The 144,179-nt window shown below is 31.0% G+C and overlaps 13 protein-coding genes and 2 pseudogenes across 25 annotated transcripts in view; 9 read left to right on the top strand and 6 right to left on the bottom strand.

Moving 5' to 3' along the window:
* LOC114406879 (serine/threonine-protein kinase Nek4-like) overlaps nucleotides 1-1,292 on the bottom strand; it is a 7,895-nt gene extending 6,603 nt beyond the window's left edge. The window contains exon 1 of one of the 4 annotated variants that reach the window (XM_028369721.1): nucleotides 1,148-1,292. The gene's annotated coding sequence lies outside the window, so the exon portion shown is untranslated. Of the gene's footprint in view, nucleotides 1-152; nucleotides 1,046-1,147 lie in introns of those variants that run through there. The other 3 variants (XM_028369722.1, XM_028369724.1, XM_028369723.1) reach the window with 3 other exon arrangements.
* A 19,081-nt stretch (nucleotides 1,293-20,373) lies between these two features.
* LOC114406878 (sulfate transporter 3.1-like) lies at nucleotides 20,374-29,231 on the top strand. The gene is made up of 12 exons (XM_028369720.1): nucleotides 20,374-20,905; nucleotides 21,310-21,517; nucleotides 22,467-22,638; nucleotides 23,572-23,637; nucleotides 24,865-24,978; nucleotides 25,819-25,935; nucleotides 26,580-26,706; nucleotides 27,280-27,566; nucleotides 27,912-28,102; nucleotides 28,191-28,276; nucleotides 28,363-28,439; nucleotides 28,753-29,231. The coding sequence occupies exons 1-12, from the start codon at nucleotides 20,566-20,568 to the stop codon at nucleotides 28,936-28,938; spliced, it is 1,971 nt and encodes a 656-aa protein (XP_028225521.1). The 5' UTR covers nucleotides 20,374-20,565; the 3' UTR covers nucleotides 28,939-29,231.
* Nucleotides 29,232-32,336: 3,105 nt separating this feature from the next.
* Nucleotides 32,337-34,183, top strand: LOC114406877 (protein ANTAGONIST OF LIKE HETEROCHROMATIN PROTEIN 1-like). Its single transcript, XM_028369719.1, has 2 exons — nucleotides 32,337-32,640; nucleotides 32,938-34,183. The coding sequence occupies exons 1-2, from the start codon at nucleotides 32,493-32,495 to the stop codon at nucleotides 33,972-33,974; spliced, it is 1,185 nt and encodes a 394-aa protein (XP_028225520.1). The 5' UTR covers nucleotides 32,337-32,492; the 3' UTR covers nucleotides 33,975-34,183.
* Nucleotides 34,184-34,382: 199 nt separating this feature from the next.
* On the bottom strand, nucleotides 34,383-41,898 carry LOC114406876 (protein NETWORKED 1D-like). Of its 5 annotated transcripts, none has more exons than XM_028369715.1 (5): nucleotides 41,629-41,898; nucleotides 41,266-41,338; nucleotides 40,858-41,107; nucleotides 35,913-40,132; nucleotides 34,383-35,827 (listed from the first exon to the last, which is right to left on the bottom strand). In XM_028369715.1, exons 3-5 carry the CDS (start codon nucleotides 40,958-40,960, stop codon nucleotides 34,628-34,630), a joined length of 5,523 nt encoding a protein of 1,840 aa, XP_028225516.1. In that variant the 5' UTR covers nucleotides 40,961-41,107; nucleotides 41,266-41,338; nucleotides 41,629-41,898; the 3' UTR covers nucleotides 34,383-34,627. The 5 variants fall into 5 exon arrangements, with proteins under 5 accessions (XP_028225516.1, XP_028225518.1, XP_028225515.1 ...); XM_028369717.1 differs by having other exon boundaries at nucleotides 40,858-41,104; XM_028369714.1 differs by having other exon boundaries at nucleotides 41,266-41,335.
* Nucleotides 41,899-50,934: 9,036 nt separating this feature from the next.
* Nucleotides 50,935-55,802, top strand: LOC114406875 (annotated as a pseudogene).
* Nucleotides 55,803-64,621: 8,819 nt separating this feature from the next.
* Nucleotides 64,622-69,585, top strand: LOC114406873 (type I inositol polyphosphate 5-phosphatase 4-like). Of its 4 annotated transcripts, XM_028369710.1 has the most exons (13): nucleotides 64,623-65,207; nucleotides 65,295-65,382; nucleotides 65,744-65,812; nucleotides 66,005-66,092; nucleotides 66,203-66,307; nucleotides 66,389-67,007; nucleotides 67,089-67,282; nucleotides 67,425-67,533; nucleotides 67,639-67,787; nucleotides 67,954-68,255; nucleotides 68,721-68,795; nucleotides 69,043-69,155; nucleotides 69,344-69,585. In XM_028369710.1, the coding sequence occupies exons 1-10, from the start codon at nucleotides 65,178-65,180 to the stop codon at nucleotides 68,174-68,176; spliced, it is 1,674 nt and encodes a 557-aa protein (XP_028225511.1). In that variant the 5' UTR covers nucleotides 64,623-65,177; the 3' UTR covers nucleotides 68,177-68,255; nucleotides 68,721-68,795; nucleotides 69,043-69,155; nucleotides 69,344-69,585. The 4 variants fall into 4 exon arrangements, with proteins under 4 accessions (XP_028225510.1, XP_028225512.1, XP_028225511.1 ...); XM_028369708.1 differs by having other exon boundaries at nucleotides 64,623-65,382; XM_028369709.1 differs by lacking the exon at nucleotides 68,721-68,795 and having other exon boundaries at nucleotides 64,622-65,382.
* Nucleotides 69,586-71,401: 1,816 nt separating this feature from the next.
* LOC114406872 lies at nucleotides 71,402-75,007 on the bottom strand (annotated as a pseudogene).
* Nucleotides 75,008-75,018: 11 nt separating this feature from the next.
* On the bottom strand, nucleotides 75,019-77,888 carry LOC114406874 (non-specific lipid-transfer protein 8-like). Of its 2 annotated transcripts, XM_028369712.1 has the most exons (4): nucleotides 77,515-77,888; nucleotides 77,350-77,376; nucleotides 77,007-77,065; nucleotides 75,833-76,210 (listed from the first exon to the last, which is right to left on the bottom strand). In XM_028369712.1, exons 1-4 carry the CDS (start codon nucleotides 77,747-77,749, stop codon nucleotides 76,076-76,078), a joined length of 456 nt encoding a protein of 151 aa, XP_028225513.1. In that variant the 5' UTR covers nucleotides 77,750-77,888; the 3' UTR covers nucleotides 75,833-76,075. The 2 variants fall into 2 exon arrangements, with proteins under 2 accessions (XP_028225514.1, XP_028225513.1); XM_028369713.1 differs by lacking the exons at nucleotides 75,833-76,210; nucleotides 77,007-77,065 and adding an exon at nucleotides 75,019-75,137.
* A 1,528-nt stretch (nucleotides 77,889-79,416) lies between these two features.
* Nucleotides 79,417-81,447, top strand: LOC114406871 (non-specific lipid-transfer protein 3-like). Its single transcript, XM_028369707.1, has 3 exons — nucleotides 79,417-80,018; nucleotides 80,104-80,160; nucleotides 80,963-81,447. Exons 1-3 carry the CDS (start codon nucleotides 79,682-79,684, stop codon nucleotides 81,121-81,123), a joined length of 555 nt encoding a protein of 184 aa, XP_028225508.1. The 5' UTR covers nucleotides 79,417-79,681; the 3' UTR covers nucleotides 81,124-81,447.
* Nucleotides 81,448-88,167: 6,720 nt separating this feature from the next.
* LOC114406870 (F-box/kelch-repeat protein SKIP30-like) lies at nucleotides 88,168-93,063 on the top strand. Of its 2 annotated transcripts, XM_028369706.1 has the most exons (3): nucleotides 88,168-88,651; nucleotides 90,963-91,099; nucleotides 91,710-93,063. In XM_028369706.1, exon 3 carries the CDS (start codon nucleotides 91,787-91,789, stop codon nucleotides 92,822-92,824), a length of 1,038 nt encoding a protein of 345 aa, XP_028225507.1. In that variant the 5' UTR covers nucleotides 88,168-88,651; nucleotides 90,963-91,099; nucleotides 91,710-91,786; the 3' UTR covers nucleotides 92,825-93,063. The 2 variants fall into 2 exon arrangements, with proteins under 2 accessions (XP_028225507.1, XP_028225506.1); XM_028369705.1 differs by lacking the exon at nucleotides 90,963-91,099 and having other exon boundaries at nucleotides 88,170-88,651.
* Nucleotides 93,064-95,220: 2,157 nt separating this feature from the next.
* On the top strand, nucleotides 95,221-97,984 carry LOC114406869 (tRNA (guanine-N(7)-)-methyltransferase non-catalytic subunit wdr4-like). The gene is made up of 10 exons (XM_028369704.1): nucleotides 95,221-95,420; nucleotides 95,489-95,659; nucleotides 95,760-95,928; nucleotides 96,027-96,083; nucleotides 96,169-96,239; nucleotides 96,573-96,651; nucleotides 96,733-96,792; nucleotides 96,992-97,095; nucleotides 97,185-97,245; nucleotides 97,446-97,984. Exons 1-10 carry the CDS (start codon nucleotides 95,305-95,307, stop codon nucleotides 97,815-97,817), a joined length of 1,260 nt encoding a protein of 419 aa, XP_028225505.1. The 5' UTR covers nucleotides 95,221-95,304; the 3' UTR covers nucleotides 97,818-97,984.
* Nucleotides 97,985-107,821: 9,837 nt separating this feature from the next.
* On the top strand, nucleotides 107,822-110,200 carry LOC114406868 (protein MARD1-like). Its single transcript, XM_028369703.1, has 3 exons — nucleotides 107,822-108,556; nucleotides 108,655-109,459; nucleotides 109,696-110,200. Exons 2-3 carry the CDS (start codon nucleotides 108,693-108,695, stop codon nucleotides 109,778-109,780), a joined length of 852 nt encoding a protein of 283 aa, XP_028225504.1. The 5' UTR covers nucleotides 107,822-108,556; nucleotides 108,655-108,692; the 3' UTR covers nucleotides 109,781-110,200.
* Nucleotides 110,201-118,986: 8,786 nt separating this feature from the next.
* On the bottom strand, nucleotides 118,987-121,480 carry LOC114406867. Its single transcript, XM_028369702.1, has 3 exons — nucleotides 121,279-121,480; nucleotides 119,386-121,044; nucleotides 118,987-119,294 (listed from the first exon to the last, which is right to left on the bottom strand). The coding sequence occupies exon 2, from the start codon at nucleotides 120,903-120,905 to the stop codon at nucleotides 120,330-120,332; it is 576 nt and encodes a 191-aa protein (XP_028225503.1). The 5' UTR covers nucleotides 120,906-121,044; nucleotides 121,279-121,480; the 3' UTR covers nucleotides 118,987-119,294; nucleotides 119,386-120,329.
* Nucleotides 121,481-126,586: 5,106 nt separating this feature from the next.
* LOC114405257 lies at nucleotides 126,587-128,928 on the bottom strand. Its single transcript, XM_028367869.1, has 2 exons — nucleotides 128,819-128,928; nucleotides 126,587-127,826 (listed from the first exon to the last, which is right to left on the bottom strand). Exons 1-2 carry the CDS (start codon nucleotides 128,926-128,928, stop codon nucleotides 126,587-126,589), a joined length of 1,350 nt encoding a protein of 449 aa, XP_028223670.1.
* A 10,553-nt stretch (nucleotides 128,929-139,481) lies between these two features.
* On the top strand, nucleotides 139,482-140,927 carry LOC114405527 (transcription repressor OFP16-like). The gene is made up of 2 exons (XM_028368013.1): nucleotides 139,482-140,181; nucleotides 140,395-140,927. The coding sequence occupies exons 1-2, from the start codon at nucleotides 139,770-139,772 to the stop codon at nucleotides 140,733-140,735; spliced, it is 753 nt and encodes a 250-aa protein (XP_028223814.1). The 5' UTR covers nucleotides 139,482-139,769; the 3' UTR covers nucleotides 140,736-140,927.
* The last annotated feature ends 3,252 nt before the right edge of the window (nucleotides 140,928-144,179 follow it).

Below are 144,179 nucleotides of genomic sequence, written 5' to 3'. Positions count from 1 at the left end.
GCCGCTACAAATATGTTGAGTTATTTCCAATAACAACAGCTGATAGTCAGATTCAAAATAATATGATGCACAAATTTACTCGCTAACCCTAGCCACATATTTCGTGGCAACATGCTTTACAACACAAATCAAACTTCATATAACAATGTTACCTGACAAAGTCTGTCTACCACAGGAGAATTGAAAAACCAATTTTCAGCTCTAGAATGTATTTCAATTTGATATGCTAGGCCACTAGTACAACCACAAGACAAAATTCTGTGGTGACAACTGATAGCTCTAATTGATTCTTGCAGAACAAGATCAGGAGTCTGGAAATAGAAATAGAACACTGCTAAAACCAGGTAAGCATTCAACACTTTCGGACAGACATGTTCCTCTTTCGTTAAGGGACTCATCATTTCCAAAAAAATAAATGGTAAAGCCCAAAGTTTCTAAATTTTTTATCACACTACCCTCCTAGTTATATAAGAAACATAAAAAGGCTGCCATATACAAGAGATGCACAATAAAGAGCACCAAATGTGACCAACCAGTTCTGGTTTGGTTCTTTAACTTCCTTTAATTGTTCAAAGGCCATAACCAGCAACTACGAGGTTAGGCTTTAAGGGCAATCACTCAAAACTGCCGAATAGGCTGTCCATAGTATCTTCAGTTCCAAGGATTGATCATTCTTGCGTCCATCTACTCATTAATCTTATCCAGGACGAAATAAAAACATGTTGTTTACAAGACCACCCCATCCCCCAAAAATTGGACTTTTTTTAGAAAGTTAAATCCAACCTTGCTAACTAAAAAAAAGTGGAACAAAATGCAGAAAATCAACTTCATGATAAACCCAGTTATATTAAATATGATTGTAATTACTAATAATACTTGCATAATTCAGAATTTCAAGTTGGCAGTTAATCATACCTCTCATATTTTGACAAGCTGTGAAATTTGACAATTAATTAATAACCAAAAATGGAAAGAAAAAAAATACAACCAATGAACATTGAAACGGAAAACAAAGAAGAGGTGAAAAACATGGAATTCTCATAGACAGGCATAGCAGAACAAAAAGACAACAAGCAAACAACCTTTCAAGGCAAAGGCTATATATTCAGATAGTACAACAAGAGCAGGATTTGCAATGAACTCTTACTTAGAGAAAAGAACCTGAATTCACGAAATTGAAAACACAATTTGGCTTAGTTACAGAGAATTTTGCAGTTGCAGTTTTTAGAAGTGAGCACTGAGCAGCCCCTGTTAATATTTTAAGTTAGCATAACCATATCATCATATAATAATATTAATAATGTATGATTTTATAATGTTGTTGCTTTTTATTTTATTTTATTTTTATGAGTTGCTTTTATTTTATTTTGAAATCGAGCAATCAATATTAGAAAGAGAGAGAGCGCCAAAACCAAAGAAGAACGAAAGTGCACGCAAAAGCGACGTGTGATTCCAAACTGTGAAATTATGTTTACATAATTTTTTCATGCAAAAATTTGTAGGATAAAAAAAGAAAAACAATATGTAAACAAAAAAGAAAAAGAAAAATATATATGATAAAAAATGAAAAAATAATATTATAAAAAATATTTAATAAATAATAGTAGTATAACTCTTAAACAATAAGAGGGTGACAAAGACTCCAAAGTGTAAAAGCTTTTTCGTGGAAAGAGAGAGCACGTAACGACAAAAGAGGTGGACGGGTGGGGTGGTGTGGCATAAACGTACATTATTCAGAGCGGCACCCCACCCCACCACCAGATACGCATCATATATTTTTCTCTTTTTTCTCGTTCAAAATATGTGCCAATGTGAAATGTGTCACTGTTATGAATCTTTTCATATTAAATTATATTTCTTCTCCTGTATTTATTTCAAATTTTGATTTCTCTTTTAGTTTTTCTTGTCTCTCAACAAAAAAATTGTTCTATTTTTATCGATTTCATTCTTTGAAAGGCAAAGAAATATTATTCATACCACTTAATGGGGACTTAATAGGAATGTTTATCACTTGGTTTGGTTTTATTTTTCATCAAAAAGTTATTCGAATCAAACTTAAAAAATATGTGTGATTTAGTTTGGTTCGGTTTTTATTTAAAATAAAATCTGAATCAAAACAAATCAATATTTTACGGTTTGATTTGATTCGATTTTTTGTTTTTATTAAAATATTATTTTAATAAAATTTATATATTTTCATTTCATCTTTTAAATTAAGTTACATTAAAAAATTACTAATAACAATTTACAAATATTATTAATATGTTAAACATTCTACAGTAAAATTTATCCAATTTTTATCCATTTTAAACCAAACATATATTAAAAAAATCGTATGATAAAAAGTGGTATACATTATATAAGTTTCGTATACATAAATATTACAAAATATTGTGAAACTTAAATAATATATACATAAAACTGCAAAACACTCAAGTAATATAAGAACCCATTTCGGGTGGTTGCGAGTTTTTTATTTTTGGATTTCAAATGCAATTCATGTGTTTGACAAAAATAAAGCTGAAATGATTTTTAAATTATTTTTGAAATATTCTTAAACTCATTTTCAAAATTAAGAAAAAAAAAATTTGTGAATTTGGTTTTTAGTTAAAAAAAATTCATATTTTTCATATTTGGCAATGATATTTTTTGTTGCCTCCACCGCTATCACCATCACAACCATTGGTACCACCATCGTCTCTGTCATTGCCACCAACAACAATACCACATCTCTCATTGCCACCACTATTATCGTTGTCACTGTCATAACTAGTTGTCATCATCACTATTGTCACCAGCGTTGCTACCACCATTAATGTCACAATCATCGTCATTGTCATTATCACCACCATCATTTCAATCACTGTCACCACAACCACCACCACCATCATCATTGTCGCTACTGACATCACCATCGGCATTATTATCATTACCACCACCACTGTCAACAACACCACCATCGCAACTACCACCAGCATCACCGCAACAACCACTACCACCACCACCCTACCACTTGTCACAATCACTGCTACTACTACTACTACAATCACTAACATCGCCACCATTGACTATAACCATTAATATCATTATCACCATTATGTCGTCACTGTTACCACCATTTACATAACCATTACCATAAATGTCACCTTTGCCACCATCAATTTGAGGAAAAAAAAACATCCAAAAAAATCCAAAAGAAATTGGTTTGATTCCATTTTTTTATTTTTTTGAACAATTTTCATTTTTAATTTTTGGATCATTTTAGATTTAAACACCTCTACCACTTAACATATAACATCATTCTAATTATTGTATGGGCGTGATACACCAATTATTCATGACTACAAATCCAATTAGGCTTTAATCGATTTGCTGATATTTGTAACTCCAGAATGAGTTACTACAAGACATAGTAATATACATTTTTTTTTTTATAAATAACATATTTCTTTATACACACTCTTTTTAATTATTATCAATGATTTAAGTAAAGAAGTATAGATAATGAAGTTATTTCATTAGAGGGTATTATTAGGCAAAAAATACAATTATACATACTTAGAATTTTTTTACCAAAACTAAACATAATAATTTTTTATTTGAAAAAGTGTAAATATTCTAAAAAATATTTATGACTAACAAATTTTAATTATGAGTAAAATATGTTTGAAATCTTTGTAAAATTTAAAAAATATTAATTTCATCGTCATAAAAATTTTCATATTAATTTGGTCTTTATAAAACTAAAATATATTTTTATTGATTCTCAATTATAATTTTGTTAAATGATAATCTCACATGTCTATCAGACTTACACTTTGTAATTTAATTACAAATGATTAAAACTCCAAAAAATTACAATTTTTTGTCACTTTATAATGGATTTTTTTTTTTAATTTTTGATGAAATTAAGAAAAAAGATGAAATAACAATAAGTTCTGTTATGTTTTGAGTATGCTGGAAACAACACAAAGAGAAAATGATTAAGTTTGTCTGTTACATTAGAGGAAACCATCAAATAGAATTACATTTGAAGACCAACAAAAATATATTTTATTTTTATAAAAATCAAATTAATTCATAATTTTTTATGATGATGAAATTAATAGTTTTCATATTTGATACTTTAATTATTTACAAGAATTATGATAATAAAAAATTACAATACCCATGAAGAAAAATTCTCCTACAAAACGTCACTTTCTTTACGAACTTTTAATTCGTTTAATCATGTTTAGATTATACATAAATTATACCCACTTCGGCTATTATTGATTAAAATTTTGAGTATATATATTTCATAAAGACGATAACTAATAATAAATGCATTAATCATACAACTAATGCTCCTTGTTGATATATCTCCCACCTTTTAGTAAATGCATATCCAACTTTATAAGAACTGGTTTCCCTAGTAGTTAGGTTTTTAGTTCTTTCAATGTCAATTCTAAGTTAATTTAAGTTAGGTTGTCCATATCTCCTTTTTATCAAATTAATGTTTGGCTTTATATATTGTTTTAATTCTCGTTTATCACTCATATATGCACCTTTATATCAATTTATAGGTAAACAATTTTCTCAATATAAGAAATATGTTGTTACATTATATATACCTCATTAAATTTGTTTAGTAAGAATATAATTTTTTTTATACATCATCATTAAATTTGTAACATATAATATTTATATTTTTAATTTAATATTATCATACGAAACGCAAATGCTACACATTTTATTTTGTCAAACGAATGCTGTACCAGTTACTTGGGCTTTGCTATTCTCATCTTATTTTTCGCTAAGTTAACTCCATGCTTGTATGTAAATTTTTCTTACAAAAATATCCTTGCTAGACACTTATTTTCATTGTTTACAATATACAATAGAAACATTTTCCGTTTTATTGCAAGGTGTGCTGAAGCAACACAAAACAAAAACATGTTTTCATTTGGTGTTGGTTCACAATTTATAGATATAAGTTATTTTTAAAATATTAACAACTATATAAATTAATATTATTTAGTTGAAGTTTAATTAATAACCATAGAAGTTATATTTATAATATTAATTAAATTAATTATTATATAAACTATATTTTTAATTTTAATTAAATTAATTATGATACTAATTTATATCATAATTAATTTGATTACTATTAGAAAGTAACTTTTTTAAAAAATTGTATATATATACACACACTCACAATAGAAATAAGTTTTTGTTGTGTATTTTAGATGAAATACACAATGAGAATATGTTTTCATTGTATTAATTTTTCTACATAATGAAAACAAGTTTCTAACACAATGAAAACACGTTTCTATCAAGTATAATTTTGTCAAAAAAATGAAAAAAAAGTTGCAGATAAAATTAGTAAATAATGGTTGGAATAGCAAAGCCCTAGTAGTTACTTTGATATTTGAATTGGACTGGGCCCAGTAGAGTTCGAAATTGGAAGAGAAACTGCAAAAAAGGAAAAGAAAAAAAAAAGACTAGAATTCATTGTTGCACCATAAAATCATTGGTAAAAAATATTAAACTATTATTTCATTAAGTAGATTAACTTATGTTATTAAATCGATAAAAGTATATAATTGACCAAACTGATTTAAAGATTTTTTTTTAATTAAATGACTTATATAACTTATATTATCAGAGGTGCAGATCGCGGGCAGTTTATCCATGCATGATGCATATTCTGATTGGAGAGTTCTACTTCCACAGGTGCATGAAGGTGAAAGCATGGGTTCTAAAGGCTCAGGAATCTGGATATTGAGATGGACAACCATCCGTGTTGTTAACAGTCTCAACTCTCAATAGTTAAAGCCTAAAGGCAAGATTTTTCTGAGTTATCTCGATGTAGACAGTGTTACTGAATCTTTACCTCATTTTAAAGTTTGCTATGTTAGAGCATCAGATTGTGACTCGATTCTTAACAAGGACGAATGTAAGTCTTCATGATTGTCTGTTGGAGTAGTGCGACACGAGATTGCCGGCGTGAACAATCCATTCTTCATCATGAATGCGTTCGTCGATAATAAAAAACACAACTGATTAAAGAGGGAGAATAATGGTCCAGAAGATGAAAGAAAAATCAATTCAACAACGAATCTCGACAATCCAGAATAACAATGAATATGAGAACAAAAGTGATTTAAGATCTTTGGTGCAAGTTTGTCATTGAGGATGCACTTAGGAAGTGAACAGAGTTCTCATAATTTAGCTAGAGTGCTATTTCCTATGCTATATGGAAATGTTGGTCCCCGTTTTTTTTTTTTCTCTTCTTTACCTGTGTGTATTGTTGAACAAATTTACAGTGAAATAATATGATCCAAGTTACTATATACAAAAGTGTGTTTTAGAAGGATGGTATTTTTTTTTTCTAAAAGTAATAAAATGACAAAAAGATCTCTTTTTGAATTTCAGACTAAAGTGAATCATAAATTATATTTTTAATAACCTTTTTATTTGTCATTTTATCATTTTCAAGAATTAAATTGATAATGTCTCACACTTCTTTAAGAAACAAAATTGGTCAATTATTTTATTTATAGCCTAATAAGTGACCAAATTGATTTATATATGCTGCAGGACTTTCTTTCAACTTGGATGTATATATAATACGAAGCATGAAACGTAATTTGGATGTTTCCTTTCTATTAAATTGTAGTGCTAAGTATCCACAAAAAATAAAGACCAATATGTGGTTTATTCGTGAATAAATTCATATACATAAAAAACAATGGACTATCTGAAAATTTCAAAATAAAAGGAACATATAATTGGATTAAGCACAAATATTGATTTTCGTATCACAAATACAATTGAAAACGAAAAGCACAGTGAGTTTTTAGTTTAAGAATAAAACAACTAAAAAAGAAGAAAAAAAATCATAAACATAATGCCAACCACCATTGACTATGTACCGTAGCTATCACCCAACAAATGCTAAGGTGTTGTGAATAATGATCAATTAAGGAAGCACTATATGTGGTCTGGCTTTGGGTTTAATATATATTTTCATTCTACAGGAAATCGATAGACACATTATACTGGCTTTCCATTAACGGAAACCTTTTCCTTTTGAGTTTTAACTTGAAGATGAGTCAACAATAATTAACCTAAAAAATAGCTGAGATGGTCGAGGACATGTTTTTATTATTTATTTGATATTACAATGCGAGGACAAGGTTTCTCACAACTTATGAGCCACAATTTTTTCTCATTGGCAATTTGGCTTACATATAAGCCTTCACTACCTTGAAGAATTTTTTTGGATCTGATTACTTAGATTTTTGTTTGTTTTATTTTTGTGTGTTTTAAATAATTGCATTATTTTCACTATTTTGTAAAGTATTTAAATCATAAAATAAAGTAAAATTAAGACAATATTTCTGTAATAAAAACAAAAAATATATCCTCAAATTAAATTGGTACTTTTTTTTATCAGCAAATAAATCATTAGTACTTATCTTTTACTCCATGTATGCTAACTTTAGGTACTTCTTTTTTTGAAGAACTTTGGTACTTCATATTGTCTTTCATCATCAACAGTTAAGAAAGCTCTGTATACAGTTAAAATTTAGATTCAATTCCCTTTTCATTCCTTAAGCATATATATATATATATATATATATATATATATATATATATATATATATATATATATAAACGCTACCCCTTGGACGAGTATTTTCTCTCACTTTGTTTTTTTTCTTTTTGGTGGAGATTCTCTCACTTTTTCTATTGCATATGTTTTTTCATTATCTATTTACATTCTAGTAGTAGCTAGATAATTACCAAGACGTGACTGGGTCAGATAATATTTAGATTGAAAATATATAAAACCTTGAAAGTTGAAAGTGATGGGGATTGTAGCAAGACAGTTGAAGGTTCAAACAAAATCTGGTAATTGTGGAAACCTAGAGGGTGCATGTGGCACTACCCTAGCACAAGCAAGCATAAATGATATCAATACACATTTACGATTATTCACTTCCATCATTTTCTATAAATATTAACTTGAGTATTGAGATCTTTACAAATGACTACATCATCATTTGGTGCACAAGATTTCATCAAAGATTCCAATTAACTCACCTATTATTCTACTTCTTAAACACTAAAAAGACACCCTATAATCTTGCTTCATTAATTTAATGATGGCACTCTATAACACTAAAAGTTGAACCATATGTTCCCTTGTCAACTCAGAGATTAGTCGTTGCCCGATCAAAACCACACATATCAAATCCTTCGTACCTTATCTCTATGAATATTCTATAGCAAAAATTTCTTCAGTTCTTTAACTTTCACCTCGTACAATCTTCAACTAGGGCTTGACTTCAATTCGGCCACCTTCGGTGGCATGCCAACCTCACCTTTATGAACAAAAAATGTCTCCCAAAGACTTACTGAAATAAAAAAAAAGAGACAAAATGTAATGTAGGTCTAGGTTTGAAGTCGCATATATAATTTGCATTTTGAAATCTTTAAGTTCACTCAAACGTTCAGTGATCGGTAATGTGGGCGAATTCTTTGTAATAGACATTTCATTTTCCGGATTTTCGAAGGATATATAGTGGGCTAGTCTTGAATTGCCAACTAGTGGTGTGTATATACATGTCCGAAATCCAAATAGATTAAAATCTTTCATTCGGTTTAAGGTTTATAATTTCTATTATATTATTCCAACACTAACATATAGAAACAAATGGCTTTAAAATTTTAAATAATACAACAAATTAAACCACTAACGATGAATTTAATAAAAATAAATGAAATGTAAAAAAAAATACCTATTTTAAAAAAAGAGTTAGACCTAACCAAATCAAACCATATATGAAGATTGACTGGATCAATTGCTGAAGGAAAAAGGAAAATAAAAAAAGTCACAGATTCAATTTTTTATTAACAAAAATTAATAATACTAATAATTAATATTTGTTAATAAAAAAACTTATTACACTGATTTGACTCGATTTTTCATTGCAGTGACACCCTCTTCATTTCAACTCTGCCTGCAAATCTGGTTTTATTTGAACTGCCCAAGGCATGGTTCAAAGCTGTAGGAATCATAAAGCTTAACGACCACACTGGTCCAATCCAAGACCGTAAAGGGTCAATAATATATAACTATTGGGTGTCGTAAGCCACAGTTTCTCCACCATGTTAGAATATTATTTTAGTGGGGGGTCCTTGTTTAAACATGCGTTGCTATAAGGCTATAACTCAATTATTGTCCTAAATAGATTTCAGCCACAACATAGGGGTCCCAGCTGCAGCAGACATTAGAGCCATAATTCATCCAGAATATATATCTTCATGCCATCATATGGATCGCTAGTCAATGCTCATATATGTACCATATTCTAATAACCGCCCAAATTTATGTTCTTGTGCTATGTCCAGGTACTAAAAGAAATTTGGAGATTGATGTCTTAGCTATTATGATTACACGCATTTGTATGTTACCCAATATAGTAGTACTCCAGCAATAATGCTGATAAAGATTAAAGAGATATCAAATCCATTTTGATGAAGTCAACGCCCGATACTTTATTTGCACCCTTAATTAACTCATTATGCATTTTCATTTTTAGATTAAAATTTAGATTTTATCTGTTTATTTTGTTGCAAATTTCTTTTTTTGAAGTTGAGTATAAAATTTTATTTTATTTATTTTTCTTTTTATAATAGGTATTTTATACTCGAGATTAATTAAAATTTCATGAAATAATTCAGTTCAAACAACATACATTTCAATATATATTTGTTTGTAAATTTAACTAAAAATAAAACTTGGATGATACAATTGTTTATTTTGCACCCCAAAAAAAGTGAAACAAACGTTACGCGTATAGTTTTATGTTTAGAAACAGTTTTTAACAATGATGAGGAACAGAAGTTTCAAGTTTGAGCTGGGGAGATAAGGTACATGCAGGGACTCTGATCAGACGTGGGTGGAATATACTCCTTCCTCGTGTAAGACCCAGTACACACACACACACACATATATATATATATATATATATATATATATATATTAACCATAAGCTTAGACTTATACAAAAATATTATAACAGAGAACAAAAACTTATAATAGTCACACGAAGATACATAAATCACAATTTTTTTTTTTTATAGGAAAACTAATTATATTGATAGCTGCACAAGATGTGCTCGATCGGGAGAATATATACATCAACGTTAATTCGTGACACAATCTAAAAAACAGCCAGAGCAGGCCAACCAACAAAAACGAATCAGCAAAAACCTATGAACCGAAACCTGAAATCAGAAGCAACAACGAATAACCCACTGCAGGCCACGCGTTCATGATTTCCATGCAATGAATCTTTGTATATACTCAAAGCAAGCATAAAAGAAGATGCAAATGGAGAACGAATGCCCCAAACACAAACCAGCAGAGAAAAAAAGTCTACAAGGAATCATTAATTATGAGAAGGATTGCCCGAAAAAATGAAAATAACAAATTCATAATGATACACAATCTTAGAAGAGCAAAAAACAATGAAAATAACAAATCACAAAATCATAATTCACAATTCACAGATGAACTAATGAAGGGAGAAGAGTCAAGACCAACCCAAGGTTGACTAAAACCTAAAGCAAATTTGGGAGTTTTTTTTTTTTATATGAAAGAACTAGTTATATATATTGAACTTCTTGTCAACATAATAACTGCAAAATTTAGGTTTATTTGATAACTAAATTTGACTAGAATAATTGGATTTCCTCTATAGTGTTATTTTTAATAGAATAATGAGGATTTTAATGTCATTCTAACTCTTAACTAGTAGGATTCAAAAGAAGGAAAATTAGTATTTTGGAAGAAAATTGATACAAAAACTTGAAAAAAAAAACCTTGAAGAAGAAGTTCAAGATTGGAACATCTCGCTTAATGCGCAAGATAGATCCAAGCTTAGCGCGAAGAAGATCCACGAAGAAACTTAAAGGCGCGCATGATCGCCGCAATACTCACCAAGCCCAACGAACGCGCTTAGTGCAATGTTGCGTGAATTTTAAGCTACCTTAAGCCTATAAAAAAATATGAAACAAAGGAGAAAGACACACCGACTCAGAGTTCTCTATTGAATAAACCCAAAGCTAGAGTATATCAAATAGGGGGAAGCCTCTTTCTAGAGTCATTCCCCTCTCCTCCTCCCTTATCCATCCTTTTTCTTCTTTCTTCTTCCATTCTCATTAACCCCTAAAGTGTAAAGTCTCTCATGGCCATAAGCGGTTAAATCCCCGTTGTTGGGAACCTAGCGGTCAACTCTTGTAATGTAATTCTTTCTTACTATCTATTTAATTCAATTCCAGTTTTATTGTTCTTTTTTTGTACTTTATTGTTATTGATTGTGGTCTAATCACCCATACTCATACATTTGTTTAGGAAGTAGGCATTAAAAAATGTTATTTTTTTAAGAACTGGGGAATAACATATAAATGAAATCATGTCTAAGAATAAAATGATGTTTGTTTAACCTATGCGTGCATCTTTACTCTTAATATAATTTACTGTTTGATCTTTGCAAATGAATTTGGGAGAGAAAATAAATAAATTAGGCTTTTTCACTTAAGGAATTAGGGTTAGAGTATCAGAGTAGATGTGAGTAAAATTGAGATAATATTAAATAGAAAAAACTATTAACATTACATCACAAGTAGCTTTGGTATCCTAGATCTTAACATATTTGAATTTTGAATTCATCATTCGCATTCAATTATTGTTTATTTTTCTTGTCTTTTTATGTCCTATTTTTTCTTTTTCATTTATAATTTCTTATCTCTTCTACTCTATTTATTGCTTAAAAATTAGGTTTACACAATCTAAATATAAATAAAGTTCTTGTGAACTCGACACTCAAATTTTCATTTTACTTTATTCCTTATGACAATTTGGTGTATTTTTTAAAGAGTTAGCTCAACATATATCATCTTTTTGTTTTATAAAGACTATAAATAAATATTTTTTATTGATAAGCCTAAAGCTTAAACTTTAAAATATGTTTGAATCAATCAACAGTGTTTTGAAGAATTTTTCTACTAGAAATATGAAGTTATTTTAGTAGAAATGTTGTTAAGAGTATTTCTAGTTAATTAATAGTCTTATCCTAGGATCAGTTTTAGAAAATGAGTTCATGACGACCTTGGAAGAATAAATTAAAGCTGAAATATTAGAGTAGAGTGAAGCTTGGAAGCCTTTGAACAAATGAGAGAATGGTGGAGTTTGATGTTCGAGATCCCTTCCAAAGCTGTCAGCCTACGAATTGAGTAGAGGATCAGAGATCGAGGTTGGTTGGATGTGCTATAAAATGTGCCCTAACATAAGGACTGGGTAAATGAGTTTAAGAGTTAATTTAATATGCAAGTTTGACAACCATGCATATGTATATCATTAAGAATTACATATTAAGTAATTTTCTAGAAATTTAGGTAAAGAAGATGGTGCCTTAATACAAGACAAGAAAAGCTTTTAGGCTCAAAAAGATGAATCAGAGCTTAAACCTTGACTTGTGAAGTGCAAAATCTAGTTTTGCTCTCCTCGATCAACTTTTGAGAGTTATATTAAGTATTTGTTAGCATTATTAATTTTTTAACTTTATATTTATGAGAAGACTTTTCTATTTATAAAAAAATATTTTTCAATTATATTATAATATAGATTTAATTAAACTCAAAAATTTATTTGTCAAATATTTTTGTAATTAGTTTTGATTATTCATTGATTTAGTCCACAGAAATTCTATACATTGAAATATGTATGTAAACAAATAGATCATAGATGTATGGGGGGTATGAAAAATTGGTTTTGTTTATAGAACAAAATAGACTTGAATCAATTAAACTTTAAGAACCTGCTGGATGAACGCTTGAGAAAACTAAAATTTAAAGGAAGCAGTAGCTAGAAAAAGAGTGGACAGCGACTGTGCGATAGAGGGGAAAAACAAAGGTTAAAGGAGATTGAACATTTGGATCGGCAAATCCATATGCGAAGAAATTGCACCATACAAAGTGGTGGGGTCGAAGCCCACCTACAGAATTGCAATGGACTCGTCGACAATAACCTGGCTTTAGGAAACAGAACCATTTGGTACGACATAGTATTCCAGAACAGAGGCCTTTATAATTAATTTCTGGCCTTAATTCTTTTTCCCAAGAAAACAAAAAGAGTTGCACATAGATCATATATTTATTTGGAGGAAAATAAATTAATAGAAGAAACAGACATTTGGTGTCGGTACAGATTGACTCCTAGCTATATTGGCCTTGTTGGCACTCAAACCTTATTTTGGAAGCCACTAAAAATAATACTTTCTTAAACTAAATTTTAACACATTAAAAATTGATTTAGTTAAATTATTAATATATATTTATTGAATATATAAAATTAAAAGTAATTATTTTTATGTCTTAATCTTTGACATGTATTTTGTTTGTTGGCATAAATATTTTCTTTATACTCAGATGTAGAATGGAAATGCCAAATTACACGTTAAAAAAATTTAAATTAATTTTAGCCTTCTTCGGTCATATTGTCAATAATAGTTAACGGATCATACCCCTTCTAGACCTTAATATAAGATATTATTTAGAATGTCTATGATTCTTTTTATTAGGTATTTTATAATTTTTATAATTTTTTTTTATTTACCCTCATTAAAGACTTTGAGTTGTTCATTAAGAAGGAGAATTCAAGATGTCATTTATTTCCTTTTAGAAAAGACAATGATATTTATTGAAAGTGGTGCATAATTTAAAATTTTTACTTCACCGACAGCAAATTAATGATGATTAATGAAAATTGGTATATATATATATATATATATATATATATATATATATATATATATATATATTAACCAACTCATTATTTTATGAAGAATGATATAAATTAGGACTAACATTATTTGTGGGTGTCTTGGCAAGAGTGTGGACAATCACATTAGCTTGTTTTCTAACCAACTCGACACTAAAGATTGGATTGCGAGAAAGAATGCAACATCATCAATCTCTAATGATGATATCAACTTCTGAGGAGTCAAACTTAGGAACACGGATCTTGTCCACAATTGTCTTGCAGTCAGATTTGAATATTCTTTTCTTAAATTTGAATATAACGTTAGTTATGTCTAGATCTTCCACTGAATCGATGATTCATTTCATGTAGCCAAAGGGATGTTTCTGTCATGAAGAATGGAAAATGCATATTTTGATGCATTTGAACTTTGATTTAGTTCTCTCGCAACAAACCATTCTGAAAGGAACTGTCTTGCTCAATACACTATATATTCCAAATTATTCACTTTTGTTGTTCTCTCAAAAGTGTATCGTTTGAGGTTTTTCAGATGCTCCAAAACATTAATTTGTGTAATCAGTATTGTATATAAAATTGTCTAGCCGTTAAAAAATTACACGTGTCAAGAAGCGATATTTTTTTCATTTCTTTTTCATTTTAAAAGAAACACGGAGCACTGTTTTTTTTTTTTTTTTTGTCTGCAGCCTTACAAAGCGGGCAAATTACTCTAGTTCTATGATATAAATTCCTTATATTAATGTTCGGAGGGATCGAGTATTATTGAAGATACTAAACTGAGGTGATAGTGTTGAAAAGTAGGGTTTTTATTTTAGGAATATCCAAATGTGAAATTGTAAAATTGGAAATCAGTGATTAATGGTAAATGAAAACAACCTACTTCTGGACAGGACAGCCACAAATTAATAATAGTTGTCTACGTAACCAGTTTCGTCAATGATGCACGTTTTGAGAGACTTCGTTCCAGTTTTTTATTTATTTTTAATTAACTTTCAGATGTTTTAATTCTTTTTATTATAATAAAAATAAATTAATATTCAATAATTATTATTTTCCTACAGACATTGATTTGATGCAAGTTCAGCTCTCATATTCCCCCTATCTCTTTCCCCTTTGTCGTACTGCTGTCTTATCCAATTCAATTATTCAAACATACTAATTGTACCGAATACGCGTAATACACTGTATTCTAGGTTCCTAATTAATAATTAAGTTTTTTTGACACTCACACAAATAATATGCGTAATATTTTTATACTGTTATTTAATATTTAATTATTATATAGGATAAGAATATTGAATTTTGTCATAATTACATTTTTTTACATTGTCATAGTTACTTAAAATTAAGCATATTTAATTTAAAATAATTTTTAGATAATGTAAAAAAATACACTACGGGGTAACAAAATTAAATTCACTTTTATACAATTAATTATATAATTTAAAAACATAAAAAATAAAATAAATAACGTGATAAAAATATATATGAAATATAAAAATGTTATAAATTTTTTCATTAGTATATCGTTACTTTTTCTTTATTTATTGACTGATTGATATGACCTTTAAGTCAATCCAAGGGCTCAAGATGTACCATTATATTCAATAATAAGGTCAAATTGCAGCTTTAAATTGTCTCTTTTGATGATTTAAGTCAAGAAGTAAAGTTATTAATTAAGTAATGGTTTTCTTAACATAAACTCACTTGTTTTTTAGTTGAAGTATTTTAGAGTAAGTAATAATTAGATTTTTTTAAATACACCACCCATATATTGTTAACATACTTTAATTAAAAAAATAGTGTACATTAATAAATTAGATCTTTTAACATATATTTAGTTTTTTTTAATTGAATATATTTACAAGTTATAATTAAAAATCATCTTAAAATATAACTACAATTTCAACTAAATAATAAGTATATTTTAACAATTTTCATTAAGTAAATGAAAACTGAAATAATAGTTTGGTAAATAGATAAATAAACAAGACTAGATCTCTATTCTCTCACCTAGCCTCCATGATATAGCTTTTAATGTTATATTTTCAAATCATAATTAAAATCATTATTTAAATATTGACAAATTAGTACTCTTGACTTAATAATAAGTGATTTTTTTAAAAGAAATGAAATAATGTACTTAACTACTGTTACGACATTAATTTAACTTTTTATTTTGTTATGCCAAGCCAACAGTCCAACCAATTTTATACCAGAGTTGAGTCTTAACTCTTAGATCTCTGCTGAAAATCTCTTTATATTTAATTAGAAAAATGTTTGGATAATTATAAAGTTTCATATCACTTCAGAGTTGAGATTACTAATCATTTATAAATTCTCTTTCTTTTTAATCATCGAAGATCCATCAAATTATGATAATCCATCAAATACTTTAAGTGGGTAATATATTAAATACAAAAATCTTAATAACTTTTTCTGCAGATTTGATAAAACTTTTAATTATTGGAAATTAATTATTGTTCCTTTTGTATTACGAGAAAAAAGAGTACATGCTCGTGACATTGTTACAGTGTGAATCACGGAATTTGTTTCTTTAACAATGAGATCAAGGTAATGACATTGCGGCATGCATTCACATTGCTCAAGTCTAATTAATAAAATTATCATTTCACGAATTACGTACTATTTTATATGCTAGCTTTCCAGTTTTTATTTGGCTTCGCCGTTCCATGAGTAATGGGTTCACACTTCACAAAATTGCACCCAAATAACAACTTCTAAAATTAATTAACTTCACAAAATTGGTCACGGGATGTTATTGTATTATTTTTTTTCTTGAACAAACGCGCAGAGGAATACTTCTGCCAACATAATTAATTTAATTAAAAGGAATGTAATAAGGAGTACTTTCAATCCAAATACAATAATAAACACAAACAATTATAGAAAGGTTTATTTAATAATTAATACAGTCTAATGGGTTAACACAATAATCAGAGAACTGTATAAGAGAATTGAGCAGAAAATTATAACCAAGAATTTACCTTTATAAATCCAACAGTACGACTAAATCACAAGATTCAAGTTATTCCATTCCGCAAGCGACCAAAAATGATCACATCATTATATGCCAAAGCATTTAATTTGCCACAACTAGTTAATTCCTTTACTAACAAGCGTACCTCTATGCTGAAGATAATGTTCGTCGAATTTAAGGAAGAACAGATGAGATTTGATTCTCCATATTCATGAAAGTAATTTGTTTCTTTGCTTCACGCAACTTGGGGTCAACAACTCTTTTTGATCGGCATGCAGCTTTCCCCGATGACCACTAAGATGAGTTGTAGCGTGAATTTGGATATAACTGAATTCTATATAATTATATTTTAAAGTAGAATTATACTTCAATTATAAGTTATCTCAATATTATTTTTAATCAACATGTTGTGAGATTTAAGTTTTTTTTAACACACTCCCTTAATACAACATGTTATCAAAATAAACTTTCTTACATGAATTAATTTGAGTAAGTTTATTTGATTGTGTTTGATAAGATATTTTAATTATTTTTTAATTTTTTATTAGTTAAGAAATATGTTTAATTACTTGATAAATGAATTCTTTACTAGTTTTTAGTATTTTTTTAAGACGATATTTGAAGTAATGTTTTATAAAATGCTAGTTTTTACTTTTTAATTTTTTATATTTATTTTTTTCTCTTTAAATTTTCATTAGATTTCATTTTTAATCTTTTTTATTTGAGGCAAAATTTTATGTCTATTTATATAATTTTATGTCTATTTATATAATTTTATATTTTCAGATATTTTAATTGATAATTTTATCAAATACTTGTGATTTAATAAGATAATTTTTCAATTTTTCATTTAATTTTATCAAAAATAATCATAAATATTACATATAATTATTTATGCGAATTTGCTCAACTCAAGCAAGACACACTTTTACTGGATATATAAATATACGTACGTGATGGTTAATATGCAGTGAGAATGTGAGTGTGTGTTTGGAATATTAACTTAAGAATTAAATTATTTCAATAATTATATATATAATTGATTGTTGTTATAATCGAATATAATGAGAATCAACGAGAACGGGATAATTGACTATAAACTAATTAATGATTTTAAATGATAATAAAAATAATAAATGTTTAAAGCATATTTTAATATGTTTGTGTCTAAAATTTTGTGACAATTACTTTTTACTTAACAATAGGTTTCTTACACAGATTATATATATGTAGTCTTACGGTTAATAAAAATATATTACAGTTTATTAAACTTATTAAATATAATATTATATTTAAGGCTTAATTACATTTTTCATTCAAAATTTTACAACGTTGCGAATTCCCTTCCCCCTCTCCAATATTTTTTAGGAATTTCGCCCCAGGTAAAGAAATTGTCACCATTAAGACAATTTTGTAATGATTTTTTCATTAATTTTGATGACTTTTTTATGTGGGAGCAATTTTTTTAATGTTTTATTCACTAAGGGGAAAATTTTGAAAAAAAAAGACTTAAATATATTTTTGTTCGTGTAATTTAATGTTTTTTTTATTTTTGTCTTTATTTAATCATTGTAAAATGTGTTTATTTTAATTTTTTTAAAAATTATTTTAGATATAGCTTTGAACGGAAAAAAATGCTTTGGATAGTAAAAAAGTGTTATCTAAAGTATTTTAAGGACAAAAAATAAAATAAACATATTTTACAATAATTAAAACAATTTTTTTTTTGCAGAAATAAAAAAAATAAAAAATTAAATTATAGGGACAAAAAATGTATTTTTTTAAAAAAGAAGACAAAATTTAAGATATTGTAAAACTTTAGAGGCAAAAGGTATAATTAAGCATATATTTAATAAATACAAAAGTTAATATTATATAGGGGAAAAAATCTACTTATTTATATATTTTTAAATAAATACTATGATAATACTTGTGCTTAATTAATCTATTTTTTATATGAGACGTGGTTTCTTTTTAATTTGTAATCGTCTACATAATATTTTGTTTCTCTTAAATTTACTTGCAACGTGTATTATATAAATGCTAGTTTATTTAAAATTAAAAAAATTGTTTTAAAAAAATTAGGAAGTAATTTTTTAAGAATAAAATAACATTTTTAAAGGAAAACAGAAAATTATTTAAAAAATAATTTAAACAAATACATTAAAAAATGATAAATTTTTTTATTTTACTAAAAATTACATTTTTAAAATAAAAAAATTGAACAAACGTGCAGAAATAGCGTTATTACATTAGCTAGTAATGTTGAATTTTCATTGTTCAAGTTGTTTCTTCATAAAATACTTTGTTCCAAGGAAATATAGACGTTTGGTATGGGACAACCGGACAAGTGATATATGGAAATTAAAATGGGATTATATGGGGAAGTGAAGTTTCGCGTTTTAATTATTTCTGCCAAGAAAAATCTTGAGGGACCGTGAATTAGGTGAGAATGTTTCAGGATATTTAGATGGAAATGACCTATATTTTTGTTAGTTATAGATGCTTTGATCTTTATTACCAATAAAAGCCTACATGAATCTATATATAAGTGAAAATCATGATATTTGTAACAAAATCCACGTCACAAGGGAAAAGATGGAATCAATGATCTTAGTGTCGAGAGTATCTGAAGCTGAGATAGGGAGTGAAGTCATAAGCCATAAGAAGATGCGTGAGCTTCCTGGCTTTTACTTCCATCATCGTTTATATGTGTTGAGAAAGAGGGCAGGTCCAGAGTAAGGTAATATTTTATTATTTAGCTAGAAATAATGTATATGTTAAAGTTGAGATCCTTGTTTAGCATGTCTCCCTTCCCTCCGCCACTAATCTTGTGCACTATTCTAGCCATTTAATGGGTCCCTTCCAACACCCTCAAACCTTAAAAAGAGAAAAACTTACACTTTTTTCTCCTTGGTTATCATTTTTCTATTAATAGAAAAAAAAGAAGAAACTAGCTCGAATTAGTTCCTTTTAAAAATATACGTAATATAAAAGGCAACTAATTAAATGTAAAAATAATACAACAATGGATAAATGATTAGTTCTAGTGATATATTTTCTATTTTTCTTCATACAAAGTCTAGGTTTTGAGTTTTTTTTATAAAAAAAATAATTTAGATGATTTTCAGGCATCAGCTCTCTTTTTAGTCTCTTTCTCCAGCAAAATACTAATAGCATATATTGCAATGAACGGTTAATATATAGTGATTTACAGTTAAAATTATTGTAATGCACATTTCATGATATAAATCTAATTAATAAAAGTAAAATGAAAACTAAAGTAAAAATGTAGATCCTTTGGTAAAATAATTTTTACTCAAAAGTTATTTTGCAATGAATTTTTAAAAATGCACTAAGTCTACAAGATTATCATCTGTGCTAAAGGATAGTTGTGATTTGAAAAATGAAAAATGAAAAAAGCAGAAGTAGTATTAGTGAAAGAATAATCATTCCACACCTCAGCATTCCATCGTAGCTCCTGCCACACACACGACGAACATAACTGGCCTATATAAAGCCATATCATTCACAAGACCCTCCTCACTTCTAGCACCAACTCTCCCCCATACCCTTTCCTCTCTTTGCCTCCCTTTCTTCTTCTAGAGTCTAGACACTTTCCTAGTGACAATTAAGACATATAATACCAAAAGCATTTCAATTTGAGTTACAGAAACTATCATATCATATCATATATTTGGTGTGTTGTTGTCTTAGGGCATATATGGGTAACGCAGACTATGCTTACCCTTCGGGTATGAACGTGGAGAGCGTGCACCGAGTGGCCATTCCACCCCCTCAACCCTTCTTCAAGTCCCTAAAGTACTCTATGAAAGAGACTTTTTTCCCAGATGACCCGTTTAGAAAGTTCAAGAACCAGCCAGCTTCTAAGAGGTTCATGCTTGGGCTTCAGTACTTCTTCCCCATCTTCGAGTGGGCTCCCAAGTACACCCTCCACTTCCTGAAATCAGACCTCATATCTGGCATCACCATTGCTAGCTTGGCCATTCCTCAGGGCATCAGTTATGCCAAGCTAGCCAACCTCCCTCCAATTCTTGGACTTTGTGAGTTATTAATAATTCTACTTTCTACTCATATTTTCATCGCTTACTTTGCTCAATTTATTATTCTTTTGTCTTCATATATAAAATCTTGGCTTACATAAATAAGCAAGGTTAGACACCAAGGTGGTCTGTCTGTTAAATACCTACTTTAAGTAAATTCTCAAGAAATGTATAATGAAAAATGTTTAAGTCATAGGAATATTTTAATATTTTGAAAGATTAGTCTTTAATTCAATCGAAAAATATTGAGTTCACCCAAAAAATACTCGACTTTAGACCTTTTTTTTATAAAAAAAAATCCAAGTCTCTATTAATTCAACCATCTAATTTGTTTTGGACAATTTATATAATGGCCACTTCATTATTTTGATATAATTAACGGGGCAAAACGTATGAATCTGCAGATTCGAGCTTTACACCGCCATTGATTTATGCAATGATGGGAAGCTCAAGGGATTTGGCAGTGGGAACAGTGGCGGTTGGATCGCTTCTGATGGCTTCCATGTTGGGTCGAGTGGTTAATTTCAACGAGAATCCAAAGCTTTTTCTCCACTTGGCTTTCACTGCTACGTTCTTTGCTGGAGTTTTGCAGGCATCACTCGGTCTCTTCAGGTGATTCATTAGTATATTTACCTCTGTTTAATTAATAAGATAGTCGGTATAATTGTCGTGATAATTAACATGGAGAATCTCCTGAATATATAGCCTAGTTGTAATTAATAACAATAATTATTTACACAAAGTACTACATGAATTAATTTAATTACTGGGAATTTATTAAAAGGTGTTTGATCGAGTTTATGATGAAAAAAAAGTTTATAATTCTAATAAGGTTTTTAAGTCTAATTTATGGCACAAGTCTTCAAATATAATAAGAATTTATCAAATAAATACGTACTTAAATGATTTAGCTAAATGTATCTTAAAGTGCAAACAAAAAGAAAATGAACCGCGGCATGTTCTTGTCACTTAATGGTCAGCATGTTTTATCTTTAAAACTTGATTAATTTATAAGTGGCAAATAAACTTGTACTATTATTTAAAAGGAAAATATTTTCTGCAGTGTTCTGTAGTTCGTAATGGGCTGGAGTTTTTTGTCCTTTGGCCATAATTTGTCTCGTGAAACATTTGTATTTTGCAATTATGAGATTCAACCCCAACCCCTTTCCGTAACGCAGTGCGATTGGCCTGTTGGCTACTTCCACCTTCATTCATTTGTATTGGATGGAGCATTTTTATATCAATATAGTAGTGTATAAGGTGTTAATTTTTATTTTTGTACTCATTTTACACGTTTTTTTATTACTACATTTAGTATTTTCTTTTCTCTTCCCATCCTTTTTTTCTTTAATCAAAGTATATATATCTAGAATATGAGAGAAACGTATCTATCTATATATATATATATATATATATATATATATAATTAATTAATTTTAAATGGAGGCAATGACTGATTTTCACTATTGGATTTTTCGCTTAAAATAAGGTTATATTTATGAATGATTTTAAAAAAATATTATATGTGTTTGATGAGGAAGCATGTGATGGAGGAGTGCAGGTTAGGGTTTATCGTGGATTTTGTGTCACATGCAACCATAGTAGGGTTCATGGGAGGAGCAGCTACAGTGGTTTGTCTGCAACAGTTGAAATCAATCCTTGGCCTAGAGCATTTTACCCACGAGGCCGATCTCGTGTCAGTTATGCGCTCTGTTTTTTCCCAAACGCATGAGGTACCTACAAATTCAAACACATGAACTCTACTGCAATATATATCTATACCTACTTGTAACTTGTAATCTTCCTCCTCTCATATCCGCTGTTTATTTTTTATCCATCACCGTACAAGACAGCACATTATTGCCACACCTCACACCAAGTGCCCACTAACATATATAGCTCTATAACTAATTATGTATTCTGAAAACAAATATACCATTAGTCCATTACATTTTGAAGGCATCATTGTTGTAAAATAAAGAGTTTATTAGTCATGTATTAATAATAATATAAAACAGTTTTATTATTTCAGTTAATTATAAATCATTGTTAGTATAATTTTTAAGATAATTATAGTAAAAAATGCATAATCTTTTCTCTAAAAAATTATTACATTTTTATTTAGATTTTATTTAATTAAATTCAGGTGTAGTTCAGTAAAATTCATGAAAGCCTGGTTGTTGTAAAATTGGACTGAATTAGTTTCTAATAAAATTAATTTTAAATTGTTGAGCATAATTTTAATGTATATTATGATTAAAATTTAACCATAAATTTACATCAAAACATGTGTTTTCTAATGAGAAAATATGAGATTTATTTATTTATTTTCTAAACGTAAAAACAAATAAGAACCACTTAATCATCAATTACAAATTTTATCTATTTTTAATTAATCAAAATTTAAAATACGAGTTCAATTGTTCAAATAAAATATAAAATATTAATCTGATAAGTAATATATGTATTTTGTTAGCCAGATTTTATGTCATCGTTAACTAGATTTACCTATTTAGAAATATTGTACATCAACACCGAAAGATGTTCATGAATTATTTTCTGAAATTAAAAAAAGAATAAAAACTTCCCTTTCTCTCTTAAACTCATTGTTGGGTTGAAGTAGCATATTTTCGCTTTCTTATTTATTTATATTTATCTATATGCAGTGGAGGTGGGAAAGCGCTGTGTTGGGTTGTTGCTTTATTTTCTTCCTCCTCGTCACAAGATACTTCGTAAGTGATATCTAGCTAATCCATGCCTTAATTATTCTACATATAGTGGAAGAATTCCACGTTTCACTTATTGTGTTGCATTATTTGGTGGGTAAAAGTTTGGATTAGAGGAAGGTTCATTAGAGGAAGGCATATTATCTTTTATTCAATCCTTTCATTAATTTCTCTGTTTTTTAATTTTGTTCCTCAAGTAAAGTTGTAAAGCTAATTACCAAACTAAGAATAAGAAAAATAACAAAATGTTATATTCTACCAAGATGGCAAGATCCATGACTTTAATTAACTGTTGAAGTGTGAAGGGACAAGATCCTACCCCCCTTACCTCTTTTCCTTTCTTTTATTAGTGCCCTATTTTTCTAGGATTGGGATATTAAAATGATCAACTTATTCTTTCGATAAACTCTATTTTCCATCCTAACCTACCTTCCCCCTTTGATCCCTTATTCAATGTTAAAAAGTTTTTCCGAGGCAATAGACTTGCATATCCTTTTTTTATGTTCCCAACTACAGCCAAGACAAATTAACATACTATATTATATCATAGACTATATATAGTAAATAATGTCCGTTTTTCTATTATACTATTAGTTACTAGTATATAATACTATTGTAGTCAAACTAATCAAACTTGTTTCCATTCGGTTTCCACTTGGGAGCTATTATTCGATGAACCTGAAGGAAAAGGACATAAATTCCCTTCACATTGCTCTTCTCATTATAATTATTTGTTTAAAGTTAAATATACACTAATGATTTCTTTAAATAAAAAGTACATTTTTAATTTAAATGCACATTTTAATTAATATGTTTTTAATACCACATGGAAAGTTCAATACTCTCTGTCCCAAAATAATTGTCATGTTATTTTACATAAATAAAAAAATAATAATTATTTTACAAAATTAACTTTACATTATTATTAATTCATTTATAAATTGTATAATTCATTATTAATATATAAGAGATATAAGCTAGTGAAAAAAAAATAATTCATGTTATATTAAAAAACTAAAATAATAATTATTTTGAGACTTTTTTTTTCTAACTCAACAAATATATGAGATGGGAGACTAATGTTTTACTTCTAAAACAACAAATTCTTCTTTCTTCATTTTGTGTCATAAGAAATTAGGAGATGCGCATTATAATTTAAAATTTCCAAAAGTTGATTCTCAACTTTTATCCAAACATAACCTAAGTTTTTGTGATTTGGGATTGTGATGGCAGAGCAAACGACAGCCAAAGTTCTTCTGGGTGTCAGCAATGGCACCACTGACGTCCGTTATATTGGGAAGTCTGCTGGTCTATGTCACACACGCTGAGAAACATGGAGTTCAAGTGGTGAGTATTGTATTTCCATTTTCCAAGTTCCAAATAGCACTTCCATTTTGTAACGCACTCATGAGTCATGACTTTTGTGCTCGACCAAACACGGCATAGTGCTGCTTGCCTGCCTGATAGGAATAGGACAGACACTGAGGCTCACATGTATGAAGGCCTTTTGGGTTCTTGTCATTGGCCCAACCCTAAATTATTGTCCTGCCCTACCACACAACTACCACTCTGTGGGACCCTTTAACACTTTCCCAATAGGGCCCCGTTCACTTTAACCATTGGCCCGTTTAGTCAATAGTATTTTCTTGTTATCCATTAATTGTGTACTACACTATCATTCAAACAATTTTTCTTTGCTGAGAAAAAGTTTAGATTAGGAAAAACCACACTCCATTGTAAGGTTAGAGAAGACCACCAACCTTAATTGGCAAGAATTTATAATGGAATTTTCGTATTGTTTACTAGCAAGAAAAATCTAAGAATTGAACTCAAATTACAGCTAGTGTGAGTGGGAGACTCAACCAGATTTTTCTTTCTGATAGACAAATATAAATATGTAAATTAATATAGAAGCATCAGCGTGTCATAGTACAAGACTTGTAACAAGAAAAGAATTCTTCCCCTACAAACTTGTAATCCATCTAATATGATACACCTCTCCAAAGTACCCAATAAAAGCTTAATAACGAGCTACCCATCGACAATCTAGAATCTTGACATATAAAAAGATATATTGTCGTGACCCAATGGAAGATTCGACCAGATTTGTCAACTCTTGTTAATGCTTTATTTTGTGAAGTCAAGTGATAGTAATAATGAATATTCTTTATTGCTATGTTGTTTCAGATAGGAAATTTGAAGAAGGGGCTGAATCCACCTTCGGCAACGGATTTGGTGTTTGTGTCACCTTACATGGGCACTGCCATAAAAACTGGATTCGTCACTGGCATTATAGCACTTGCGGTTAAGTATCTCTCAATCTCATTTCCTTTGGTAGAGGGTAACCTTGTGAGTTGTGACATGCATGGTCCATCACTTAATAGCTGAATTGACAATTCTCAACTCTAACCAGATATCAATAACACCCTTACTAATATATGTTTTAAAACAAAGGTGTCAAAAAAAGTATTTTAACTTCTGAAAATAAAATCTAAAAAAAAAAGTTGTATCATGTATTTTCTTAAGCATACTTTGAGCATGTCTAAATAGATAGTTTAATTAAACTTTTATTCAATATTTTTTATTAAATGAAAAAAGCAATCAATCACATGGTCCGGATCCTTTCCTAATTTGGCGAAGTTGTGTTTGGTCTTTGAAAAGGATCGTAGTTGACCAAGCAAAATAATGTACAGTCACATCAGATCACTTTCTTTTTTTGTTTTCGTCGACCTCTGCTCTGATCGAAAGTTTTTTATACTAGGTGCATGCAGCTGTTTTAATTTATTTTTTTAATGACACTATAGTATAGCCTTTGGCAAATAGATCAAAACTGGACAGAACATAACATTCGAAATCTATACCATATTTGGTTTATTTTTAAAACAAAAAAAAAAAGAACATAATAGAACAAATAAGGTCTTAAGGACAGAATTGATGATCTTGTGCAGGAAGGAATAGCAGTGGGAAGAAGCTTTGCAATGTTTAAAAATTATCATATTGATGGCAACAAAGAGATGATAGCTATTGGAACCATGAATATTTTCGGATCGTTCACTTCTTGCTATCTCACCACAGGTAATTCTTTCACTAATATAAGTTAGTATAAAATGATGCTACAAGACAAATGTTAGCAAATTTTTAATATACTCTCTTAAACACTTTTTATTATATTGACTATAATTTATGAAAAATTACAATTATTTATAATTTCATATCTCATTTAATGAGTTTTACTCTTAGATTTTATATTTATCGATAAATTCTTAACCAATAATAAAGAAAACGTTGAAGATTGTGTTACTAACAATCCTATATAAGTTTAGTATTTTACTTCAACCATATCGAAGTAGTTAATAAATTACAATATGTTTTAATCATTCATGTTAATTTAATTATTTTTTTACTTTTTATGTTCATTATTGTTGTATTATAATGTATTCATGTCATATGATTTGTAAAATTTGCTATATATCCCCATGTTGTGTTATACCGCCTTTGTTTCTATTTATAAGAAATAAGTTGTGGTGTAAAATTGGACCGAATACATTGGTGCCCCGTGAATGGGGTCTATGTTTTCAAGCTTTTCACTATGAAGAAAAAACAACAAACTAATCTACCAAACTTGGCATAAAATGAATGCTGTTTCAGGACCATTTTCGCGGTCAGCAGTGAACTACAATGCTGGGTGCAAAACTGCTGCATCAAACATTGTAATGGCAATAGCAGTGATGTTGACATTGTTATTCTTAACACCCTTGTTCCATTTCACTCCCCTGGTGGTGCTATCAGCCATAATTGTATCAGCAATGCTCGGGCTCATAGATTATCAAGCAGCCATTCATTTGTGGAAAATCGACAAATTTGATTTCTTAGTGTGCTTCACTGCTTATGTTGGCGTAGTCTTTGGCAGTGTTGAAATTGGCCTAGTCATAGCAGTATGTATTACCACTCTAGAGACTTTTTTTTGTCTTAGATCCTTTTTGAATAAACTTCTCAATAAACATTTATAAAAAAACGACAAGATAAAATGAAAAAAGCTCTTCCCACATGTTAAAACTAGCTTATATATTAGTTAATTTGTGGAAACTCTTTCATTCAACTTCTTCAAAAGCTAATTTTAACTGAAATCTAAAGCTAATTTTAATTTTTGAAAGAAACTTATTTTATTTTATTTTTATACAAGAACTTATTAAGAATTTTGTTTTTCAAACAGGACCTTATTATTGGGTTCTAATACAAGGGTTAAGGAGTCTAATATGTTGTTTTCTGTGAATATTCAGGTTGCAGTATCTCTGCTTCGAGTACTTCTATTTATTGCAAGGCCAAGGACATTTCTCTTAGGCAACATTCCAAATTCTGCAGTATACAGAAATGTGGAACAATATCCAAATGCAAATCATATTCCTGGAATCCTAATTCTTGAAATTGATGCACCCATTTACTTTGCCAATGCAAGCTATTTAAGGGAAAGGTAAGTTATCCGTTGTTTTGCCCCTATTTGCATGCAAAAATACTGCCTCCAATTAACTTGTAAATTCACCACAAAATTTTGTTCTTAGGATCACAAGGTGGATTGATGAAGAGGAAGATAGAATCAAAGCTACAGAGCAAACCAGTTTGCAATATGTTATAATGGACATGACCGGTAAATTATTGATTAAAGAAATGAAGTAATTGACAATGTGATTAGTAAGATTACTAGTCTAACTTGCAATGTAATTTTTTTGGCAGCTGTTGCTAACATTGATACAAGTGGAATAAGCATGCTTGAAGAGTGCAAGAAGACTGTTGACAGAAGAGGGTTACAAGTAATTATTTCTTTCTCCTCTTTCTGCTAAGAGGAGTGTCAGCAATAATACTTTCTAACACCATTCTTCAAACAAACTTTTTATTATTAATTAAAATTTATTAAATGTTACAAAATCATGAGTAGAGTCCATGAATAAGAAGTGAAACATAAAATTTTATAATGTTAAATAAATTTGTCAATAAAAAAAACGTGTTTAAAAGAGCATGTTACATAGGGCTTCTAACATTTCTCATTAAGCTAATATTTTTCGCTAAATAGTTTTACTTTGAGAGACATTGTTTTTTTATAATCATTCCTTCATATGTGTGTAGCTTGCTTTGGTGAATCCAGGAAGCGAGGTGATGAAGAAGCTGAACAAATCCAAGTTCCTTGATGAACTGGGGCAAAAATGGATCTATCTGACAGTTGAAGAGGCTGTTGGTGCGTGCAACTTCATGCTCCATTCCTACAAACCGAACCCCATGAAGGATGAATCAGAAGGTTGGAACAATGCCTAATAAAATAAAGCATTGTTAACCTTAATTACAGTATGTGACGTGAGAGTTTGAGAATCATGCTGCAGAAAGTTTTAGAGTGATAGTTGCATGAGTACTTTAATTCCTCAAGATACTGAGTTGGAGGAAAGTTTCCAACGTAGGCTGTTGAATCTTTATATATCATGCATACTTAATAATCTATTCAAATAGAAAGTGGCTGCAATGGAATTGAGAAGTGTTCAGTTGGAAATTAATGTTATAGAGCTGATCAGTGATCAATGGAAATTATAAATAAAATTTTAATTTCGTTTTCATCTCTTTCATTTTCACATTTTGTTATAGTTTTTTGTTGTTGTTGTTACGAATTAAAATAAATTAAAAAATCCGACCAAAAAGATAATTAATACAATATGTAATATTTTAATATGGAATTTACATAACAATATAACTACAATATAATTTATGATTAGGTATGACCGTATGAACGAAGAAAGGAAACACAAAAATTAAAAGAAAAAAAAAAGGGATAGAATATATTTATATAGTAGCTAGCTTAGGAAGCCAGGAGCGTGTAACAAATTAATACTCTTGAGAGTCACAAGAATAGTGTAAGGAAATTAATTTTAGAGGTAAAGTCTCACTATCAAACACGGATCAATTGAAAGAGTTATTTTAACTTAAGCAAAAATCTTAAGTTTAAACCATAGGTATTATATTAAATACTCAAAAGGTGATCTTTATCAAACTTTATATTCCAAGACTAGGCCTTGTATCAAGAGGTGTCAAATTAGACTATTTGGGCCTGCCAAGTCATAGTGTGAGTGAGCCCAACTTCTTGATTTTTCTCACCTGAATCATTTACCTGCAACATTTTGTATTTTTGCCTATACCCATCAATTTCTTACTTTTTACATGTGTGATTCCATCTAAATGATTGTTTATTTGAATATTCTTTCCTTTTTTATTTATCTGAATCCTTATTAACAATTGAATTTTGTTTCGCCACTGACAACTAGCCAATAATAGTGTAAAGATTTCTCCCGATTAAACTCTAACAAATTATTCTCTCTCCACCTGTAAGGTATTGGAATCCACCTTTATAGGCTTGCCAACTATTGAAGTCACGACCAACTATAAACTTTCATTATAGTAAATTAAATTGAGACTAGGAAAATAGTCTATACTAGGGCTCTGTCTTTGCTGTTGGTGAGACAAAATTACCAACAAAATTTGAACTTCATGGTGTAACTATCATTTAAAAGTAATAATGATTAAATATCATCTAGATCCTTTATTTATCACGTTTTCCTTATATTCTATCATATCAAACTTTGCCATATAGAAACTATTATCCATGTCCATATGATATTGATGCCCCTATAGTCGCCATAGTTTCATTAAATTGTCCTTCATTACATTGTAATCAATATTCTTGCATAGCAACTTAAGTACTAAAGCATCATGTCATGAGCCATATAATTCCAAAAAGATACGATCATCAAAATACACCTTTGGCGTTAACTTGTTGCCTCCTTCATATTCTATGCCGACCATTTTTTGTGATAAGATTCACTTTCTCTCTAGTTGTTATACTTGTCTTGTTGCCAAAGACCTTGTCACAAAATAATCTTATTTATCGATACCTCTTGTATCCGGTGGTTTTTCTAGCAACAACTAGGAATCACTTTTTTGTGTGTAGAAAACAATTCCCTCATTAGGATTTTCCAAAATATCCACTTCCTTAAAACACTCACTAAAAAAAGACATTTTTTACTACTATAAAATATCTTCGTCTTGGTCAGAATTTAGTATCAAATGTGTTATTATTATTGTTAATTGGAAAAGTATGAAATGTACTTGTTAGATATAGAAGGAGAGAACTAATAAGTTGTGGTTTGTTGGAGTGGGAGTCGAACTGAATTTAGTCCCTTAAATAAGATTTTGAATCTTCCAAATACTTTATATTAATAATATTAATAACATGATTGAAAAAAAATATAGAAAGAGAATTTATAACACAAAAAATAAAAATAAAAAAACTTAATTAAGTTTTTAATAGCTGTAATATAAGTTGTTTTTAGATTATTATCTAATACATTTTTTTTCAATTAAGTACCCAATTTTTTTTTGAGTTTTATAACGTCATTACACTTTGTTAAGTACATCTCATTGTCGCACTATCATTTTTAATTATGTGGCATTGACGTATTAATGATTGGACATGATGATGTAACACTTTGTCACGTCATCACTTAACGGAAAACGATTAATGACAGGTAGTAAAATGAATTATTTTTTTCAGGTAGGTATTTAACAAAAAATACATTTTTAGGTAATAATATTTTTAGGTAATAATATGAAAACGACCTATTTTTTAAATATGAAAAACTTATTTAATATATGACATGAAAATTTATTTAAATCATATATAATTGATATTTTCAGTACATAATCAATGTACACATGTAATATATTATGTCTTTTCTCACTTTTTTTTCACTATTCTCTGGACCCAAAATATATATCCTATCATTTGATCTTGTTGGATTCTCTTTTAACTTTATCTAAATATTAAATATATGCATATTAACTCTTTAATTTAACCTTTAATATTATCTTATTAATCTAGTTCAATTGATTAAACATGATAAATTGATAGGTGAGTTATTGTAAATTTTAAATTGTATATTTTTTTATTCCTACCAATAAAAATATCTTATTAATTTAATGTATTTATTATTTGAGGAATTATCTAAAAAAATAGATAGGATAAAATTTCTTAAGTCTATATAAAAGTAAATTACATATATCTTGATCAAGTTATTTTAATTAATTTTATTTTTTTTACAAGTTTACAAATATTTGATCAAATAAGAGTGTTAGTGAAGCAATTTTTTTTTATTGATTTATAAGATTTATTTTTAAACATAACTTAAATTTATGGTCATCATTTTTATTTTTATTTTCAATATAACAATAAAATTTATCATTTATCATTTTATCTGAAATTAAATTATTTATTTTAATAAAACTCATCCTTATTATTTGTTAACTAAAAAATTATTTTTTAAGTTGACTTAAATAAATTTTTCATACCTAAAAATTCATTTTTTTTACCAAATATCTACTTGAAGAAGATCTCAATTTCATCTTATCATGTATCATTAATTTCTTTTCCGTTAAATAATAATGTGATAGACGAAATGTCAGTCATCACGTCTAATAAAAAATACGTCGTCATATTATTAAAGGTGATAACATGATGTTCATAAAAAATTTATGTAATTAGTTAGAAAAATGACAAAAGACAAAATGAAACTATCTTTTTTTTGAAAAAATGAATATTATATAATAATATGAAAATAACCAAATTGAATTAATTCAATAGAAATGTTATCTCCAAATTTTAAAACGGTTTTTTCTTCTAAGTGGACCAAAGACAAAGATCGCGTGTTCCGACTTCCGAGTAACATTCAGTTTCATAGTTCACTCTCTGTACTCTTCACTTCTTCTACGCTGCTAAATAAGGTTCTTCTGCCACTGTGAACAGTGAATTGTTCGTGCTGCTATGTTCAATGGCACCCATCCAGAAAAAATCGAAGACCAAGAAGAAGACCAAGAAGTTCAAAAAACACAAACAGGTGAGCCTGGTCCCCGTTGAGCCCAGAACCAGTGAGACCGATTGGTGGGACTCTTTCTGGCACAAGAATTCTACTGTCCCAGGTATCTTCCCCCTCTCTAATTATTTCAAATTTTCAAATTTTAATGATTTATCATTCATGTTGTTCTGGAATGAAAGAACCCTTTCATGCATGTCTTTCTCTACTGTTATCACTTTATCAATTTTAGTTGGTGAAGAAATCATGGGGGTTCTACCCATGGATTTCCTTCCCACACCCCATTGTTTAGGGCAATGATATCATTTCAATTATTGTGTTCTTGGGTGGTGTTATGGATATGACTGATTTGATTTTGAAAAAAAAACTGATTTTTATGGATATGATTGATGCAAACCTGCAGGATATACTGTACCTGGTGATGAGGCAGAAGGGTTTAAGTATTTCTTCAGGGTGTCAAAGACTACTTTTGAATACATATGTTCCCTTGTGAGGGAGGATCTCATATCAAGGCCTCCATCAGGGCTCATCAACATAGAGGGAAGGCTTCTTAGTGTTGAGAAGCAGGTTGCCATTGCCCTTAGAAGGTTGGCATCTGGTGAGTCTCAGGTCTCAGTTGGAGCTGCCTTTGGGGTTGGACAGTCAACAGTTTCTCAGGTGACTTGGAGATTCATAGAGGCGCTGGAGGAACGCGCCAAGCATCATCTCAATTGGCCGGATTTCAATCAAATGCAGGAAATCAAGCTTGGTTTTGAGGCATCCTATGGGTTGCCTAATTGCTGTGGAGCCATCGATGCAACGCACATCATGATGACCCTTCCGGCTGTCCAAACCTCGGATGATTGGTGTGATCAAGAGAAGAACTACAGCATGTTGTTGCAGGGAATTGTTGATCATGAAATGAGATTTGTTGATATCGTGACAGGTTTGCCTGGGGGCATGTCGGTTTCCAGATTGTTGAAGTGTTCGGCATTTTTCAAGCTATCAGAGAATGGAGAGCGTTTAAATGGAAACGTGAAAGCTTTCGGTGGAGATGTTATAAGAGAATATGTGGTTGGTGGGTGCAGTTATCCTCTTCTTCCGTGGCTTATGACTCCTTATGAAACTAATGGGGCTAATGGCGTATCAGTTCCGCAGTCTACTTTCAATCACAAACATGGAGCTGCAAAGCTACTTGCTGTGAGGGCATTCTCACTGTTAAAGGGAAGTTGGAGAATCCTGAGTAAGGTTATGTGGAGACCTGATAAGAGGAAATTGCCAAGCATTATCTTAACATGTTGTTTGCTCCATAATATAATCATTGACTGTGGAGACACCTTACAACAGGACGTTGCCTTGTCTGGTCATCATGATTCTGGATATCAAGAACAATGTTGCAAGCAAGTTGATCCTTTGGGGAGGACCATGAGAGATAATTTGGCCAACCATTTGCGACAGTAATGTAATTAGAGATGTTCATGGTAGTTCTGATGATACACCTTTGTACTACTGATCTAAAATTTGACTTTTGGCTTTGGCATTTTGTTGTTGATCTTAAGAAACTGAGTTTTCCTTCCTTTTTTGGGTTGGGAATTGGGATTTTATCCCCTTGTTTTTGGTTAATGTTAATTAATTATTATTGAAAGAAACGTTGCTGAACATTTAGCTAATTAGCTTTCAGTCTTGTAGGATAATTTATCAATGAGCCATTATATCGCAGCAATGAGTACTAATTAATGTCTTCAGTCTTATTGCATTTTATGCTGAACAAACGATGCTTAAGATACAAACAAAACAAAGAAAAAAGGAAGATAATTGCATGGCACCACAATGATAATCAAAGTAATAGCCAGACAAGAACGGCAAGTCTAACCAAGAAGGAAGTAAGATGGAGGGGATTATTCAGAAAATGAAATGGCGAAAATTCCATCCTAGTTTCTTCAAAGTTAACATTACATAACATGTACAGTAGGATCTATACGCTTCAAGAACAATAGATCCTCTCCCTAGAAAACCTTGTAGGGTCTTGAACCATCTCTAGATTATAAAGAAAGATTTACAAGCATGAAAGTAAGTGTCTCAAGTCATTTAAACTATTCTAAAATCCTGTCGACTTAATCTCCCTTAGTGGGAGGTTGCATGCATGCACAAAAGTGTGTTTTCTTCTTCCTCTTCTGGTAGTTTCTTCTCGTGCCACCAGCATAGAGATAATCTCTCAAAAGAACTTTTGAATTTCGTTCATCCATCATTGCTTTTCCTTTGCCTTCTTTTTCATCATTCAACTTCAGAAGTAAGAATTGCAGTCTTTGCACTTCCAACTGCAGCCGTCCTATTTTTTCAGACCCTCTCCGAGCCTGTTCTGAAACTCTCCTTCTGCTGGCACTTCCAGTTTCATCCGGTTCTGCTGTAGACTTCCCAGCAAAGGACGAGGTACCCTCTTCTACATTCTTCTTCAACTTCTGGTTGGCATCAAACAACTTTGTGATGGCTTCCTGAGTAGCTTCTAGCTGTCCTTTCACGGTATCATACTCACTATCTTTTCCCTTTGTGCTCTCTGTAATTTCTATCTTGCTCATCAAATCTTGCACGGTAATTTCAAGGTTTGTCAACTTCTGAGAATCAGAATCAAGTCTTTCTAAAATCTTTCTCCTGTTGCCATCTTCATGAGGATGTGGATGTGGATGTGTCAATCTTCTCGAGATCTCTAATTTGTCCACACTCAAATCCTTCTCAATCAAGGACTCTACTGAAGGATATTTGTTTTTGGGTTCCTTGGTTGCTCTCTTTTGATGGTATCCAGTAGGTGCGATGGCCTTTTTCTGCGCCTTGCCAACGGTCAGGCCAATTACCCCATCCTTATTAGCTGTTTCCCACAATTCAAGCATCTGATCATCATTCTCGAGAGTTCCTCTCCTACTTAACCTGTATGAACATTCAGACGTTTGATCAAGCATGATGTCTTTTGGCAGAACTTCAATTTCTGCTACAGGGACATCTGACACTGATTTTTTTGCCTTCTGTTCACCAGAAGGTCCACCTCGATGCTGCTCCTTTGCTTCATCCATCTCAGTAACATACTTGCTTGCCTGAATATTTCCTTGGTGCCGGCTGATTCCAGATTTTAATACTTGAATCTCTCTCATTTCATCCTTAGTTTTGAAACTTTCATTCATCTGTTTAACAGCCATTTCAATTGCACTGATCCTTTTCTGCAAGTCTTGGAAGTCTGGAAGTGCATCTGTTGCCATAGCATTCTGATCTTCAGCTGTTTGTGGACCACCTTCAGCATATTTGTGATCCGTCAAATCTTCAACCTGGAAACAAAGATTTAAACAAATTACATCAATATAAAATATGCAATAGTGGCTGGTTCTCAGTTGAAGATATCATGTAAATTACCTTTAATACTTTGTAGTTATGAGGATTTACCTGTGCAAGTGTCTGCATCTCCAAGGCTGTTATACTATCATTCAAAGCACTAACAGCAGGGACATAAGCAGCCAACTGACCATGTAGTCTCCCATTTTCACCTTCCAACTTTTTAACTCTTTCTTTCAGCATTTCACTTTCCATACCTTTAAAGTTGCTTCTGCGTTCAAGATCTTCACATGCATCAGCTAGCTCACGGACCTTCTCTTCAAATAATGTTTCATTGACAGCAGAAATCTGCAGTCTGGTATAGAGTGTGGCAGCCTGAGTCTCCCATTGTTCAATCTCATTTGTTCCCTTAAGCAGTTCACAATTTAGCTTCTCTTCCCTCAGTTTAATTTCTCCAAGTTCTTGATGCAGGTGCCTCATTTCAGCCTCCAACTTCTGATTCACTTCACAAAGGCATCCAAGTTCACCATTTTGAAGATCCTTGTCTGAGGATAATTTTAAAATTTGACTAGCTTGGTCTTCAAGTATCACCCTGGCTTCATCATACTTGCTCTTCAGATCTTCCACCAATCTTTTTAATTCTCTTTTCTCATCATGTAAAGCACTAAACATTTTTGCTGCTTCCAAAATCTCATTTTCCTTTTGAGACAACAATTCCTTTCCATTCCTAATCTGACAATTTAGTTGATCATTAACGGATTGAACTAATTTTAGTTCATTGCTTGACACTACAAAGGACTCTTTAAGATCCGAGTTTTCCATTTGTACATCTTCTAGTTTGCCCATCATTATTTTTAGTTTGTTCTCAAGATCAGCATTTACTGAACAAAGTCTATCAAGATCTTGGCTAAGCTCTTTAAGTGTCTGGAGTTTTTCAAAGAGAATGTTCTGGTAGATCAGAGAAATATTAGATTGTGCTATTGTCTCATGGATCATAATGCAGAATTCTTCTTCCAACTTACTTTTCTCTTCACCCAGGTCCAGAAATCTTCTCAACAAGGCATTTTTCTCTTCAAAGGTTTTGCAACTTTCTTCCTTTATGTTTTGGTGATCCTCTTTCAAGTCTAACAGCTGTTTGCATAGGTTCTCTATTTCAGTTGTCATTACTTCCATTTTCTCTTCTCTTTTGCTTATTGCCAACTTCAATTCCTGATTCTTCTCCAATATCTTTTGTACCTCTGCTTGCAATGCCAAGAACTGCTTAGACTGGGTTCTCAACTCCTTATCAAGAGAATCTCTTTCTGTCCAAAGATTTCCGGCCTTTAATTTCAACTGGCCAAGGAATGCAACAAGAACTGAATTCTCAATGGCAACTTGCTGGCTTTCGTTGAAAATTGTGACAAAAGAATTCTGTGTCTCCTGAAGTTTGCCATGTATGTGGTTCAGAAGCTCCTGGTCTTCTTCAGTCACATCTTCACACCAAGGCTCACTGTTAACGTCAAGAGTCTTTAACACCTGAAGCAGCCCAATCCGTAGCATTTTAATTTTCTCAGACAACGAATTCACATCAACTTGCTTTTGAACATTGTCATTCTCCAACTTAGATATCAATCTATCAGACAGTTTGGAAGCCTCCAAGAGTCTTTGACACTCAACTAGAAGAGAGAAGTTCTTCTGCTCTAAATCCTGGATACATTTCTGCAACACGAAAATTTCCATTTGAGCATGCACACCTCTGTCCAGTTCATCTTCATATTCCTTTTTCTGGTAATCTGCATCTTCTTGGAGAACAAAAATCTGTAATTCCTTCTCAGCCAATTGACAGTCATTCAATTGCACAATTCTGGAATGCTCTTCCCTCTCAGCATATAAGGAAACAAGTAGCTCTTCCAACTTTTGAAGTGCAGACTCCCTTTCTGCTTTCAGTTCCAAATGCTTCAGTTCCAATTCACTGTGTTTTTTCCTAAGATCTTTCAGAGTTTGATGAGTGATGTTCAACTGTGAAACCAACATTTCTTTCTCAGAGGTGAGACTGGACTTTTCATGGTCAAACAACAGACAAGAGTCTTCTAAAATCTTTGACTTTATCCTTAATCCTTCAAGCTCAGCATTCACATCAAATAGTGAACTTTCTAAAAGGTGGTTTTTTTCTGAGAGATTCTCCAGCTTCTCGGCTGTGGTTTGTAACTGAGAAAACAAGGTGGCTTTCTCAGAAGCAAGAGTGGATTTCTTTGCAAGCAAAGATTCACAAGTTTCCTCCAATACCTTTACCTTTCCTCGAGTACTCTCAAGCTCAACAGTCAAAACTGAAAGGGATCTCTCCAAAACAGTGTTCTTCTCCAAGAGCTTTTCCATGATCTCCAGTTTTTCCTTTAGAGCTTCTTTCTCGTTTTTGTAGGTTTCGCATCTTTCATTCAGCTTTGAGTTCTTATCTTGCAATTTCTTCACATATGAGACAAAGCACTGTGGATCTAAGTCAGTTGATCTGACATCCTCCATCATGGATTCATGTCTTTTACTCACATCATTAAGCTCATCTTTTAGACAGTAAATTTCTTGCTGAAGAGCATTTCTTTCATCTACTTGCAGTCCAACCTCCAGCTCAAGTTTCTTTATTATCTCCCTCAGATTTAATATCTCATTCTGTAAATTTTTTATAGACAGAGATGAAGATAATTTGATCTCATTTAGGGTTGTGTTTTCCTCTTTGGTCTTGTATATTTCATCCTCTAAAGCCTGCTTATGGGATTCTGTATTCTCCAGAATTTCAGCCTTACTGTGAAGGTCGTTGGCAAGAGACCTTAGCTCTTCCTGAGATTGAGAATGCAAATTCTGAAGAGTTTGGAAAGCAGCTTCAGCTTCGATGAATTGCAATCGCTCCTCTTGTATGCAAGTCCAGAGTCTACCCAATTCCTTCTGCTTCTCACTAAGTTCTTCACTTTGAAATCCTAACTTCTGTGCCAAAGACTGCAATTCAGATTGCAGAGTCTGATTTGATGTTTCCAAGAGAACACACTTCTGTTCAGAATTATGCAACTTTTCAACCCCATCATTTATCTTGCAATTTAACCTATGCACCTCCTCTTGAGCACAAGAGAGTTTATGCTCCAAACTGGAAATTATCTCCAAGCATTGTTGATAACAAAGAGCTGCATCTTCCTTCTCTTCAGTAAGTTTAGCAATTTCTAACTTCATGCCCTCAATTTCATCTTTTGCTGCAATAGCCTGCTCATTAATTCTCATTGCATTCTCTTCAGCTTGTGTTAATCTTTCCTCTAGTTTTGACAACATCTCCAAGGACTGATTATATTGAACAAGGGCATCCTCCTTTTCAGCTTCTAGTCTAGCAAGTTCTTGCTTTAAGGATTCAGCTTCAGTTTCAGCTCTAGTAGCTCGTTCATTAAGTTCTCCTACATCCTTTTGAGCCGAAGAAATATTTTTCTCCAGATTATATAATTTCTCCGAGCATTGCTGGTACTGAAGAAAACTAGCTTCTCTTTCAGACTGTATTTCAGTAAGAGCTTCCTTCAAGGTTTGAACTTCAGCTTCAGCTTTGTTTGCTCGTTCATCAAGTCCTTGAGAATGCTCTCTTGCATGAGACATTTCTGATTCCAGATTGAACAATCTCTCCAAACTATGCTGATACTGAAGCAAGCCAGTCTCCTTTTCACTTTCCAACTTAGCTAGGGCTTTCTTTAAGGCCAAAATTTCGGCCTCGGCTTTGGTCATGCGTTCAGACTCGGATAAGACTTGAGCTCTAGTATCTTGGCTTCCATTGTCTTTCCCATTAATCTCCTCCGGGTCAAGAAAATTAAGCCCCCTTCTTGCAGACTTTGCATGACTTACAGATTCTCCTGACATGAACAGATCATTGAGCTGTTTCAAACCCTTTCTGCTTATACAAGAATCAGCTTCATCAGTATAAGATCCATTTCGATTGATGGCATGGAAATGAGTTGAAGCATCCTTTTGCAAGTCATCTGAGTCAAGAAATGCACAGGAAAAGTGGATTGTCTCTGGTGTATGTGGTTCAGTCTCCATGGAAGAAACTACAGGTGAATCATCTGCTGGTGCCGGAGGACCTTGATTAGGAAATGCTTCGGCCATGGTATGATGGGCCTGACGTATCACTCCAGTTGCATGATCATATCTCTCAGCCAATGCCCGGTATGCCCGGTAAAACTCTTCAACTAATTTCATAAGCTCTGGGCGTTTCTTATAATACATTTCCGCCCTCCTCGCAAAGGAATCTGCATCTTCTTCAATAAGCTTGATCATTTGCTTCACCTTGGAATCCATATCTGTTCATGAGGTGGTAACATTGAGATAAATTAATGTGTTTCAGGGTATTAGATGGATGTTAACGGCAAAATTTCAGTTTTCAAGTAGTAACTAAGGAAATAGATGATACAGGAAGTAGATATGGCTTATTATCATGCACACAATATAAGACAGAACTGATACTCTTGAGTTATAAAAGAAATATAATTTTAATGAAGATATATACCAACAAAGAAGATTCAGAAAGATATATCAAAATAAAATACTGTAATTTCATTAAATATTGGAGTGCATCATGACTGTAAGTAAATTTGGAAGCCAAACCAGAACCTGGTTTAAACCATAATATATGTTTGTGCCAGACTTTCCCAAGAGGTGAAATATATATTGACAATTAAAAATGATAAGGCAGAACTTTTAGTGGCCAGTCCAATAACGTAAGGGTTTAGCAACACATATTTCAAAAGCCCAAATGTATAAGGTCCTATATCAATATCAGTAATTATCTATGAGATAATGAGACTATGATAACAAACAAATAATAAAACTAGATTTTAAATATAGAAGATGAAGAAGGATAGTGCTCAACTAGATTTTGTTCCCTGATTAACAGAATCACTTCTTTCTCCTATACATGAGAAAACAAGTAATGGGTGCAATCTAATCTCCAACCATAGAGATGCCAGGTGATGAATAAGAACTATGTTAGCATCTTAAACAGAATTGCTTCCAAAACCAGAATTACCTGTCAGATTCTCTTGAAGCCATTTCGAGTTCTTGGGGCTAATGTGACTGTCCCACCACCATGAATACATTCTTCTAGAATCAGCATGGGACAGAGTCGCCATCGCTCCGGCCAAGTAAATCAACACCAACACCAACACCGTGTCTTCTAATTTTGAATGAACTCAATCCGAGAAAGTTCAATGATTTACAACCAGAACCACGTTAACACAGTTACATAACACAGATGGCATACGGAGTCTCTCTTGCTGCTAGCATATAGTTTGTAATAAACAAAAACAAAAAGAATGCAAATGGTTCAGTTTCAGATAAATCATGGACACACTTTTTTTTCTCATAAAAGTAAAAGTAAATGATCAGAAACATCACCAGAAGCAAAAAGAAAAGAAAAATAAATTAATTAACATACCAGTTTGGTTAAACTCACAAGTTCCAAGAGTAAATGAATCAACAAACAAACATCTGACACACCTGAGTTACTGCTGATCAAACACAAAATTCCAATTAGAATCACGAAAAAAAAAGTTTTACAGAATTTGGCTAGTAACAAGAACATAATTTTATGTGCATGTCAGAAAAATACAAAAAAAATAAAATAAAATGTTCTAATTTTTTTTTTCATGAAGATCACTTATGAACATGAGATGGCTACACCATATAGTTCAAAACACGTGATCAATGAAGAAGGATGCACTCATGGTTGAGAGATCAAACCTCAACAGCTACAAGTGCAAAACATAAAGCTAATAATTCGGGTAACATGTTAACTCACCAAAAAAAAAAAAAAAACCAAACGTGAGGCATTCGGTTCCAATTAACACCAACGGCCATAAACAACTTCAACTGCTTTTTCTTCTCTCTCTTTTTTTTTTTCTTTTTTATTCCATTTTCTGAGTCACCCCATGTTGCTTAGATCTCTCTGTTTTGCGGACAATGTTGTTTTGTTCCTATTCTTGTTTCTCTCTCTCTCTCTTTCTTTCTCAGCTTTGCTTTTTATGCAGTATAGGTTGGTGGTACTGTCTCCCAGCGTCTCAGAACTGTTAAAAGTGGAAAAGAAAAGAAAATCATAACAAGTTGGCAAGACAAAAATAAAAGGGAAAGATTACTATTAGGAAAAAACAAAATAACATGGTAAAAACAAAATAAAAGGGTAAGTAAAATCAAATTTCATTAATGAGTAATTTAGAATCTGATCCTCACATTGCTCACATTAATTTGGTGCATTGACAATGAAAACGGGACATTGTGGTAAATGTAACCGCAATGGAAAGAAATATAATTTGGATTCTCTAAGTCAAAAACAAAATAATAATTGGATTCTCAACTCATCTCTTTTTATTTGTTTCCGTTACTACAATCTGCATCAGTAATAATAGTGATTAGTGAGTATCTTAAAATAATGGTTTTAAAATGATAATATAAAATACTACTATTAAATGAGAATGAATCAATGAAATTATTTGTTACATTAAAATATTGAATAAAATAATACTTATGAACTCGTTGTCAAATTGCTGATAAAAGTAGTATCAACTACTATCAAACTTAGTTGCGTGTATTTTACGAGAAGAGGTATAATGTGTGATTTAGCATTACCAAAAATTTCAAATACGTCGCCGACTTTAGGGTGAATTTATTCCATGTAATAGTAACAATGGTTGCCGTTGCTGAATGGTGCGTCACGGGGTGAACAATGAAAATAAGAAAAAAGCAACACTATTATTATTTTCTGCTATAAAGCAATGGTTGTACCAAACAAAAGTCATACGCTCCCACATTTAAAATCCATAAAAATACGTTATTACTTACTTTTCTGTTTTTACTCACTTTTGCTCCCATAAATATTTTTTGTATAGTGACAATTATACTATTATTTAACTGCCTTGAGCCCTTCATAGCTTCACAAGTCAAACTCACAAGTAATTTGGATTATTTTCATGGAAGGTAATAAATTACTATTTTCATGATCTTAAGAAGGAAATTTGAACTCTGAATTTTTATTACTTAAATAAGTTTTTTTTATAAATAAAAAATATAGCTTAGATGACGTAAAAACATATATGATATGAAGTTTTCATGATACCAAATATAAGCGCTTCTCAAATTTGATTCAAATCAAAAATTCAGAAAATAATTCCCAAAGAATCACAACTCTCTAGAAAATAACTCTCAAAGAATTACATCTCATCAAAAGATTTTTGAATGGTCATCAAAGGCCTATAAATAGGTGACTTAGGACACGAAATTCCAATAGAATTTTTTCTGAACTGAAATGTCTTATAATCTCGAAAAGATTCTTTGGTCAAACCCTTGCATATTTAATAAAACATCTTGATTGATCTTGAATTGTAATATCCTTATCTTAAAGAGAGAAACTTTTTCCTCTTATTCAAAGGAAATTGTTTAAGAGACCCTCCATCTCTTACGTTGGAAGGATTTCTGAACACAAAGGAAGGGTTATCCATGTGTTGTTCAAACTTTGTAAAAGATATTTTATGGAAATCTCACGCGGGTTTCTCTTCCTTAAACTTCTTTATTTATTACTATTTATCTTTTGCTTTAAATAAGTTTATTTTAAATAGTGAATTGTTAATCTAAAAAGAGAGAGTGAAAATTTTAATTGAGAAATAATTTTTATATCTTATTTCAACCCTTCCTTTTTAATAACTAATGTCACTTGTGTAACAAATTATATATTCGTCAATTACTGTTTTTATAGACAATATGAAAAAAAAAATACGCGGTGATTTGATCATACAGGATATTTTTAACTTAATTCATATATTCGTCAATTACTCTCTCGCTTATAGCCTAGTTTTTTTTTTTATAATTATATTCTAACTTGGAATCCTTGATTTTGATTGAATTGATATAAGTGGTTTTGCTTTAAAAAAAATGTAGTTTAATATGAACAAATAGTATGTGCATTGTGGAGAGTTTTCTAGTATTATCTAATTATATATCGTCAAGACTTACAACATATTATTTAACAAATAATATAATTTTTTTAATAATATTCTTAATCTTTCTTACGTATTTTTATGAACTAGATATAATTATTAATAATTTTTTAATTTGAAAGCAAAACTTTAAATCATAATTTTTTCAAACAAAACTAAAGCAGATAACCCCTTTTTTTTACCAATACGGGATAATGTATTTTTAAAATCACTAATTTAGTGTAATTTAAAAATTATTAAAAACAATTTAATTTTAAAATGATAAAATTGTTATAATTTTATAGTCAAATAATTTATAACTATTAATAATAGTGATTCTTAACAATTGCATAGCACGTACTATTCTAATAGTTATAAAAGTGTAAAATAAAAAGAAGGTTGTAACTTGTAACCCATTAATAAAATATTCAGAAATTATTCTAATTTGATAAATTAAACAAAATATGCTTTAAAAAATTAAAAAAAATAGATTAGTTGAATAAAAAGTGGTATATAAATATAGAATAACAAGGTAAGTGAAGGAGGTGTAAAGGGAGAAAATGACAAGTGTGGTCGACATGCTAGGGACGGCGAACTTGCAACATCGCTCATGTCATCACGCCGCCCCAGCAAATTCCTTTGTCCCATTACGAGAATTACACGAGTTTGTCGTGACAAAATAATATATATACTCTAAACATAAATACGTTTTGTTTCAAATTTAAATGGTTTAGTTTTGTCGTTGAGGTAGTGGGCTGAAGATCTTTTTTTTGGGAGAATTAAAGAGAAGAAAACAATAAAATTCATAATAAATACACTTTGATTCAAAAAAATACATTAAACTTTCTTATATAATCGATAGATATTACAGTTTCGCTTCCTAATCGTCAATTGGACATTAATAATGTAAATGTCACAAGCCGCACATTTGACTTTTTTTATTTTGTTAATTTGTTAACGTATTTTAATTTATCATATCACCTTTACAAGTTCATCTAATTTTAAAACTTCAACCACCATATATCAGCATCCTTCCTTTTGCAACAACCATACCTCCTTCACAGAATGACCTTAACTAGTCCCAAACTATGCCACCCATGACCTCTATCCCACAAACTTTTAGACCCAATTAATGAAGCCTTAGCGACCAACCCATAATATATGCCTCCAAAAAAACCCTATAAATCAGAGTGGAGAGGAGAATATTTATTTCTTGCTCTGTAGGGAATAGCAAACCCATAATCGCAACTTTTACGACAGTGAATAAGGGTACGTAGCTTTCACTTCCCACACGGGCTAAGCTTGTTGGCTTTGTTTAGGGATAAAAATCGGTCACGTCAAATTAGGCTTTGGTAAACTTAAGTTTGGTCTGATTTATAATCATAAAATCTGAGTATGATCTTCCGATCCATGTGCTATAGGTTAATTTTTAAAGTTATATAATCATAAACTCCTCTATAAAAGTTTGTGATTCCAATTCTATTTATTAACTTATAAAGGTTTTGCTTTACTATATCTTATGGCATGAAGTGCGCATGTGTGCTTGTGAGCTCAACGGCACGCGTAGACCATATAATAATCACGGATTCACGGTCTTTCTAACTTCACCTCAAGTTTGTATGCTGCTTTGCGCCTTGTATAGGATGTAGTGACTGTTCTACTTTTTTTTTTTTTGAAAAATCTGCCCATGGTACTAAGATAATGTTTTGATTATTAATTTATGGGTGTGGTTACATTTAGATGCTTATCATCATGATAACATGTTACAACGTCAACAAGACCAGCACACGTTAATTACATGTTATTTTGGACATAATTAGTCAATATGAAATTTCTAACTCCCTCACGTCTAGAATTAAACATGTTAAAAGTAAAATGTACAAGAGACATTTGTGAGTTGTCCAATATCAACCTAATAAACAAGTGAATTAGTATGTCTAATAACAATTAATTACGAAGCTAGCTAGATCTAATATCACTTTGTTATTAAATTTAAATCTAATTCAATCATAAAACAAACTTATGGAATAAAAATTGTTCTTTCACTTATATGTTATAATACCATTTCACCAATTAATTAATGTGTGAAATCAAATATTGGGTCCACTATCATTGTATCACACTTTCACATCATCAATATACATGCAACTATTTAAAGTTTATGAATCTCCTTTATTTTAGAAAAATTAGATCTTTTGACAAATTAACTCAACAGTTGACTCAGAGAATTTATGAAGCAGAATTGTTTATATGAGTTGTTTATTATAATTTTATAGGTCTTAAATTTTATATAGATTTAAGTATTTTAAACAAAAATTCAATCCAATGTTAATATTATTAAAGTGAGTGCTTAAATTAATTTTATGAATTATACGATGCTTTTAAAAATATGTTATTTAGTATTTATCAACTAAGGATAACCCATGTGACTTGGTGAATTAAATATTTAAATGAATAGTCTTAAAAAAATCATTTTTTGGATAATCTAAAACATTGAACTAGTAATACAACTAACCTTAAGCATGCGATATGGTAGAAGATTAGCCACAAGACAAAATGCATAAGGTTTAGACAATTAGACTGCAAGCCTTGCAATGTTTGATAAAATGAAGGGCATGAAGCCGCACTAAAAACACCCTAAACAAACAGGGCATTTGCTCTTATTCACATTTTTTTAAGCTCACCTCTTACTCAGACCATCCCCGCATTGCTCCATCCTTTTACTATACCTAGAAATATAACAATCTTTAATTCTCTATACACACTAGTGTTATAATAATAACTAACAGATATGGATTAGGATAAGCTTAATCCATATAATGACACTACCAAACTAAACTTTCAAACATCGGGTCAATCAAAAAATCATGAGCATTTAGGCCTTAGAAAGAGAGTGAAAACGAAAGAAAAAAAAACGTAAAATAATGTGAGATTCAAACTTTTATATTTTATTTTAGTTTAAAATTGTTATCTCAATTTATTTTCTTTTCACTCTACCGAACGGATACTTACCAAAGTTAACACTAGATTGATTGTATTATGATGTTTTTTTTTTACATTCATAACACAATGTTTGATATGTGTATGTGTATTAAATTTAAATAAGTACTTTAAATAAATATATGGTAAAACGTAACTAAATAATTAAAATAAACTATACAATTTAATTTCAAAATCTTTCATACTTTTTTGTGCTTAACATTTTTAATCACTCGAACATGACATGATGAGGATGGATGAGCTCGCGGTACAACCGGTGTGATACTAAGATCTGAATGGTCTAGCTAGCTAGCAAAAGAGAAAAGGGATTCTCCACTTTATAAAAGTAGATAGTAGATCCAACAACTGGCATTTCTGGTTCTTTTCTAAGGCTTACTGTAACTACAGCAAAAGTATGCATGGTAAAACATGCACCCAGAAAAACACAGAAATAAATAGAGAGAAAGCCGACATTATTGTTATTTTTTTCAATTCCCACTTCGATGGTAATGGAACCGTTGCTCCAAAAGCTGCATAATTATCAATTGTAGAATCTACTATTACGTACTTGCTTCAATTATAAACAAGTTATTATCATTATTTACCCATATATTATGAATTAGAATATATGACTTTGAGAGGAAGATGTACAAGACTTTTTTAGGTTTCTATAGTCATTCAAATCTCAATTCAATACGCTCTTCTTAGTTTAGAAACATAAACTGAGTGTTTTCTATATGTTTGATAAAATCATAATTGAATTATTTCTTATCACAATTTGAATTCTAAAGACAAAAATAATTTAGAAAGCGTAACCCAAGTGTGACCTCAATAATGGATTAATGGGGACTGGGGGGAGATGAGGCGCTAATGACGGCAAAGTAATTATAATGTGGAAAATTTGGTTCCTCGTTGGGTCATTTCATCATAAAGGCTTTAACGTCAAATCGCAGATCTAACTGTCTCTCTTTAATTGTTATGATTGTCAACTATAATACTTTTAAATTATAAATGAAATAGAAAAGAACTTAAAACAGGAAAAAAAAAAATCCTCAGCCTAAACGATACATAAAAGTTTAAAACTCACTAGCTATTACTAATAATAGGGAATTATATTTCTAAGTGAGATGAGTACATTTGAGCTTTACTGGTGTAATTCTTTCTTAATCTTCCATGATAGAAAATCTTATTCGGATTAGATAAAAATTTAATTATATAATTGATCCTTTAATTATATTTTAAGATTTAATTTAACTTTTTAATTATTAAAATATTTAATTTCATCTCTCAATCATTTAAAATATTTCAATTTTACCTTTTTCCTTCAAGGATAATGGTTACAGTTAAATTGTAAATTGTGATTGTTTAAATTAGCTTATAATGACACCTAAAAATTACCACTATATTTATTATTTATTTTCAAAATAATCTAATAAAATAATATATTTTTTTAAGAAAGTGGCTATTTATAGCCCCAGTTTAATTATTATAACTTAACAAAAAATCAATGGATCACCACAACACAAATCTGGGCTTCGCCGTCATTGTCGCCCTTCATCGTCAGGGTTTCGCTGTCCTTCGTTGCTAGAGCCACTCTCATTTTCAGATCTGGGTGGTGGCTGTGGATCTGGTTTGTAGAGGTTGGTGGTGGCGCGCGCAGGTGCGTTTGGGCTGAGGGTGATCCGTGGAGGTTGGTGGTGACACAACGGTGCTTGTTTGGGTTGGGTGTGGAGGTTGGTGGTTTCGGGGGTGGTGGATGTGGCAGTGCATGACGTGGGTGGTGCTCGGCGGGGCAGTGCGTGACATGGCAATGTGCGATGCTCGAGGTGGTGTCCTTTGGAGTTTTGAGTGAAGGTAGAGGGTTGGAAAAAGAAGAGAAAAAGGTTGATAATAGTCAACTCTACAAAATTAATGAAAGGACGAAATTGTTGTGTTTTAAATAATGGAGGGATCAATTTTAATTTTTTAATAATTAAAGGATAAAATTGAATCTTAAAATATATAATTAAACCTGGATAAATTCATTATCATGGTGTGAAACAAAGTTCTTCCACACCTATGTGGCGAAGGATAAACTCAATGTTACTTGTTAAAATTAGAATAATCTTATACTAGTTAATTTAGACATGATAATGTGCATAATTCTGATAATAAATTACCGCTCCTTACATGTAAGTGTACCTTAATGTGTGTTTGATAATTAATCAGATGAATAAACGAATAGTTAGAATTTTTAAGACTGTTTATGTATCGGTTTGAGTCAGTTTTAGTCAAATTTATTATAATTTTTTTAAACTTAATCCAACCTAATTTATTCATGAATCATTTTGTTTGGTTCGTACTAACAGGTTATTCATTTAAATTTGATCTTTTTTTCTTAGAATTATTATTTTATATTATGATTCATTCAAATATTCAATACAATTAACACAATATTATCAAATGTCTAAAACTAATAAATTTGATTCATTTAATATCATCAACATAATATTCTAAAATAAACTAATACAAATTAAAATAAAATATTTTTCATTGAATTTATTATAGTTTGAATCATAATTATTTTTTATAAACTACTTTCTTACAGTAAGCTTTACTACAATCAGATTTGTTGCAACTAAATTTGCTGAAAAAAAATAAACAAAATATGATCCATTAATATTATAAACATGACAGAGAAAATAAATATGAAAAAAAAGTGAAACAAATAACAATATACCTAAAAGTAATATTTCAAGAGGTTCTAACATTAGTAATTCAAACACTTACCGTCCTAATATTAACAATATTTAAGGTTAAACCAAATTGCTCTAAAAATTGTGATTGATTCGGTTCCAATCGAATCTATAAATCTAAACATGTGATTCAATCTATACATGAACAATTTTAATCAAATTAATTCAGCTAATACATAAATGATCCAATTGAAATTATTCGAATCAATTTAGATTCACGAATGATGATGTACTATGAACATCCTAGAAACTTTGATCTAAAGTAAGAGACGCGTTCCAATAGACAACAATTGTTGTTTCACATAACTCCGTTTAGTATGTATGTGAAACAAAACAATGAGGCTTGAGAAGCTGCTATTAGGAATTGGAATGCCCTTGAATCCAACACAAGATACTGTAGAATGGGTACCTGTGATGGTCCCACGTTCCTCCATGTCTGGCTCAAACGAATATAAATACCAAGTTAAGCTGCTAAATATTTTGACTTTATGCGAATCAAGAGAGAGATAGATAGATAGCACACCGCACACTGTACGTACGTTACTTTGTGGTGTCCCCATTTCATCATCGGAGTTCGGAGATGCATGCTAAAAAGCCAAAGCTCAAGATATTATCAGTCCTACTATCGGCAAATTTCTCAAACTAGGTTAGTTTTAGAAACTAATTCCCAAAATGGGGCTGTTTTGAAACTTTTTCCAGGGGGGGGGTCTGTTTTTGAAGGGGACTCGCCAGTGGGGTTGGCGAGTTGGACACGTGGCAGCGCCTGGTGGACTCGCCAGTGGAGTTGGCGAGTTGCTGTCCACGTGGCGGCCACGTGGCGGGTCCCGCCACTCGTACTGACGAAATGCTTTTTACGGAAAAAAAAAATTTTAACTTCAAACGCATATAACTTTTGATAGGAATGTCCGTTTGAGGCCCATAATATGTCAAAATGCTCGAAATTGAATGAAGAATCCCTTGGCAAATTCCCAAAGGGGATTTGGTCAACTCATTTTCCCAAAAAATGTCTCTAAGTAGCTCAAAAATAGGATTTAAGATTAAAAAAATGGGTGGTTGAATCTTAAATCCATTTTTTGGGAATTTTAGTATTATATATAATGACGTTAATTATTTTTTAACGTAATTGACCTATTGGCTTAGTTGGTTAGAGCATCGTGCTAATAACCTGAAAGTCACAGGTTCGAGACCCATACGGATTGTCAATCTATATAGGCTATATGTAAGGGTAATGTTGAAATTATAAAAAAACATGCTGGGTGTAGAAGAAAAGTGGCTGGTGCAGGAAGAAAATCACTAATTGTTATATATAGCCTTATAGGCGCGAGATTGGGCCATGACGTATCCATATAGAGATTGGGCTGGGCCTTAATTCGAAGATAAAGGTATAAATCCAAAAATGCGGGAATTCCAGTTCCTCTTTCCGGCGTAAAAATGTCGTCGTTGATAACAGATTTGCTCCGTGAAACCGGCGGCTCCGCCGTCATCGACGGCGGTCTCGCGACGGAGCTGGAGCGCCATGGCGACGACCTCAACGATCCCCTATGGAGCGCCAAATGCCTGTTTTCCTCCCCTCACCTGATTCGCCAGGTACACTCTCGTTCCTTTTCGCGCGATTCAAACGCACCGTTTCGACTCTCAATTTTTTGTTCTATTTTCTCTTTAACAAATAAATTTCTGTGATTTCATTTCATCACAATGTTAGCCATTTCGAGTTCGACGAGCCTGATTTTTTTTTTTTTTGCTTATATAATTGTTAAACAGTTCTTGCAATGTTAATATTTTCAGCTTAATTGAATGATGTGTTTGTTTTCTTTTTCTTTTTTGCAATTGAAAATCAAAGTAATGATTGAGTGACTAAGTGGAGCAGGTGCACCTTGATTACCTGGAAAATGGTGCAGACATTATAATCACAGCATCTTACCAAGTGAGTTTGTTTGGTTGTTGAACAGTGTCTTATTTCTTTTGTTAATTTCTTGCTAATGCTGAAGTGGAGGTAGTTGTGTTGTTTGTGCAAAGGCCACCATTCAAGGCTTTAAAGCCAAAGGTTATTCTGATGAAGAGAGTGAAGCCTTGCTCAAGAGGAGTGCCGAAATTGCATTCGAGGCACGTGAAGTTTACGATAAAAATTGTGCTGGATGCTGTTCGGGTGATGGGGAGGATGATGGTAGAATCCTCAAGCAACGGCCTATCCTGGTTGCAGCATTGGTGGGGAGCTATGGAGCTTATTTGGCCGATGGATCAGGGTACAGGTGAAATGAATCAAATGATTAAGATTTAGTATTTAGACTCTGTTTGGATAAAAAAAAAAACCCTTTTTTGTAAACACTAGTATAGGAAATGAACATAAGGTAGTAAAATGAATTGAACTTCTCTCTACATGCTAAAATCAACTTATGTACTTAACTTTTGTGGAAGTGTTAGCATCTAATTTCTCCAAATGCTAAAGTGTATAAGTTGATTTTAGTATATTGAGAGAGGTTCAATTCATTTTATCTTTTTATTTTCTTTTCTTATATAAGTTCTTATGGAGAAATTTATCGAAACTGAGTCTTAGCATTGTTTGTGATTTTTGTTTTCTTGTATCTATTATGTAGCCCATTTATTGACTAACAATCAAGATGATATCCATGATTATTAAATGTTGTGCTTCCCAGGTCGTGTATTTAGCTTTGCATTGGTTATTTTTGTACAAATCTTTCTTGTTCTTAAAGGGAATGGTATCAGAAAGTTGTATGAAATGAATTTCAAGGTCCATCTTGTGCTTTTACCTATTTAAGCTTTTTCCTGCATAGGATCGTTTACATTTTAGAAAGGTTGGGGTTTGATAAAGTTTTGCTGCTGTTCTCAGCACTGATAGATATTATATATTTTTTAGTGTCACATTTCTTGATATTTTGTTTCTAACAGTGGGGATTATGGTGATGCTATCACGGTGGAAATTCGGAGAAGAGTTCAAATTTTAGCAGATTCAAGTGCTGACCTGCTTGCATTTGAAACAGTGTCCAATAAGCTTGAAGCTGAGGTATCCTAAAGCTTTGGACAGCCAAATGCTAAAATCTATCCCCATGGTTCTTTTTTATCTCTGTAAAAAGTGTCATCCGTCTTTTAAAAATTATTGAATCATAATTTTTTTTCTAACTTTACCCTTAATTAATATTTATGAGTGAGAGAAGATTAATAAAATCATAATAATATTTTGAATATTTTAAGGAAGGGTAATTCAGTCAAAGGAACTTGTTTTGCTTATAATCGAGGCTATCTAATGACATTCTTATTTCTTGTGCAATAACCTTAAAATCTAGATAATGAACGGAAATCAAATCCTTGATGATTGAAGAAATTCTGTTATATTTGTATAATTCATTTTGGTTGATGTGCTTTTGTTCCATGTTACCATGAAATGTGAATCACATAAACTTTTGATGGATGTTTTCTTTGAGTGAAGAAGTTTTCAACAAAATTTGGCCCAAATTTTGCCTTGCTTCCCTAGACCACTACAAAGCATTAATTTTTCGATCCTGGAGTTTCCATTGCTTTTGTGAAAGGGTAAAATCACTAGTAAAGCAACTATAATGAGTAACTCACTCAAGCATATATGATCAATTAAAATCCCGGAACAGGTACAAAATAATAGTTATCTAAAGCTAAATATTAGTATTGGACAATTAAATTTGTAAGCCTTCACTTGCAATGTTCATTTTTTTGTCTCGACTCCCGAATTTATCTAACTATATTGACTAAGCAGGCTTTTGCTCAGCTTCTGGAAGAAGAGGACATAAAGATTCCAGCATGGTTTTCTTTTAACTCATGGAGTTAATGTTGTTAGTGGTGATTCTTTAATGGAATGTGGCTCTATTGCTGAATCAGGTAATAAAGTTGTCGCTGTTGGAATCTACTGTACCCCACCAAGATTTATACATGGTCTAATTGTTTTGCTTAAGAGGGTAAAGCTTAGGTTCTCTCGTTTCCAATCAAATATGTTGTGTGTAGGCTAATTATTGAACGTATTTTTTTACACATCATAAATTCTTTTTTTGTTTTTAATAACCTCTCCTATTCTTTTAGGTCATTATTAGTACTGCTGTTTCAGTTCTAAAAGTGTTAGTATTCACGTTGCCAAGTTGTTTTCATTTTGATAAGTCATGTACATTAGGGTGAATAATAAATGCACATGGAAAATGGCTTATATATATCTGTTAGTCATGTACATTAGGGTGAATAATGAATACTCATGGAGTTAAATGGCTTATTTTGATAAGTCTGTATAGGTTCAACCGTTCAAGAGTTGCATGATATTGTAAAAATAGCTTTCAACTATTTTTTATTTTTTTATGAAGATGGCTTATATGAATGGAAACTTCTCTGAGTAAAGTACTTAACCTATACCCTGATACAGTTTTCACATTAATGTGAAACTATTTGTCTCTAGAAATGTTGATAGTGTCATTTTCCCTTGTTTTTTTGTGTTACTTTCATGTAAGAAATGTGTCAGTGTTAATAAGCTATTATATTATTATTATAGTTATGGGACTTGTCTTTGTGAAATACTTATTCTTGATTCACATATGATATCTTCAGGTGACTACAAAACCAATTGTTATATATCCAAACAGTGGGGAAACTTACGATGCTGACCTAAAGGAGTGGGTGGTAAGTTTATTTCATGTGGTTTTACTATTACAATTTAAAGGATAGGCAGGCCTACTTTGTCTTTAAAATTGAAGAAAGGTCTATTATAGAATGTAAGTATCTAAATTATCATATAAAAAATGAACCACTATGCATTGGAAAATTGGATTTTGGAAATTATTCTGCTTGAATCAAGTAATGACAGATTTCACATCCTTTTATTAATAATTGTATACAAGTACATCTAAAGATTTTAAGGAAAGACTTAAATAGTTTTTTAGCCCCTATAATATTTATAGGGTTGTTTTCTTTTTGGTCCTCTTAATTTTTTTTTCCTGTTTTGGTCCTTATAAAATGTTTTTGTTTCATTTGGATCCCTGTCCTGGTTAGTGATGACATGGTGTTAATAGAGATTAGAAAATAGCCAAATGTTTCCTAAATTGCAGGACTAAAATGAAATTTTAATATAAGGACTCATCAAAACTTTACAATTTTATAGGAACTGAAACAATAACATCATGGACTAAAAAATAAAATTATAGGGGCCAATACAGGAAAAATATTAAGACGATCTTTCTGAATTTTATTCCAAATTTTGGGCTGATTTCTCATTTAACCTTACATGATGGAAAGTTAATAGATATGTAGTGATCTTGAAATTAATGTCTGCACTCATGTGTTGGACATAGTCAAGAGAGATTAGTGATTATTTAATCGTATTCAGCCTGTGCAATTTTCTATATTTCTTGGAACACAATAGCAAACAATGCATGTAACATAATATCATAAGAAATTAATGGAACCCACATGGACATGAATTCAGAAAATTAAAAGTATACGCTTAACCTAACCTTTAATTCCTTAAGTTATGTTCCTGTTTTAAGCTATGTTTATCTAGTTTATTGTATTTTTCAAGTTATGAACTTGATGGTTGGTTAAAGTTGATAAGTACTTCATATTGTACACATCCTTATCTTTGAGAAAAACCACATATAGCATGGAGATAGTTTCTTAGAGATTCAATCATTTTAAAGAAAATATTGTGGGATATTTCTTGAGTTATGTATACTGTTGTGTTTTCAGCAAAATACTGGTGTTACAGATGAAGATTTTATCTCATATGTAAATAAATGGTGAGTTAGGAGCTTCCTGTGTAGGTGGCTGTTGCAGAACGACTCCAGATACTATTAGGAAGATATACAGGACACTGTCTAGTAGTCAATCAATCTAATTTACTTGTCAAGAAGGCTGGCAGCTGCACTGGATCAAGTTGCTTCTGACTAAGATTGGCAATAAATATATATGATATGATTTGGCTAATTAGCCAAGATATCCATTATGAAATATTGGTCAATGCAACTTGGAATATGCTTTGCCCTTGGAGCTAACAACCTGAAAATCGCAATTTGTGATCAAGAGAAAGATGCGTGTTCTCCTTCTCGTCGATTTTGAAAAAAAAAAAAAAAAAAGAACATGGCAACTTATGCAGAATTTTAGTAATTGTTATGTTTATTATAACAGAATTTAGGATTATTAGTATCTTAAACATTTTCCCAACCAAAAATCATGTTGACTGGAGACTCACGAGCTGAACACTCATGGTCTCCTATCTTTTTGTCTGTTTTGTTCCTTATTTTTTTACGTGCAATATTTTCATTTTTAAATTTTAATCTTAAAAGATTAACCCAGCGTTATGGCCAAGTTAATACTTAAACAAAAATGCTAATAAACAAACTATGACGTGACTCATTTAATCTAGATGACTTTAGATGGCAAGAATCAAAAGATAAAAAAAAATAACTACTACAGGATCAAAATAAGATGTTTTAATCTATAGAGATTAAAATGGGAAGTTGTAATTACATAGATTAAATTGATAATTAAACCCCAAAAAATTATGCAAAAAAGAGAAGACTTTGAGCTGTGATATGCATAGTAACACAGCTCCAAGCCTTCTTTTTGAGTGAATGCCTGCACTTAGCTTACAAACAGTCCCATGAGACGGAAACTTACGCAAAGAGTTCACGCTTGTTGAGTCAGATTGTAAAAATGGTTGCCAAAAAAAAATTGTAAAATTGGACCAAATACTATTATTTTGCTCCATTGGGTATGCTCTTGACATATATTTGGATCGGATATATGCTGATGCATTTGGCAATTCATATCAAAGCAGTGGTCATCCACTATTCCACACTGAACAAGCCAGCCACACGAAGGAATAACCATTTTGCATAAAAAAGTACTACTTAATTTCACATTTCACAACTTGTGATGTAACAAAAGAGGACGAAAGAGGGACATTGTGGATTATATTTTTGCTCAGTATTATTTTCCTCATAATATTGAGGTAAAAAGAGAGATATTGTCGTATCCAAGTTATCGTTATTAATTGTTGTTGTTGTGTGCACATTTTTGTAGTGTAAAAGATTTGAGAGAAAATCCATGAGTTTAATGAACGCAGATGAGTTGCAGTACAGCGCACAACTATAGGAATAACTACAAATTAACACTGATAAATGGACAACTACAATTTAGCAACTATATATTTGAACACTGTCCATTCAAGCATATAAAGTATAAAGTATAAACAATATCCACCAAACTTATTACCAACCTATCTAATTCGAGGGTGGCGTATTTAAAACATTGAATATGCCACCGAAGAAAGTGAACTTCTGCCTCTAAACTTTGATGCCCAAAAGTATAATTTTAGTTGCGTTGGAGATTAAAATGATGTATATTAATGAAGGTAACTCTTACTCATAAGTTAATTTTTGAGTTTGAGTTATAGGCTTATAAGCTCAAATTCTAAAATAATATCTGAATTGATCTCAACGATTATTGTTGGACTATCGAGTTACCCGTTATCAGGTCCTTATCAAATTACCTACGAATATTTAGTTTTGCATAGTTTAGGTTGAAGATATTAATTTAATTCTCAGTGTGACAGAAATATGCAAGAGATTCCACATTTAACTAATGATATGATAAAAATAGTATATATTAGTTTGATTTAGTTTAAACACAAGTTCACATTCTCAAAATATATTGTGAAAATTTCCTTCCCAAGTTGTGCCCACTGCATGAAATGAAAGAGATGTCTAGTTCCATTTAAATAACATTGATAATCAATCTGCATCCTTCCTTGATTGAGGCAAGCAATATGTTATATGTTAAATTAATGCTTATAAAATAGTAGTTAAGTTCTGCTGCATATATGGTGTACAATATAATTTATGCACCGAACTAGTTAAAATTGACTAAAGGCTTCACATTTTTAATTTAGGGTCTTACATAAGTAGTAGAATATTGCATCCAGCTTACTCGAGAAAGAAATAGAGTTTACTTTTCATGAATTCAAACTTGTTTTAACATGTTAGGAAAGTTTAAATTATGCATATTCATTTTGAAGACCAATGCTGTTGTACCAAAAGAATGTACCAATGTGTACCATATGTCTCACCCAAGAATTTTTCCACATAGTGTAAGGCTGAAAGACCAAACCGTGCTGTCGGGTCCAAAAACAGTGAGAGCTAAGGATGGAAGGAGGGTGTGAAGCTGGTTTGCCAACAGATGCTGTGTGTGGAGTGAAAAGATTAATGACACAAGATATAGAAATTAAATCATGATATGTTATCATATTCAAATTATGATCAGCCTTCTATTGAGATTGTTCTGTGGTTTAAGCTGATGGTTGGGGAATGCTATGTTACCAAATTATATATTATATGCTGTATGAACAATACACAGATATTGAAAACATAAAACAAAACTAAAATGGTACTCACGAAGAAAAGTAAAAAAGGAAAAAAAGTTGAACAAGTTAAATATGAACAGTCACGAACATCATGGATAACTATAAGCTTGAGAGCACTGTTTTGCATGCCAAGATTGTGCATTCTTTTGTCTGTTGACTGACAGGATAAAGCAAAGATCCAAAAAAAGAAAAGAAAAATAAATTAAAGAAGCTTTCTTTATAGCAATCTTAGATGAGTGAAATATTTTTACCTAAAGCTCACTTTCCAAATCAGGTCACGGTTTTACTCTCATGCATTACCATGTCGTTTTCCTAGCTAGCTCCCCTAGGTGTGTAATTTGTAATATCATCAGCAATGAATCATAATAAATCTTGAAAAGTAAAGAATACATTTGTGAAATTTTCTGATAGGAGAAACAATCATGTTGTCTACACAGTAGCCAAAATGTACCTTGAACCAGTATAAATTAATTAGTGATGATGTGAATGTGATGATCCAACATGCATGAAAGGGTTGCATGCGTGGGTTTGGTCTGGCAGGAATTAAAGACAGTGATGCAAAAAGCATGGCAAATGATATAAGGTAAAGCATGCATGGCAAACAGAGAAAATAATATCTTTTGCCTAGTTCTATGAAAACGAGGAAATGAAATGGTCTTAAGTTACTCAACCATAAATAACAATAACTGTTTAGGTGGAAAAACCCTCTCTCATTTTTTCTACCCTAAGGTAAAAAGCTTCACATCAACATCACAATCAATATCAGCCTTACAAAGTCAACACAACAAACAGCCTTAATTAATTTTTTTTTAATCTTTTCATACAAACTGCAAGTCATTTATTTATGTAACTCTTAACAGCACCAATGCTGATATGTATTGTTAAGGTGAGTTTGGGAAAGCATATGTCATATGATCTTGTTGTACAGGTTCATGCTGAGGTTTCCCTGTCGCCTCCTATGTAAGGGTCCAAAAGGTATAGTATACATTCCCTGCTTGCTTCTCTGCATTGTTCTGCTTTATCACTTGAATAATGTTGGGCCCATTCTGGTATTCCATTTACTCTGCACAATGCTGTTTCTTCTTCCAACACCAACGACTATATATGCACCTTTTTTTGGGTCTTCCTAACTCCTAAAATTACTATTGCTGTAATTTTACAATAAAAAGAGAGGATATGTTGTGTTGATCAAACTTTTAATTTAAAGCAATTAAGTAAACTTGTATGTTGATTAGGATAGAATTGAGCTCAAATCTTTTAAGGAAAGTATCAAAGTTTGAACTTTTTATATGAAATTGTTGGAGTATAAATGTGAGGTAAAGTCTCACATCGAATAGAAGTGAAAAAGTTGAGCTCTGACAATTTTTTTTCAATTACAATTTTTCTCTCTCTACTAAACAAAGAGGTGAATAATTGTAAAAGAATCTTTTAATAATATTTTAGCTTATTTTACAATTTCAGCTGAACAAATAACTAATTAATTATGTATTATGGTAGCATCAAATCTCCCTGTGGAGTTATGGGCTTTTGTAACAAGTCCCGGCCTTAACGTTTTTGGTCTTGTGAGGCAACTCTTACAAAAATCTTGTTGGTAATTCATTATGATTAATCTAAATAGGTGCACATAAGTTGATTTGTCCACGTACCATTTGAATACAACTAAATAAAGAAAAAGAATCTTAAATTGACACATGGTGAGTGTTCCATCTTATGCGTGTGCCAAAAAAAAGTGTCCTGTAATATGATTAGAATTGAACAACTGCAGTCTGCTTTCCATTTATTCATATAAATAAATCATTGAGATTTTAAGGATACAAATTATATATATATGGCCGTTCAAGTAATGGCCCCTATGATTGATCGAGAAATAATAAGTCCAAATTTTGATTGACTTAGAAAAGAAAATTTATGAGTGAGGAATAATAACGTGATAGCCGCTGGATAAACTTTTTATTTTTTTCTAATTCGAAATATTTGAAATTTTTTATTTGACACTTAATTAATTATTTCTCATTAGATCAATTCATTTTAAAATAAAATGACATTTACAAGTCGGAAATCAAATCCCATACCTTTATTAACATACTCAAGTTTGGAATCACTTTTGATAGTCTGGAACCACTTTTTTGATACTCAAGTTTGAAAGTTTTATTCATGCTTCTTTATTCATTTTTAATAAATAGAAATAAAATACATTTAGGTATGTCCAAGTATTAACTCTTGTGGTGGTCCATAGCCCATATCCTCGTTAATACTTTGTACTGTAAGGACATACGTATATATAAAAATGTACGTAGTTGAGAAAGTAAAAGCCATGATGTTTACATCAGTATCTATCTATATCACCAAGTGCAAGTGTACAAACAGTACCAGTTACATCTCTCCTTTGCCAGATTGTGAAGAAAATGACATGAAAATAAATTCTAAAGGACAAAAGAAATAAAAAAATAAAAAAATTCAGAAGCCCAAATTGACACCTTCATGTATCAAACGGCTATGAGGGGGTGAGGGAGAAAAGGAAAGTACGATAATAACAAGAGATTTTTCAAAGCTGCAAAAGCAAAAGAAATAGAAAGAAACCTAGTTCCATCATCCTAGATCTAACTTACTTTAGTTAAAGTACAATTAAAGAGCATCCTTTGACTGCCTCGTTAATCTTTCAACCAATTTTCTAACTCATTCAGAATGAACTTGGTAAAAGAATCTTTAAAAGTTAATATATAATTAAGTACCTATTTTCTAAAATAAGTTGCATGTAAGCACCTCAACCAAAGTAATTTAAGGGAGGAAAAAAAAAAGGTCGTGAAAATCTTTTCTGTATAATTTACATTGCAAGTTCTTACAATGTTTCCATTGGAAAGGATCCCTTCATGTAAAAAAATGAGATTGTCAAGTTATAATCTCATCATTCATTTTATAAGAGACTTTTCATTCATAATAACAGTTTTATATTATTAATTAATAAAAAATTATTGTTAATATAACTTTGAATTAAAGTAATTATTATAAAAATTAACAAACATGATCATTTGTGATTTAATATAATATAAAATTATTTTACACAATCACCTATTTTTTCATATAAATATTTCAATTGTTTGTAAAAAATCAAATAATTGTTTCTATTGTCCTCTAATAACTCATTAAAAAAAACCACGAATGAAAAAATGCAAAATTTATCATTCTTAAAAGAAAAGGGAATGTATTTAGAAAGTGAAAAGGATAGTATTTGGAACATGAATGATCCTAAGATGATTCGTTGTAAATAATTTCATTTCTGATTAAACATTTAGTTGTTTGCATATGACAATCACGTGGCAGATATAGTGGGAGGACACTCCAGTACTCTACTGATAGTTTTGTAAATTTGTTGTAGAAAATGATAAACAGAGAGGGAGAATGCAAAACCCTAATCAATGACAACAGATATTTCATTATTGAATCCAATAATAGGGTGCCCCCTGTGGATGATAAATCCCAATCTTCTTGACAATGTAGTATCTATTAGGCAGCAACCTTTCCCTAGGCAATTTAGAAGATTCAAATTGTAGGGTAAACGCTATCCCCTTTAGTTGTGCATTCCATATATTGGGCCCATTCATATTTAATTTTGATACTGGCCTTTCTTGTAAGCATCATTGGCACTATTATGAAAGGAACAAAGAAAAAAAGGAAGAAAATGCGCAATGGTGACCTTTCACCTGTCGGATTCGGATATATATATGATTCTTAGCCAACATTAAACCTTATAATAGCTTATGAGCTCCAATTTGCCAAATGAAAAAGTTTGACTTCTAACTTCGTGTTTGGTGAATTATTCCTAAGACGATTTACATGAAGAAAAAAACAATGCTGTTTTCGCTCAACATTATTAGAATACAGGCAGGACAAACAACCTTACATATGTCCCATAAATAAATTGAAGTTATGCAGCTGTATATAAATGATTAAAATTTAATGTTGCATAACTTCTTGAAAATGTTATGTGATTTAAAAAAAAATCCCATTATTTGTGAATTTTAATTTTAATTTCATATATATGAATCTTTATGCTTGACTGGATAGCTATAGCCTATAGGGTAACTCGCGCGCAAGCTATTATTAGTTACTGATAAAATGGAAACACGAATAATTTGGGTAAATTTTTGGAATTCTTATAGCATTTGTTCCCTTACAGTATTCCTTCTTTATTTATTTAGTTTTCTTGTTTTTATTTTAGTAACAGATCCTAAATTAGAAAAAGAAAAAAAAAAGACTCTACATATTAATGAAGTGTTTCACTTTAAAAAGAGAGGAGAAATGCATATTCATGAAGAAACTAAATATTTCTTCTATTTTATTTCTCTCATAGTGTAATCATATCATATAAGGTGACAGGACACGACACGTATAGTTAGTAAAGCAGGGTATTTTGGGACTGCCACATGTACTGGCCTTGACAACCTATGCACTATTGGGGGTAAGGCTTATATATATGGTGGTAGTGGAAGCTTCACTGAAGCTAGTGGGTCACTATGTTGGGTTCATTTGAAATTCCAACTCAAAGATATTGAACTGGGGTTATTTGAATCTCTTCTCTTAAATAAATTCATGATTTGAAGTTTCTAATTAACATCAAATTAAGAGCTTGATTGATATTAAAAATGCAAAAGGTCATTGAGAAAAGAGAACTTAACTATGGTTTTATAGATAGATGCATGGTTTCACTTAGGTGAAGGAGAGAGATAAGCATGCATTTTGCTGATGAACGATGCGTCACCTCATGCAAAGCATAATACACACATTGATCCATGTGCAAGTGCGAGCTTGTACAAAATGAAAAGTGCTCAATACGAGATCCATTATTTGGAAAAATTGCCTTTTGTCTTCTTGGACATGATGAGTCTAAGGTTCACACAAAAACAACAGCCAAAGTTTCATTTGTTCAATAATATTTCCTTTCAAAAAGTTATAAATGAAGTTTTTAAGGAGACATAGTGTTATGTAGCTTGTAGAACCAATGAGTTCTTTGAATTTACCAACCCCAACACGCACGCACGAGATATAAAACAAAAACATCTCATTTATATACATAAAAAAATATTCACATTCACTCATGGTAAACTTATCAAATAAAATGTCTAAATTACAAATAGCGTGGCCTTGGAATTAGAAGCAGTACTCTCCACTTTTCCTTAAAACGTGAAACATTCTCTTCAACTATGCCACATACACGTTGTTTACAAGATACTATCTCAAATCAGGTAGATTCAAACCCACCCCTGTACCCCAATAGGGTTTTATAAACCTAAAAATAAGAAATAAAATCGGTGGACAAAGACAAAAATATAAATGATTTTTGTCGTGTGTATCGAAGACAATGCCAAAACAAGGAGAGAAGTTAAAGAAGCAACAAAGGAAAGCAATCCTCCACACATCCTCTTTATCTTTTCTCTTCTTTAACTGTTTTTTCCTACATGCCAAATGTAAAATGGGTCACCAATGCTTAGATGTTAAGATCAAACCTAACTTTACTGTCAGAGGCCCAACTACCTGTCTTTGATACCAAATATGTGTGAAACTACTCTACTTTCTTTCGTAATCTAATGTCTGACTTATGCATAAGAGTTGGTTAATAAGAGTATTTAAGTAAACCTTTCCAACAAAAAAAAGGACTATTTAAGTAAACCTCATTATAGTTTCTGAAAATTTAAACACTTATCACTTTTTTTCTATTTTTTTCGCATACAATCTATTCCAGCTAGATAGGACTAATATAAACAAGCAAAATTCTTATTTTGAGTATTTAATACAACTATATAACCAAGCCTCAAATTTAATATTATTGATTAAGTTACCCAATGATACTTTTTTTTCTATTTTGTGAAAAAACATTTTATGTAGCATTTTATGTAAACAAAATATAATAAAAAGATATTAAAATGACATTTAATAAAATAAAAAAATTAAAATAATGTCTCATATAGCGAGATTAAAGTGGTGATACATACTGATGATAGTTAATATTTATATTTATAAAATTGTTATAAATGAGAAGGAAAATAAAAAAAATCAGATCGAAATGAGTTTTTTCTTGTAAATCGATCTAGAGTATTAGAGATCAATTTTTCAAATACTAAAATCTATTTAAGAAATTAATTACTCGCAAATTTAAAAAGATACTCTTTTATATCTTAGAATCAAATTTGAATAGATCACTTACAAATTCGACGGATGCACATGTAAAAATTATTGTTGGAAATTGTTGGAAGGGGACAACTTACCTGTGAGTGTTAGTAAATTTTTCAAAAGAGTTAAAAAATTATGATGACGGACTGCGATACTCTTTTATAATTGTATGAAAAAAATCAAATGTGAGATCATATATTTTTGGGAATATAAGTGAGTTTGTTTAAATAAAATAATTTTAAAATAAGTATTTTATAGAAATATTTTTTAAGAAATAAATAAGATTTATTTTTTAAAATAAATAAAAAGATTAACTTTTAAGCCAAAATAGTTTACGCAAACAAACTAAAAAATATATAAAATTACTTATTTTATTAAAAGAAGTAATTTTTTAGACAAATAAGTTTTAAAAAAGAAGTCCATAATAATGTGATAACCGTGGGAAGTTATATATGTTGGGTTGGAAATGAATATTTTAATGTAATAAGTGACTGGACAGTGTTTGGGTGTTAAGGAATATGAGCATTAGCAATATATATAAGCAACCATAGTTGTCAGTTGGAGGTTGTGTGTGTGAGGTTGGGTGGGTGAGGTAGGCCTTGGATTTGCTGTAAGTAAAAGGCCTCCAGAGAGAGCCAAACAAACTTGCCTCCCTTCAAATTTGCTGCTTCTCTCTCTCTCTCTCTCTCTCTCTCTCTCTCTTCATGTCTTCTGCATTGCCTTCTTCTTCTTCCTCATCATCACTTCACCCTCAAAACCTTAAATTTCACAACTGGGGCAGCACTTAACCATCTCTTACTTCTACATATCCTTCAGCCTCATCACATTGCTTTCATCACCTAAGCCATTTTTTCCCTCCTTTTTTTAATCTGTTTGAATAAAGAGACATAAACCAAAACATGAAACACAACAGAAATTAAGGTTGTCCTGTTTTGAGATATAAAATTGTCTTCTAACTTAACACTCACTCCTCACTCAGTTCGTTCATGAAAGTAAGTACTAAGGAGCTTTGATTGAAAGAAGGAATAATAGACAGTGTGACGTCAATTCAGAACCTTCTTATCAGTGAATAGAGAAAGAAAGCTGCATGAAGTTGTGAGTTTTTGTCTCAACAATGAGAGATGAGAACTCGAAGAAGAGCAAGGTTTGAGAAATGCCAGCTATCCTTCAAAATTCATTTGCATTTGATTTTCTGGGATTGGCATTGCTTACCCTGTTTTTCTTGTTCAAGCTTTCTTGGCCAAAATCATTGGTCAAGAAGTGGTTCAATATCAAGAGCAAAGCTGAGGATTTTCACGCAGATGATGTTCTCTCCCAAGGTGATTCTTCAATTTTTTTTCCCATCACTTAGATGTAATCTACATTCTAGGGCTATCTAATAGGAAATAATCTTAACTTTTTCTTTAAACCCGAAAAGGGCTTTTTTTTTCTGCTTCTAGTTCAACTAATTTGTCTGTGTGCACTAAAATATAATTTTTTATTGTCTGTTTCAATGGGTAGCAGCACAAGATCTGCCCTTTGTAGTTTTTCTTGTTCCATGGTTTCTAATTCTACCCTTTTGGTATAAAAAATAATTCTGCTTTTTTGTTTTTGTTTTTGTTTTGATTCAGTAGGATGATAAAATGATCGTGAAAAGAGCACACAGCTTTGTTAACTTTATTTATGGCTTTCCTTTTTCAGGTGTTGATGAAGAGTGTAGCAGCAACTACTCAGAAAGGGAGGCATGCACCATCAGGAAAAGCAAATCAGGTTCAGTATCTTCTTTACCTTCATATTTCTTAGGACCACATAATTCCAAATCCCTCTACTATATAAAAGATCAAAAGAAATTTAGACCAATTTTGGAAATCTATTTGTTCTTCTTTTTGTTTCTTTTTTTTCCTTTTCTATTCTTTTGTTTTCTACTAATCTCAGATGTTTAATCTCTATTTTGATACATAGAGAGATCAAGCAGATGGTACTCGGACAGAATGCGAAGAGGTAAGAATGACCTTGATGAAGCTCAGGTTACAGATGTGTATAACTATAGGTATGCTTCTTGTAGCTGTGTATTGCACTTAATTATCCTAGCTGTTACTATTGCAATGAAATTTATGAGATTTTATTCTATTGAGCTTCTTTTCCCCCTTTTGGATACAGAATCTTTGCTGCCACTTGGAATGTAGCAGGGAAGTCACCTCCAAGTTATTTGAACCTTGAAGATTGGCTTCACACATCTCCACCCGCTGATATCTATGTTCTTGGGTAAAGTATTGACTATATAATGTTCAATCTCCTTGTGCAAAAGTTCACACACTGAAAAATTTTGCATTTTCTTGGCCTCAGATTTCAAGAAATTGTACCTCTTAATGCTGGTAATGTTTTGGGGACAGAAGACAATGGTCCTGCAAGAAAATGGCTAGCCCTTATTAGAAGGACCCTGAACAGCCTTCCTGGAACAAGTGGCGGATGCCACACTCCTTCACCCCTCCCTAATCCTATTGTAGAGCTAGATGCTGATTTTGAAGGATCAATGAGGCAGAAGGCAACTTCTTTCTTTCAACGAAGATCCTTCCAATCCTTGAGCCGTAGTATGAGAATCGATAATGATATGATAAAGCCCCAAGCTTGCCTTGAGCGCCGTCTCAGTGTCTGTGATAGAGTGATGTTTGGTCACAGAACGAGCGACTACGACCCCAATTATCGGTGGGGTTCCTCAGACGAAGAAAACGGCACTGGTGGCTCTCCAATTACAACACAATATTCACCAATGTCATATGGCGGTTGTTTCACTACGGAGGACAGTGATAGACAGACAGGACACTCTAGATACAGCTTGGTTGCTAGCAAGCAAATGGTTGGGGTATTTCTAACTGTTTGGGTGAAGAGTGATATAAGAGATGATGTCCACAACATGAAAGTGTCTTGTGTTGGCAGAGGGTTGATGGGCTATCTTGGAAACAAGGTATATTTGACAATCTATTTCAATAGCGGAGTTTATAATGAGCTAGGGAAGGAAACCATTTCATTCTGTTGGATTTTCCAGGGATCAATATCAATTAGTATGTCATTGCACCAAACAAGCTTTTGCTTCATTTGTAGTCATTTGACATCTGGACAAAAGGATGGTGATGAGTTACGGAGAAATTCAGATGTAATGGAAATTCTCAGAAAGACAAGGTTTCCCCCGGTCCATGACATCGGTGATGAGTATTCTCCTCAGACAATTCTGGAACATGAGTAAGCCCCTCTTCTCTACTGAATCTGATCTATACCATGCATCTGATAGTTGGAGAATGTGAATTTAAATAAAATAAAGTTCACTACTAAATGCTAACTTGTATCCTAGTTAGGAACTAAACTTTTGGTTTAACTGGTGTAGTCGAATAATTTGGCTGGGGGATTTAAATTATCGGATAGCCCTTTCTTACCGTGCAGCAAAAGCTCTTGTTGAGATGCATGATTGGAAGACTTTGTTAGAGAATGATCAGGCATGTTACTTCTTTGTCCCTTTACAAGCAATTCTGATTAATCTTTGCTCCTTTCTCATATTGCTTCTAAGTTTTACCTGAACATTTGATATATTTTGCTTTCAGTTGTGTATAGAGCAGAGGCAAGGTCGAGTCTTTGAAGGATGGAATGAAGGGAAAATATATTTTCCTCCGACTTATAAGTATTCAAACAATTCAGACAGATATGCAGGTGATGACAGACGCTCAAAACAAAAGAGAAGAACTCCAGCATGGTAGTCTTATTTCTTGCAAATAACTTCTTGTGTGAATCAATGAAGTGAAAATGTAAATGGAGGGTGGGGCAAGTAAATGATACTATTGTCAAATGAATTATCCTGGATCATTATTTTAAAATTATATCATTATTTATGTAAATAAACCAAATCTCTACTCATGAAGGTGTGATCGTATCTTGTGGTATGGAAGGGGCCTTCACCAATTATCATATGTTCGTGGGGAGTCAAGGTTTTCTGATCATCGGCCAGTGTATAGCATGTTCTTGGCAGAGGTTGAGTCTGTTAGCTGTAACCAAATAAAGAAAAGCGCCAGTTCCAGGATTGAAGTAGTAGAGTTGTTTCCACATTCACATTGTTACAGCTACACTGATATGAACTACTTTTGATGAATGCCAATAATTCTTATTCCATGAGATCAACTTGACTATTTTGAGGGAACTGAAACAGCTCAGTGTACCACACAAGGTAATTCACCTCAACAAGAAAACTCCATTAAATATCATCTGCCTTGTTCAATCATCCTTTAGAATCTTACAACAAACCAAACTCGGCTTTGCCATTAATTGTATTTCCTACAACTTCAAAATTCAATGAAGGCCAAGATCCAATATGCGCAGGACTTCTAACTGGTCTTGGTCATCAAAATTAGTTAGTTAATTGCTAATTGACCAAATAGTTTAGGTCTAGCCGTACCTACTTTCACCAAATAAGTAGACATATTTCTAACCCCAAGATCCATTTCAAGGAAGAAGTAATTCTATTGTCTATTCCTGGCTATTAATTTGAGTCTGCAGAAGTTGATGCTATAAATATTTCAAAGATTTCTTGACAGTAATGGATTTGACCATGTCGTTCTTCCTAATAAAGTTTCTAGTTGAGATGTCATGCAAGTCTTATCCTATCCTTGACTTGCGGCCCCTCCTCTTTTAGGTAGGCTATACAGTGAGCCATTGCCAGCCACAATGATGATTGAGACATTCTGTTACTGTCACACTCCCTAACAAGGTTTTCCTTTGCCCCTCTTTCCTTTCCTCAGTTTCTCTGCATTTTTTCTATCTATAACTGCTAAAGTTGTGCCTTGGTGACTTGTTGGTCATGGGTTCGAATCCGGAAACAGTCTCTTTGCATATGCAAGGGTAAGGCTGCGTACAACATCCCTCCCCCATACCTTCGCATAGCGAAGAGCCTCTGGGCAATGGGATACGAAAGTTTTTTATAACTGCTAAACCTTCTTCATACCTTATTGTTGCAGCTGCAGAGTTAACTATGGATATTTGCGGCTTACAACCTTATTGGTAGAATAATGGCTATGTGGATCTAAGAAAATATACAACATCTATTCTCAGCTCTCATGAATGACAACAGGTTAGTCTCTTATATAGATCACACTACTTCAAGAGATTAGTCTCCGACACTTGGCTAGAGGACATCTCGGATTCAACAAGAACAAAAAAAGAAGATATTGTAACTGAAGTTAACTCATGCTATGACTTTGTGAAATAACAAGTAGAAGTTTTACTTCACTAATTTTCTTGTCTTTGTTATTTTTGCAGGATTTGAAGATTCTAACCAAGGTGTTTGACTTATATTCTTTTACACAATTGAGATAAACCAAGGGAATATTTGTATCCCGTGTTAATTATTTTTTAGTTTTATCTTAACCATCCTATTATTTTCTTACAGCAGCTTTAGTGAGAATCATTGAAGCTAATGAACAAAATTTACGTTGTTTTCAATTTTGTTTATATGAATAAGTTGCAATGAAAAGGGAAAAGGAACTACACTACTTACACTTCTTTGTTGGCTTTTACCAGTAAGTCATTAATTGTACCCAATGCCCAAACTTCTTTTTCCTTTTGTTTCATTCTGATTCGGGCACGTTTCTTCGAGCAAACATTTGTTCAGTTTCAGTCAATGTTTATTCATAAAGGAATAATTTCAATTCACATAATGTTAACAAGAATGATGATGTCTAAATAATTTGTTACACCAAAGAACAAAAGCTTTTGTGGTCCTTATTTTTTTTTGGATCGTCCGGTTTAGAATTTTTCGTGATAGGTTTCAATAAAGCTAATCCGTTAAAGAATGACAAAAATTGTTTTAGCGATGTAATTGAAAGAGATGTACGTAGCAAAGTGTACCTTTTGCTTGACTAATGTTGATCCTTTCAGAGAAGAAATTTTCTGACCCCAATAATGACCCACGTCTAAGTTGTCAAAATCTAAAATGTAGACCACTATCATCATGGATGCAACTTCCATTAACCTTCCCAATAAATTCTCAACGTAAACAAGTGATTTGTAGGACAAATCTGCCAATGAATTTGATGCTCAATCCACATTCCCTCGTCATAAGTTAATGCATTCATACATTTCACTTGTTTATTTTGCATTTATCTTGTACAGAAAAAGGGTCTCTTTATAGAAGACGTGGATTTGCTTTTTATAAACCAGAAAAAGCGTGTATATTATTCTAGCATTATTTTATTCACTATACTATATTAGCATTTTAACTAATTTTTTTATATTTTTTTATCAACAAATATCAATTTATTAATTTTGTTATTAGTTGAAAAATTCCAACCACAACCTCACTTTTCTCTCTTGCTTCTCCCTTCTCCAACCACTAGTATTTTAACTAGTACCTCCCAAAAAAAAAAAGAGCAACTATTCCCAAAGACATATTATATTAAGTTTGTTATTCTTCGTAATGTCGCAATTATTGGACTTTGTTTTCCAGCTAATAGTGAAAGTGATTAATTAAGTTTCGTTTACGTCATTGTCAAATCTTGCTAATTTGTTTGTGTTCGTGAAATCAACATATCAAAAGCATCGGAATGACTGCAGTTACCTTGAAGAAACAATTAACAAAAGACAAAGTAAAAGTATATTGACTTGCAACTTTTTTCTTTTTTTTTTACCGGTAGTATTGCCTCACCTTAATTAATTTTGAAATAATCCGATAAAAAAAATTTATTCCTAAAAGTCAAAGACATGTAAGAAAAATTTATAATAATTTAGTCACTCTTTTCAACCGAGTTAGATTTCTCCGTGAAATAAGAGTTAATTTTACTGTATTTCAAGTGCATGCATATCTCAGTTTTTTTTTTAATAAATCTCAGTTTTTATAATTTGAGTGAACTTGAAATGATTTATAATATACATTTTTTAATTTATATCTTATTTTTTTATATTAACAAATACTCGTTTAATACACGAAATCTTTATTAGAAATTAGTAATATTTCATATATCAAATAACACAACATAATCAAATCATTATAATTTGAGTGAACTTGAAATGATTTATAATATACTTTTTAATTTTTCAATTCCTCCCCATCTCATCAACGACTTTCTAATTTTTTATGTAATGATAATTACTAGTAATATTCACGTGAAGAATAACAATTTTTATATTTTATATAGAAAATTTATATTAAAATAAAATGTTTTCTTCTTAACGGTCACCTTTTATTCCATTCCTTTACCCACTCTCCCACCTCACCCGACAAAAAAAAATCCACTTTGACTTGCCTCCTTTTTTTTCTAATAAGATATTCCTCTCAAAACTTTTTTACAATTAGAAAAAAGAAAGAAAAAACATGAGAAGACATGCAATGTGAGTGGAATAAATGGGGGGAAACAAAATAAATCGTTAGAAAATTGATGTTAAAATAACATTAGTCTTTCTACAATATTGCTGTGCAAATTGTCAGTTGAATTGAGTGGAATGTATCAGCAAGTGATATCATAGTTGGCGTAAGATTACTGTTTCAGCAATTACTTTTCCATGGCCCATTTCTTGAGATGCATACCCGTGCAGGCAACAAAAGCAAAACAGTTTATGCTGTATTGCTGAGCCCTGCATCTACTACAAAACACGCAATTCCTTTCCATTTCTTTGCTTCTTTCACTGCCCTGGTGTCTCAGAAATCAGAATTCACAAATAACAATGTTCTCAGGATTGACAAAAATGCATCAACAAATATTGAGGAAGAGAGTTGGGGTGGGACTACATTCCTATGGACCAACAACCATGCATGCATGAATGCATGTGTCACACAATCTTCTATTTGTTGCCTAAAAATGATGGAACTGAAGATCTATAACTTAATTGAATATTATACATAAAATAGTGTTGGTTTATTCACATTGTTAGTACATTAGTGTTAACCCTGTAAATATGAGAAAAGGAGAGATAATAAAAATTCAACAGCTTATGTCATGAAGATGATGGTTTGAAACTTGCAAGAGCAAATATTTGGTTTCGTTGATATTTTGCTCAATTCAAGCCTATCCACCTTTTAAAAGCCAGGGCTGCTTCCCTTTTGTTTAGTTGGGATTCTGTCTGAAATTTCGGAGCCTTTCCTTTGTAAAGTGATTTATGGTATTTCAAGAATAGCATTCGATACTTGTACTTGTCAACAAACATTTTTCCTTTTTCCATCATCGTCACAACTTCATTGGCTCGAGTGAAGAATCCGCCCCTCACAAACGTATACAGCACGGAATCGAGAAGTTCCTGATCAAACTTCATGGATATAGAAGAAGCAAGAGCTTTCATCTCACCCGACAGTTCTGTCACCTCTTGATAATTCCCTCCAATGGCAGCATACCCGGTGACCATAGAATGGAAAGTTTGCGCATTTGGCAAGTGACCTAAGCTTCTCATCTTCTTTAGAGCTTTTTCTGCATCTTGCATCAATCTCTTCTTGCAAAAAAAGTGGATTACATTGTTCCAGTCATGAACTCCACAATCCACACTCTGCCCTTCCTTGATTTCCTGCAACAGCTTGGTCACCAGCCCAGCTTCATCAGTCTCTGTACCACTTTTGGCCATCAAGCCAGAGTTTTGTTGAGTGACTTTTGGAATTCTAGCCTCTTTCCTCTCTTTAAATAGTTGGAGTGCTCCCTGTGTGTCTTGCTGGAGCACCCTGGATTGAATCATTGCCTCATAAGAGCTTGAGTCAAGCTGGATGCCAGCTATCTTAGCATCTCTCAGAAGTGATGTGACATCTGCAGCTCTATTTGCTCGGCAATATGCTTTCAAAAGAGAGGAGTATACAGATGAACCAGTTCTAACTCCAGCTAGACGCATCTCTTCAAGGAGATCGTGTGCTTGATCCAGCCATCCAAGTGAAATGCATGCATTAATAACATGAACCAAGGCTGAGTTGTCATTGGAAAAGGGAGAATCTTCTCTTTCTGCGTTCAGAAGAAACACTGCTAAATCCTTGGTCTTGCCAGCTTCTAGAAAAGCTTTAACTAATTTCACATAAATTGTTTCAGTTGGCTACAGTATACCATGTTTGGTTGTAATCAAATTCACCTGCATCTGCAACTTAGCTAATAATGAACTAAGTATAGCTTTTGACTCTGATTCAAGCTTTAAGAAATTTCTATCTTTAGAAAACTCCTCATAAGATAATACAGCATTTGTAATTGGCCTGTTATTTTGTAAACTATATAAATCTTTACTGTTGTTCAAACTATGCACAGAAGCCAGTCCAGGAGAGTGGCTATGATCAATTTCAGCAGCATTTGTCATAAATTTGGCAGCTGCAAGAGAATTTCTTGCTTCCTTTGCTTTCCTAAGCATTTCCAAAACCATGTTTGATGCAGAATCTAGATCCCTAAATTTCAAATGGCATGTCAACAAACAATTATAGAACTGTCGGAACTCTAAATCATTTAGATTTGGAGCTTCCTCCATGTGCCTTTGCAGCTTCTTGAGCTCTTCTCTTTGCCCATTTCTCTCATATACACGTGCCATTATTATCAGTAAATTTGCATCAGCTTTGACACCAATTCGAGGCATCATATCAAGAAGCTCCTCTGCCTTCCTAGATGTCTCAAATAAGAGACACCCTGCCAAAGCAATGTTAAAAGCAGCAGCGTTTGGTTTCATGGCTATCAAAGGTGCATTGCTCTTCTTACGCAGATCTACTCTATTATTCTGGAACAAATAACCTATTTCAAGAATCAACTCAGCAGCAAGGTAACTTCCCTCTGCTGTTTGTGACATGTGTGCCAAAACTGCAGACCAAGCAGTGACTGGGGTGAAATGCTCGATAGCTATCATCTTTCTTAAGACAGTTGATGATGGAACTGGTAGTCTGGCTTTTGCAAGGCCAAAGCTAACGTAGATCAGCACCTCCTTTTCTAACAAGACTTGTTTACCTTCCTCAATGGCACATTCAACCAATTCATAAGCTTTTTCTAGATATTGAATATCAAGGCTGTCCACATAACTTGTTACAAGCTTGCTGATGACAGATTTTCGGGGAAATCCCTCCATGTGCATATGCTGCTCAAATAATTTCCATGAATAATCTAATTGATTTGCATCAATAGCATTTTGTATCTCCAAACTAACTTTTGCTGGGTCTTGAGCCTGGACCTTTCAGCCACACTAGAGACATATAGTCCTTGAAGAGCAAATTTATTCTCTGATCCAAGTGGAAATGCTTGCCAACTTGAGTTGGCTAAATAAGAGCCAACGGACTTAACAATAGACTGGACACTTTTGTTACTAGAAACTCGGGCTGTGCCATAATTGCAATTAGCAGCCATGACATATAAAACAAAAGGGATATCAGGTCCTGTTTTGAGCTTTCTTATTGCAAGCATATTCAACTATCAGCAACTTTGCGAAGATGAATTTCTGAATGAGTTCAATAAAAACCTGTACATTCAAAGCAATATTATGAAAACCAGCTTGGTTGAAATAGTGGGTCAGTGGTTCAACCGGTGGGTCAGTAATTGGCTCAGTTTGACCCGGTATGTATTAAAAAATTAACAATTATATATACACACACGCACACACATCATAGTGACTTTTGAACCACCTTCATCAATTTGTTTACAATGTCCCCAAGCTGGATCATTTTAACCTCATTTTGAGAAGCATTTGAAGTCGATGCTGGGGCTCTATGAAGCCTAGATAAGACACGGATACGGTAAGGCAAATTTTTAGAAATTAAGGATACGATACGTTATAAAAAAATTAGATATGTATGCAAATATGCAGATTTCTATTATAAAATCTTAAAAAGAAAGTAACTTTAAGAAACGCAAAAACAGGGGAAAGGGCGAAAGCAATAGAAAGGCAAAAAGACAATAGAAACACATAAAAAGGGCGAAAACAGAAACCTCACCCGAACTGGAAAACGAGCGGAGTGACAGTGGTGACCTCGCCGGATTTAAACCGCGTCGGAAAAAAACGAGAGAAGAGAGAAATCGTCCGTCGTACTAGGAGAAGCAGTCGCGTGAACGGGGAAGGGGTGACGCTGTGCGTGAAAGAGAGTGATGATGGGATTTGGATCCTCTCCAGGCATTGAATATATCTGATGACCAAGATTCAAAACATTTGAAAAAGCCAAAGCCAAAACCAAACATAGCGAATAATGAATTCATTTTAAATATTCTCAATATCAATTAAAAAATTATAACATATTTTAAAAGTTTATAACAATTTTTAAATAATTAAAAAGTTAGTAAATTTAAAATTATTGATTTAATGACAGCTATTTCCAATTTTTTATATTCAAAAAATTAGACTTTACTTTTGGTTGCATCATAAAATGTATACAAGACTTTGTCTTTTATACTAAAATAAAATAAAATAAAAATTATTGAAAAAATAGGAGTACAAACTACACAATAAATTAAAAAATTAAGAGAAATTAACAAAATATTGTATAAATACTGAATTTTTTAACTCTCATGAGAAATTAGTCATTTTCTATAAATTTATTTTCTAAATCTATTAAACGCCTGACAACTTTTTAATATATCACATTATACATTTGATTGATTTAATTACAATTTAATATTAAATTATTTATTTATATATTTAATATTTCTTTAACTTAATCACATTTAATATTAAACTAATTTTAAAATTCTAATTATAAATTAATTAATGTGAGTTAAATTTGGATTGAAAGAAAAAAAAGAATATTCTTTTATATTAACATATGATGATATGATATATTGATATTGATATTAATTGATTGGTTGGTTGATATTGATAGGATAGTTAATAAAAAAAAATTACTCGTGCATTAAGATCTAATATAGTATACACTTAAAAGAAGTTTGAGGGAGGACGCTAAAGCTCTTGCGCACCTCCTTACATATGTCATTCATCCCTGGATTAGGGTTTGTTGTTATAAATTGAACATTAACAATTACGAATAGAGGCCAAAAACCATGATTCTTATGAAGAATGGAAAAGCTGAGGGGGAAATAAAAGATGAATGAGATGTAGAAGGACGTGGAGTCAACACTGGTCGGATTTGTGGAATTCTAGTTCTAGTAGGTGTGTCTGCTTCCACAGGTGATGCTGCTGACAATTCCCGCGCCAATTGCATATTCTCATATTTTTGTGCTTTGCCCATAGCCAACATTTGTTAATCTGCTCAATTTCTCATTTTAGTGGATCTATAGTTGGAATTAGTTTGAAAGAAATTGTAAAAGATGTTTTTGCATTGTCTTTTTGTTCTAATTATAAATCATCAGTATCTTACAATAATCATTCTAAAAGTTATACCACCAATTCCCAAATAGATTGATGATATAAGATTTTGACATCAAGTTAAACTTTTTTTTTTTTTTACTCTATATAAAAATGGTGTAACTTATGTCTTGTCCTCATTGACATTCATTCTATTTTTCTATTTTTGTGGTACTAATATGAACCATTTATTTTTAGATAAGTCATATTGATATAAATAAAACTTTAATCAATTTATCCATTGATTTATTACAAAATTGAGAGGATTCTTATATTTTAGGTTAACAAGATTGCTTCTCTTATATTAAAAGTTTATTTGCATCAAATTTCTTTTATAACTCTTGAACTGATTAACATGATGATAACATTAATTTTCATTACCGTAGATTATGAATTGATTTTAAAATTACATTATTAATTTAATTGTTATTAAATAAAAAGTATTTTAAAAAATAGTCTGTACGTCACCTGGGTAATCCTACTGTTGTCATTTAATAACAAGTTCTCATATAAAATATTTATTAACTTTTATAAAAATTCTTTTAAAATTCACACCAAAAGTAATTTTTTATTTGCTAACAAAGTAAAAAAAAATTACATTATCATTATCAGTAAATTAAAATTTTAATTGTATCCATTTGTGGATTTATGTCCATTTTCTTTATAAAAAAAAACCCTTTGGGCACATTCGTTATACCTTGGGCTTAATTGTGATGTTAGCAATTGAAGGGAGAGTTGGGCTGTCCGGTCCAAGAACTGCAGGGTCAGGCCGAAACGTATCTGTTATTTTAGTTAGTTTTTTTTTTTTACCAAAGAAAGAGCATAATTGAAAAAGAAATCCAAATTAAATATTTTGATAATCTCGATTACAAATAAAAGTTGATTACAAGAATATAGTTTTAAGGGAATTTTTACCTAGGTAAAAAAATATTTGAAAAGTAACAGTAATACGTACGACTGAATTTTGGGAAATGCAGTAATATATATCAAACGTACTGACAAGGAAAAATATAATCTTGTGAAATGAAGTTAATCAATACCTGGAACTGGTAAAGGAGAACCAGAAGCTGCAATGTACCCTCCCAATAAATAAAAAAACACTATTAGAAATCTAATTGGTTTATCAGGAAATGAAAATGGGAAAATTGAAGTTTGTCAAGATGTATAAATATTTATATGCAATGGAGCATGAATTGAATTTGCACCTTTGCACTGTAAAGGAACTCCATTAATGCTGCATGCTTGTGAGAGGGAGAGGGCAAGAGCTTGGCTAATGGGTTGTTGGAAAAATGGAGCATTGGCTGAGATAACCAAGCAAGCACAATCCATATTAGTGCTCATCAAAGACCTTAATGAATCACAACAAGTACTTGGTGGCACTAAACCATTATTAGTGCTTCCTGTAATGATGTTTGCACATGGTGTGAAACTGCTCATCATAGAGGTTGTGCAGGAAGTACTAACCTGACCATTAACCAATAATTTTACTGAAGCCACTGTAAGGGTTGCTAGTAACCCTTATTTGAAAAGCCGTGAGGGGTAAGAGGATTAGCGTTTTTTATGGAAGATTGACGTGTAATAGAATGGTCTATGTTTGATTACACTGAGATAAGGAATGATTTTATATGCTACAATAGAGGACAAGGTAGATATGAATATGATTAAGGAGTTCAACTAACTTGACTAACATTTCTAGTGAAGACCATTCCTGTCAATTGCCCCAGTTATTGTTACAAACTTACAATTTGGTATGGTTGGCTAGACCAGTTTCAGTAGTTTGATGGAAATTGATTTTTAGGATTTTTTACATTAATTTGTATTAGAAAATCATGCACAAACTAGTGCAGAACATGATCTTATATGGTAACACAAAATTTTCACAAATTGCAACGATGAAATTATCTGTCAGTAGTTTGAGGATATATCTTCCTATTGTATTGTAAGAGTCTAATTGATCCAGCAAGGGACGCTTTCTCAAATCTTTAAGTTGTTATTGCACCTTGCCTATTTGCCTTTGTCAGCCGCAAACAAAGTGAAGGAATTAGAAGACTATGAAGAAGAGGAATAAATACTAAAAATTCCAATCAAGAATGTCATGTAGGACTTGCTGGACAAAATTGTTACACACTTGAAATTGACCATAGGAACTAACCAAAATAAAACCAATTCCCCAAACAATTTGTCATCATTAAAGTGAGAATATAAAACCTCAGTGCTTAACTAAAAGTAGCAGGTCTTAACACATTATCATCTTATTAAAGTGAAGGAAAAATATATTGAGGGTTTCATTTCTTAGAAAACGATGGATCTAAATGCTAGAGCTTTTGTTAGAACATCAATGAGTGATTAAGGTCCCTCAAGGGGTAGGCTATTATTATACGGGTGGGTTATGTCAAATTGTTACACATGCTTTATTGTGAACATGTCAATGACAGATATTTACCATACACATCAAAATAGGATTCCTTAATATTAATAATTTTTTTATAAAAAATATTAATTATTTTTTATTATTATATTATTGATACAAAATATTTATCAATTTTATCAATAATTAGTTTCTAATAAGAAATTTATAGTATTTTTTTATTAGATCTCTTCTATTAATCACGTTTTTTTATCACAAGATCGAGTTTAATTTTATTCGGATCAATAAATTTTTGGTTTAATATTAATCTTTTTTTTCTTTTTATTCTTAGCGTGATCATCTGTGCATGCTTTTTTTTTTTTTTGACAAACATCATCTGTGCATACATATATAGGAAATAGAAAAATGGAAAAGTTGTTGCAAAAAAAGTATCCCATGTTTCAACGGGGATGCCCACAACTTGCCTTCTCTTCTAAGCATTCTTTTTTGTTATTATTCAAATGCGTTAACATTTTAACTCCCTTTAAGTAGCCCTCTCCATTATGCATCATAATTATTGCACCAACAAAAGCATGAACCATTGCATAGGCACACTAATTCCACCACAAATCATTCTCAAAAGTAAAGCCATCATGAAAAGATGATATACATTATACACATTCGCTCCTTCAATACCCGCAATATTATTCATGCCTTAGGGACATATCAAAATAGCAAGAAAAGAAAAGATAAGAAGCATAGAACGACACATAGGGCAACTTTATTAAATCAAAATGGTAAAGTTTCAGTCAGATTCTTAACAAAGAATCTGCTGCCAATGTAAAGTAAAAAAAAGTTGTTCACCTGCTTCACAAGCTAGCCAGCTGCCACTCTCTTTAATTCACACTTTTTGTGACACTAAGTCATTCCATTGTGACTTTTCTACCTCAAAGATCCAAAGAAACACATTGAGCACTTAAATTAATATTCTCTCATTTGATCACCAACATTGGTGGGGGAATATCATGGCACCAAGAAGAATTGAGATGCTGCTGAGCATGTCCCTTGTAATGGTTCTTTGGGGTGTCACATTGGCTCAATCTGATCAATCAAGTAGTTGCACCAATGTGTTCATAAGTCTTGCTCCATGCCTTGACTATGTTACAGGAAATGCCTCTATCCCTTCTTCTTCTTGTTGCTCTCAACTTGCCTTTGTGGTACGGTCACAGCCACTGTGCCTATGTGAGGTTGTTAATGGTGGTGCTTCATCTATTGCTGCAAGTTTCAACATCAATCAGACTAGGGCTTTGGCACTCCCTACTGCTTGCAATGTTCAGACACCTCCTATTACCTCCTGCAGTGGTATGACTTTAATTTGTACCTGAATATTTTTACACTATGTAAATGAGACATGTGAAAAGCTTACCTTGCTATGTCATGATTTCAGCCTCGGCTTCTTCCTCACAAGGTGTTTCTGTTTCCTACTTTCCAAATTCCCCTTCAGGTACGTACCGGACTGAGAAATCCATAGTTGTTTTTTAAGCAAAGCATTTATCTTACTTTGATCATGCATTGAGGTGTGTGTGTCACATTAAAAATGCAGTCTAGCTAAGAAATAGTAATAGATGCCTCGATGACACCTGCTCAACAATTTGGGGTAATAAAGATGTCTTATCACATAAATTATTAGATGAATTAGGACTATCATGATATTCACTACACATGATTTTGTATTATTAATTGTTTCTTATAAATTAAAAAATTTGCATAGTCATTGGTGAAAAGGAAAATCTTAACGGTAGTCTCTATATTATTCTCTCTCAAACTTTTTTTATAATTAATTAGAATTTATTAAAAATAATCAATTTTACTCAATTTTATTTTTCATTTAATATAAATCAGGAAATTATTAAATGAGGAACAAAATCTAAAAAAATGATAATTTCTAATAAATTTTAATCAATTATAAAAAAATATTAAAAAAAAAGTATTATATATGTTATATAGAGTGTCCTTAACATTTCTCTCGCCCAAAAATTATACACACCTAATAATGCTAGACATTTTCAATAAAAAATGAGGAGAGACTCTTAATTTACTGGGTCTAATTTCTTGCTCATAAAAATTCAACATGAATTTTACACTATAGAGTGTGTCACAAAATTACTCTCACAGATTTTCCTTTAATTCCTAGTGGCCCAAGAATTTATGTCAAACTTATTGCATACACTGACATTTTCAACACCAGAAAAATGTGAGCATTTTGGTTTATGTTTCTCTCACTTTTATTATTTTTATTGGCATAGGAATTGGATCTAGCACTGTTTCATCAACGATCGGAGGCAGTAGAAGTGTCGGTGCCTCATATCATGGAAATTCAAGTTCAACAAAATTGCCATGTTCTTTGCTTGTCATCATGTTTTTCCTTGCAACGACTTTGACTTTCACCTTCAAGACCATGACCTAGACAACGTCGTTGCACATTTTTTTAAACTTTGTTATTATCTTCTACTGCTTCGAGCATACTCACTTACTGGTATCATTTGTCCTTTATCCTTATTAAAAAACTTAGGATTAAAATTTCCCCTGTATATTTCATGTACATTTTTATTTCTCTGTTTCTTCTATTGATGGCTAAGATATAACTGTGTTTTGATTCTTAGTTTCTATCGTGACATACTGCCAAAATTCTGGTCAGTGCCAAATTTTGGGTCAACCACTGAGTTGGAACAATACTCTCCATTTCATTCTACGTTTCATCTAGAATGTTAAATGAGAAGATTTCTTAAAATTATATGTGATATCGGCATGATTAATTTAAGTAGAATTTAAATTGGAATTATTTAAAATATTTAAATCATAAATACTATGCCTATAACTTATTCAATAATATAAAATCTAAAAAAAGTATAATTTAAAATTATAAATAAATATTAATAATGAATTTAAGAAGAATTAAATTGTTTGTGAAGATTTTTAATCAGACGTGTCAAATGCATGGTGCTTTTGTACCTGGTGTTTCTACAAATTTAGGCACAACTTGTGCTTGAAATTGGTTTTATCAATAATATTAACACGCTTGCCATTAAAAAAATGCATTTTTTATATTCTAGTTTTTTTTTATTATGATCAACAGAACAAAATTTTAGTTAAATTAATTTTTTAAATACACAGGATATGTACTTCCTACATTAAGAATTGAGCTCTTCTAAAATAAGACAAGTAGACTTTAGAGGACAATGTACAATAATAATTATAATTAAAATTTAACACAGTTGAAATTATAATCAACTTTAAATTTTATTGAATTTTAACTGTTTTCTAAATTATATTCTTAGTTTAATTAAGTTGTATTTTTTATTTTCTTTCACAACTCCTAGTTCTGAAAACAAAAATTCATGATATGTGCCTCTACAAACCAGTTTTGATCGGTGTATTTAAAGAAAAGCAAGTTAGGTTATTCAATTAATAAGGAATTAATTCATATCCCAAAAGAATGTGAATTTAATTTTTACTGTTGATGTAATAATCTTGTTGGTGGTGAGTAATATGAAAGTATTTCTGTAAGTATTATTTGAGCTTTGAGGCTTATTAACATTGGTGAGCCTTTAGGATCCAACCCATCTAACTCTTTACTTATAAAAAAATAATACAAAATTGGTGGATTTGTGAAGCATATTTTAGAAATTTAATTGAAGAATAATGACATATGGACAATTCATGCTATTTTGAAATCTTGAGTGAAAAGAAAATAGAAAGAGGATAAATATAATTATGATAGCTGATATAATATAATAAAAAAAAGTGATAAAAAAATAAGGGGTATCATCATCATCATGTAACATAGATTATTATTAATTGAAACAAGAGTGCTTGATTGTGTTGATAAGCTGGAGAGAGTGAAACGTCGTGCTCTTATCGCATGCTTTCAAATCTTGATAGGTTAAGAGATACATCAGTTTCCAATTTCTTTTTCATTTCATTATCTGCGTGTATAAGATCGATGAGTGCTCCGTGACTCATCAATTTTAGCCAAGTTACCACTCGTGTAACAAATTTTATAAATATAGTGATATTGAAGTCATATTGCATAAAGGTCACTTGATTGGAACAAGTTAGGTATGCCTAATTAAGTTAAGTAGATGAACAAAACTGAGAATACAGGGTGTTATGGTTTTTGTTTTTTTATCGACAAAAATGTTAGTGGTTAAATGTTAATATTTTGTTAGCCAAGAAGAAAATTAAATTCATAACTTTTTTATATTCTCTTTTTATTACTAAATTAAGCTTATAACTCAGACTGACATGGAATATATATAATTCACTCAGGTCATTGTTTAGATATATTATATTAAGCTGAGGAATGATGCTTTTTGTGTGTGTCTCTGAATGATGTAAAAAAATGTCGAGCTTAGTGAGTTTGATTCCAAAAGGCAACATTCTCTTCTTCTTTTTTTTTAAAAAAAAAAAAAAAAACTTAGTGTTAGGTTTAAAGCTGAGAAATATATTACAAGTAACCTGAGAAATATGTTAGCAATAAAATTTGTATGACTGTATATTTGAATTCTTTTATTTTTATTTTTATTTTTTAGAAGATTATTAATCCATTGACTTTTTTTTTTACAGACCAATTCCCACTCCATGTGAAGAGTTTAAATTTTTAAATTTACTTCAATAAAAATGAACCAAACTATCTCAACTTTTTTTTTTTACTTTCTTATCTATAAAAATAAAAAATAATACCATAGAATTTACCACAATCATATATCCTATTCAACTAATTTCTTTTAATAGTCAACAAGCGGATTAACCTATTTTTATCGCCTCTATGAATATCTAAACATAACACAAGCATTTTTTATTTTGACATATGTATAAAGCTTTGAAGACCAATATAAAAATGCACACATCATTAAAAACTACTTCCACACAAGTTAAAAGAATGATTTACGTGTTAAAAGGTGACAGAATAAAGCATGCCTAATTAACAATTTATTACACAGTTATATACAAAAGTGTATCAATGGATTTTTCTTAACACAATTTACATGACGTAAGAAACCCATATGGTTTTATTTCTAGTTTAATAAAGACTAGAGGTTCAAAGATGTTGAGTATTTCAATTTTTGAGAAATAACTTTGGAGTGTTCTAAAGATATTGGGAAGCAAATACAGATGTGTGTATAATTCTGAATATTTTCAAGACTAAAACTTTTTTTTTTACTAATTTTTCAAAATTTCTACATTGTCCCAAATTAGATAGATTTGAATTCATATTTCATTTCAATTATGATTAATGATGACTTTTTTTATAAAAAAAACATGACATGTATAAAAGAAAAATGTTAGCAACATATACCTTTATATTATATTTTCAAACATTGAGTAAAATCTATGCGAATATCATTCAAGAAAAAGTGAAACCTACATTATTTAGTAGAGTTTATATGAATTGTATTCAATAATACAATTTTTTTTTACTGTAACAATAATACAAAATTGTTTAAAAATATATATCAATAGCATTCTTCAAGGTATAAATAAATAAAGGGTAAATTTTAATTTTAATTTTTTTATAATGGTTAATATGTGACCTTTTTCCCCTACCAATTTAGTCTATTTTATAAGATTTACAATTTTAGTTCAATTCTTATTTTTACATATTTTTTATATTTAATTAATTCAATTAGTTTTTATATCACCTCAAGTGAATATGTTATGTCTAAAGTTTAGTTGGACTAGCATAACAAGAATAAACATATGCAAAATTGAGTATTGAACAAAAATTATAAATTTTTTAAAATAAATAGAATAATATGATGAGAAAAAAAATAGAGAAATCAAAATAAGGATTAAAAATTAAAGAAGACTAAAATTGTAATTTACTCTAGAATAAAATATTTAGAACCAAATAAAACTTTTATTGAACATGAAGACTAAAATTGAGTTTGGTCTATTTATTAAATGTTAATTTGTCAGCTATTATTATTTTATTTGTTTCTTTCTAAGGTACACCGATCATTTAATTTATAGTAAAAGTTATAGAGTTTAACATTGAATTTTTTGCATCACGTATGAACCTTATCAATTAGGTACATATTCACAAAACTAAAAGACTTTTTTATAAACAGCTATGGAGGAATTTGATACATAAGTATAGTTAATAGAATGCTTGATTTTTTAAATTTTTTTTACGGTATTTTGTTATTTAAGTCTACATTTATTTCTGTGAGTAATTATATTTGATTCGAAATTAAATACTATAATTTGTTGAAATTGAAATTCTCAGTAATTTCTTTTCATATATAAAAATAAATAGTTAGAAATTCGACGAGTTAATTTGTCAGCTATCATTATTTATGTTTTTCTTTCTAAAGTACATTGCTCATTAAATTCCATAAATTTATATTAAAAGTTTTTAGTTTTAACGTGAATTTTTAAATCACATATGGACATATTGAGTACAGACACAAAACTAATCATTTTTTTAAGCAACTACAGAGAAAATTATAAGTAGGATATTTTTTTAAGTTGATATGCTATAAATATGAAGTATCTAACCATTTTGTTGACTACACTTTGTTATTAATATAATGTTTGTTTTTTAATTTATGACTAAATATATATTTTTTTATGAAAATGTTTTACGATAATATTGATTTTTTTTTTTTTTACATTGTCATCAATTGTGAGGACCAACTCATCATGTTATTCCTATGATCTTATAAGACATCATCAAATATAAGTATTTCGATTACACATAAAAATTACGGAATCACTAAAGAATGACTAGAACACCCTTTCTTTCATGCAAGAGTCACTCTTTTATATATGTTGACCTAGATTGTCATGTTAGTCCTTTGCAAAATAACAAATTGTTAAGTAATGTGTTTCTTGATATGATTTTTAACTCTTATGGATAAAAATAAATAAATTATTATGTCATCTAACAGTATTTCCCGCTAATGAAGGACCATATGTAATGTGCCCCTAATTAAGTAATACTCAAAACCTTATATTGCTCACTCTCCCTTGATCTGAGTGCTTACAAATAGTTAATTATTACCCTTTCATCTTCTCACCACTGTGTGCTATTGATTGGAAACCATCATCTCCGGATCGGAGTCTCCCTTACAGTTTTAGCTCCATTAAGTTTGAATGGGAAACATTTGATTTGTTCAAATTAATGTTCTCAACAATTTCTATTCAAATACATAAAAAAATAATCTAAATCTTAATTTGAAAGAATTAGACACGTACCAATACCACTAATAATCCGCCGGTAATACAATGCCTTGTCTGTCATCTATGAATAGATTTTTTATTTGAGTAACTATTGGAGTAGACTTTTTTTTTTTGAACCATTGGAGTAAACGTACTTAAAAATCGGTTAAGAAAACCCTAACCTAATTGTCTTTATTTAATTCTTTTTAGGAAACTTATTTGCCTAATTGAATTGGTATTGATTATATTTTTAAGGGACTAATCAGTGTCTCTAGGATAATGGTTAAGAAATTAAAAAGAAAAATGTTTTATTAGAAATTATATGGAGACATATTTAATATTTAAAAGTTATAGAAAAACATTTTTTTTGCATTTCGATAATTTTGTTTCTGTTTTTATTTTCTTTCCTCAATCACTCTCCTTATATAGGATACTAGTTAACAATTATTTGTTTTAAAAGAGTTATATAAAGATTATGTTTGACAAGATATTTCAGTTAAATTTTTAATTTTTTATTAATTGGAAAATTTATTTATTTGTTCGGTGAATAAGGTTTTTTAGTAGTTTCTAATATTTTTTTGAAATACTGCTTGAAATAACATTTTTTAAAATGATAGTTCTTAGTTTTTAGCTTTTTATATTTTTTTTCATTTTATCCTTAATAAATTTATCAAAATTTTTACTTATTCTTTTTAAATAAATCATGATTTTATTATTTTTAAGTCATTTTACACTTTTTGGCTACTTCAATAGTTATTTTTATCAAACACTTATAATTTAATAAACTAATTTTTCAGCTTCCAGTTACTTATTTTTAGCTTTCCACTAGTTTTTCAACTTTTAATTAGCTTCCAGTCAACTTTTCAATTAATTTTATCAAACATAACCAAATTTGACTTGGTGGTTGAAAGGAAAAAGAGAAAAAGGTTATAGGTTTAAATTTCTTAAAGTAACAACTTGTTGGATAATAACGTTCCCATAAATAAAATTACCTATACCCACAAATGATAGTGAGAATACAACAAAAATTACACAGTAGAAAAATAATAACAAATACAAGAATTTAACGTGGTTCGACACCTTTTATCTACGTCTACGGAATTGTCTCAAAAGTATTTTTTTTATCACAAAAATGATTACAAGATTGTAATTCACCCCCAAATAGTGTATCACTTTATAAACTCGAGTACTCCACTCAATAGTTACAAAAAATAATAATACTCTCACATAAAAATATTTTTTTCTCAACAAAATGACTTTATTTCACAACTTCTCTTCTCACGTGCTCTCTCTTCATGTGTTATTTTTCCACTAATTTTATTCTCTATCTATGGTGAAGATTGTCATAAACTATAATAAATAAATTCTTTTGAAAGTTGAAACAAACACAACTTTTAATGCATCCATTCAAATAACTTTATCTAGTAAAATGTAATTTTTCACTCTGTATTTAAATTACCTAAACTTTAGTCATAAAAATTCAATTCTCACTATATATGTAACTTATCTTTTGACTTAAAATTCTACCCAACTAATATTTATCAATAAAAAATTAATTTTTTCTTAAGATACTTTATAAAAGTACAATGACTTATTGATGACAACTACTAATGAGAAAGCACCATGCTTATAAATTATCGATTCCCGATATATATAAGTATTTTTTTAATTCACATCATTAATTAATTATTTATGATAATATTTTTATTGGCTATTATGTTTGCTGAATAAAAACTCATTATTCAGCCTAGTTGTGAGAAGTTGGATAGTACTATATATGAGATTGTAGGTTTTAAAATTAGTACGATACATAATTATTTTTCCTGAATAAATAAAATATATTAGCATTCTATTTTTCACACCTTACAAGTATTTACAATATAAAACTCAAAAGTAAAACTCATCTTTAAAACCAAAAAAGAGAATAAGTAGATTGATTACCTGGTCCATACGAAATCAGGAGTCAATATCCAAATTAACGTAGCCAGCTATGGAATGAATGGGCCAGTCTTATGTAAAATAAAACCTCTCAATATCAAGTGAGAAATAAAAACGTCGTTGTTGTTGAGTTCGAGTCTTTCCTTTTTTTTCGTTCAATTTTTTGTTGTCCACGCGCAATTCGCATGTCAACCTAACGTGAATAAGAATATATAGAATATCTTTTTTTTTTTTTTTTATCTTGGGATTGATACCAAGTATCTATCAATTTTATCTGTAATTAATTTTTCTCGAAAAATCCCATTAGTTACCTTTAATAAAATTCCCTCATCTCAATCAGGTAGAATATATGAAATTTCCATCATAGTTTTCAAGCACGGAAATGAAACAAAAGAGAATAGTCCAACTCAAAGAGAGAAAAAAAACAAAAACAAAAATGGAGATTCCACAAGTTGTGGGGGAAGAAAAAATGAAAAGGAATTTAGAATATGCGGAGAGGTATTCTTCTGGACAATGAATGAGGAGGAGTAGTGAATCGGGGCACGCAACAAAGGGGAAGGAAAATTAATCCCTTCATTATTATATGACTTACACTAACACGAGTTATTATTATTTATTTTGATTCTTAAAATACCAAATCAGAACTATTAACCTAATCTCTCTATCTACTTTGTTTCGTTTCACATATTTGAAAAAGAAAACCTTAGGCGAGGGGAAGTAACGCAAAACCGAAACGCACAACATTCACATCCACATTGTAAAACTCTTTATACATACCAATTCCCTTCCTTTCCTCTCTGTCTCTTCGCAATCCCTTTCTTCTTCGCTGCCAGGTAAATCACCTTCCCCTATATCTGCTAATTTATTATTATTGTTTTTTTGTACTTCCGAAGGTACTTAATTTGTTTTGATTTTGGTTCTGTTTGGAGTTGATCCAATACCCATTGTTCTATAATTTCAAATTTCGACTCTTTTTTTTTTTTGCTTTACCACTTTGTTGCAATTCTCGTACTTGTTTGTTCATTATTTTGTTATTACACTTCTATTTCATTCTTCTTTTTTGTGAGTAAATGTTAGGGCTGGAATCCCTATTTGAATTCTGAGATGTTTTGGAAATTTCCAAACGAACAATTTCAACGAAATCTTTCAATTTCTTATTTTACTGTGCGCGCTAAGTGGTTCATGAGTTTGTTTGTCTTTCCCATTTGACTTTGTTCATTGCTTTATTCTCCGTAGAAGTGAATTTGGCTTCTTTGTTGCTCCCTATTGAAGACATTTTTACGAATTTTCAGTTTCGTTTGTTTTGGGTTATGCACTGAAACTGGGAATTAGTTTGTTTTTTTTTGGGTCAATTTTTCTTTAGAAAGTATGCACATCCTATTATGAAAGCATTGCATTGCATTCAAATGAGATCATATTTGCTTTTGGGTTCTCCCTGCAATAGGCTGTTTTCATGTTGGCTGTAACTTTTGGTCACATATGTTTGCTATGTCGTATAATTTCCAATGCAACTTATTGTCCTATGTAAAAATTATTTTTTTTACCTTTGTTTTTGCTTGGGAGCAACTGCATCTGAAGGTTCAATATAAGTATTCTTGGGTTTATCAGATGACAAGAAAACATTTTGCTTTATTTTGTGCTTCATAACGAGAGGAGTCTGGTATATGACCATCTTATAATTTCAGTGAATTAGGTGTCTCTAGTATTGGTATTCCTAAACTACTTCATGCATTTTAATGCTATATTGTTGGGGTTGCACATTTAGTTTAGACAAATGCAAATCAGTGTCCTAAGGGCATGGGTTAAGGAAGTAAAAGGGGAAAGGTTTTTATTGGCATGTGTAAAAATGCAGTCCCTTATGATTTTTAAATGTCCTCCCAAATGATTTTCAATAAAATCTTCACGTTTTTTAATTCCTTAATTAGTGTCCTAAGGGCGAGGGCGAGCCCTGGTGCAGCGGTAAAGTTGTGCCTTGGTGACTTGTTGGTCATGGGTTCGAATCCGGAAACAGCCTCTTTGCATATGCAAGGGTAAGGCTGCGTACAACATCCCTCCCCCATACCTTCGCATAGCGAAGAGCCTCCGGGCAATGGGGTACGAAGTTTTTTTTTAGTGTCCTAAGGGCACTGGTCAGCACAACCCTTTAGTTTATGCTTCAGTATTGGGGTTGAAACTGAGTTGTGCAAAGCTAAAGTTAATGCAGCTTAGGGAGGGTTTATGTAACTTTCAATAACAGGTCCAAGCATAGAAGCAAAATGTAAAACATAGAAAGCGTAGGTCGGTATTTGGGCATGATTTGAGAATTAGATCCAGCTTATTAATTAATCATTATAGGATTTTACCTTATTATTCCCTTGAGTATATTGAAAATTGGTGTCAAAAGTAAAACCTTGAGAATCTGCTGAGTGAAGGGATGGACATATTTATTAGAGGGTAATCACTCTTTCTTGTGTCCCTTATACAGGGAATCAACATTGGATGATACTGGGTTGCATTTTTGTGATTCCTGTTTTCTTTTTAAACCCAGATTTTATCCTTCAATTGTCTAATTTTTACAAGATGTCAAGTTCCCTAATTGTAGATATGTCGATGTCAATTGAACTTTAAGAACCAGGCTAGCAGGGTTGTAAATAGCGCGCTTTAGCACCGCTATAGCAGCATTGCAGAGTGTAGTGGCTGTAGTGGTCCAAATAGCAGGCTGAATAGTGGCGATAGTGGGGCTGTGTTGATTCCAAAAAACCACTTTGAATAAAGAAGTTAGGGTTTTCTTGGGGGGGGGGGGGGGTATTTTGGGATTTCAATTTCAAAAAGTGTAAATAGTGGTGAAAATTTTAAATAAGACGACTTGAATTTAGAAGATGATGATTCCTATCTAGGAAACTTGTATTTGACCTTTGCTAGTATTTACATGCATGTTTGTTTAAGACACCTATGGCTTTTTATTGTTAATTAAGAATGTGATTAATTTTGAGTATTTTTTGAGAATTTATGTGTATATTATACATTATATAAACTACATAATGAATTTCAAAATGGCGTCTGTCCCACTATAGAGTTTTTCGGTCCAGCCACTACGTGCTGCTATCCAGGATTCAAACTATGAATCAATAAATAAGTTTATGTTGTTTTTTTAAAATTTTCCAGACAGGGTGATGTTGAAACCTGAAATACAGTCTCAATTCTACAATGGGATTGAGGAGGTAGATAAAATGCAAATTCATGAGTAGTTTGAAGATTATGAGAGAACATGGGACAGTTGCTGGGGCAGAGAGGGTGAAAATGTGAGATATCTTTGAAGGCTTTTTTGGCTTCATCTTAAACAACCTGCTTGTCTTTGTTTGACTCTTAGGAAATAAATTATTATGTGTGAGTGTCTACATTTCAACATGACTTCTACCATTAGGTAGACGGGGGACCACTAGTTTGAAACCTTATGGGTCTTAATTTGAGACTAACTTGTTACTATTTGCCATCATAATGAATAAATATAAAATTAAATATGTTATTACATGCAAATCCAATACTCCCTAATATTTTTGTTTGTTTGATGTCCTGTATCTTTTCTCAAGTTCTAAAATATAGATAGTTTAATGAAAAAAACACTTATAAAGGGAGCCAATATTATCATAAATTATATTCAACTGCACTGTTTTTGTTGTTATTCTTAATGTTTCATTTACACAACAAAAAATTTCTTGTTTAATTTGTTCTGATATCCAAGAAAATCTACCAAGCTTTGTAGACAATATTTTCATTCAAATTGTAAAGTGAATTTGAATTTCATTCAAAGTCTACCATTACCATGTCTTTCAAATTAGTACTGCATCTAACACATTAAATTTGAATTTTAAAGTATCAGTTTACGTTAATGGATAAATATTGTGATTGCAGGTGCACCTTCTGTAATAACAGAAAGTCAGTGGTGTAAAGTTATCAGAAATAGATGAAACAGCGGTTATAAATATATAATGTCTGGACTGATTGAAAGACTTCCTGATGCTGTTGCAATTAGGTGCCTTGCACGTGTTCCCTTCTACTTTCACCCAGTGTTAGAGCTTGTCTCTCGTTCTTGGCAAGCAGCTATTCGTAGCCCTGAACTATTTAAAGCTCGGCAGGAGGTTGGTTCAACTGAGGATCTGTTATGTGTCTGTGCTTTTGATCCAGAGAACTTATGGCAGTTGTATGACCCTATGCGAGATCTCTGGATTACACTCCCTGTTCTTCCCTCAAAGATCAGGCACCTTTCCAACTTTGGTGCTGTTTCCACTGCTGGAAAGTTGTTTGTGATTGGTGGTGGAAGTGATGCTGTTGATCCTTTGACTGGTGACCAAGATGGTTGTTTTGCAACAGATGAAGTTTGGTCATATGACCCTGTAGTCCGGCAGTGGGCCCCTCGTGCGTCAATGCTTGTTCCCCGTTCTATGTTTGCATGCTGCGTTTTGAATGGAAAAATTGTTGTGGCTGGGGGCTTCACTAGCTGCAGAAAATCAATATCTCAAGCAGAAATGTATGATCCTGACAAGGATGTTTGGATTCCAATGCCTGATCTTCATCGCACTCATAATTCAGCCTGTTCGGGGGTAGTGATTGGTGGGAAGGTGCATGTACTGCACAAGGATTTGTCAACAGTGCAAGTTTTAGACAATGCAGGGCCCGGTTGGACCGTTGAGGAATGCGTGTGGCTCCAAGGGCAGATGGCAGTTGTCGGCGATGCACTTTATGTAATGAGCCATGGATTAATCTTCAAGCAGGACAAAGAAGTGAGAAAGGTTGTAGGTTCAGCATCCGAGTTTCGAAAGAGAATTGGCTTTGCAATGACTGGACTAGGTGATGACTTATACGTGATTGGAGGCTTCATTGGACCAGATAGATGGAATTGGGACATTAAGCCATTATCCGAAGTTGATGTTCTCACACTTGGAAGTGAGAGACCAACTTGGCGCCAAGCAGCTCCGATGACACGGTGTCATGGTCCTATTCTTGGTTGTACGCTGCTGAGAATTTAGGCTTTAGCTTTCTAGGTTCTAGTGTAATTTGTGCTCGTGGGATTTGGATCGCTTCAACTAGACAAAGAATCAGTTGTTCAATGGCTTCCCTGTTTTGTATGTAAGCTATAACATTTGTCCTTGTTTTTATGTTTATCACATGCGGTAAAGAGGTGAGTTTCCGTATTTGTTCTGTTTCTAGCAAAACAGTTAAGGATCACCATTAACAAGGTCACAAATCGGTGCTATTCCTATTCCCACCTTGAAAATCAATTTCATTTAGCTATTCAGCCTTTTATTTTCTTCTGCAAAGGTAGGTGACAGGGATTATGCTCGGTGGAGTTCATAATCTTCATCTAATCCAGCTTTATAATAGAACTGTCCAAAATGAATGAAGGTGTCATCTCCCACCGTGTTTTTTTTAATCACTTAAATTTGATTATTTTTACTTTCAATGTTTCCTTTAAGAAGAGGGGTTTATTTTACAATATAATAAAGTGTATCTTTTATAATGCTGTTTGGTTGTGAAGAGAGAAATATAGTGGATGGTAATAAAAAAAGAAATAATTAGAGAAAAGAGAATAAAAGGGAAATAAAGTAGGATGTTCAATATTGAGTTTTTTTTTTGGTACAAGAGAGTTACATGAGAAATAAAGTAAAAATAAAATGATAAAATTGTAAAGTAAATTTTACACTTCTCTCCTTTGCCAAAGGACAAAAATTTCAATTGTAAGGCTCATTAAATTCAAATTAATTTTACCTTATATCATTTCTACCAAACATCCAAACTAATTTCGGCATCTGTTCCCTTATCTCACAATCATTTCCACTAAACAGAACGTTAGAGAATTTTGGATTAAAGAAATTTGACAAAGACAGAGAATTCATAAAAATCAATTTATTATTGATATGAAACTCAAGAACACGATTGAAGGAGAACTCTTTCTTTCTCTGTATACAACACATGATAATAGTCTATCAATAAAAAATTAAATAAATAAATAAATATACATGTAATCGCCCCCTTCCCTCCAATTTACAATCTTTAAACCGCATGAAAGTAAAATGCTAGCTGGAGAGGACGAGAGCAGCGAAGGTAGGGTTTACGTGCATGGATTGAAAGTTACCATCTTGTGTCCCCGATAATAACCATGTCAATTGTAAAATTTCATTGCAATTTTTGTAATTTTTTTAAAAAAAGTCTATTAAAAATATGAAGACTCTTAATTCTTAACATGGGATTTGGTTTCTCTAAAGTAAGGGCACATATTTAACCATTGGTTAAAAAAAATAATGGTTAAAAATTACGATAAAATCAAATACATATTTAACATAATTCAAAATTAATTATTATCTCAATAGTGGATTTTCTAGTTAATGGTTAATGTTTCACTTTATACGATAAAGTGTATTCTCCTCAAAAGGAGTCGAAACCACTAAATAATATTGAGTTATATAAAAATGCACCCATTTTGCATTTTCTTTAATGTTTTTTTCTTATCATCTCTTGCTTTATTTTCTATCTTATTACTAATCAATGTTATCATTTTTTTTTATTTCTCTCTTCCATCTACTTAAATACAACCCATTTAGAGTGCACGTTTATTATTTTCCTTTAGTTTTCGAGGTTCATGATGATAGTACACTCAAGTTAGAATATATTGGTCTCTCTTTCTTTGCTTGACTTGGAAGATGTTCCATATGTTTCTTTCCTTACTTTTGTTAGGAACATGAGAGAATTTCTACGAATGGGGAAATAATACATGCACAACGAAAGGTATATATCTCTTGTATTGTATCGTATCTCAATTGTAACATTAAAAATGCTATTAAAATGGGAGACCCCAATGATAGTTTCCCAAATTTGGTTTGTTACATATTGAACGACACAATATAAGTAATACATTTTATTTTCCTCTAGAAGTAATTAAGAATTTCTCCTCTTTTTCCAATTATATACATGCCCACTATTTTTTTTATGTCCATGACCACTATTATTACGTTAACTAATATATCATTAAGCAACTAAAGTTTATATAGGATATAACCAAGACATCGTTTTATACAACAATTGAAATGTGAACTTTTGTCATATAATATTCGTCACCTTTATTATTATTATTATTATATATATATATATATAGATATAAGTTTTTTTAGTAAAAATAATCTTACTTGACGCAAATAAAATTATTATAAATAATAAAATTCGTTTAAATACTTAATGTAATTATATATTTAAGATTTTAACTTGTGAAAATGAATTAAATTAGAACAATTTTCCGTGAGTTTACCTCAACTATGCATGCAAACATAAAAATGATAATTAATTAATTTTCTAGTTTGTCAAAAGAATTAGTGTGTGAGAAGTTTAATGTTCCTTGGTGGGCCAAGCGGGCCGAAGAGAAACCAGATAGAAAGAAAGCCCAATATTTGGAACGGAGAAGCGCCAAACCCTAAGACGGAGGTTAGCTTTTCTGAGTCGCAGCATCAGCAGTAGCATGGAATCCGAATCCAAGAACGACACCCAAGTCGCTCCGGCCTTAATCGCCGTTCACCCCGACCAATCCTCCGTCGCCGTCGCAGTGGGCCCGCACCTCCGGGTCTTCGACCTCCTGTAAGCAACCCTTCCCAACTCCATCTCTCTCACTTCAACTCAGTTACATTATGCTGATAAACCCACAGTAGCGGTTCTGCAGCTTCTTTAACCGACGACTCTGATGGCGCCGTCCCGTTCCACAAGGACAACATCAGAGCCATTCGCTTCGGCGCAAAAGGAAAACTCTTCGTGTCCGCAGGTGACGATAAAACCCTCAAGGTCTGGTCAACACAGTCCTGGCGTTGCATCACCACCGTGTAATAATAGCCGCTCTCTCTCTCCCTCTCTGTTTCGTCACACGCACACTTTCAATTTAATAATTTAGTTCCTTCGTTGGTATTTTAATTCTTACAATAGGTCCTCCGAGAAGAGAGTAACTGCAGTAGCAATCAGCGACGACGGAACATTCGTGTGCTTCGCCGACAAATTCGGCGTTGTTTGGGTTGTGGATCTCGATCCTCCGTTACACGATGATAAGAAACCGGCACCGCTTCTTTCTCACTATTGCAGTATCATCACTAGCTTGGTGAATTACATCACGTGCTCGTTATTGCGTCTTTTTTGTTTTCCGAGTTAAGTTCGTTATTTTTCTTATAACTGTTTTTACGTGAATGTCTTCTGCAGGAATTTTCACCGGATGGTCGCTATATTTTAAGCGCAGATCGTGATTTCAAAATTCGAGTAAGCTAACATTTCAAAAACCTCTTCTGTGTTCTGTTATGGTTCCTTTATTTTTTTCCTCTTAATCATTATATGCACATCACAGGTTACTAATTTTCCCAAGAAGCCTTTAAATGGAGCTCAACAGATACAAAGTTTCTGTCTCGGTCATACAGAGTAAGAGTTGCTTTTCTTCTATTATTGTCGAATTTGATAACTTTCATTTTCTGGCAATACCAACTTTTCATGATTGTGGATACTGAGTATATTACTTAATTGGTAATTCATCCACTTAAAGTATTATACAATACTTAGTCCTTTTCGGTATTATCTATTTCGAGTACTTGAGGTCATCTTATAAGAATTTTACAACTTCAGATATTTTCAGCCGGATTCCTTTTTCCCTACTTTTACTTTTCTTCTAGAAAAATTAGTGAAGTTGACATGTTTTTTTGCTAAATAAAAGTTTTTCTTACTGCTTCTAGATAAATAAAATGTATTTATTTGCAGGTTTGTTTCCTGCCTTGCCTTCATTCAGGCTCAGGAATGCCCTCAAGGCTTTCTTCTATCTGGCAGTGGTGATTCCACAGTTAGTAATTCATTCAACATCCCTGTTTATTTTCTTTATGATTCTCTGTTAGATGAAAGTAATGTGGATTGCTTTTCACAGGTTCGATTGTGGAATATTGACTCTGGAGCACTTCTTGATACTTGCGAGGTTGCAATTAAGGTATTTCTTATATTTATCAGAGGCTCAGAGTTGTATAATTTTCTCTATCTTCATAAAGCATTTTTTAAATTATTACTGTATAGGCAATTCTTGTTCACATGAATAAAATTCTAGTGATTCCAATAAAGTTATGATTTTGACCTCTTTTTGCTGTTACACTTGTTTTTTACTTTCTTGCTCTGCATCCTCTGTTCCAAAGGCAGGTCTTTTAGAGTCTAATGGTAAGGCCGAGGAGCGTGGCCATGCTGTTACTGATTTATGTACCGTACTGGATGGTTTGCTTGTTGCAGTGGCCATTCAGAGGTAATTCTCCCGCTATAGCATTCTGTCATATTTCTCTTCGGGAGAATTATGTTTTGGTTTATTGACTAGTTTTATTTGATACTCTGTAGCTTGCAAGGAATAGTATTGTTGAGTTGCAATGTTTCTGCACAAACTCTTTCCGTTGCCAAGGTAATGGCTGTTAAACATGCTGGAAATGACCATTGACTTGCATCATTATGGTGATAGTTTTATTTGTCTGTTTCTATTTTTCTTGTGTGAAGTTAGATTTCTATTTGTGTTATTGTTATGAAAGCAAAGCTAACTGCTGATATACATAAGAAGGAAAACATTTGTTTCTAAGGGCATTTAAAATGGCGGGAACACTGCAGGTGGTTTCTGTTGCTGGAGAGGCCTTTGTCCCTACCTGCTTGGGGAGCAGCCCATCTATAGGGAAATTGTGGATGGTTACAGGTGTCTCTGGTCTACCTGGTTTTAATTATCCCTCTTTGGCTTGTGTGCGAGTAATTTCCAGTATTGATGTTGAGAAAGAGCCAGTTGTTCTGGGAGATGATAACATTCCTGGGGGAGAAAAACTACTAGAAACGTTGCAAGGATCTGCATCCGTTGATGACAATGCTTTTCTAGCAGCAGCTGAAGCAGTCAAAACAGCAATGTGCAACCTATTGATAAAAAAACAATACCCTTCAGAGAATAGAGAATATAGGAAGAAAAGCAGAAATGATAGAAAACTCAAGGGTTAGTTAGTATTTTATTTATTTTTGTTTTATTAATGTATGAAGCAGCTTAGAACGATTTTCTTGAATCACAAGTTTCCAAAGACTATTTTTGACAATCCATTTATTTTATTTATTTTCTGATAAACTGTGAATCTGAAATATTAAAATCAGTTCGCCATCAATTTTGTGGTCGGCCTTTTTAAATTGTTCGTAACATGTAATTGTTGTTCCTTGAGTGCAGTCTAGTAAAATTACATTAACGATACCATGGAATCTATAAGTCTTTCTAATCCTGCGATAACTTGAGGCAAGTTGGTTTCTTGTGTGCGCGTGTTTCTTTCGTTGAACTTTATGCGCTTGTAGTTGTAGTAGTTGCGTGCAATTGCATATTCAGCTGATCAATTCCATGAAAAATGGAGGGAAGCTCAAGCTTGTACTGCTTGTTAGAGTCCAAGAGAATACTCTTAAATTACTTGCATCCAGCACTGAAGCTTGTAAACTCCATGCAAGTGTCCGGTGATTCAATGTCTAAAGAGTTATATTATTATTTCTTATAAAAAAGAGTTACGTTATTAAATTATATTTTTAGGTTTAATTGTGTTTTTGTTTACAATACTATTGTCCAAATTTGAATTTGGTTTTTCATTTTTTTTCATTTCCTATTTAATCCCTCTATTTTTAATTATACAATTTTAGTTTATTAGTTGCCTTGCCATTCAATATTTAACGAAAATACTGTGTTTGACACTCTCCCGTTAATATTTCTATTAAATATATTAGACTTAAAGTTAATGAATGGATTAAAATTAACTTGAAAATTTTGAAAGTTCAAGTTTCAATACTCAATTTTAAACTTCAAAAAACATTTTTTAAGACCTATAGCATTTTCTAATAATCAAATCAACTAGTAAGAACATTTAACACAATCATTTGAAATGAATTTGCACATTTTATGCGTTTGATTGATTTTAAATTTCCCAAGTCTATAACTACTGTAAAAAAAAAAAGGAGTCTAATTTTAACTTGTTGATTCAAAACATAATAGATTTCTTGAGTTGAATGAATAATTACCTAACACTCTAAAGACATCCTCAAGATTAAGTAGATACACAATTATATAAATCGTTGAACTACATAGGTCTTCTTTATACTTTGTTGTCCATTATAGTGATTTTGTCTTTATCATCAAAACTTCTTTAGGACTTGTCATTATCCCATTTTTATTCACATTAATATCTTTATTTTCTTATTTTTCTGGTAAATAAGCTTATTCCTCACAGTCAATGAGTTTTTGGCTTTGCAAACAAGATTATTCCATCAATGTCGTATTTTGGCCCCATGTCATCATATCAATAATATGCCAACCCATCAGCACCAAGGTGAAAAAGAAAATAATAACAATCAAAATGATTGGATTGATGCAATCAATGACCGCTGGCTCAGCTCAACCAAAGCAACTCCAGTCATCTGCTACTCTAAACTGATAGAGATGGCACGTTGGCGCTGTTATTCCACTAACAGATAAACACTGTCAGTTTCACACAACAAAAGAGAGAAACTAATAGTTTTAGTCTTTTAGATCGAAATAACTGTGTATAAAAAAATATCACTCATAATGAAGATAGATATTCAATATATAATATGTAGAATTGACGTGGCTGCTATTTTCGTGACATGATAAAATTTGCAAGGAGATGATATATCATAATTATAAAGTTGATTTTAAGTAATTAAAAGAAAAAAAAATATTAAAAATAAGATATAATGGTTTTGTTGATGGAGAACTAGTGCATTGAACAATGTTTTGGTAGATGCGAACGTGTCTCTCTGATCTTTTACTACAAAGAGCAAATGAGAAACCATCGAATAGAAGCAGAGAAAGAGTGGAATGACATGACACGAGATGCGTATAGTGATACGACTCTGCTCTTGGAAATAAAACTGGCGTATAGCCGTATACATACATATCTATAAAGTCAAGAATGATATTTGTAATTTTGTACAAACAGAAATATTCAGACCAAAAATTGAGCGAAATTGATACTTAAAGCACCGGGCTACAAACTATTTACATGCACAAAAATAATACAAATTAATTAAAGAGTTGTTTCTTTTTGTACCAGTATATATATAATTTTCAATATGATTTTATTAATTATTACTTTAATGATAATGAATAAATTAAAATTTTGTAAAAAAAATTATAACACTTAATATCATCAATTATCATATTTTTAATAATTTCTTATCTATAATTTTTTAAATGAATGATTAACAAAACCATTTTCAATATATAATACCAAACAAATATGAAATCTGGAAGAGTGATAACATTTATGCATTTTAAGAGTAATATGAAGCTCTGTAAAAAAAAAAAAAAGTAATATCAAGCTTATTGAAATATTAATTATGTCATATCAGATTAATGAAAAATGTAGATAACCATACACAAAAAACAACAAAAATGTAAATACGCAACGATGAAATTGATTCATTCAATTCATTTGGCGTATGTACGTACATCATGGGTAATTGCTCATTTATTTAATTACAGACAAAGTTTATCTTGCAGATATATATACTAAGGATCTGAATCCTCTTAAGTTCTTTTTGGTAACTAGAGATAAAAAAAAAAAAAAAAGAGCAAAACAGCATAAAACAGAAAAAAGTAAAACTGGTGCCTTTGGAAGCTAGTTCCAATGGCATCTGCTACAAGCAACAGCAACAAGTTGGGAGACTAGCATTTCTAGCACCCATTTTTGCTAAGACATCAGCGCAATGATTTCCCTATGATGAATTGGAAAGCTCCAATTAATCCTTAGCCATATATATATATGTATATGTCCTATTCTAACAGTCAACTCATATGTCCTATTCTAACAGTCAACTCATTTGCATACACATGGTAATAACAAGAAATATCTCTATGCAGTAGATCAATTGAAGTATATCCTCTAAAGTTAGTAAGTAATATAACGTTATATTATGAAAGAGAAAAATACAAGAACAAAATTAATAAAGTTTACACATAAACAATGATTGATTTCACTATAATTATTCTATATCTCATTCTCTTATAACATGACCAAAATAACCTTAGATTACTTAAGAGAATCTTGATCCCAAATTATCAAATTTAGATTATCTGATGTAAGTAAATATGCCAGCCTACATAAATTAATAGTGAGTGTACGTATACCGCATTGTACTGTAAGTGTGTGTGTGTATATATATATATATATTGTGTTCTTTTGGATAACATCATCCTCACCCGGTCAACCCTAATGTACGTATCTATTGCGATAGTATGGTTCTGACAGTGTGGTCCTTTAAAGATTGAAGTAATTCTTGTCGTAGGTTATGCCAATGAGGCCAAACTTATCCAAAATAGAGCAATTAACTCAGTCACACGTACGACCAGCTGTTCCATTTATAATTAAATTGTGATGCTCTAGAAGAAAAATTCACCTATATATGTTTCTTTGGGATGTTATTTGGCATCTATAGCTTTGTGAACCCTCTTAAAATGCTTGGGTTTTTTCACACTGAATTGAAGAATCGCATCAAGGATGTTAACCTCAAATATGATACAACATAGCTATGTCTTGTGATATAGGCAAAACAAAGATGCATTGAATTTTTCACTTGGATTTTGACTAGGTCATTACCAGAGCCTTTTGTTCTATTTCCAATTGTTCACGTTGCTTTGGACCCCTATTACATATTTGGCATCAACGTACGTAGCGGTGGCACACTCTACCTAACTCTTTGGAGGTTTAATTTGTTGCTAACTTAATTATTAGGTGATTGCTTCATCACCAAATGGTTGAACTCTTCTAGCTAGGCAAAGGTGACGATTCAACCCACCATATACTATATAGGAGTTTAGGTGCCCCGGCTTGCGAGCTATTTGTATCGATTTACAGGCTTACATTTTCTTTCCTTATATTACATGTACGATTTGAATTGGAAAATTTAATTGTATTCTCTTTGATTATGTTAATTTAATACATACATTTTAATTTTTGGATTATTAATTTTAGTCGTCTTACAGACTCGAGACTCATTTTAACAGTGTAAGGTAATAATACTTGAGAAGGGTTATTACTTATAACAAATTAAATAAAACCATGCCAGGAGGTAAATTTCCTGTCTTTTACAATTGTTTTCATGGCAAATGGTAATGGTGCTTGAGTTAGGCACTTTGTCTCATTGTTAATATATAGGTCGAGGAACTCTTAATTATAAGAATGAAAATAAATCAAATAATTGCAGAACCTGTTAATAATTTTCACTTTGTACTCAATATGGAAAAAAAAAATAATGCTTGACTTACACATACACTTACATGTTTTACTTTCCGTCTATATAATTTTTATTATTTGGTTTCCATTAATCCCACTTGAATTTGAATTGGTTTAATTATGTTAAAATTTTGACATGTAAATACATTTGCGTAAATGGGTCTTCTTATGTACTATACCAAACAAACACTATTAGAGGGGTCACCTGGTTTCTTCTCATCACTTGCTAGATAAGGTTTCCTGGATTAGAAAATTGTAACTTTCTTGTTCTTTCCATCACAATGAAAATAAACAGGCCGCCCCAATTTATTTCCTTCACGGATTTGTGGCTTGTATAATTTTGGGATTGAAAGCAGTATATGACCCAAACATCCCATGTTATTAAGGTTATCCGATTATCAAAAAACAGGCCTAGTTATTTCAGGATGCAATTTCCACACTCCTCTTTCTCCACGTTTTATTTGTCCTCGTGTGGTGCTGTGAAAACAGAGAAATGTGAAATGCTTTTTCTTTTTTTATTTTGTGTGAATCAGACTATTCTTTGACCAAAAATCAATGATGAATGCCCTTAAGAATATTAAAATCTATTTAAAGGATTGATATCTCTCCATAAAATATTTTTTTTTCTTCATACATATGGGTTAGAAATCAAACTTATAACTATATATTAAGGACAAAATTATTGAACGGTCCTATGTAACTCAGGGAAAAAATAGAAAATGTTTTTAATTAAAAGAAATTATTTTAGAAATTTTCAATTACATAATGTTTTTAAAAAATTGAAAATCTTAAAAATTATTTCAAGAATTTTTGTAAAATAAAAATTGTGAACTTTAAAATATATTATAAAATTAGATTATAAAAAAATATTATAAAATTATTAACAATATTGTTAAAAATTACATATAAAACGAAACGTGACGATACTTTACTACGCACAATCGTTATCAAACTAAATCTCCCACGACAAATAAAAACCAAACATTGTGCTGTATATATAAAGGGGCATTTTCAATCCCTGAAGTTATATAAAGAATACATTATTTGAGTTACACTTACACAGGTATTAATGTTTAGTATACTTCTTTTATTTGAAAAGTTATAGACATATACTATATTTTCCATATAATTCTTGCATTATTCCTCATCACAAATTCAAAATTAAAGATAGTATACATGCATGTATAAGTCCTTAATTAAAGCCTAAATTGATATCCTTGTAATTAAAACATCTCATCCAATCCCGGGTTGTTTAACTACCCTTGTTTACTATAATGAGGATATAAGTATCACGTAAAGATATTTTAAATACAACCCCTTATAACTATAATTAATGTTTATCAACTGGATTCATTCATCATTCTTTTATCAGTGTTTTTTCTTTGGATAAAGATATGGCAATTTTATTCAAGATCAAACAAAAGCCATAGCCTGTATATCATAATTTGCTAACTGATATGCTTGGTAAACTACAGCTTGAATTCATTATCTGTTTTATATTTAATTTAATTTTACATGTTTATCAGTTTTTATTACATTGATTTTCCTTTTCCTTTTTGTGGTTTTGTACATATTTTTTTTATTAATATTATTATGTTGATCTCTATAATATGTTCAAAATTATAATTAGATTTTCGGCTAAATATTGTTCGAACTGGTCCTTCAAAATTACGTGGGGCACTAAGTTTTACTAAAAGAAATGTCATATATTGAAGAAAATATTAGAAATTAAATTTTTTTTTGTTAATATACTTTTTAACATTATTTAAATTGCTAGTATAAATATTGTGAAGATTATAGTCAGAATAATATAATGTATCGATAAGAAAATAATATATATATATATATATATATCGATTTTTATACTGATAAAATTATTTATTTATAAGAAGTATCATATTATTAATGTAAACCCGCACGTGGAGTATATAATAATAATAATTTAATCTATGTTAGACCAATGCCATGTTAATGCTTAAGGCTTAGTATATGACATTTGTTTTTGTAGTGTTTGTCATTCAATTAAACATTTTGAAAACCAATTAATACTTCATATGTTTAAGATGCACATTAATTTAGTACCTCAATAATTATTCCAATAAATTTGGTCGTTTACTTTAAACTGTGTTAGATAAAATTGGCGTCGAAAATCTGGAAAATATCAAGTTGAATCTCAAAACCTTAATGCATGAGGTGGTAAGTGATGTTGCAAGCCCTTTTCACATGAATAGCGGTCAAGTTGGCAAACACAACCTCGTGGACTGGTGCTGATATTTTCTTTCAAAACCAGCCACCTCATACACTATATAGTATTTAATTACAACCAAAATCAGTTTCTTAGGTCAAATTCTAATCCACACAAGAAAAAATGATTTGCTACGTCATTTCGCTGTTTGCCACTTCAGATTTTAAATTATTAGATGCCTCTCCAATTGATTACTAATACCAAAAAAAAAAATTAAAAAATTATTTTATAATATGTTTGATTTGAGTTGTAGTATTGTGTAAAAAATTATTATCATAAATTTAGAAAATGATATATTTTAATTTTATTAGGATAAAAAATATATTGGTAATTTTACAGAGATAAATTCTAAAAAAAATTATATTTAAGAAAATGAAAAATATTTTAGTCTAAAATATTTAAAATTTTAAAAAATATGAAAATAAAATATAAATAGCAAAATATAACTGTTCATTTTTGCCACAAAATATATTTTTGTCTTTATTTATACTACAGGGTACACGGCCCAGTAAGGAAGAAGTGGGCCCAAGAAAGCATCGAAAAAGACACGCCTCTTTGGATGGGCCCACCTTGAGCCTATGGATAATAGAAGTACGTTACGTGGGACAGGTAGGTTTCATTAGTGGGTCCCATCCCACGAGGATAAGCAATATGCAGTCTACGTCTCTCTTTGTTGCTGCCTAGCTTGTGTCTCGTTTTATACGTTACATCACTGATTTATTTATTTAATCTAAATGCAAAATATATTATATTAAATTAAACTCTTAGTTAAATGATTAACTCAATCAACTGGCTTAGCCATTACACACCAAAACTACTCCTTGGAGTTCATTGATGTATAATTCGATCAATTTAATTTTATCGGCGTTATGTTTTTTTTTTTTATCTTATCTTATGAAGCAACTATTAACTATGCACTCAATTATGACAATGTTCGTATACTGCTGTGTAGGAATATAAAGAAGAATATAGAACAGGTTCGTTGACCTAAGTTTTCAGTTTAATTTGCGTGAGGTGTTTTATATTTCTCTTTTTAAATTTAACTAATGCTGGCTTTTATTTTATTGTTTGGTAAGAATATTTGTAAATAAAGACTCATCCGCAGTGAAATGATACTTACCTACCAAGGACTAGGACTCAATGTTCTAACTTCTAATTGATGGATATTTTACACTATTATAAGATTTTTATTATTATTATTATCAAAACTGAAACACTAATTCGATGTTCAGAACCTTTTACTCACACACATATAATATAGATCTATGAATATTAACTAATCCTCAACTCAAACTCACTTCTAAAATAAATTGATAAGATTAGCTGTTGTGTCCGTTTCCTTGTGCTGAGGCACTGTGCAAGAAAGTATGGACAAAATACCTTCCATCAGCGAAGAGAGGATTGAGATTTTCAAAAAGGACAAAAATCAGCCTGTTTATTGACACTGTTGGATCGGATGGAGAGACAAATGACATTTAAAAGAAAAAAATTGTCAGATTTAAAATGGAAGCAATATTTAAGGCCTAATAATACAAGAAAAGTATTAAATAACATGTATTCATATTTATGATGCTAAAAATTTGGAACAATTGGTACATTTATGTTTAAATGATTAATAATATCATTTAATAAAAATGAAATGTTTTTTTTATCTAAATTATTGGTTCGATAAAAGATAGGTGGACATCAAATTAGAAAGAAAAAAAAAAGTATAATATAATGTAATAAGAATATTAATAGAGTGTTTAATATATAAAGATTTATATATATGTTCTGATACAGATTTTCTTTGGAGTTTAGAAGACATAGTCAGAAGTAAATCTCTGTAATTTATATTTATTGTTGTATTATTTGGAATATATACCTCTCTTCCTTGTGTCCCCTCCCTCCATATTCTTGAATGTAATTTTTTCATATCCCCTCTAGTTGTTTTCCATATCTCCAAACACATACTTCAGATAGTTCTAGGGTTTTAAAAAAGTAATATTGACATAATTTTGGAGTAAAAGTAGAATATTGACCTTTATTGTTCTAACGAACTTGATTAATATCTAAGGAAATGTCAGTTAATAACTCTAGCACAAGGTCAACATATAACCAAGATCAAGATGGTACAATATGATTACTCATATTGTATGTATCTTTCTTTTTTATTCTCTTTCCTTTCTAATAAAATATAAAAGTAAAAGTGAAGTGAAAAAAAGCCAAATATATGAATAACATTTTCATTTTAATCTTTAATAAAACCCATAATATAATTATAAAAATACATTACATATAATTTTTATCATTATATTTTTTTTTGTCATCATGATATTGATATGAAATTTCTATTAGTTTTGTTGATGACTAATGTTTACTGAATTAATCACCTTTAGTGAAAGTTTTCTTTCCTAGTCATATTTTTTTCCATATCCCCCACCTAGCCATTAGGTGGATCTCCAAATACACATTTTAAGCCATATTTCAAGCCTAGTAACATTGACGTGACTTTGTGATAAGATCAAAGTGTGGACCTTTATTGCTCTAACGAACTCAGTCAACACCCAAACGATCAGTCAATGACTCTAACACAAAGTCAACATATGACTAGGAGGTTACAATATCATTAATCATATTACATGTATCTTTGTTTTTCATTCCTTTTTAATAAGATATAAAAATAAAAGTGAAGTAAAAGAAAGCCAAAGATAAGGATAATATTTTCATTTTAATCTTTATTAAAATACATAATATAATTATGAAATACATTTACATATAAATTTTATTATTATATATTTTTTTTCACCATAATATTAGTTTAGAAAGTTAAATCCATTATCACTCGGATCAACGACATGTTGATTTTTACAATTATATATAATATTATTTTTTCATTTAGTTTTTGTAAGAATATTTTACCACAGTATAATTAATTTCAGTTTCAACATCATTATTTATTGTTGTTAAACACCGTACTTTCATGAAATTAATATGATTTTACTGTAAACTATAATAATATTAATATGATAGTCAAACATAAAAATAAACATAAATAAACTTGATATATATATATATATATATATATATATATATATATTATTATAGAGTAAATTATATTTACTCTCCATGTCATTAATTTATTGAGACTGCACACAACTTTTTGGTTTTTAACTATACATCAATCTTCCTTATAAGGGTTTATAGTATAATATATTTTTAATAATTAAGAGATTAGTATAATGTGTAAGCGTCAAAGTAATGTTTTTTAAATAATTAAGAGATTGGTGCAGAAGTAGACAAAAAATCGGGATAAATTTGATGAAACCTCAATAAGGTTTAGTGTAATTTTTCCTAATGACGAAGATAAGATGAAAAATAACTGTATTAAAAAAAAGTTGAAGAGTTTTTTGTTCAGTCAAATTAGAAATAAATATCACATAATACACATGAAGACAAAACCATGTATTTTTAACATATAAAGTAATACCGTTTGATTTTCATGCACACGACTCCTTTGCTTCTCCTTCATTTAACTCGTGAACTGGCATATGAATCCAAACACGACTCTCTCTCTCTCTCCAAAGCTTCCCTCTTTTTTCTTCTCTTATTGATTGCTCCAAACCCGATGCTCTTTATTTAAATTCCCACACTTTGCACCAATAAATCAGAAAAAAGAGTTAGGAATCAGTGATGGAGAGAAGGAGGCAGGAATTGCATGTGCTTGGTAACCAAAACCAAACAAAGCCTTAAGAAGTTCATTTTTGGGATGATGTGTTCTTCTCACAGACAACACCAAAATCCAAAACTGTTCATTTTTTTCGTGATCTCTTTACTTTTCTGAACGCCACACAGATCCAAATCCAATGGCAGAGCTGCTACTAATCACATGCATCTCACTACTTTTCCTCATTCAATACCAAAACTGGCAGAAAAAGATATAATTTTGAGGAGGCAATTCTGTTCATCCCCACAGTTTCAGTTTCAGTTTCAGTTTCAGTTTTTTTTTTGTGTGTTGTTTTGTGAGTCTGTGTAACAAACAATTACAAGTACAGAAGAAACATTCCGAGTACGCTACCAAGTTAGGCTTATTCAGTGTTAGAACTTAGAACCAGGAAAAAAAAAAAGGACCTTTGCACCTTGCACTTTGCGGGTGTTTTTGGAAATATCAACCTGCATCTGTCAGAGTGGTTTTGTTATTTTTTAGTGCCATCACTCTCTATTAGCCATTTTGGGTGAGTTTTCTTCATCATAAATATTTCATCTTCACCATCCTTATAACATTTTAGAATTACTAGTCATTTATTCTAATTTTGATTTGATCTTTGTTTAGGAGTTAATTTTCCTTGTGGGATCATTTTGATTTCACTTATGCTGCTGAGGAACAGATCAAGGGCAGTGACAAAGCCAGGTTTGATGGCTGATCACAGCACCCAGAATTCTTCTCCCAATCAAAACTATGCTAAAACCATTATACCCTCTCTATTTGGGTCACCAAAATTCAGAGATTTCACCAACAAGTGTCTCTCTTCAGGAACTGAGGCCTTAAGGAGCCCAACTTCAATTCTTGATGCCAGAGCATTATCCCCTTTTGCCTTTGGAAGCCCATTCTCAACCCTTCCAAACAAAAGCTCCTCACAAAACAGAACCTGGGACAAACCTGATTCAAAAGGGGGCATTGGTCTTGCTCTTGTTGGTGCTCTCAAAGATGAAGATACCTCAATTAGTCACAATTCTGAACCCAACAAAGGAAATGTTTTGCTTAGAGTGAAAATCCCGTTTGAGTCTCAATTTCAAACATGTGTAGATGATTTTGGAACCACCAAAACCAATAATGGTTCAAAGAACTCATCAGGGTCAGGAATTTGTGCAAAGGATTGTTGTGATTCTCCAAGAAGTGGTGGCGTTCTGTCTTGGAGTGAGATGGAGCTTTCTGAAGAATATACATGTGTGATATCCCATGGACCTAACCCAAAAGCCACACACATATTCAACAATTGCATTGTGGTGGAGACCTATTGTTCTCTCCCCCAAAAACATAACTCTCATCACTCTGCTGCTACCTCCGGGAATTTCCTCAGCTTCTGCTACACTTGCAAGAAACATCTTGACCAGACAAAGGACATCTTTATTTATAGGTACATAAACTTTTCTAATCACTACCCTTTGCAATTTGCATTATTAGTATTCTTAATCTTTATTAGCCTTCTTGTGTGACTCCCTCAACCACAAGACAACAAAACTTAAAAGCCTTTTATGTACCCTTACATGTTCTATTCATAAATATCCCAACAAGAACAATACTTTATGATCTTTCTATGTATTTATTTATTGGTCTTATTTAAGGTAGTGAATCGGGTTGTTGCTTTTGCAGAGGAGAGAAAGCTTTCTGTAGCAGGGAATGCCGCCACAGAGAAATGATGTTAGATGGGATAGAAAATCTAGAGTTTGAAAATTGAATGCAATGGTTATTCTTGACTAGATCACTTTGCATGCACCGTGGCTGCAAAGTCCTGCATTTTGAGGAGAGGATAATAACCAGAAAAAGCACAAAGTCAAATCCAAATTTTCCATTCATATAATGATTCTATTATATGACTAGTTGGTAGCAGTAGTAACTAGTTTACTAGTTAGTATTTTCATTGTAATCAGTATAAGGTCCTTTTTCTCATTCCATTTTGATGAAGTCTTTTGCTTTATTTTATTTTTATTTTTTTTGCATCCTCTCCCTTGCAAATAGAGATAAGAGGGGATGCTGTAGAGTTGGTTCTAAGTGATGACTAAAATTTGATTGCTTCTTCTGGTTTTGCTACCATTGTTTTCGGGTGAAGCAGATGATTGATGATGTGATTGAAAACAGTGCCTTTCTTCTTTTTCTTCTTCTCCTTGAGTTTATGATAATGATGGTGCTGTGCCTATTGTCTTAGAAGGGGACCGGTTAATTATTTCTCACAAAGATTCCCTCTCTCTCTCTTTGCATGTACTCTATTATTATTATCCTTGGTCTTTGCCATTCTCACCCCTCGGTTGAGTTGATAAACAATTCAGCAAACCATTATAATACTCTACAAAACTGACAATGACACAAAAAAATATACATTTGTTAAAGGTCCTTTTCCTTACCCATTACTTTATTATCCAATTATTTGAATATTAGGTTAAGCCTGGAAACTTTGATACGTATAAACATACAGAATACCAATTTTTCAAACTTAGGGGCCGGGGTTAACTAAAAGCCGTTTCTGATCAATTAATAATTAAATAACCAAAATTCTTATTCCACATCCTTACACCTTTAGTCCTAATCCATAATAGTAAGTGCCAACAAATTATGTGTTCCGATCAGGCACATAGTCAGACAACAAAAAGGTGTGAAATAACTGAAGTCATCATTAAAGGAACGAGCAGAAGTAAATGGAGTTGAAAAAGCCAAAAAATTTATGTAACAAAAAGAAAAAGGTCAGAAGAGATGAGGTAAAGGTGTTCTAATGTCCTATACTATGATAAGCTTTAATGCGCTAGCTCCTTTCTGATCTCTTCTCTTTTGCCCATGTTGGGTTTCAATGAATAGTTTAAATCATTGGCTTTACACAATTCTAGTAACTATAGTTTGGGGGCAGGTGGTATAAGTGGATTAGAGATCCCATATTACCCATTTTGACTCCCGATCTTATTTGTTTCCACCATTATGGAATAGAAATGATACTACTGTCTGCTTTATAGTGAGAATATTTTTTAAGTATATATATGCATCTATTTTTAATTTGATTGAGATTGCCATACTCATACTCATAATTTACCAAGTAGTAGGCGTTTGCTTTAGCATCAAATTAAATATGACGCACATCCATTTCTCTCTCGTCTAAAAACAACTCTATATAGATTTTTTTTCAATGTTTGGTGCGCATTTGGAATGTTAAAGTGAAACCAAACAATCTTCACTGATGACTGTATTTATATTAGATACTTACATAACCATGCATGATTTTAAATTGTCATTGTAGTTGCAACTTTGTGACAATTCTGGATGTTTTTGAGAAATTGCGGATAAATATGTTTACTATGAGTCACGATGATGTTATGGCATAAATAGTGGTTGTGGATGTTTTTTAAACCTTGTCGTGAATTTTAAGAAATATAATTAATTTATTGAATTTTAAAAAAATATTAGATAATTTTTTAATGTATTTTTTATTTTTTTAATTAAAGATTTATTTATTCTTCATATATATTATTTACACTAATTATTAATTAAGGATAATCTTAAAAAATATTTAATACAACATTAATTTTGTAATATAATACTATTTTTGAATAATTTTATTTTAAAACGACAAATAATATGAAAAAGTAGTAATAATATGTAAGAGCTCTTCTAACCAAAGACTCTTCATAATCACCTTATTAAACTTTTGAAATCTAATTCACCTAATTTATTTTTTTTGACAAAAAAACGTATATTTACATTAATTATTTGAGTAGAATCTAGTACTATAAACATGTTCCTCATATCAGGCTGGGAGATAAACCAGAATTTTCTTGAGATGATTAGTGGAATATAATGCTTCAATTCCCGACTAAAAACTGTGACACGTGTCCTACAATGAGAAAGCATATGGCAAACACGAGTTGGTGGTTTTCATGGAGAAACCGATGGAGCAATAGTGTAGCAGTTGCATGTATATATATGCAAAAAGACCGGCAAACAACAACCTTAAATTGGCAAATGCAGTGGCCGGTGAAGCATTAATAGAAGAAAATTGACATGTAGAAATGCAGGGTGCAGCAACTGCAACTGGCCCCGTGTGTGTGAAAACTGAAGAAAAATGAACACAACAGAATTGGGACCCAAAGAACTAAAAAGTGCGCATGCATTAGATTCTCAGTGGATGATAATAATAATAAAGAAAAAAGAAAAGGAACCTAAAGATGGCGACTCCTTTGGCATCTTCAGTGTACTGACAGATGAGAAATATACATTGTTGTATTAATGTGACACCTTTCGGATATCTATGAGAAGAATTGAAGATAATCTCCAACCTATATAGCTAGCTACCCATTTCAATCATCAAACACAAGCTAGCCAAAATTATTGCTATACAACAAAACTCATCACTTTATAAATAAATATATATGCACAAGAATTAGAAATGTAGAGATAAAGTGTGAAATGAAATATATGCATGTATTACTACGTATAACATTTATTTAAATTAAAAAAAAGAGTTGTACAAAGATTTCTACGCGCAAAGTTTGTCTAAAGAAAAAAAAAAACAATGGCCCAACGGTTTTTTCTTTGAGAGTGATATAGTTTTTTTAATTTTTAAGAATTTTATTGCTAATATTATATTTGAAGAGTTTTAATTTAGCCCGAATGCTTTTAACTAGAGTTACTAAAGATGTATTTTCAGTATAATTTTTTTTACACTATCATTAAATCATGAATTATCATTTGTATATCTTAAATATTACTAAAATGTGAAACATTATTAAAAGAAACGTAAACAAAGTTTTGGGGGAGTGAAATGACAATGAAGAAAATTTTCATTTATCAAAGGTGAAACCCTGTTTTCATTTCTCTTTTATCCCATTAATCCACTTAACTTGTATGTTCATGAAATTGACAATTTAGACGGCGGCAAAATGGACGTCATAGAAGGTTTTGTAAGTCACATTGCAGCTATAGATAGAAGTCAAACGATGATTGGAGGTAGCTTTGTGAAATGAGGGTGTCTAAAGTTTGGGGTTTGTGTGTTATAGCCATAGGGGTATCGGCAGAGGCTATAGGTATAGGGGTTTGAAGTATAGTGGGTCAAGTTTGGAAGTTGCTCGTTATGATCACCCTGCTTGTTTGGAGTGGTTATTTTTACTTTTCTCATGTGCTTATTATAACTTTTCTTCATCATTTTTTTATTTAATTTTTTAAACCAAATTAATTCATAGATTGGCAATTGACAATTATCCTTTTACAAGTATACAATTTTGGAGTTTAATAGTGTGGATGAGTTATTTGGGGTTACAAGGTTATTAAACTCGAAAGTTTACGCAGATTCGTGAGAGTTTCATAAATTCAACTCGTAAACTCGTAAAAGTCCACTTCATATAAAAATAATAATAAAATATTTATAAATAACATACTAATTAAACATTTCAACAATATAATAAAATAAAATAGTAAATCATAAAGTTCAAAATATTTAAATAACCAAGTCTAGTAATAATACATCACTAGTAAACAATAACTTATAGCAGTGGTAGATCATTCTCATCGAGGGTTTGATGTTATTAGAGAATAAATGTTTGATATTATCAAAGGTGAAAATTTTATATTTGAGAATAACACACTAAATGAAGATATGTTGAATGTTAAACACACAAAAAAACAATAAAAAACATTTTGATCTAATTTTTTTAATTTGCTAACTCATTGACTCGGTGGTAAACTCGAGAGTCTATCGAATTTACTTAGAATTTATCCAGATTCTACTAAAAAAGAGTTTACTCAAGAGTCAACTCGTGAAAGACACTTGAACTCGTAAGAATTATCGAGTTAACTCTAGAATATGATGGCCATGATTTTGAAAATACTCATCATCTACTTATTTTAATTGACCAATAAATTATTTTAATATATGTTTTTTCATTTTACTACTCATATAGGATCATCAGTGTGGTTTAAAACTTCTTTACATATTTCCTACATTTTTTAATTAAAGGTGAACAAGGGTAAGGTTAAATAAATTTTGGCAGAATTTTTAATTTAAACTGAATAAAAAAATGAGTGTAATTGGATTTATAATTGTTATTGAATGAACTCAAATTCAACCCAATCCAATACCAATCTAGTTCAATAATTTTTTTTTTCCAGTTATCGGATTGAGTATTTTTAAAAAGCATAATAAAAAAATTGGAACATAGTAAAAACTCAAAAGAAAATATCTTCTTTTTTATATAAATTAGAATAAATATTTTAATTAAGTGAATTTTGGAAACTATTATTTAATGTGGGTATTTTTAGAAGCTATTATTTAACAAGAGCATATTTAAAAGTTTTTCTTAATGCTTTATCTCATTCAATTTATCATTTTTATCTTTATTTTTGAATGAAATTTTAATATTTTTTAAAAATTAATAATTAAAAATAACATTATATCACAATATGAATTATTTATTATAAATATAAAATAAAATTTATGTTAAAAACATTATTAATTAATATTTTCAATTAAAATATAATGTATACATTCAAAAGTATTTATTTATTATAAATTTTAGTGAAAGAAAATAAATTTGATTTGTATACATTCAAAAGTATTTATTAATTAATATCTGGTGTATTGTACATGTTAAAATACTAGAAAAAAAATTATATGGAAATTTAAATTTATAAATAAATAAATTAAATATTTTTTATTTAATAAGGTTGGATCAGATGTAAAATTTTCAAACACAATATCCAATTTGATTACTTCAAGTTTGATTTGTCCATTTCAAAACCGATATATGACCTAACAACTTATTAACTCATAATCACCCTACTTTTCTATATACAGTTCCTTTTTAGCAATGATGGCCTAAAACTTTCTCATTAATTAATTGGTATTTGAAGATTTTTTAAAGTTTTTTTTTTTTGAAAGATAGATTTTCTAAATTTTTTTCTGAAAATTTTGCTGCATCATATATCATAATCTACAAGAGAAATTTGCAGAAAAATTGTAACAAAGAAAATATGAATTGACCTAAAGTACTGGACATGGTATAAAACTGCAAGCAATTAAATTTACTTGCGAGATTTTTCGAATTTATCTCCTACAAGGTTTTTGTAATATTTGTGTTGCATGCAGATTCTTTTAAGGAACTTGCCAACTATGTGATGCCACGTACTATCAATAATAAAAGATTTAGGGTGCAATAACTCTATTTTATGAACAATTGAGCTAGTATTAGCCCCATAGGCATAGCATGGTTGAAATTTATATATGGATGAGATTATGAGGGGGTTTGTATTTTTGGCGTGAAGTGTTTAGATTGAGTGTGGCATATTTAATTGGGCGAGGGAGTACAGATGTTGAATATTCTTATTTTAAGGAATGATTATCAAGTGGTGATCAAATGTGATTCTAAAGCAAATGATAGCAGATTTCTTTTTTGAGGAATTTGTTCTAGCTAGCTAAATAATTCATGTGATGACTCATGAATATTGATAGGGTGGCTGTAATTAAAAATTTGACTATTGATGTTTTATCTGTGGAATCGCATAACCTACGGCACAGGTCTTCTGAAATATAACGTGAGAAGTAAGGAATGCTACATTTACCTAAATAGAAGTGTTCAAGCTTGTAATAACGTGGACACGTAGGTTTTACATTATTAAAAGCTATTTAATAAAATAGACTGCATTAGTAACATTCAAAGCATTATTGAAATAATCCAATATATTCTAGAAAGGATGAATATATCAGAGTATCACCTAATCAATGATTAAAGTATTATTAAAACTTTCACTTTATCCTTTTTTTATCTATGTCACTAAATTGAATTTCAATATTTATTAAATAAATTGTCGATAGGTAAAATAACCTTTAGTGACAATTTAAATTGTTCACTGTAAATCTAAAATCTAATTTACATATTAAAAGATATTTATTTGTAACGAATTAGAATTATAATATAAATTATATATTCAAAAACATTTATTTGTTATGGATTTTAATCATATAAAAACAAATATTTATCCTGCATGTCTAATGCACATCCTAAAATACTAGTTTAACAAGTTAAAAGGTCAAAACCAAAATTTTTAAAAAAGTTTTTTAAAATAAGGTCAGGTTTGTGGATTTTTAGAAAATTCTACTTGACTTTCTAGAGATTGTGTTCTTATAAATAACATCATCTTAATAAAAAAAAATATTTAATCTATGTTAAATACCATGCTAGAGGAAATATGGACACTTGCGTGATGCTTAACATGCCAAAACAACACAGTCAACCTTACTGTCTAATAATGGAGGTCACATTCTAGACCAACTTAACTAACAAGAACCAATTTGAGGGACTTATTTTAATTTTTCTAATTGCGGTCATTAACTAAATAACACATTATAATTCCAATGACTAGATAGTGGTTTACTCAAAAAAACAATATGATATATTTGTCTATAATATATACATCACATTAAAAGTGACAAATTAAGTCATTTAGATTGTCTCAACCTTATTGAACTAAGGTATAAAATTAGGTTGAATTAAACTAGTCTAAATCTCTTATGAACTAAGATTTATTGGTTCAGACTACCCATCGAGCCCACCAAACTCGATTAAATTGACTTAAAATTTTTAATTCTATCTTTATATAAATTTTGTATAAAAATGAATCACATGGGATCAAATACACTAATTATTTTTGAACCTATATTTTATTGGTACATCTTGATCCATTGGGCCAGGTCCAATTTTTTTTTGTTAATATTTAAAAACCTAATATGATAATATTTAGGATGTTGCTAGGTGCACTAATGAGTGCATCCAGCATTTTTGCATTCGTATGGATGTAATATGACTTATATGGATGCGAAAATGTTGTTAATGAGAAAATTACATTATAAAATAAATAATGTTGTTATATATAACACTAAAATTTCTAATGTATATTTAATGCGCATGTAAATTTAAATAATAATTTTTGTGACAATTAATTTTGATATATAGAATTGATTCAATTTTTCACCTCTAAAGAAAAATATAAAAGAAAGAAAATAAAAATATAATAAGTAATGTTATAAGAAAGGATGTAATTGATTGAAGAAATAATATGAATAGGAAAAAAAATTATACCTCCATATAAATTTCATTATATGACTCAGATAAGCAACCGACAACTAACAATATTATATTCAAATGTTTTGGATGGTCTCACGATATATAATAATCCATCCTTATATTAAAAAGGTGAATCTTTGTTTAAAGGAAAAATTATTATTTTCATTTTTATACAATCACATGTTTGATGCATTTTTGAAGAGGTAATCCATCTTATAAGCTTTTATCTAGATTATGCAAATTTATTTAATCAATATTAAGTTTAATAAATAAATATTTTTTTTATTAAAATAAAACTACCTTTTAATTGAATTTATTTTACAATAATAACAATAAAATTTGAACTTAAGATATGATGCAAACTATTTAACCTTTCACAGTTTTTACGTCAACCTTTCGCAGTTAAACTTACTTTTAGTGTCTTGAAATGAAAAATTAATTATTAAAAGTATAAATTTCAAACTTGGTATATTCAATTTATTTTTTATTATTACTAATGAAATATTATTTAAGATATATTTTTAAAATTATTTGTTACAAGAAAAACTCGCTAAATATACGAAAAAGTTGATTATATAGTTAAAATTAGTATTTTAGTTTGTTCAATGTAGAAGGGTAAATTTTTATTTTTATGTTATTAAAATTTATAATAAATAAATGTTTATATATAAAAATTATATTGTAATTAAAATTTTTAATTAATAAATTTTTTTGGACATGTAAATTATATTTTGAATTTATGATAAATGATTTATATTGTGGTACAAAATTATTTCTAATTATTGACCTTTTATTTAAATAATATTGAAATTCAATTTAAAAATAAAGATAAAAGGATAGAGTAAAAGAGATAAACAATTAAAAAAAATCAAACATATACATAAAAATTAAAAAATTATTTAATTTGAAATAGTTGTTAAATGAAATTAAAATTAAATAAATATTTTAAAAAAATGTTCAATACAATACAATCATAATGAAACATGTGACTCAACGACAATGAGAAAACTCTAAAAAATACTCTCCGTAAAAAAATCAATTCTATAAATATTTATATCAAAACAGTGTCGTTAAAGATGACGATTGTCTCTCTATTCACCAAAAAAAAAAATCTCTATTATGATATATAAATATATACTTTTGCATTTCAAGAAAAAAAATATACAGCTCATATATATTTTATCTTTAACGCTTACATACAGAGAAAAATAAGATTTCATCTAAAATAAGAGAAAATAAAAGAAAAAAAATGAAAGAAATCTACTTATCTTTAAATTAATGGAAGAATGAATATAAATTATATAAAATATTTATACTAATTAAAAAAAAAACTCCTTACCACATTTTTTTTCTTAATATAAAAATACTTATTATTCTTATCCCTTGTTTCAAAACGGCGTAAACAACGTAGGGAAAAAAATATTTTTATACGTGAGATCTATAAAAAAAAATTCGTATTTTTTCTTCTCAAACAGAATTTAATATTATTATTTCATCTCTTTTGCCCCATTTCTTTGCTCTATTTCCAGCAAACCATAGGGAAATGTCATAGTAAATTGTTTTGTATAACACTATTATGATAAATGATCAATATCTCTACAAAAATATTATGCTTTAAGGCTTGGTATTATTTTTTTATAAAAAAATCATGTTAACATATCTAAACTGTATTGCAACGTTGAATATTTAATAATTTCTCTTATCCTTGTATCCATAAGTTCTTCAAGATGCTGGGGTCATAGATTTGAAAAACAACGATATATAAATTAGTGAACACAGTTTTACAGAAGTTCCACGAACTCGTCCACTTCAGACAAAAGTCACAAAACATAAGAAAATATAAAACTACTTCAAAATGCTGCTGTCATAGATCAGAAAAAACGAAATATAAATTAGTAAAACAGTTACAGAAGTTCCACCAACTCATACACTTCAGATAAAACATAGGAGTAGTTCTAGCTACTAATAGTCATCGATAATTTATTTCAGCAGACCATACAAGTTCCACTAGTTACAGAAACTCAAAAAGAAAGAAACACAAGCTACGACCCACAAATGGACTTCATGAAGTAAAACAAACTTGCAAACTACCTAGAAGATCATGATCATGACCACATCTTTCGAACAAAACAGCCTCGGTACAGTTTTACCTCCCTGATTCACAATGAAGCAATTTTCAGTAACTGTAAGTTTATGGCATGAAAACAACAAAGCAGAAGCTTGAGCGCATCAAGCAATATCTTACCTCAATTTTGGCATAGAATGGTCAACACTCTTCATCAAGGACAAGCAAGGTGAAGACGACTATGGAAAGAAGCATTAACTAAAGGCTAAAATGGAAAACATTTGGGGGGGGGGGGGGGGTTGCTAACAGGTTGTGTGACACAGATTAACCATAAAAACTAAAGGAGTCAGAACTTAGAAACAAAAGATTATATAACCGAGCCCCTTCCAACTTTTCTTTGTAAAAAACTGAAAAGATGGTGTAGGGACAAACCATGCCCTCTCAGAAGCCAACTAAGAAATGAAAACTTTACAAAGAAAAACAAGATATAGATTAAGAAAGAAGAAGGAGGGATCATTAAGCAAAGGAGTAACTACAAGCCAGTATATAGTGGACCATCTACAAGACCAGAATAGAAGGATAATAGATTATGGTAATAACTTATATGAAAAAGAAAATTTGAAGGGTTCCGGGAAAAGGACCAAAGAGTTGAGCTCTATAGGCTTTTCTAAGAGCAAGGATTCTACAATCTACAGTATGTACTAAGTTACTAGACTAAAAAGAAGGTATAATCATTCTTCTGTGAGGAGAAGGTACTATGAACTACTACAGATCATGAACTCTGTATTCATCTTGAATAATATATAATTAACAACTTTCTTCACTATCATCCAAGTCTATTCTGTGCCACTCCAACCCGTTACCAAACCATTCAGCTTCCCAACCCCATTCATCCATGTCACAAAACAAACCCTGCTCCCAAAAGAGCCTAACATTTCCATGATCTCCAACCATGATCATCAATCACCATTGTCAAGGGTACCACCACCATACTGAAAGCTACACAAACTAAAACTACATGCTTTTATTTGGTCATTCTATACACACCTAATCTAACACTAACCCAAATTTCATAAACCAAAAGCACTTTTTTTTATGTACAGGAGCCTCTTGCTCCTCCTGTCTCATTCATCATCCAAATTAAGATTAAGGATGCGACGCAGTGTGTTCGTCGCCGAAACAAAGAGACCATCATCTCTGGCAAAAGGGGAATGCTCCCAACGAGGGGAGGAAGGCGCAGAGTTAGCACGTAACTGCATCTCTACTTCAGGGCAAGAACCAGGGAAATCAAGTGACACACTCCTCTTAGGCCTCACTGAAAATTTCGGAATAGGCAACGAACTAGGCGGTGGTGAATTCGAGTAAGTGGGCCCGGCCCAAAGTTCAGAGAGCAAAATACCCCCATCAGGAACAACATTGAAACCCTTCTTCTCCTTCTTGCGATTGATGGGAACCGGGGCACTACTGGGAGTGGTTTTGCAACGGGTTTTGTTAGGGTTTGAAGGAGTTAACGGCGTTTTGGGGCGTTTGAGTGGGGTTGGTAGAATACCACACCCCGTTTGAAAAGTTCTGCAATTTATGCCCCTAAAGTCATTGGAGGGTGAAGAGGAACCAAACTCAGCGTGGCGTTGGGATTTCGACCTGGTGTAACATTGGTTCCTATGCTGCGCCACAACCACGAGCGTCTCCATTTGTAACATCAAACGATTCCGAGGATGTTTTGTACGAGGTTTCAGAAAACGAGTCCAAAAACCTAAACACAAAACGGCGTCGTTACGCGGTTACCAACCCCAAGTGGATCGGATCAACCAGATCTCCCCAGAAAACAAAAATTGAAACCTGCACGAAATCAAAAGTTTCTAAGACGCTGCAAAAATTATAAATAAACAGACAAATAAAATATAAAGAGAGAAAGCATGGAAATGGAAAAGAAAAATAAAAATGAAAAACAGACATGATCGCATGAACGAGGGTCGATCTTGAGAAAAAATAAGAACATGCAGTGTTGGGTATTTATTAATGTTTAGCTCTTTTTTTTTTTTTCTCAACAAGTAGAGAGAAATTAATAATTACCGTTTGGGGCAGGAGAAAAAGCTTGTGATGGAACAGATTGTTCTTCTTTTCTTCGAGTTGGGGTTTGTTTAGTAGCAATGTGTTAAAAGCGCCAGAGGAAAAATAAAAAAAATAGAAAAAAGAAGGGAAGGAGGAAGAAGATGAAGGTTTGAAGGGATCTGAAAAGAGTGTGAGAGTGGGATATATTGCACAGAGGTGGAATGTGGATAACTGTGCCTATTTTTTAGAGTTATTTACGAATATGACATTTTCTTCACTCTGTAACGGACGGATTACGTGATGTTACCATTTTACCCCTCTATGTTGTGGTTTAGCGAGTGATGTAAGAAACTTGACATGCCGGATTGTTGCCATTTTCTTCGAAAGGTTGGTAGACTAGTAGACAACTGTTCGTATTGGAGTAAGTACTGGCATTTATTATTTCATTTAAGGGGTGTAAATATTTATTAAATGTTTAAATTTTTTATATTAGTATATTATAAATATTTTCATTTTTAATAATATTATTGTTTTTTAGTTGAAGGATTATACAGGGTAAAAAATTTTACATTGTCAACTACTTCTCTAGTATTAAATTTTTTTTTATCTTGAATAAAGTAATCATTTTTTTATATTAAATATAAGTAAATTTTAATTATTTTTGTCTTATTTAATAAAATTATCTCTAAAATATATTTTATTTAATGAGATAAAAAAATTTATGTTTGATATCAAATTTCAATGAATAATAATTTAAAAAAATGTCATTTTTTTAATTGTGACTCACCTTTAATAAAGATAAATAATTTTTTTTAATAAGTATAGAATATTTTTTTTTATATTTGAGACCAAAAGGAATATACAAAAAATATTTACACTAATTAAAAAATTTAATTAATCATATTTAATTATCCCAAATTCAATAAAAAAACTATTATATTTTTTCTCAACTTATCTTTTGTTGGAACTTAATATAAAAAATTAAAAAAAATTATTAGATTAAAACCTTAATTAAATAAAAGATTTTTTTTAATATTTAAAATCAGATGAAACAATTTATGATGAAATGAATATAAAATTAGTTTAATTACCAATACATCACTTATTTTTCTATTTTTATCATGTGTATTTAAGCATCATAGAAAAGATAAAATTCATATTTTTTAAAATAATTTAGATGTAGTAACAGATAAACTTTTTTGTACGTTTCTTTAGTCTAAATTAGATTAAACTACTTATTTGAATCCTACATTTGCTAACACTTTGGGGCTTTTAGTCCCTATATTTATACATTTAATGTTTCAGTTCTTGTACGTGTAAATATTTTTATGTTTTAGTAGCTACCGTTAGTTGTCTAGTAACTCTGTTAACTTTAGGTGATCTAACATTGTCACAGAAATGTTTCTTCTACATGTTAGAGACAATTTCCATCATGCACCGTCTAACTCTCTCCCAAACAGTACCAGTAATGTTCACGGTTTAGGGTAGCAGTTAACTTATAATTCAATTCAATCAAACTCAATTAAAATTTAATCATATATAAATTAGATAATAGATTCTATTTTTTAACCTAATTTAACCATATAATTAAATTTATTATTATAAATAATTTAATATTAAATATTAAACACATTAATATTTACCTCTCACATAATTTGTTAAATTATTAAATTAAATCAATCATAATTTTTTTTCTTTTTTAAGTTATTATTTTTATCTATGTCTTAATTTTGTTTATGTTTTCTCATGTTAACACATTACTTTATTTCTATCTAAATAAAAAGTATTATATTAACATTGAAATCATTAATTTTATTAGTCAAAATTGTTGTAATTTAGTTTCTTTTAAGTACATTTTTTTTTGAATCAAGAGATGAATTAATTCAAAAAAACGATAAACACAAGGCGATCGCAACCAATCCAGCCCCAACAAGCCAAGAAAACAAAAAGACCAAGAAATTGGTTCTAAGCTAAACCAAAACCCCAAAAAGAACCTATGTCATCAACTCAGCAATATACCTCCTATACCTCTTTCTATCCCACACTCTATAGATTATTGTATTGATAATCGAATCCTCAACTTTCCTGTTATTTACATTTCCACCAAAAACCCTATGGTTTCTATAAGCCCAAATATGATATATTGTTTCAGTAAAAGCACATTTGAGTAACATAGCACGCCATCCCTTTCCTTTACACTTCCTAGTAATCCAATTCAATTCTTCTGACCAAGTACTTGGCATATGAATTATCTGCAACCAATTAAGAACCGCAGTCCAAATAGTCTTCAACTCAATACAACCAAAAAAGAGATGTTCATGGGATTCCATAGAGGAACAAAAAGCACAGTTAGCATCAACATTCAAACCAAATTTTATCAGGCGATCTTTGCTAGCAAGCCTGAAGTGACACGCCTGCCACAAACAAAAAAGAGCCCGCGGTCTGGCCAGATTGTTGCACATTAGAGTCCTCCAACTCATTTTCTCACTTTCCTCAAACAGAGCCAAATAAATTTTTTTCATTTTAAAAACATCCTGCATTCTGGACTGGTATTGCAGCAACAGGGGCCTCAACTTCATCATGCTGCTCATAATCCAAGAGTGACTCTTCTTCAAAACCATGCTCCAAATTGATTGACCTCGAATATAGTACGTGTGCAACCATTTAATCCAAAGATTATCAGATTTATTACAGACATTCCAAAGTAATTTCAGGATACTGATTTTATTCCATATAGCTAAGTTGATGATGTTCAAACCACCATTAATCTTCGGACTGCAGACTTTTTCCCAAGCAATTGGAGACTTCCTAGAAATGTTGCTATTACCTATCCACAGAAAACTCCTACAAATAGCATTTATTCTCATGATCACAAATTTTGGCAGGGGCAGACATTGCATCCAAAAATTGATTATAGCAAAGATGACACTTTGAATAAGTTGCACTCTACCAGCATAAGAGAGAAGACCAGCACTCCAATGAGTAATCCGACCAACAATTTTATCTATAAGAACTTGATAATGCTTTATGTTGAGTTTCTTGCTGGATAAAGGAATACCAAGATACCTAAAGGGCATTTTTCCTTCTTTAAAACCAGAAATCAACAATAATTGCTCTTTGACATTAATATCAACAGATCCGCAGTATATGTTGCACTTTGAAGGATTCACATGAAGGCCCATAGAATGGAGGAAAGTGTTGAACTTGTCAAGCATAATCTGCACTGAACCGATATCACCCCTGGAAAAAAGGAGAAGGTCATCCGCAAAACACAAATTAGTTATCTTCATCTTCTCACATTTAGAATGATAATTAAAGTTAGGAATTTTATCCAGTTGGCTTAGAATTCTGTTGAGATACTCCATAACCAGGATGAACAGCAAGGGGGAGATAGGATCCCCTTGTCTAATTCCTCTCCTAGCCTCTAATCTTCTAGTGAACCTGCCATTGATATTAAAGACATAGGTGACAGATCTGACTGTGATCATGATCCACTTGATAAACTGATCAGGAAAACCAAGTTCTCTCAATATATGCTCCAAAGCATCCCAATGCACCGTATCATACGCCTTTTGAATATCAATCTGCAACATACATTTAGGAGTACCATGTTTCCTCTCATAGCCCCTAAGAAGCTCAAAAGCCAGCAGAACATGATCATGAAGTTGCTGACCTGGAACAAAGGCAGCTTGATTCTTTCCCACTAAAGTGTCAATAACTTTACTCAATCTATTAGTTAACACTTTAGAAATAATCTTGTAAACAGTAGAACAACAAGAAATAGGCCTAAAATCTTTTATCATCTTAGCTTCCTTATGCTTGGGAATAAGAGCCACCACAGAACTATTGAAACCTTTATGAAGCCTATTACGAAGGAAAAAGTCTAGGATAGCTTCTCTCACATCACTACCAACTATGCTCCAAGCATCTTTGAAAAAACCCACACCATAGCCATCAATTCCTGGAGTTTTATTCACATCCATACCTTTTATAGTTGTATCAATCTCAGCATTCGAAACAGGGCCAATGAGCATATCTCTTTGAAATTGATTTAGAGTATTGCCATTCCTAATGGCAGGAATGTTCAGACCAGCCAGATTGCTCTCACTAGAACCCAAAAGAGCACTGTAGAACTTTAAAACTTCTTCCTCGATATCCTCATGAGAAGTTATGCAGCTCCCATCCTCTTTAATCAGAGATCTGATAGCATTATGCTTATATCTACCTTTGATAGTAGCATGAAAGTAGCTGTTATTACCATCCCCCTGACGAATCCAATTAATCTTAGCCTTTTGTCTCAAATCATTGTCCTCCAACTCATTGAGTTGAAGAAGCTCAGAAGTCCTGTCCTTTACCCTGTTAATGTTATCCACATTGAATCTATCTCTGCATAGATCTTCATGAGCTTGCTGCAAGTTTCTTCTAGCTTCATCAATTTTCTCCCTTAGGCCATTTAGAGGACTGCTGAGGTTTTTCAGAACAGATTGAAGTCTACTGAGCTTAGTCCAAAGTTTATACATAGGATTACCATGTACACCCAAGTTCCAATTCTTCTTAACTTCATCATGGAAACCATTCAACCTAGCCAGACTGTTTCTGTACTTAAATCTACCCCTGAGCCTGCTACTTTGATCTTTACAACTGAGAAACATAAGGGCATGGTCTGAAACACTAGGAGCCAAAATTTTTAAAGTGGAATCAATATGCATTTGCAGCCAATTGAGATTACCCAAAAATCTGTCAATCCTAGAGTATATGGTATTATCAGCTTGTTTGTTGGTCCAAGTAAAGAAATCTCCACAAGTATCCATTTCATACAAACCAACTCTAGACATCATCTCTCTCAGATCAACATATTCAGACTCAATTACATCTCTGCCACCAATTCTATCTTCAGCCTTTAGAACATTGTTGAAATCGCCCAAAAGACACCAAGGATCAGCCTGCTGAACTCTGAGATCTTCGATATCTTTCCAAAGCTTCCTTCTATCATCTAAGTGATTAAGAGCATAAATAGCCGTGCACCAATGCAAGAAATCACCATTGGGATTATAGACACCACAGTGAATCAGCTGAGAAGTACTACAAATGTGCTTGATCATAACTTTGCTATCATCCCAAATAAACCAGATTCTCCCATTTTCATGCTTATCATAGTTATCCAGATACTTCATATTCAGATTGAGTTTATTTCTAACAGTAAGAGCTTTATTCTTTCTTACTCGAGTTTCAAGAAGAACAATAATAGTGGGGTTGAGACTCTTGAGACGGGAACTGATCTCTATCGTCTTACCAACCTTATTTAGTCCCCTAATGTTCCAAGAAATCATCATGGCACTTTCTCCTGCACTACTAGAGAGTCATTCACAACTCCTAGCAGGCCAAATCCATTAGAGCAATTCAATTCAGAGGTACCTGTATCAGTAATTATCTTCTTTCCAGCTTTCTGCATTGTACCTGTATCAGTAACTGTCTTTTTTCCTGCCTTCTGTACTGTAGTCCACTCTGAAACCAGGTCCTCAGTATTAGTAGTGTTGATCATCTGTGTCTCCTTATTGCTAGGCCCCCTTTCCTCTTGCTCATTACTTTTCAGAGTAGGTTTTGGTACCCAAACTTTCTCTTTTCTGACTTTAGGTTTTTCACACACATGTCCAAACTTTTTACACTTTCCACAGTACTTCGGTTTCCATTCATACTCCACAGCTTGAATTAACTCATGCCCTTCATTATCAGCAATAGTGACTTCCTTTGGCATTTCTTGGGTGATATCAATCTCCACTAACATTCTAGCATAAGAGATTCTCAGCCTTTGAGCTTTGCATTCATCTGTAACTATCGGTTTTCCCAGTATACTACCAATTTTCCCCATGGTTTTTGCACCCCAAAGGTATAAAGGTAATTGAGGAAGCTTAATCCAGATAGGGATTGTTCTCAGCATGTCTCTCTTTAGATTAAACTCAGGGGACCAATCTCTAAGGAGCATAGTCATGTTCATAATTGTGTAAGGACCCTTCGATAAAATTTCATCCTTGTCCTGGGAAGACTGGAAACGCATAATGAAGTATCCTTCATCATTATAGAACAGATCTGGCAATTTCACAAAACTCCAATTCTTTTCCATGAATTGCTTAACAGAATTCATACTAAGATCTCTCCCTATGACATACATAATCAAAGCAGATTCCCAATATTTAAGCTCACCAATGATGTCTTCAGGTTCAATTTCAGCAATCGGCTTTCCTTCCACAATCTTTGAAGCAAAAAACTCAAGAGCCATCCCATTCTCAGGCTTACGATTTCCACTAATTACATCAGTCCATAGCTTTCTTGGTACCTTATTTCCGTTCGTCTCCTCTTTAGGTTTCTCTGGTACATTGCAGTTCGGTAGGTTAGCTGAAGGAATTGGGGTTTCTTCAGATTCATCATCCTCAGAGCTCACATAGTCTTCAACAGTAACTTCATGACTAGCATTGCTAGGTTCCGGGTTCAATTTCGGTGGTGATTTTTGAGTAGTTGTTGACGGTGGCACCGGAATTTTAGCCGGCCGCCCTCGTCCTCGCCCTCGTCCTCTTTTAAGTACATTTAGTCATTATATACTTATAAAGTTTAGGGAAAAATTAATTATTATTCTTAAAAATGTTAATTTTTACAAAATAAAAAAGAATATTCAGAGGGTTGGGTTGAATTGGATACGTTTGAAAAAAACTCTTAAACTTGACCCGTTCAAACTAATAAAAATTTGAGAAAATTGAATAATGAGTTTAGTCAAACTCAACCCAATCCACAAACATCTTTAACCACCAGTTTGTAACTCATGGTGGATGATTGAGCTTTGGTCATGTGCCATCAAACTTGTGGATGGGGGAATGTGGTTTTTTGTGTTGAGTATAGAGAAATGAGACTTTTTTTGTTAAACATATAATTGTGTGTGGGACAACGACTTTAAGTTTCATTAACTTGTGTTAAATAATGTAATATTACCTTATGTTCTTTATATAAGAAACAAGTGATAATGTTTTTTACACTATCACTTATTTCTTATAAAAAATGATCAAATATAATATTTCAAGAAGTCAAAATAAGACTAGAATATGTTTTTCATTTCTGTCAAATACCCAATATTTGTTTTAGTTCCTACAATTTTTTTTGTTATCGCAAAATCAAAATATGTGACTTTTTTTGTTTGTAACTAGGTTTGGTTATATCTGAACCTTGACGTATGATGACTATGCACATAAAATTATTTAGTAGCCAACCAAATGTTGGCAAGTGTTAAAATTCTAACATTGTCCCCCCAAATCATGATTCAAGCTCTAAATCCCCTTCCCCTACCTCTAATCTATGTGCCCTTTCTCTTCTAAGAAAAGGAGACATCGCGAAAATGAATCGGTGAAAGAGGTCAATATGTATACCATCACAAATAAGACAACACATAACATGATGCAAGAAGTATTTCCAAAACTTGTGCAATTGATGCTTAATAGAATGTGCTCTTCTCCCTCTCCTCAAAACACAAATCACGACTTTGACAATGACCTTGTTGAAGTTTCGTCACAATCACTTTGTGTTCCAATCAACCTTCACCAGAAAATTAACCAACACTTGCGTTTTACTCTCTTTATCACGTACAATGGTGTAATTTTTCTCGCAATGATTTAAAGCATCTCTCATCTCTGCGATTCAGGTTTTTGATTTGGGGGTTGGAGATTTCATACTTGAGGCCTAGGGGATTTGGGGGTTACAAATTTGAGGGTCGGAGGTGGTGGCTATTTTGATTCAAGGTGTGGTGGTGATGGTGATTTGAGGTGTGGTGGTTATGATTGATTTTTTTTCATCTTTTTTCTATAATTTGTGGCAATTTGTAGCTATCACAAGTTGTATTCTTGCATTCTTTTTGCAATTAGTGACCATTTTTAATCCCAAAAAATTATATTTAAAAAAAAAGTCACGTAAGTTTGGAGTTGTTTAAACCTAACTCTGAAAAAAAAATTCACATTTTAATTTTGGGAGGATGATAAATACAACAAGAAATTTTGTATGGACTAAAAATAAACTTTAAATATTTTATAGGAACAAAAAATACATGTTAGCCTCAAAATAATTAACCTATCAAGCAAGTAAATAAAAATGTAGTCACCTAGCAAGCAAGTAAATATTTGTCTAGCTAAATTCCATAGTTGCTCTTGGTACCCTTAACAAGTTGAAATTGAAACGGAAATTATCTTCACTGAACAATCCCAAAGGCTTGAAAAAATTGTAAAAGATTGATATTGAGTGCTAGGATTTATGTGGTCTTGGATTAAAAAAGACATGCACATCCTAAAGGAACTAGTCTTTGCTGTAATGACTATTATTGAGAATTTCATTGTTAAACTTTTATTCTTGCTTGCATATTAATCTTCCTCCTAGCTTTGATGATTTGTGAATGGAATGTTTAATTGTCACATTTTTTTATAGGATTCGAATTGTTAATTTATTGTTTGCTAGATACCTACTGAGAATATAAATTTATCATATCAATATAAACTCCAGTTTCTAAAATAAATTTTACTATTATAGTGGATATAGTTGTGACATCATGTCCATGATCCTTATAAATTATCTAATCAATAAAAAGTTGAATTGGAAAAGTTCATAACTTGCTTGTAAATTCTCTTATTCCTTCGCATAAGTCCTATTTGTATTAGTGTTAAACATGAAAAAAAGTCCACCTTTTTCCAACCTTTTTGGGTTCTTACATGATTACTGTAAAAATCTTGCATGCCCATTTTTTTTAAACTTATGGTTTACAATTTGATATCTTGTTGATTAACTCTTTCCTCATTGGTGCGTTTTTAGTTTTTATGGTTAGATGCTTGATTACATACATTAATTATAATAAATAAAAAGAATCAAAAGTACAACTGAATCTCATATTTAATACTTACATGTAAAGAAGTACAAAATAGATTTTGTACACAAAAAAAAGTACTATAAATTGTTTCTATCTTAAAATTCTATTAAGAGAACATTCATCAAGCTTTCCTATGTATATCAATCAGTATAAGTCCGTCAAAAAAAAAAAATCAATCAGTATAAGAGAGGCATTACGCAACCAAAATATTAATACACAAACTTTTTCTCATTTTATTCTGACGTATTTACTTTGGTGTTATATTGTGGCGTTTAATATTTCGTGGTGTAGTCCTTGACTATTTACCACACTCTTTTTCTTCTCGACATGTTATTGTTATTTTGTCCACAGGTTAAACATGTTTTTTTCTTGTAAATGTACTGGTGGATTAAGGCTAAAACTTCCTTCACATCTAATTATTACTTCCTGCGTCCTATTGTATTATGAAAAATCCAATCTGTAGTGTAAAACTGCATTTTAGATTACTTTTTTATCGGAATACAATGTGAATACAAGAAACAATAACTGGGAGTGTAGGAAACAACTTAGAAGTGTAAGATGTTGGAGCCATTGTTTCTTACACCTCTAAGTTGCTTTCTGCATTCCTTTTTTTTTTGGCTTCTAGATTGACTACAAATTTTAGCTTTTGGAATGATCAATCCAAAAAGTAAAAAAACATTTTGGAAAGGATACATAAAACAACATGGAGGTGTAGGAAGCAATAATCCCTACTGGGTTTTTGAGTGGGGTATGTATGAATTTGGACCGTTGGTGGCTAGCTCTTGCTTCTACTCGCACCCACCACAATTGCTGGTACGTCCAGCAAAACACTAAAATTCCATTTTTGTCTTTTCATAAAAATGATTCGTATGAGATTTATGAATTATCATTGGCCCATGTAGAAATTGAATATGTGATTTTCACGTTATTAACAAGACGTTCTAATTTTTTGAATTAATAGACTAATTATATTATAAAATAATTAATGACGTTGTATATAACAATAAATTTCAAATATATATTTAATGCACATGTAGATTTAGATAATAAATTTTGATATAATAATTAATTTGCTTACATATATAAATTTTTATAAAACTTATAATTTTTATTTATAATTTATATGTAAAAAAATTAATTATTACAAAATTTATTATTTGAATTTATATATGCATTAAATATATATTAGAAATTTTATTGTTATATATAACGACATTAATTATTTTATAACATAATTAACCTATTAGTTAAATTGATTAGAACTTTATGCTAATAACACAAAGTCAAGTCAGAAGTCAAATGTTCAATTCCTCTATGAGACCCATTGAAAGACATTTTAAAGAGACTTTATGGGATATCTTCGAATCATAGCAAAACCTTTAATTGTGAATTTGTGATCTTCCAAACTCCCCCACCTTAAGAAGGTTACTTGGACCTTTGGTGCGAGATCTTGGATCTTCATCGTGATCTCACATTGCTTTCTTTTCCTTTGAAAGACATTTCTCTCTGTCTTATCCTCTTCATTTAGCAAACTATAGTTTAGCTGTAACAGAATTCATGCTAAGTACGTTGCTAAAAGCGACAACTAAAATTCGATCATATATATAAATTGAGATTGAGAAAAGCTCATGATCTTTGTTAGTGTTTTCTTCAGGCTTGATTGATGATTGGCTCCTATATATAAATTCTTGCAATAAAGAGATAATCTTCCATCATTGGCTTCCTATAGGAATAATTATCATTTAGTTTGAACATATATCTCCATTATAAATGACAATTCCCTCAAACTTGATCTATTTCTCTCCTTTGATAAATGCAAAATAGCACTATTCGAAAGCAAAAAGAATTATAGAGACTAGAAAAATAACATCAATAATTTTTGCATGGAATTTTTTTTAAATGCGATAAGGAAAACCCACAAGACCTATAGTCCAGTAAAAAATTTCCATTGTGAAAATAGAATTACAATATTTGACTCTCCTTACATGCAATAGGCTAAAAAAAGTCTCAAATTTCTTAGATAGTTATCTCTCAATTCTCACCAAAAGTGTGTTGATAGCACGATTCTCGATCTTTCTCTCAAAAGGAATACAAAATTTATCTCTTAAACTAAGGATTTCTGGAATCTGGAATGGATGAGACTGATGAATATACTTTTTCATTTCACAAACCTCTTTTTTCACAGGGAATATATAAAAGGATCGATGTGCCTTTTGTTCATATGAAAGAATGTGATCATGACTTCCATTGGCAGCCAGACACACGCTCACTTTCATGTCTATTTAGAATTTAAAAGCTTTTTCTGTCCAATGATGTTACACACACTCGTGACAGCACACCGGAGACCTTTTTCTGGTCAGTATCATCACTGTCACAAAAATAATAAAGTTGGTGCATATATACAAGAGAATAAAGAACAAAACACTAGTAAACACAGTCAAAAAAGAAAATTCAAATGCCACATTCTAACTCTCTTCCAGCTGCTCTAGAAACAGTGCCATGCACTCCTCCATTCGATACTCTTAGTTTCTTGAAAACGGTATGCCACCAAATTATTGTATAGAAACATAAGTATATATAAATGAATTCGGGATGAAAGATGAACTTAATTGTTTGCACCACGAAATGGTATAATAAGATATTAGTTAAGAATGCGCTGAACAACTTCGATATGTATAAATATGAACACGAAAACTACTATTTATTGACCATATATATAAATATATAGTTAATTAACATTAAAAATTAGTATTATACTCTTGTTCACAAAAATTAAGTTTATTTTTTAATATCAATTATTTAATTAAGATTAAAAAATATTTATTAATTATTCTTACTTTTCAAAATAACTTAAATTATTAGTTAATATAAATTATTTGAGAAAATAGGTTATATATAGTTATACATTAATACTTTTACATTATCATTTAATTAGAATGTAACATATAAGTATTTTAAAATTATTAATCATGATTTGTGATTAATGAATGGATATCGATGTATATATGACTATTAAATTTAATTATTTTTTTCTGTAAATGACTTTTTTTTTCAGTCATATATAAACTTTTCGCTGTTTAATTACCCCAAAGTTTTTAACTGCATGATATGAAGTATGAATGGATGGTAACGTTTACCAGATTTAACGGGATTAGATCTTGGACGCAAAATGAAGCAACATATCCGTCCATGAACTCTCTATACTAAGCAAAACTTCCCCACCACGTGCTTGCTGTGAAACCCTCTGATAGTTATAAAGGTAGTTGGACCATCCTTTTTTCTTTCTACCGGATGATATTTTCCTTCTTTAAATTCCCCATATACGTACTACTGATCCATCCCTGAAGGCAAAAATCGTCATTTCTGCGAGAAATTTATTGGTTCAAACTTTTAAAGTTATGCTATATATAACTTTAATATGTATTTATTTAGTCATTTCTGCGAGTGCAAAATTATAGATATAAAATGAGAGGTTCCATTAATTTTAAGATATTTTTCATATAATTTTGAAAGGAAAATGAATAAGAATCTCTTTTATAATCGTTTTTGGGAATATAGATTGGACCACGGATTTACAGTCAACAAATTTTTGTGTTTCTGCATGTGTTCTATTAGAAGCCGCACGGACATACTGAAGACTATTTCGTTGGTCCATCTCTTACATAAAAAAAAAGAGGGCGAACCCTGGTGCGGCGGTAAAGTTGTGCCTCGGTGACTTGTTGGACATGGGTTCGAATCCGGAAACAGCCTCTTTGCATATGCAAGGGTAAGGCTGCGTACAACATCCCTCCCTCATACCTTCGCATAGCGAAGAACCTCTGAACAATGGGGTACGTAGTAGGGGTCACATTAATAAAATGAAACCTCGCATTAATTATAGAGTCATTTCTGTGAATGCAATATTCCCCTACTTCAATATATATATATATATCTTACATATATCTTTTTGCAAGGGAGTATATAAAATTTTAAATTGAATAATAATTTAACCATGTGTGCCCCAAAAGAATGAAATATACATGTTAGAAGTTAGCTCTTTGGCAATTTCTTATCCTTGTGGTTAAGCAAGGTGTCTTTCGCTGTTTCCTCCCATATCCAGTGATGAAAACAGTGATACGTACATTAATAATGGAATATTGAAGTAGGGGTCACATTTTCGTGTTGCCGAAATTGCAGGAAAATGCGCGCTCCAAGCCATAGGAACCTGGATTTACTCGTTTTCAACGCAAAAAACACACAGGAGCATACAATGTTCTAATATGTCTACTGCATGAACTTGCCAAGCCATGATAACCATATATATACTGCATGAACTCACAGGAGTATTGTTGATTGACCCGAAAAAATATCGATTAATTAAGTGCATTTGGGTAAAAAAAATAATGTACAAGACAATTTAGAGGGAGTGTTTTATAATTCATATTTTAGAGAAAATCTTTAAATATTTATTGTACTAAATACATGTTGAACTTCTAATAATGGATTTTTAATTTGTTTTGGTTAAAATCTTACAGCTAATTCTGATAGCTAGTTTTGGTACATTTCTTTCTTTTTTGGCACGTTTAGTTCTGATATATTAAAATAGCATTTCTTATTTTACTAGCACTAAAAGCTAAATATATTTTATTTAGGTAAAACTCATATATACTAAATAAAGATGTAAATATGAGTATATAGGCGTCATTAAATCTAAGTATGTATACTATAATTGTTATTAATCTTATAATAACGAATATGAATCCCAATTTGAGTTTTTTTTTTTACCCTATCTTGTATGGATGTTTATCAGAAAACCGCACGGTCATATTGAAGAAAATTTCGTTGGTCTATCTGCATCTCTGTTTTACAATTGATCATACAACGAGGTATCCTCCAAAAGAACAAAACATAAGTGTTAGAAGTTAGCTCTTTGGCATTTTCTTTTCCGTGTGAATTCAGCATTGTGTCCCTCGGTGGTTTATGTTGTTTCCAATCAAGTTAAGACTTTTTGGTACACGGACATTGATTAATAATGGAATATATTGAAGTAGGGGTCTCTCTTAGTTATACTGAAATCGCAGGCTCGCGCCAAGACAAGCCCATCAATGCTACTATGCTAGTCATAGGAACATGGACAAGATAATAACGAATTTGTGACCATCATCGACAAATCATTTTTTCACGTCAACAACAGAACATCTTCATGATATATAACCAGTTAACACGTGAATCAACAAGTACTAGATTATTTTAACTTAATTTATAGTTTTAAGTTTGAGTCTTAAATATATAATTATATTACATATTTTAAAAGAAATTAAAGTTTTATCATCTATAATAATCTTATTTAATTTAAATAACATAGAGAATATTTATGGTTGATATATAAAATAAAAATGACATTGATCTTTAATTAGGATATATAATGATAATTAAGATATATATGACGTAAGTATGTGGTTAAATTTGTATGCAAGCGGCATGCCTTCTCAGTTCTCTGTTTTGTACAGTAAAATAGAAGTGGTTGGAAGGGGCTGGGAGGGCACCAATTAATAACGACACGTCCTCATTTTGATATCTTGCATGAATCATGAAATTATAGCCGTCTGATACATCATTTTCCTGTGCGATTATTTCAAACTGAAGTGGACCAACTATAAGTATGCCAGTTCATCGTAAAGTTGTCTTTTACTATTTGGAACCTTCTTTTATTTAGTGGATTTTATTTCCATTTGTGTGTATACATATCGTTAATATAATTCAAATTTACAGTGACACTTGAAGGCTCATTACAATTATGCTCTGTGCTTTGCTTTTTTTTTTATACCTTTTCTAACCATTCCCCATGTGCAACTTTGCTTTTATCTCAAACAAGATAACTTAATCTCGGAACCGTTTGACTACATACGCGCTGTCCCAGCCGTAAAGAAAATTTTCATTCTCCATGTCATGCATATATATTACCTAACCTTTTTATGAAGACTTGCTATAGAATTTATGAGAAAATATTCGTGTGCACCTTGTGCTAAACTGCATCATGAGATAGAAATTAAGAGAAAAAAAATATAAATGTGATAGGTGATATGATGTGATAAGAAAAAAAATTAAAGAGAAATAAAGAGTGTTAATTGAATGTTTATATTGTGTAAGTGTGATCATATTTCATATATCTTTTATGAAAAATCACCATGCAGGAAAATATAAATAATTTTTTTATAAGAAAAAAAATATTCAAGATATAGAGGGTACTTCAACTAAACAATTAGCAAATTAGATCACAATTTAAATAGATTGCCACAAATATTAAAAAGAATTGATACATCAATCTGAAAATAAAATCCAAACCATATGAGTAAAGTACTATGAAAGCTAAGATCAGATCTAAATTTAGTTAAATTCATTAAAGAAATAAAATCAAATCCATTTGGAAAAACAAATATATATTAGAAAAAGTTTGATATACCGAATTAGAGACGGAAATTATCCGTCTCTGGAAGAGACCGAAGCAGAGACAAATTAAGCTGGTATAGACGAAACAAAATTTGTAATATAGGGACGATATTCAGAGACAGAGTAGTCCGTCTCTAGGCTGTTCTTTTCTGTTGCACGAGGACTATTATGTCTGCCATGCTATTCTTGGAAACATTAGACTTACGTGCCTAATGATTAGCAAAAGCATTCATCTCAAACAAAACATGTTTGACCTATGCTCATCATTCTTCATCAGCATTTGACCTATGATCTTCTCAATTTTAAACAAAATGATTGTCACAAAATTTAGGTTTAGTTATAAATTTTATCACTTAATTTTTATTATTTTATAAATTTTATCACTCAAGTTTTATTTTTATCAAATTTATGACCTAAGTTTTTAATTTTTGTGTATTTTATTACCGTTGATAATTTTTTTTTACCAAACTAGGTAGTTTCAAAAATTATTTATCAAATATAAATGACTTTGATTTTTGTAATCGATGTAAAAAAATAATTTTTTATATTGGTTATAATCACAACCAATGCAAAAAACAACTTTTTTACACTATTTATAACTACAATTGATATAAAAAAATTAGAAAAGGAAATTTTTATATTGTTTTGTTACTAACATGATGGATACATGTACAAGATAGCAAATTTAGATGATAAAATTTATAAAATATTAAAGTTAAATGATAAAATTCATGAAAAAAAACTTGAATTATAAAATCCATAAAATTATAAAAGTTGGATAATAAAACTTAAATGATAAAATTTATAAAATAATAAAAGTTTAGATTCAAGTTGTGCTCAACAATCATCCTTGATCCTTTAGTAAACACATGATATACATCATTCATTTCCTTGATAAAAAAAATAAATAATAATCATTCTCCAAATCAATGATTCCATGCCACCATTTGACTTCCACATTTTGGTTAATAGGTTCAGCATAAACCTTATTAATACAAAACATCTTCTCAACAAAATTTTACAATGATAATATGCTTTTGTACGTGGTGTTTCATCTATGGCCACCTTAACCTATGGCTATCACAAGTTAGCTACATCTTCTTCTTAGCCCTCTGGATTTTTTTTTTCAAACTCTAACTCTCCTTTTCCTTATCAGACCACATTAAGCATATGACTTATATTATGGTCCACCATTGACTCCCAAGCAGATATCTTTGTATGTAATGGCCTTGCGTTGCATAGCTACCTTCACTTGCCGTTGTTTTAAATAACTCCTTTGGCTCAACTTTTAAAGAAGTGTTCTGCAACATTTTCTAACATTGTTGTCTTCTTCTCCATCTTCTTATCCGTAACCTCAACCCAATTACCATCATTCACGTTGGCCTTTTTTGTACTCCTCTTTAGTTGTTCTTCTTCCTCTAGTGAGAATTCTTGGAAAACCCTGGCGATCGATTGGAGACACAGTTGACATTCTCATATAATATGTAGATTTTAGCAACCATAAATTGTACAATTTAATTCTCACCAATATGGTTCATCAACATATTGAAGGCGATCGATAAATTAAATCATCCCTGAGTCATATCCGAAAAACACTTTTAACATAAAAGTATTAATGTAACCTTATGAGTGATATGAAAATAAGACTAATATTCTTTTCAACCAATTGTAGTATCCAATAAGAGAAAGTAAGCTATATAAAGAATTAATTTTTAAGAATTCTACAAATTATAAAGTGTACTATAGCTATAGTCATATTTTAAAGTACTCTATCATATAACATTTTTATAAAGAATTATATTCGGATTTATAATATTGTAATTTTAAAGTGCTTTTAATATTATTTTTCAATTCGATGAAATTCAATTTTATGATTCAGGCACACTTTGTCCTTGAATTGAGCATTTTTTAACCACCTTAATTAGAGTTTTTAGTTCTCTAATAGAATCTCAAAGTATTTCATAAGTTTCAATTCTTCGAATCAACTATGAGACTAATCATTCATCTGAGACTTAATCACATTTAAAATTCTTTGTCTTTCTCTAATAATATATTATAATGTATTACATGAGAATCGAAAACAAGTCATTTATCATAAAGTCATCGTGAACTTACTTGGATCCATTGAATTTTAACCAAGCCTTTAATAATTTATTACATAAAAAAAGTTCAAATTCAAATTCCATTTTGATATTCCTTATAATAAATTTTTGCATTAATTATTAAGACAAAATGTCAATTGTAATCTTTAGAAAGAATTGAATTCGTATTTATAATATTGTAATTTTTCTCATAAAAAATAATATTATAATTTTAAAGTACTTTTAATATTATTCTTCAATTCACATTTAAATCTATGATTTAGATTAATAGAACTTATGCTTGATCTGAGCATTTTTTTAACTATTATAATTACGATTTTTGACTTTCCAGTGAAATCTTAAAATATTTTAACAAACTTTAACTTTAATTTGACCATAACACTAATCATCAATTCAAGACTTAATTACATTTGAAATTCTTTCTTACTCTTAAAAAAATATATTATGTAAGAATCAAACATAAATTATCTTTTGTAAATTTAGAGTCTATTATTAATTGAACTACATCCATTAATTTGAATGAGTGTTTAATAATATATTATATAATAAATATTTGCATTAATTATCAAGACAAAATGTCAACTGTAACTGAATAACAAGGTAAAACCATCTTAAATAACTGCATTTAATTAAATTTTATCTTAATAAATGAAGATGTTTTTTGGGTACATTTAATAAATGAAGATTGACTTATCCATCTTTTTCATGTAAAAAAAAAAAAAAAAAACCCTTTTCTCGTGTCTCTTTCTCCTCTCTCTAAAAAGTAGAGAGAAAAAATCTGCCGAGGCCGTCCAGTTACACACGCCTTAGACGAAAGCAAGAGTTGATCATCGAAGACAGTGGGTCCAATTTTAATACTACAGTGTTCTACGGCTGTCCCGTCACCGTTGAAATCGTACGAACCCAAATGCCCACCGAATCCCCCTTCTCTTTCCATTCACCTTTTTTTCTTTTCAGAAAAAGAAAAAATCAACTCATCCGTGTTCTAAAATTTGGATCTCATACAAAACACTTCACAAGTAATAGTATATATAACCACCAAGCACATAGCTTTCTTCTTCCTTTTTCCCTTCTTCACATAACCAACTATGCCAAACACAAACACGCCGCCAACAAGAAAAAGAAACAACCTCAGCCGCTACAACCTGAAACTATGTTTCTCCAATCCCATGCAACCGTTCACACCCAAATCTCATCCGACAAACCCCACCGCCACTTCCTCACCCGTTCATCACAATCACAACCATCCATCACCACCCGCCACGTCATCAACCCTAATCAAGGACTTCAACCATGATCGCAGTACCGTGACCCCACAAAACCCATTTCCGAGCCTTGGACCCGAACCCAAACCTGCCGACTTGGTCACCGCTTTTGCCTCCCAACGATTCTTCTTCACCTCCCCCGGCCGCTCCAACTCCATCGTCGAATCCGCCAACACCACCGACACCGACTGCACCACATCCTCATCCATTGACGAAAGACAGGACCAATTCAAGAGTAAAATTACTGAATCTCAATTTTTAAATTTATTAAAAAATATTTGTTATTAATTTTAGATTTTTTTTTTGTAATTCAATCATAAATCTTCAATTTTTAAAATAGTAGATGGTGATGTAAAACTATTGTAAACTATATATATATATATATATATATATATATATATATATATAGTGCATAACTTGTTTTTTTCCTTAAATTAATTTGTTTTAGGTTTCATTCATGATTCTGACGAAAGGGAAGCAAAGGCGTTATTGGACAGCAGCATTGCAGTAACGAAGTACTCGCCGGACCCTTACGCGGACTTCCGGCAGTCGATGGAGGAGATGGTGGCGGCGCGTCCCGAGTTGATGGACGTGGCGTCCAAATGGCGCGAGCTGCACGAGCTTCTTCTTTGTTATCTTGCGCTCAACCCGAAAAGCACGCACAAGTTCATTCTCCGTGCTTTTTCTGATTTTCTCCTCAGCCTCATATCGCGTTCTTATTTTCCGCCGCAGGATCCCGGTTCCGATGACGATGACGTTGCCGGCGACGGCGGTGGATGTTCGAGTTAGATAACTATTGAGAATTTGCATGTGCATCTGTAAGTTGAAAACTTAACTTAGGCGCCAGACAGTGAGTTTTTTTGGTAATTCAGACAGTGATGATTAATTAGTGGTACAACCAACATTATTTTTCATTATAAAGGTTTTGCATTAGCACTAATGATTTCTTCAGCACAAGTTTACTTTGATTAATTAATGTGCGGCATCACAATTTTCGTTGTTTAGTTTACTTATTTACTCTACTAATTAGCACTTAGTTAGCATAGCAGTAGCTAGGAAGTGACATCTTTGATTTTTCTTGTTTTTAGTTTGTTAATGTGTGGGGAACCCGATCCCAAAGTTGGTCCCCGTAGCCATGCATTCGGTGTCCTTATGCATCTTTTCCATTTCTTTTTTCTCTAGGAATAATATATCTTATCTCATTATAAACTTTTATACAACATTTTAAAAGTTATTTTTTTCCTTCTATTTCTCTATTATATATTATTTATCTTTTTTTATAAGTAATGTTATATAATTTTGAACAGGAATATTAATACTCTAATTTTATTTGGGACAGAGATATTAATCTAATTTGAGGGACGTCAACCTGACAATTTTTTCTTCAATTGGATTTCATTTCTCATTTAGTGGAGTAAATTTTTGGTTTTCTATCACAGTAATATTCGTACAGTTATCTTCTTTTCATTTGATAAATTTTTCTTTTTTAATTAAGAAAAACTTTAAATTAGAAAGAAAAAAACACATGTAAAATGATGGAACTAGCTATTTTTCTGTTTCAAACTTGTGAGGATTTTACTAGGTCATTTCTTACACTGGGAAGGTTAAATTAAACTCTTTCGAATACGGAGTATACCTATGCTGAAGAATAAATAATCTAATTGTGTTAATTAGTGAATTAGCCTTTGAATAATTATATTTATGATCCTTAAATAAGTAGTAGTATTTAATTGTCAAGTTTAGTAGTTTTTAAATGTGATTAAATTTGTTTAACAATCTGGTTCACTCGAACCAACACCTTCATTAGTTTGAGAAATCACATTTTAGAACTTTTAAGAGATAATAATTAAATTTATCATTTATATATCAATGTCACTGAAATTATCATTCGGAATTAGCTAGTTTGATTATTTACTCGCTTAACAGGTCTGGAAAACTTTCTTTATTAATTTCGTCGCTTCTCATGAAACTAGTAAGTTTATGCAGCGAACGGTAAATGAGAAATTCAGAATTTTGGAGAAAAAAGTGTTTTGTAGAAAAAAAGATGGGAAGTAACAACTAACAGAGGCAACTTGTATTCAAGTTAGAAGAAAGAAAAAAAATGGTTTTGAACACTCTGCAGGGTTGCAGAGAGAACAAGCAAGTTTTTATTTATTTATATTGTATTCATGAATCATAATGGTGTCTCGAGCTGAAATGCTCTCACTTAGTGCCACTGTTCCTCTAATTTTTGTGTCATGCTCATACTCATACTCATATAGTCAGGTTTCGTCAGAATTAATTCTATGCAGATGCATAAAAGACGTAATAACAATTTGCAGGTGGGCAATTCAGTCTCTACCTCCGGTTTGTCGTTACATCTTGGTTCATTAATGTTATTATTTAACTCTTCAAAGTGTTCCTTATAAAGGAAATTTTGACAAGTCAATACATATGAATAAATAAGTATTAGCTTATTGACTAATCGTCTTTTTGATTTATACGGAATCGTTGCATATCCAGACATAGATCAGAAATGGCCACATGCAGATAAGAAAAATAAGAATCGTCAAAAAGCTAGACAGAATCAGAATCACAATTTGACCCCCTCCTTTGTTTTCGAATTATTAATTTTTTTAGTGAAATAACTTGGGTATGAGCCATGCAAGAAGATTCAGCCAAAAACTTTTGGTCTTATTGTTCTATGTTGTATTGGAGTATAAGGTGAAATTTCACATGGAGTAGAATAGAAGTGAAAAAGTTGAACAATATACAAGTGAAGAGAAGACTCATGGTGTCAAATTTTCTTATATAATTGTTTATAATTTATTGATGTAAAACTTGAATTAAGTTTGTATAGCTATAATCTAGTCAAATAATAAGGTGGGTTTCCCATAAGTTTTTTTTTTTTTAGCATAAAATAAGATTATAAAATGTCATCCCTTTAATTTTTAGGATATACTTTTAAGATATGTGTATATAAAATAATTAAAAAATAATTAATAAAGAAAAATAACCGAGTACAGTGTTCTCTCTATATATATTGATTTAATTTTTTTATATTCAAATTTTGGAATTATCGTAAGTCTAAAACCAAAATGGTTTTTCTTCTAAAATGCATTATTCAGTAATGACTTTGAAAATCTCATTCCACCTAAATTGCTAGATAGCTTGCTAGATTCACAATGTCTTTGAAAATCTCAAACCTCTCCTGGACGGATCTACCTATTAAGTTGTGCGAGCAATTCTTCCCACTATTTTTTTTTTTTTACTTATATAAGATAGTTTTTTAAAAATGTAAGAAATAAAAAAGAGAGAATTTAATTTATACTAATTTTAATATTTTATCCTTTTAATTTTTAAATTTAATTATTATTTTAGTCCTCTAATTTATTTTTTAGTTTAATATTTGATCTATTTAGTTAAAAAGTTCAATTAGATTCTTATTTTTTAAAATAAGTTCAATTTAATCTCATTCGTTTTTTATCATCTCCAAATATTTTTAAAAAATAAGACTAAATTAAATTCATTTTAAAAAATAAAGACCTAATTAGAAATTTTAAAAATAAAGGGATTAAGTTGAACGTAACATATAAATTAAGGAATTAAATTAAACATTTTAAAAATAAAAAAAAAACTAAATTGTACCTAAAAAAATTGGAGACCAAAAATAATAACATAATTTTTAATGCTACAACAATATCCAATTAAACAGAAGGATTCATTTACTAACTTATGCTACATACTTTCATTTAGTGATTTTATCCTAATTTTCAAACAAAACAAGAGATTAAGAGAATTTGTAATTTAAAAATTTCTTAACAATACATTTTGTGAAAAATAAAATGCACAATCACATAAAAAAAGATGAATGATTGTTTGATTAATTACATACCTAGAGAGATAATATATATATATATATATATATATATATATATATATATATATATATATATATAGTATTAATAATGAAACATTCATAGATATTTTCAATAAAAATACATAAATGATATTATAATTTGTATAAGTTTAAGTATTTTGAATTATTCTTTGGTTATAAAATTATATATTTTGTAAAAATTTGTGATATTTTTTTGCAAAAATATTATAAATTATTTCTTGTTCCTATTGAGAATTTTTTTTTGGATACGTCGGTGAACCTCCCATATAGCTTAGGACATAGCATTTAGTTTTGAGAAAATATTTTATTATTTTTTATTTTCATAATAATTATTAAATTATTATTATTATTTT

This window comes from Glycine soja, chromosome 3, assembly GCF_004193775.1.
Source record: "Glycine soja cultivar W05 chromosome 3, ASM419377v2, whole genome shotgun sequence".
NCBI lineage: Eukaryota > Viridiplantae > Streptophyta > Magnoliopsida > Fabales > Fabaceae > Glycine > Glycine soja.
Note: the sequence above shows the minus strand (reverse complement) of the source record. Positions and strands in the feature narration are given on the sequence as shown.

Bases quoted from the DNA above. Each gene is read 5' to 3' on its own strand.
- LOC114406878 (XM_028369720.1), top strand. From the start codon at position 20,566: ATGGGTAACGCAGACTATGCTTACCCTTCGGGTATGAACGTGGAGAGC. The intron at 27,567-27,911 runs GTATGTATTACC...GTGAATATTCAG, and splicing joins AAATTGGCCTAGTCATAGCA to GTTGCAGTATCTCTGCTTCG. The intron at 28,440-28,752 runs GTAATTATTTCT...ATATGTGTGTAG, and splicing joins TTGACAGAAGAGGGTTACAA to CTTGCTTTGGTGAATCCAGG.
- LOC114406877 (XM_028369719.1), top strand. From the start codon at position 32,493: ATGGCACCCATCCAGAAAAAATCGAAGACCAAGAAGAAGACCAAGAAG. The intron at 32,641-32,937 runs GTATCTTCCCCC...GCAAACCTGCAG, and splicing joins CAAGAATTCTACTGTCCCAG to GATATACTGTACCTGGTGAT.
- LOC114406876 (XM_028369715.1), bottom strand. From the start codon at position 40,960: ATGGCGACTCTGTCCCATGCTGATTCTAGAAGAATGTATTCATGGTGG. The intron at 40,133-40,857 runs GTAATTCTGGTT...CCTCATGAACAG, and splicing joins GCTTCAAGAGAATCTGACAG to ATATGGATTCCAAGGTGAAG. The intron at 35,828-35,912 runs GTAATTTACATG...CTTTGTTTCCAG, and splicing joins ATAACTACAAAGTATTAAAG to GTTGAAGATTTGACGGATCA.
- LOC114406873 (XM_028369709.1), top strand. From the start codon at position 65,217: ATGCCAGCTATCCTTCAAAATTCATTTGCATTTGATTTTCTGGGATTG. The intron at 65,383-65,743 runs GTGATTCTTCAA...TTCCTTTTTCAG, and splicing joins AGATGATGTTCTCTCCCAAG to GTGTTGATGAAGAGTGTAGC. The intron at 67,008-67,088 runs GTATATTTGACA...TGGATTTTCCAG, and splicing joins TGGGCTATCTTGGAAACAAG to GGATCAATATCAATTAGTAT.
- LOC114406874 (XM_028369712.1), bottom strand. From the start codon at position 77,749: ATGATGAGCAGTTTCACACCATGTGCAAACATCATTACAGGAAGCACT. The intron at 77,377-77,514 runs GTGCAAATTCAA...GGTACATTGCAG, and splicing joins AGTTCCTTTACAGTGCAAAG to CTTCTGGTTCTCCTTTACCA. The intron at 77,066-77,349 runs GTATTGATTAAC...CTGACCCTGCAG, and splicing joins TTCTCCTTTACCAGTTCCAG to TTCTTGGACCGGACAGCCCA.
- LOC114406871 (XM_028369707.1), top strand. From the start codon at position 79,682: ATGGCACCAAGAAGAATTGAGATGCTGCTGAGCATGTCCCTTGTAATG. The intron at 80,019-80,103 runs GTATGACTTTAA...TCATGATTTCAG, and splicing joins TCCTATTACCTCCTGCAGTG to CCTCGGCTTCTTCCTCACAA. The intron at 80,161-80,962 runs GTACGTACCGGA...TTATTGGCATAG, and splicing joins CTTTCCAAATTCCCCTTCAG to GAATTGGATCTAGCACTGTT.
- LOC114406870 (XM_028369706.1), top strand. From the start codon at position 91,787: ATGTCTGGACTGATTGAAAGACTTCCTGATGCTGTTGCAATTAGGTGC.
- LOC114406869 (XM_028369704.1), top strand. From the start codon at position 95,305: ATGGAATCCGAATCCAAGAACGACACCCAAGTCGCTCCGGCCTTAATC. The intron at 95,421-95,488 runs GTAAGCAACCCT...ATAAACCCACAG, and splicing joins CTCCGGGTCTTCGACCTCCT to TAGCGGTTCTGCAGCTTCTT. The intron at 96,240-96,572 runs GTAAGAGTTGCT...ATTTATTTGCAG, and splicing joins TTCTGTCTCGGTCATACAGA to GTTTGTTTCCTGCCTTGCCT.
- LOC114406868 (XM_028369703.1), top strand. From the start codon at position 108,693: ATGCTGCTGAGGAACAGATCAAGGGCAGTGACAAAGCCAGGTTTGATG. The intron at 109,460-109,695 runs GTACATAAACTT...TTGCTTTTGCAG, and splicing joins AAGGACATCTTTATTTATAG to AGGAGAGAAAGCTTTCTGTA.
- LOC114406867 (XM_028369702.1), bottom strand. From the start codon at position 120,905: ATGTTACAAATGGAGACGCTCGTGGTTGTGGCGCAGCATAGGAACCAA.
- LOC114405257 (XM_028367869.1), bottom strand. From the start codon at position 128,928: ATGAGAGATGCTTTAAATCATTGCGAGAAAAATTACACCATTGTACGT. The intron at 127,827-128,818 runs GTGATTGTGACG...TGTACTTAAAAG, and splicing joins AAGGTTGATTGGAACACAAA to AGGACGAGGGCGAGGACGAG.
- LOC114405527 (XM_028368013.1), top strand. From the start codon at position 139,770: ATGCCAAACACAAACACGCCGCCAACAAGAAAAAGAAACAACCTCAGC. The intron at 140,182-140,394 runs GTAAAATTACTG...AATTTGTTTTAG, and splicing joins AAGACAGGACCAATTCAAGA to GTTTCATTCATGATTCTGAC.